The sequence below is a fragment of the Lolium perenne genome, chromosome 1, assembly GCF_019359855.2.
Source record: "Lolium perenne isolate Kyuss_39 chromosome 1, Kyuss_2.0, whole genome shotgun sequence".
NCBI classification, from domain to species: Eukaryota; Viridiplantae; Streptophyta; class Magnoliopsida; order Poales; family Poaceae; genus Lolium; species Lolium perenne.
Genome location: NC_067244.2, coordinates 265,547,422 through 265,670,648, shown reverse-complemented (window position 1 = coordinate 265,670,648; position 123,227 = coordinate 265,547,422). Strand labels below are relative to the sequence as shown.

The 123,227-nt window shown below is 47.5% G+C and overlaps 8 protein-coding genes, 1 long non-coding RNA gene, 1 other non-coding gene and 1 pseudogene across 22 annotated transcripts; 3 read left to right on the top strand and 8 right to left on the bottom strand.

The window, feature by feature from the left end:
- The first annotated feature begins 27,964 nt into the window (after positions 1–27,964).
- Positions 27,965–34,847, top strand: LOC127327865 (uncharacterized). The gene is made up of 4 exons (XM_051354671.2): positions 27,965–28,288; positions 28,749–29,885; positions 31,852–34,353; positions 34,658–34,847. The coding sequence occupies exons 1-4, from the start codon at positions 27,989–27,991 to the stop codon at positions 34,667–34,669; spliced, it is 3,951 nt and encodes a 1,316-aa protein (XP_051210631.1). The 5' UTR covers positions 27,965–27,988; the 3' UTR covers positions 34,670–34,847.
- A 4,054-nt stretch (positions 34,848–38,901) lies between these two features.
- On the bottom strand, positions 38,902–47,053 carry LOC127327863 (uncharacterized). 6 transcript variants are annotated; one of them, XR_007868807.2, is made up of 13 exons: positions 46,425–47,053; positions 45,966–46,338; positions 45,468–45,864; positions 44,250–44,347; positions 44,040–44,155; positions 43,841–43,951; positions 43,672–43,737; positions 43,396–43,529; positions 42,644–42,874; positions 42,199–42,247; positions 41,943–42,060; positions 40,238–40,317; positions 38,902–39,469 (listed from the first exon to the last, which is right to left on the bottom strand). It is a non-coding gene; the product is annotated as an uncharacterized lncRNA (long non-coding RNA). The 6 variants fall into 6 exon arrangements; XR_011750796.1 differs by having other exon boundaries at positions 42,644–42,827; positions 43,100–43,453; XR_011750797.1 differs by having other exon boundaries at positions 42,199–42,301; positions 43,396–43,453.
- Positions 47,054–51,773: 4,720 nt separating this feature from the next.
- LOC127327860 (uncharacterized) lies at positions 51,774–56,176 on the top strand. Its single transcript, XM_051354668.1, has 9 exons — positions 51,774–52,053; positions 52,168–52,307; positions 52,417–52,514; positions 52,609–54,116; positions 54,298–54,458; positions 54,802–54,878; positions 54,967–55,114; positions 55,491–55,640; positions 55,739–56,176. The coding sequence occupies exons 1-9, from the start codon at positions 51,846–51,848 to the stop codon at positions 55,994–55,996; spliced, it is 2,748 nt and encodes a 915-aa protein (XP_051210628.1). The 5' UTR covers positions 51,774–51,845; the 3' UTR covers positions 55,997–56,176.
- Positions 56,177–56,327: 151 nt separating this feature from the next.
- On the bottom strand, positions 56,328–59,436 carry LOC127327862 (RGG repeats nuclear RNA binding protein A). Its single transcript, XM_051354669.1, has 6 exons — positions 59,074–59,436; positions 58,610–58,964; positions 58,340–58,490; positions 57,037–57,195; positions 56,898–56,957; positions 56,328–56,774 (listed from the first exon to the last, which is right to left on the bottom strand). Exons 1-6 carry the CDS (start codon positions 59,243–59,245, stop codon positions 56,580–56,582), a joined length of 1,092 nt encoding a protein of 363 aa, XP_051210629.1. The 5' UTR covers positions 59,246–59,436; the 3' UTR covers positions 56,328–56,579.
- Positions 59,437–63,932: 4,496 nt separating this feature from the next.
- LOC127327859 (RNA polymerase sigma factor sigC) lies at positions 63,933–66,879 on the bottom strand. The gene is made up of 7 exons (XM_051354667.2): positions 66,668–66,879; positions 66,204–66,376; positions 65,549–66,124; positions 65,127–65,354; positions 64,893–65,033; positions 64,573–64,773; positions 63,933–64,390 (listed from the first exon to the last, which is right to left on the bottom strand). Exons 1-7 carry the CDS (start codon positions 66,783–66,785, stop codon positions 64,109–64,111), a joined length of 1,719 nt encoding a protein of 572 aa, XP_051210627.1. The 5' UTR covers positions 66,786–66,879; the 3' UTR covers positions 63,933–64,108.
- Positions 66,880–68,040: 1,161 nt separating this feature from the next.
- On the bottom strand, positions 68,041–72,116 carry LOC127327928 (probable E3 ubiquitin ligase SUD1; annotated as a pseudogene).
- A 1,905-nt stretch (positions 72,117–74,021) lies between these two features.
- On the bottom strand, positions 74,022–74,094 carry TRNAV-UAC (transfer RNA valine (anticodon UAC)). Its single transcript has one exon. It is a non-coding gene; the product is annotated as a tRNA-Val (tRNA).
- Positions 74,095–74,273: 179 nt separating this feature from the next.
- On the top strand, positions 74,274–89,374 carry LOC127327856 (uncharacterized). Of its 8 annotated transcripts, XR_007868797.2 has the most exons (10): positions 76,901–77,030; positions 77,113–77,298; positions 78,665–78,792; positions 86,583–86,658; positions 86,915–86,999; positions 87,097–87,212; positions 87,339–87,378; positions 87,608–87,768; positions 87,897–87,962; positions 88,934–89,374. XR_007868797.2 is itself a non-coding variant. In XM_071825034.1 (8 exons), the coding sequence occupies exons 1-6, from the start codon at positions 74,282–74,284 to the stop codon at positions 87,668–87,670; spliced, it is 504 nt and encodes a 167-aa protein (XP_071681135.1). In that variant the 5' UTR covers positions 74,274–74,281; the 3' UTR covers positions 87,671–87,768; positions 87,897–87,962; positions 88,934–89,374. The 8 variants fall into 8 exon arrangements, 5 of the variants coding, with proteins under 5 accessions (XP_071681135.1, XP_071681133.1, XP_071681132.1 ...); XM_071825034.1 differs by lacking the exons at positions 76,901–77,030; positions 77,113–77,298; positions 86,915–86,999; positions 87,097–87,212 and adding exons at positions 74,274–74,360; positions 75,447–75,564; XM_071825032.1 differs by lacking the exons at positions 76,901–77,030; positions 77,113–77,298; positions 87,097–87,212 and adding an exon at positions 75,575–75,658 and having other exon boundaries at positions 86,310–86,658.
- Positions 76,234–78,102, bottom strand: LOC127327858 (AAA-ATPase At3g50940). The gene is made up of 2 exons (XM_051354666.2): positions 77,035–78,102; positions 76,234–76,929 (listed from the first exon to the last, which is right to left on the bottom strand). Exons 1-2 carry the CDS (start codon positions 78,016–78,018, stop codon positions 76,450–76,452), a joined length of 1,464 nt encoding a protein of 487 aa, XP_051210626.2. The 5' UTR covers positions 78,019–78,102; the 3' UTR covers positions 76,234–76,449.
- Positions 76,234–90,494, bottom strand: LOC127327854 (AAA-ATPase At3g50940). The gene is made up of 3 exons (XM_051354657.2): positions 89,380–90,494; positions 88,709–89,263; positions 76,234–76,374 (listed from the first exon to the last, which is right to left on the bottom strand). Exons 1-3 carry the CDS (start codon positions 90,373–90,375, stop codon positions 76,339–76,341), a joined length of 1,587 nt encoding a protein of 528 aa, XP_051210617.1. The 5' UTR covers positions 90,376–90,494; the 3' UTR covers positions 76,234–76,338.
- A 16,101-nt stretch (positions 90,495–106,595) lies between these two features.
- Positions 106,596–108,379, bottom strand: LOC127323981 (AAA-ATPase At3g50940-like). The gene is made up of 2 exons (XM_071824939.1): positions 107,261–108,379; positions 106,596–107,144 (listed from the first exon to the last, which is right to left on the bottom strand). The coding sequence occupies exons 1-2, from the start codon at positions 108,254–108,256 to the stop codon at positions 106,596–106,598; spliced, it is 1,545 nt and encodes a 514-aa protein (XP_071681040.1). The 5' UTR covers positions 108,257–108,379.
- Positions 108,380–123,227: the final 14,848 nt, after the last annotated feature.

Here is a 123,227-nt window from a genome sequence, read left to right as displayed (position 1 = left end):
GTAATGGCCGCGTACACTACTAGGAAAAGGCCTAGCCATAAGATGGGTGCTAGTGACGCATCAGGAAGGCAGTGCGCCACTACTACTTAGCAGTGGCGCACCAGAAAGTGGTGGGCCACTGTTAAAAATGTAGTAGTGGCGCACCTCTTCTGTCGTGCGCCATCACTAAAGGGGAGCCTGAGCCCAGGTTCCTTACCCAACCTAGTAGTGGCGCACTGTCATGAGGTGCGCCACTGCTGTCTTGACTCCCTATGGCGCACTGCATAGTGATGCGCCACTGCTAGGAGGTGGCCAGGGCCACTTTATAGATGGGAGCCTTACCAATGGCGCACTGCTGTGGTGCGCCACTACTAGCTATGGCGCACCACTCTGAAGGTGCGCCACTACTAAGTTGGGCAGGAGTTGATGGTGGTGGTACCAGGTCAGCAGTGGCGCACCACTTAGCAGTGCGCCATTGCTACGTCGCCCTAGCAGTGGCGCACCACCTAGCAGTGCGCCACTGCTAACCTGGGACCATTTCCTGCTTTTCCCCCTCCCCCACATGTACCACCCACTTTCCCCAAACACTCTTCCACCACCACCTCCCACCAAATCTAGATCTGGTCGTGTTGCCCCTCCTCCCCACCTCATTTTCACCTCTTCATTCACCCATATTAAGTTGGTAAACTTAATTTTCTTGATAGGTAAGTAAGGGTGAAGCTTTCTATAGCTCAATACCCTACTCAATCTCAACTTTTTTCCTCATCCAACACTCTCGGTCTCGCCGTATCGGTAACTTTGTTGGTTTTATGCTTTGTGTGTGACCGGTTACGATCGTCTTGCACACGTGTGTGTGCATATATGTTATGCGAAGCTCCACATGTGTTGTGCATGCGCGAAGCGATGCGAAGCCTCCACATGTGTTGTATATGCGAAGCCTCCACACATGTGTTGCATGTTTTTGTTTGCAGGGATTTGAAATGCGATGGAGTTGCCAATATTTTGCCGAAACGTTGATTCATTTCCGTTTCGGCGAATAATGGGCATACTACGCATATACATATGTCCTATTTTTAGGGAAGGTCACGCCCCAAAATTTTCTTTTGGTATACTAAGATATCCATTTTCTCTATACCCGCAGGCGACCATGGTCCGCATGATGAGCGAAGGAGTAGTGGCTAGGTTTTTGAAAGCCGTGACGGCCGAGATGATTAAAAATAACCAAAAGGAGATAAGATGTCCGTGTCAAAGATGCAAGTTGACGAGCCTTATGGACCCTAAAGCCGATATGGTGCGGGACCACCTTCTCATGCGTGGTTTCATGGATGGCTATCGGTGGGAAGGCGATGAAGATGATTATGAATTTGTCCATGGGATTTCAAGAAATAAGGAAGGAGGTGAGCACCATGTAGAAGATCCCGGACATGATCAGGATGTAGAAGATCCCGGACATGATCAGGATGTAGAAGATCCCGGAGATGATCATGATCACAATGTAGGAGATCCTGGACCTGATGATGAGGAAGATCAAGATGGAGGTCATCATGACGATCATGGAGATGAAGACGATGGACCATCGTCGATGGACTGGGTGCAGGACCCTTATCTTCAAGAGCTGCTTCTCAAGCAGACGAGTAACGCAAGAGCTGCCGCCCGAGAGAAAGCCAAGATGGATCAACTGGAGGTAGACGCGGTTACTCCATTGTATGAAGGATGCAGGCCGGAGGATACCCGCCTGAAAGTAACGCTCATGGCTCTGGAGATGAAGGTAAAGCACAAAATGACCGACACATCCTTCAACGACAACATGTCATTCTGGCACGAACGTCTTCCCAAAGGTAACACGTGTCCGACTAGTATCGAGGAGGCCAAGAAAATCGTGTGTCCTCTGGATTTACCGCACGTGAAATACCATGTGTGCTTGAACGATTGCATCATTTATCGGAACGAGCACGCGGAGTCTACCATATGTCCGGAGTGCGGCGTCAGTCGGTACAAGAAGGGGAAGAAAGCTCCTCGGAAGGTGGTGTGGTACTTTCCGATCACTCCTCGTCTGCAGCGGTATTTCGCGGACCCTAAGCAGGCAAAGCTAATGCGCTGGCACGCGGAGATGAGGAAGGGAGAAGATGACGCAGATGATCCGGACAAAAAGAAAAAGGACAGGATGTTGAGACACCCTTCGGATGCTAGCCAGTGGAATGCGTTGAACCTCGAGTACCCAGAATTTGGGGACGATCCTAGGAACATAAGGCTGGGTGCGAGCACCGATGGAGTCAATCCGTTTGGCAGCCAGAGCAGCACGCATAGCACCTGGCCCGTGTTTGTGTGGATGTACAACCTCCCCCCCTGGTTGTGCATGAAGAGGAAGTACATTCAAATGAGTATGCTAATTGAAGGGCCGAAACAACCAGGGAACGACATCAATCTGTATATGGGGCTTCTGAAAGAGGAGCTAGCCACGCTATGGGACACGCCTGCCAATACGTGGGACGCCGCCGCGGAAGAATATTTCCCTATGAGAGCCGCACTGCTCACGACGGTGCACGACTTTCTCGGTTACGGATATGTCGCGGGGCAGGTGGTCCACGGATTCAATGCATGCGTCAGGTGCATGGATGACACAACGTACCGCCAGCTAGATAGAGATCCCGGGTCCTCGAAAACTGTGTTCATGGGACATCGAAGGTGGCTTCGCGACGACGACCCATGGAGGAAACGCGGATCTGCTCGATGGTCAAGACGAACCCCGAAGATGGCCACGTACGAGAAGCGGCGAGCAAATAGATGAGCTATTGAAAAATTGGAAAGAGTGCCCACCGCCGGGAAAGAAGCGAAAGGCGCCGGAGCCGCTGCTTAAGGTATGGAAGACGAGGTTTGTTTTCTGGGACTTGCCGTACTGGAAGAACCTCCGTGTGCCTCACAGCCTTGATGTCATGCACATCACGAAGAACGTGTGCGAGAGTCTGCTTGGTACCCTCCTCAACATGCCAGAGAGGACCAAAGATGGGCCGAAAGCAAGGTACGACTTGCTATCAATTGGGATCAGGGAGGAGCTTCACGTGGGACGCCCTAATGATGATGATGATGATGACGATGACGATGATGATGATGAGGCGGAGGACACGCAAAGTCATCGCAGGGGCAAAAAGGCCAAGAAGATCGAATATTACTGCCCCCCCGCGTGCTTCACTCTAAGTCAGAAGGAGATCGAGCAGTTTTTCGACTGTCTCCTAGGAGTAAAACTTTCTTACGGTTACGCGGGGAAGATAAGCAGGTACCTAGACAAAGCGAAGCAGAGGTTCAGCGGGATGAAGTCTCACGACTGTCACGTGCTGATGACGTAGATACTTCCGGTTGCAATCCGTGGGATCATGGACGCGCACGTCCGTGAAACGCTTTTTGGCCTATGCAACTTTTTCGACGTCATCTCTCGGAAGTCTGTTGGCGTGAGGCAACTTAGAAGGCTACAGGAAGAGATCGTGGTGATACTGTGCGAGCTTGAGATGTACTACCCGCCTGCATTCTTCGAAGTTATGGTGCATCTGCTGGTACATATCGTGGAGGATATCATCCAACTGGGGCCGACGTTCCTGCACAGCATGATGCCGTTCGAAAGGATGAATGGTGTCATCAAAGGGTACGTTCGCAACAGGGCACGTCCAGACGGAAGCATAGCCAAGGGCTTTCTGACCGAAGAGTGCATCTCCTTCTGCACGAGTTATCTAGAAATCGAGAACCCCGTTGGTCTGCCCGTAAACAGGCACCTCGGGAAGCTCGCTGGATGGGGTCACCGCGAGGGTAGCCGTGAAATGCATGTCGACTTCAAGGGTCGAATCGCCGACTTTGAAAGAGCAAACCTAGTCGTGCTACAACACATACACGTGGTCGATCCTTGGGTGGTAGAGCACAAAACCTTCATCGCAAAGACGTACAATGACCAGGGCCAACAGAGGACGGACGGAGATATAATCAAAGAGCACAACTCAACCTTCACGCGGTGGTTCAAGGACAAGATGCTGACGTACCCTATAGACGAGGATTCTTCTGCGGAAGAAAAACTCATATTCGCCTTGTCACAGGGCGCCGAACACAACCTGATGACATTTCAGGCGTACGATATCAACGGCTACACATTCTACACCGAGGAAAAGGACATGAAGAGCGATTATCAGAACTCCGGGGTAACAATGGAATCCTACACCGGTGACATCAAGCAGAGATACTACGGAAAGATCGAGGAGATCTGGGAGCTGAGCTACGCCGGAGAGAATGTGCCGATGTTCCGTGTCAGGTGGGCCAAGAACGTCGTAAAAGAAGACCGGCATTTCACCACCATGGTTATACCCGAAGCCAAATCCAAGATAGCGGGCGCAAAGGTCACCGCGAAATATGAGCCATGGGTACTAGCTTCCCAAGTGGACCAATGCTTCTTCATTACCGACCCGCAAAAGCCCAGCCGTGTTGTCGTGAGGAGAGGCAAAAGGAGCATCATCGGAATGGATGGAGCCGCCAACGAGCTAGACTTCGACCAGTACGGCGATCCGAAGATGGAAGATGATGACGACGATGATGAAGAACCATACACAACAAGAAGAAGCAGGACCACCCTACCTAAAGGCCGTCCATTCAAGAGAAGAAGTCTAGGAGTCCCGGGGCTAAATTATTCAACCGCGAGAAAGAAGGGCAAGAAGATTGTGAAAAGATAATTATGTATGATTTTCTTGTATGAATAATGGATGTCATATTGTTAATCTACACATTGTACCGATCAAAATAGACATATAATTTATATTTTTGGATATTTTCTAGATTCTATATTACTTTAAATATTCTACATAATTATAATTATTTATGCCTTTTATTTTGGTGTATTATGCTATTTATTATAGTGTTAAATCAATTTAATAAAAAAGTGAAAAAAATTGGGCCGCCAGGGTTCGAACCTGGCCGGCCAGGTTTGGCAAACCAACCAGGGGACAGAGCCAGTGCGGTACTAATCGATTTCTGTCAAACCCTGGTTTGTTTGCGTTTTGACCCAAACCTAAAGTGGTAGTGGCGCACCCTTAGAGGTGCGCCATTGCTAAGCCTCATAGTGGCGCACCCCTAGAGGTGCGCTATTGCTAAGGGCATCTGGGACTTAGCCAAAAACCCCCCCGTCCCGACCATCCTGGCATCCTCCCCACTCGATCTCGATTCACCACCGCCCCCTCTCCGACGCCGGCGGCCACCCCTCCCTCGATTCACCTCGGACCCCGGCGACGCGAGCGACCACAGACCCCGGCGGCGTCACGCAGGTACCCCTCGATTCACCTCCCCGCTGGCGGCCGCCTCCCCCCTCGATTCACCTCGATCCCCACCCGCCTCACGTTCTCTCCCCCACGCAGATCCTCTCAAGCTCGCCGCGGAGCAGGAGCAGCACGTCGGCGACCTCCTTGCCGCCTTCCTCGTCTACGACCTCCTCGTCTGCGACCTCGTCGCCGCGGCGCAGGTTCTTCCTCGCCACCTTCCTCGTCTGCTCCAAGACCACCGCCCCCGCCGCGCACCGAACCACGCCGACACCGCTCGACGGCCTGCTCCAACCCCAATCTCGCAGGTGAATCCCGCTCAATCCTGGATCGTGGATGGATGGATAGGCACAGGCACGGTCCTTGTGAAATGGCCATGCACTTCAGTGAAAACAATCTGTTTGCAGTTCCTTGCACATTATTAGATGATACTGTCATGACAATTTAGATGGAAATGATCATGGAATTTGAAGACGCTTCTAGAGTTAACAACATGACTTGATTATAGTTGAGTTTAGCTTAGTTTTCTTTAAATGACTTGAGCACTGGCATTCATTGATGCAACATAGCTTGGGAAAGGAGATGCCAATATGTTTTCTCGATTATCTCTGTATACCCCGCATGGAATTGGCCTAATCATTTTGTGATTCTGGTTACTGGCAGTTCATGCTAACATGGGTAACATAGGGGTTGTCAAGATGCTTGCAGTGATTCACGATAAACTAATAGTCACCACGATTTACACTAAAGAAAATTCGTACTTGATAGTCTAGTGAAGCAAAAGAAAATTGCTAAGTAAACTAGTCTGTGCACCTTATGCAAACCAAATGAGGAATTTTGATTTCACAAAAGGTGGTTCTCTGTAGTTCATTGGAGTTCGTTGTTGCAAATCCAGCTAGTTAGTGTAATGCACATTTATTTTGCTATGGTGTGCCCAAGCGTACTTGATTACTTTCGGTTATGTAACATGCTAGGTGTGCTTTTGATAATAGGAATTACTGCCCTGCTAACTGAACCCGAAAGTAATTTACTATCAATTCATTTGATGATAGGTACTGCAGTGCTAAGTGAAGCAAAATAATTGTAGAAGCAAAATAATATTGTAGAAGCAATTCTGTGACCAAGAAGAATTTATAAGAATCCATTTGAAACATATCCAGAGTACAACTCACTATTGAAACATATGCCTAGGTTACTGAATCCATTTGAAACATATCTAGGATGTGTTTTAACTCTCAGCCAAGTACTATTTGATCCTCCCATGAATTTATATCTGTTTACTTCTTGTTGGAGATACTGTGCAAGATATTTAGTTGGTACTAGAGAGAAATTTCTTTTATTTATTTACGACTTCCAGTAACCTTCATAGCTTCTTTGTTTAGGTGCTCCAGTTGCTGCAACCTCGTCGGCACCCTTCATCGACTTGGAGCCAGACCTGCTCGAGCGTCGTCGTCTTCTTCCCGGAGCGTCGTCGTCTTCTTCCCGGAGCCGGACCTGCTCATTTGTTATTGCTGCTTCTGGTAATTGCTTCAGGCCTTCTACTTGCATTGCTATAGCTTGCTGCTGCTAGCTTGGTGCTAGCTGCTGCTAGCTTGCTTGCTGCTGCTAGCTTGGTGCTGCTTCTAGCTTGGTGCTAGCTTGCTGGCTGCTGCTAGCTTGCTGCTACTAGCTTGCTGCTGCTACTAGGTGCTGTTGGATGGTGCTACTGGCTGCTCAGCTGGTGTATATGTGCTATGGTGCTCAGCTGGTCGATATGTGCTATGGTGCTCAATTGGTGTACATGTGCTATGGTGCTCAGCTGGATTTTTTGATGTATATGTGCCATGGCGCTCAGCTGGTGGATTGTTTTGCTAGTGTATATGGTGTCATATTCATGTGCAGGGATCAACTGAGTTGCCCATTATCACCGAAATGTTGATTCATTTTCGTTTCGGCGAAAATGGGGCACTCCTATGTCCATAAATTAGCATAGGTCATGCCCAATTTTTCCGTGGAATTTTGCGCTAACTTTATGCATTTTTTCCTACTTAGTTCGAACATGGCCGACAACGATGAGGCCGGCGGCAGCGGCAGCAAGCCATTCTGGATGATAACCGATGAAATGGAGGTGATGGAGTCACAACCTCGCCGCGACGACAGCGAGGATGATGGCACCGATCCAGAGTACCGAGCGGATGATGCCGCCGAGGATGACACCACTGACGATGGTGCCGCCGAGGATGACACCACGGATGGCGGCGAACACATGGACGGCGGTGAACACATGGATGGTGGCGAGCCGAAGAAGCAACGGAGGGAGCGTCGCCCGAATGTGCTCAGCACCGTGAAGCAGGCATTCACCGAAGTGGACGCCAGTGGGCATCCAATGGCGCCCCCTGAACTAGTCAAAGGGTACTCGGCCCAACTCGGGTGCATCCTCCGGAGCACGGTCTCGATCAACACCGAGAACCTCAGGCATCCTGACCGAGCGAATTTGCGCTCCCTCCTATTCACGAAGCTGCACGAACGATACGAGTTCCCGGTGGACTGCTCAGAAAAACGTCTCATGCGGAACAAAGTGCACAATGCCGCCCTCACGAAGATGAGCACCGCCCTCGCTAGTTGGAGGAACCGAGTGAAGAAAATGATTCAGAATGGTGAGAGTTACGAGAAGATCAAGGAGTCAAATCCTTCGATCACCGAGAAAGACTACGCTGATTTCAAGATCAAGTGCGAGAGCGAGTCAACGTCGGATTCTAGTCAGTGGGGGAAGGACATGCGGAAACTGAACTTAGGCACCCACAAACTTGGTCCTGGCGGGTTTAGGGCGGCGCAACCGAAATGGGACGCCCAGGATAAGGAGCGTGTGAAGAACGGCCTCCAACCCCTCTTCTCACAATACAAAAACAAGCAAACCAGGCAGTTTCTCCTGGCCCGGTACCGTGTTGACCCGAAAACAAAGGAGCTCACCACCAATCCGGAGGTGAAGGAGTTTGAGGCTCTTCTGGTAAGGAATGCACCCGCTTAATTAGCTCCTTTATGGTTGCATTCGAATTGATGAATCCAAATTACTAAGTGGTTCATGCATGTTCCTCCCGTAGGCTAAGGAGGAAGCTGCTAAGGAAGGCGAAAAGGAAGCTGAAATCAGTAGCGGCGCGGGGTCCACGAGCTCCTCGCAGTGTGCCCCTTGGGACAACCCTTTAAATAGGGCGTTGAATGCCCACAAGAAGAGGGATCCATTGAGTAAGCCGACGTCGGCTGGTCGTGTGGTCGGCGAAGGATTGTCTATGAAATGGTCGGATTACTATAAGTCGGGGAAAAAGGAGAAAAAGGCCACCATCGATGAGAAGGAGGTCGCACATCTCAAGGCACAAGTTGCGCAGATCCCGACATTGGTCGAGGAGCAAGTGCGACAACAAGTGCAACATATCGTGGAGACCCAACAGAGGACGCAACGACAGCAAGTGGAGGACCAAGTGGGCACGACGCTTAGCTCTATCATCCCTACCTTGGTTGCCGGTCTGGACGCGTGGTATAGGGGAGGAAAAAAGGGGTCTCCCCCGGTTCCCAGTTTCACAGGCAGCAACTCGCACAACGTGGAGCCATCGGTGAGTCCGCAGGCGGCAACAATGGTGTCTCCGGCGGCGCCAACTTTGGTTGCTCCGGCAGCGCCAACATTGGTGTCTCCGGCGGCGCCAACCTTGGTGGCTCCGGTGGCGCCACCCTTGGTGGCTCCGGCGGCGCCAACCTTGGTGACTCCCGCGGCGCCATTACTTCAGCTACATGCACCCGTCGCTGCGGATAATACGCCGCCCGGCACCGCGCCAACAAGCGGCCACTCCATCAGTTGCACGCCCGCCGTCGGTGGTGCCTCGACCTTAGCCGAGCTGGACGCCATCACGGTAACCAACCCTCGGCCGATGACTTCCATATCCTTGCCTTTGACTAGCCATCCCTAACGCCCTACATGTTTTCCGCAGGGCGCCGCCGACGTCCCATGCACTCTCCTGCAGTTTGTGAACGGCGAGTTGATCGATGTTGCCAAGGTCAAAATCGTTCAACCGAGCAACCGCCAGTTCCACGGCGCACCCATGCAACCCAACCAGTATAGGATTCAACTGGTTCGGGTGCTGAGTGGCTACGATGACGTGCTACCTCCCTTTCAACCCCATGGTGCCGACGAAGATGATGTCCTTACCCTCCACCAATGCTTCAATTGGTCCATGCTTTGGCCAAAGAGCCAGATTCGTTTGGGGGCGAGGGACACCACCCCACAGACAGAACCCCCAGCCGTGCCGGCGCCAAGCCATGGCAAGACCACCCCAACGGTGCCGCCATCAGCTGATGAGGAGATGCAGATGGCGCAGGATCCGAACGATGGTCCGGACGAGGACAGTACGTTTGCCAACCTTGACTGCCACTACGATTTTGCGGCGGACTACGATCTGATTAGCCAACCCCTTCAAGCTGCCGCCGCGGGGAAACCCAATTGCAACAAGCGTCTATTCAGTTCTCAGGAGACGCCTCCAGCTGCTGACTTCACCGAGACTCAGCGGACAGCCGGTGTGAAAAGTGTTATCAGCCCTAACACACTCAAGAAGGCTTGCGATGAGGAGAATGCAAAGGCAATGAATCCGAAGCCGAAGGGACGGAAAAGAAAGAAGAAGGACGACAAGTCTGCCAGCTAGCCGGCACCGATCCGTGCTCAGGACGGGCCACTAGTGCCCAAGGATATCGAGTCGAGGGTGCATGTGTCGGGTGAGCCGATGCTAATTAAAAGATTGTATGATGCTGCACCCGGTGCTATGCGATCTCTGGTGGACGGTGTTTGGCATATGGAGGAGCGGCGTCTCAAGGAGAAAGATAATGGATACCCGGTGTATGTGGCCAAGGTGCCCTCGGGCCATGGCTTTGTCGATAGCGGCTTCGCCCAGAAGATCTTCTTGCGGTATGATGACATCTTCGCCATGTTGAACAGTTATCCGCTGCACTACACCTTCGTTCGCCTATACTCGCTCAGTAAGGCGATACGGATCATTAGAGACAATACCCCGAGCATCGCGATAGCCGACCCCTTCTACATGCGTGCCGTCCACTTGGCCAGCGTCGGTGACCGGAAAGTGGCGTCTGATTACCTCAAAGGCTTCTTTCTAGCGAACCAGAAGAAGTACAACCTCCTCCTGCCTGTATGTCCCGAGTAAGTCATCCCCTCACCGGTCTTAACACGTGATTTTTTTAGATTTCAATCGTCCTGTTCTTAAACATTATGTTTTCTACGCAGAGACAATACCTGCACACTCATCTCCATAACCCCGAAATATTCCATGGCCACATACTTCGATGCGGACAGTAAGTCAAGCACGGACTACACGAATGTCAAGGCTGTACTTGATGATGCTCTCAATCGCTACGTCAAAGCTAAAGACATCATGGAGATGCCAAATCTTAGGTACGGGAAGCACGTGTTCAAGCACATAACAAATTTCCCCTGCGTCAAGAAGCCGCCTTCTAGTAAGAAGGATGCCTACTACGCCCTCCACCACATGGAGGCGTTCATACGGGACCAGCAGCAGCTTACGCTGCCTGAGCATCTCAGAGACTGGGGCAACGGCTTGTCGCGGATCCGGGACGACGGCATCAAGCAAGAGTTCTTCCGCATCCAAGTAGAGTTTTGTGAAATCATCTTTCAAGATGTCATTAGAAGCGCGGGGGAGTTCTATGCCGGCTATCAGCCGTCAAACAGTGACATAGACACAATACTCCAAATGCAGGGTGACGACTACCGGTCATGGATGTGCTTGAAGAAAGGCGGTGGTTTTATCCACGCTCCGTCGTCCCTTTAGCCGAGTAGAAAGTCTTGATGTGCGAGCCTAGTTATGTAGTTGTGAACTAAAGACGAGCTTGTGTTGTAATAAACTTTATCCAGCACTTTACTTTCATGTCTGTTTAATTAGTTTCGACGGTCGTTGAACTTATATGTAATCGATGCTATTAATTACCAGTTCGGCTACGTTTGTGAACTTATATATATGGCTCTGTAGTTTCGACAGTCGTTTTCCGCACTTGATTTGGTCGTTAATTTTATTTGCATATGCCAGAATGTTCGGTCACCTGTACACTCCGGGGCGGCGCAAGTGAGCCTAGTGTGATGGCACAAATATCAATGTCTTGTGCATCCTACCAGCCTCACTTGCTCCGTCCCGGAATGTTAATATTTATTTCGACCAACAAAATATGAGGCATGCTATCTACTTGGTGTTCTTCGTTTATTTTGGGTATTTCTTCGAGAGAGTGCCGATGATTAGAATGTTCGGTCACTACACTTTGGGGGCGGCGCAAGTGAGCCTTGTGTGATGGCACAAATATCAATCTCTTGTGCATCCTACCGGCCTCACTTGCACCGTCCCTGAATGTGAATATTTGTTTCGACCAACAATGTATGAGGCCCTCATCATTCCATTTGCTTTGGTATTTCAGAATGCCGATGATTAGAATGTTCGGTCACCTGTACACTTGGGGGAGGCGCAAGTGAACCTGGTGCGATGACACAAATATCAATCTCTTGTGCATCCTACTTGGTTTCACTTACGCCTTCCCTAAATGTTAATATTTGTTCCGACCAACAATGTATGAGGCCCTTGTCATTCCATTTGCTTTGGTATTTCAAAATGCCGATGATTAGAATGTTTGGTCACTTGTACACTCTGGGGTGGGGCCAGCGAGCCTGGTGTGATGGCACAAATATCAATCTCTTGTGCATCCTACCTGGCCTCGCTGACCCCATCCCTGAGTGTTAATATTTGTTTCGACCAACAAAGTATGAGACATTCCATTTAGTTCATACTAGCTACTTATCTCTTATTTGAGTTGGCACTTCTTAATTGCATTGGCCTTTCTTCCATTTTAGTGCCAATGATTAAATTTTGTGGTCACTACACACTTGGGGGAGGCGCCAGTGAGCCTGGTGCGATGACACAAATATCAATCTCTTGTGCATCCTACCTGGTCTCACTGACTCCTTCCCTAAATGTTAATATTTGTTTCGACCAACAAAGTATGAGACCCTTGTCATTCCATTTGCTTTGGTATCTCAAAATGCCGATGATTAGAATGTTCGGTCGATCACTATACTTGGGGGAGGCGCTAGTGAGCCTGGTGCGATGGCACAAATATCAATCTCTTGTGCATCCTACTTGGCCTCACTAACGCCTTCCCTAAATATTAATATTTGTTTCGACCAACAATGTATGAGGCATGCCTTTTAGTTCATACTACTTGGATCGTTTTTGAGTTTGCTCTTATTCGTTGTAAACATCTATGAGTGTGCACTAATGTTTCATTGGCTTGTGCATATATGCAGATATGACGTGGTATGTCGTGTACAAGGGCAAGGTTCCCGGAGTCTACAACGACTGGGAGGAGTGTCGGAGACAGGTTCACCGTTTTAGCGGTAACAGCTACAAAGGGTACACCACTAGAGCGGAGGCCATAGACAGATACGCACGCTATCTGGCGGGAGAGAGGAGGGAGCGGAGGAGGAACCGGATGAAGACCACTTTCATCGGGATGGTGCTAGTAGTCACTCTAGCTCTTTTATATGTGATGGTACTTTAGATGATATATCGATCTTGTGTAACCACTAGCTCATTTGAGACTTTGTAACCCCGTAACTTGTCTAATATTTGAAATCTTGTGAATCATGGAGGCTAATGTGAAGAACTATGTTGATATACTGTGCTGTTGTTTATATGTGTTATATATCCTGTATTTGTGCTGTTATACTGTGCTATACAACCTGTACAAATACCAGCCAGAAATACAAAAAATAAAAACGAAATACTAGTAGTGGCGCACTAGTGGACCATGAGTGGCGCACGACCACTACGTAGCAGTGGCGCACTAGTCTGGAACCTATGGCGCACTACTCGCTGATCCCCTTCGAAAGTAGCAGTGGCGCACCGAAGCTGCCAGCAATGGCGCACGTCTGAGATACAACAGTGGCGCACCTTGACAAGCAGCAATGGCGCATCAGCTCGCGGTAACAGTGGCGCACCCCAGGAGGCAGCAGTGGCGTACCAACAGCAGACAGTAGTGGCGCACTGCTGCTCAACAACAGTGGCGCACCCCTTTGGAGTAATAGTGGCGCACCACTGGACATTTCAATGGCGCACGGAGTAGTGCGCCACTGTTACTTAGGGTAGTTGTGGCGCACCTATAGTGCGCCACTACTAAAAGTTAGCAGTGGCGTGATTACAGTAGCGCACCAGCAGTGCGCCACTGATGGGGAATAGTGGTGCGCCACTAATTGCCTATTTTCTAGTAGTGGTAGCTTTTTCATCGAGCCGCGCTGCGAAGCGTCGCTTCGCGCATGGCCGTGTGGCCATCCACGCTGGAGTTAATTGCGACCAACTGTCCCAAACCGCTTCGCATGCCACCACTATATAAAAGACGAACCGGCCTTCTCGGCGACTCCACACCATTCACGCACTCCTCCCACATCTCAGCCATGTCGAGCATACGCCACAACATCGCCGCAAATGGATTTGGGCGCTGCAGTCTCACCATCACCGAGGCATGGGCGTTCCACGAGGCACGTTACCCTGTGCCGCCGTACATGCGTCTGCCGAGCAGCGGCGGCTGAAAGATGGCCGTCAACAGGATCAACATTCCGCCCGCGCTGGAGACTGATTGTTGGCACGACGAGATCAAGGCCCAGCGGAGGGAGTACAACTAATTGTTTTTTTAGTACATGTTAGGATTCGCCCACGGATCTATCACATCAAAATAGACTACACACGAACACGCAAAACTATAGTCAAGGGTGCGTGTCGCACTCGTTCTTTTCTCTTTATTTCTTGGTTTTCTCTAACTCACGATACAAACTTATAACCCTAGCCTTGCTTATATACACGCAAGCCAGCCTAACTATGACCAAGATCGGCAACTTGCAAACCGACCCAACATCCTATACCTACTCGGTCAGGAACAAATGAAACCTGACCGGACTCAGCTCGTAGACGAGCTAGACTAAGACCTACATCGACTCAAACTAATCTAACTCCAAACCGAACACGCCTAACAGCCATGCAAGACAACTTCTAATTAGACTAGCTCTAGACAAACCTCTAAGGTAGTGATTAGGATAACAACTAGTACTACCTCAGCGTGCAAGCTGACTAGAAATCTAGTACACATGTGCTAATCACCAAACTTAACCAGAGACAAGATTATTATTTCTAACAATCTCTCCCTAATCTTGACTTGTTGTCTCCTCGTACTTTTCTGGTCTTGACTCTTTGCAGATTCACGGCTTGTCGACTCAACTCCAACGCATGATCCGGACTACCAGCCCACACGGTCGCATCTACGCGTGCAACGTGCAAGACTGGACGCACCATCAGTCTTCACGTCGTTACTAATTTAACTGGTCATTGTCCCACTACACGCCAAACTTGATCTCCTCGCTTAGACACGCAGATGGCCTCCTCACCACCTTGTCTTCGCCCACGTCGATCCTTGCTCCCGGACAACTCCTCGAATATGACGCGCTTCAACTGCAACAGATCCTCACAGAAACGAGCACTTGGACACAACGACGACTCACAGACTTGACGACGACCGCACGTGTAGACGTGCACACACTTGACTCTTTGACTCATCGGACACCTCCGAACACCACCTTGACAAAAACCCACGGATGGCGATCTTGACGAGACTCCCGGTACCACACCTCGGCACAACCTCTCCCATCAACGACCATCCACCTCCACCACCTTGCCGACGACATCACCCTGCCGCCCCTCCCGTGTCGCTCCACCGAGCGACGATCGCTCGTCGCCTCGCTGACGACAGCTTGCTCGCCATCTCCACCCAGCCGCTCCGCCAAGCGACGGTCACCCGCCCCGAGGCGCTAGTAGGGTCGCCTCCCCGGGGCAAGCGTGGCTTCAAATCTTCGACCTCGCTCTGATACCAATTGTTAGGATTCGCCCACGGATCTATCACATCAAAATAGACTACACACGAACACGCAAAACTATAGCCAAGGGTGCGTGTCGCACCCGTTCTTTTCTCTTTATTTCTTGGTTTTCTCTAACTCACGATACAAACTTATGACCCTGGCCTTGCTTATATACACGCAAGCCAGCCTAACTATGACCAAGATCAGCAACTTGCAAACCGACCCAACATCATATACCTACTCGGTCAGGAACAAATGAAACCTGACCGGACTCAGCTCGTAGACGAGCTAGACTAAGACCTACATCGACTCAAACTAATCTAACTCCAAACCGGACACGCCTAACAGCCATGCAAGGCAACTTCTAATTAGACTAGCTCTAGACAAACTCTAACGTAGTGATTAGGACAACAACTAGTACTACCTCAGCGTGCAAGCTGACTAGAAATCTAGTACACATGTGCTAATCACCAAACTTAACAGAGACAAGATTATTATTTCTAACAATACATATGTCCAAAATACAAATCTGGCTCATCACAAATTTGATTGATCTTCCTTAACTTATCCTTGTTTGCATCACTATCTTTCAGAACATCATAGAAGGTGTATTCCAACTTCTTTTTCTCCTCCTTTATTATTTTTATTTTTATCCTTCCATATCTTCTTCTCCTCTAGCAGCAAATTCCTCTCCTTTTCCATCTTGTGCAACTCACTTTCAAAATCGTTCTTACAATTCTTTTCTAATTTTGCCATATTTTGCTCCAACGCACGCTTCTCAGCAGCATCCATCTAGTGATTCATATCAGCCACTAAACTGGTGTATTTTTCTTCCACCTTGCTCTTTTCTTCAATTAAATTCTTCGTCAGCTCAGCATTTTGAATTTTCTCGTGATTTTAAGAACCTTTGCCTCATAGATGCCCCGCAAAGAGGTTAATGCATGTTGGCATGGCAAAGATTATTGAGGATCACCCCAATACACAAACCCACAGTTGATACAATCCTACAAATGGGAATTATGTATAAATCTGAGAAATTCATCTCTTACTAAATCGAGACAATGTAGCACACTTCTTCTTGTTTTCTTCGAACATACATAGAAATGATGTCATACATACGGCACCGCGGGGCTGATTCGGGATCGGCAATGCCGGTCCACGCTGGGTCGGCGATCGTCTCCAGCGTGTAGTCCAGCTCGGGGTACTACACATCGGCCAAGATAGGCATAACTCTAAGCTATGAAGACAATCCTTAAATAATTGCTAAATTGACAAGCCTTGCCCAAACGCTAAACCTAAAGCACACCGCCAGTGTAGGGGAGAGGTTGGAGGGGATGGAGGACTCACACGCCGCGCCAAGACTCCCTGGAGGTCTCCCCGTCATTCCAGCTCGAGATCTGAGTGGGGTTGGAGTGGCAACAGTCCATCCACAGAGGGTTGTTGCGGCGGTCCGCATAAGCGATGTAGCGGTTCCAACAGCCGGCGACATGATGGGCACTCGGTGCTGTAGCTCTCACACAACCCGCGGAGTTTCTGGCACGTCGAATCATGGATGGCGGGGACGATGATTTGGAGGCGGCGAAGGGAGTAGAGTACCGCCGCAAGGCCGGGAGAGAAAGAGGGCGAATGAGGAGGGTTGCGTTGTTGCCAGGATGGCCCTACATGGCGTTTAGCGCATGCTGAACGTTGCTGGCACCCCCCGTTCGACCCCCTTGCTACAGGGCCGGCACGGGAGTGCCGGTAGAATTATCGGGCCCCTACGGGCGCAGCACAGCTTGGGGGTGCCCGTGGGAGACGATTTTAGGCCAGAACACCCGGATCCCCTTTGGGCCTTGTTCGGCACGGAGGGATTAGAGTGTATTATTCCTAGTGTTTTAGGTGAAAACACGTTGTTCAGTCAGGGATCGGGCCTTGCTATTGGTTCAACTAGCTTTGCACGGGTACGACCATGCTTCGCGCTCCAGGCTTCGTCTCCAATTAGGCTGGCGTTTTTGCCTGTTGGGAATCGATTGTAGTGAGCAAAAATATCGCAAGTTGGCGAGAGAAAACGTGAGGACTGCTTAGGGTTTGATTCACACGTGTAACGGCAGGTTTTGCAGAAATAATTGAAGCCAGACTCTTCCAAACCTATAGAAACCTGGCTTGCCGAAGGGTTAAGCCGCCATTTGGAGGGATCTCGTAATGTCCTAAGGAAATAAAACACTCTAATCCCATAAATTCATGTGTGCCGAACGAGGCATTGGGGGTCTTTGGGTGCTCCCGGTGGGGATGCTCCTAGCTAGTGGCTACCCATGCACAGTTTCTGCTTCTTGATTTAGATCGCTACCAAAGTGCATGGCTTCATCGTTACATTCTGTATGTTTTCTGATCTGTGCTTAGATACGAAAGACATACAACCCAGCCGTGTTTTCTAGAACTAAATGTTATAACTCCAGGTGAAATGTTTGGAGGTCATGTTATTTTCACCTTTTTTTAGCCAAACAGATTGTACTTGTAAATTGTAATCGTGGGTACCTGCATGTGTTTAGCATGATATAAAAGTCAAGGCAACATTTGCCTGAACACTTGTAGAGGCATGTATACCTGCTCGCAATGAATCTGTTGCTAGTTTGTCATATTAAATTGAAGAAATCATGAATGACAACGAGATGAAAGGTTGAAATCTTCATCAGTTGTATTAATTTGATTGTGCATTTACGAATCAAGACTGCTCCATGTTGTTGTTGTGTCCTTGATGGACATCAGATTCGGCTCACCAAGTGTCCCAGCCTGACAAGGATTGCTCATACTGTGCATGATTTTTCACTGGCATCTCAAATCATCTCCATCTTGGAGACAGCACCCGATCATCTCACGACACTGCAGGTAATGGTATTGATGCATATACTCTGCAATTCTAGTCTTGATCTAGTTCAGGCGAGCTCCCAAGGATTAAGTAACTAGATGACGTGGGTATGCCTAATGGGCATGTCACGTGTATACCCCTGGTTTATGTTTTCAGGTGTCTCAAGAGTTGAAGGCCTACGGATCTTAAAGTTTGGAGGCCCATGAAGCCTAAGATATGCGGTTTGAGGAAGTAGAGTCAATATAGGAAAACTTGTAGCAATATATGGAAAGGCCCAACGTGACCCGATGTTTGTATGCTTGTACATCACGGAAAACCTCGGCTTCGCCTCCTATATAAAGGCGAAGCTGGGTAGAAGAAAGGATCGATCATTGTTAAACCATAAACCACTGTTTCTTTCTAGTTAGACGTCTTTGTTCGTCTGACCACCTTCGAGTTTTACTTGCCCTCTATTTTTACGAAACCCTAAGTCTACAATCTGTAGGCATTGACGACTTGATACCTCGTCAATTGGCGCCGTCTGTGGGAAGTCGAGGTAGCAAGGTCCTGATCTTGATGGCATCATCATCATCGTCGGCAGCAAGCATCGCAGTGGAAGGAGGTAAACAGATCCAATCTGACTCTGTCGATTTTGTTCCTCACCCTCCTGCTCGTTTGCCTGCATACGCCAACCTGAGAGAAGCAATGGATATGACGTTCGGGAGCTTCCGCTTCCTCGTCGGAAAAGAAGGTTCATATCGCTTTTCGGCCCCGATTTTTTCTGGACCGTCGGCGGCCGAGCCTCAGTCTTCGGGATTGTCAACACCATCCATCGACTCAGGCGATGAGGAGATTTTGCCGCCACGCATCACCAAGCCCGCTGATAGCGGAAAACTCGCCGATCTGTTCAGCGGGATGACTTTCGGGTCGACCGCTGAAACCGATCTACCATGGGGCAACGACTCCGACAGCTTCACCAACTTCGACTTCACCAACAGCATCAACTTCACCGATAGCGAGGAGGTCTTCGCCGATCTGTACGACGGTGTCACCTATCCTTTGCATGATGCGCAGATGCCAAGCCTAGCACCACGCAGAAAGAACTCGGTGATTCAAGATCCCGAGCTTGATGATAGCGCAGACTTCACACGTCATCAGATATGCATGGTCATGGCGTCGGGTCGCGAAGTAGTGGAAGATGAGCAATTTGAGGCTTTCGACCCATTAGGAAGATGGCGATCAAGGTTTATTTTTCTTCTTTGAGCTCTTCAAAAGGACCCCCTTCGCAACTTCTTCGAGATCAATTTTAGGATGTTGGATCCTTAGCCAGACCAGAGCAAATTTTGCCCCAGCAACCATCTGCGCCTTCACGAAGATGTGAATATCTCGTACATTCTTGAAATTTTCCATCAGATCAGTAAATTTTTCGGGCTGCGAATTGCGAGAAAACATGGCATTATACATCATACCTAGTGAACTGTGACAAAAGTCGATAAGCTGGCGCGCTTGAGCGGCGCGGTCCTGAAATTGAACAATCGCGCGACAGCGTGTTTCGTCAGCCTAGAAATCAACATTGGCTTCAGCTGCAAGCCGCATGAGAAATCCAACCTGTTGGTTCACTCTTTCTTCTTCGGCAGCAGCATCCAAAGAAGAACCTATACAAAAGGGAAAGCAATATAGTAAATAATCGCCAGATAAGATCTTCCTAGCCAGGTAAATTTGGAAAGAGATGTGTACCAGCTACTTCCTGACTCGCGGTAGTCATGAGTTCAATCATGTAACGTTCGCGTTCAGCAGCACGCGTAACCTCCAAAGTAGCAGCTTGCTCCAAATCGTCAGATTTCTGCGCTTCAAGAAGGGCAGCTTGTTCACGCTCAGATGATTTCCTCGCTTGAGCCAAGGCAGTCATGGCTTATTTCTTCAATGACTGCAGCTGTTGCCGCAGATCTTCCATCTCCATTTTTATCGAGTCAGGAACCACCGGCGAGTTTGAGGTAGTAGCTTTGGAAGCTTCTACGAGCCTCGGTGTATTGCCAGAAGTATCGAGACATCCAGATTCAGCATAGTCATCAAAAAATAACTGGAAAAAAGTGTAAGACATTCGACATCAATTTTTCGAAAGCTGTTCTTCCATTTATCAACATAATATATTACAAGGGAAGGTTCAAAAGGCCGCGGCCGATAAAGTTTCTTACAAGATAGCAGACAAAAACAAAAGGATAGAATCCCACGAGAGCGAAAGTACAAAGTTGTCTACTTGACCTCAGTCTGAGCAGTACTAGTGGAGGAGGCAGCCGTCGGGTCGATGATGGCAACCAGCTTCTTCGAGAAGGCCTTCACGCTCTTCAAGAGACCAGTTCATATTTCTTCAGTCAGGCCTCGAACAGCCGCCACCTTTGCCCAATCGATCTTCTCGTCGCTGGCCATCACCAGTGCAATGGTGCCATCAACACCAACTTTCAGAGCAGATTGGCGATACGCCAAAACAGGGTCATCTTTGCCCGTGAAGCACTTGGCGAGAGGCTCAAATTTGTCTGGCACAGTTTCCTTCGGGAAGAAGCGCTTGAATAAACGTTCGAAAGCAGTCCGACCTTGCTTCAAGCAGACTCGCGCAAGGTAGCAATTCATCTCTAGCGTCATGAGAGAATCCAGGAGTGCATCTTCTTCTTGCTCCTGGTTCTTCGTGTACATCTCACCAATACGCTCTGCTGAAAAGATGGTAAGTCATTAGTACAGGCCTAGAATCACAGAGGGAAGGGCAGGATAGAGGTACCTGAGAATTTCTCAAACTATTTGTCTAGTCGCTCTATTATGTTGGCTTCTCGCTGGGCAAACTGCTCAGTCTTCTCCTTCAAGGCCAGCTCTGCAGTATCAAGTCTAGCTTGCAGCTCATCAGCACTTGCAGTTTGGCTTCAGCAGCTTGGCGAGCTTTCTCGCTGGCCTCAAGCTTCTTTTCGAGCTCTTTGGCGTGCTTCTGCGAGGCGCGTAGGGAGTCTGGAAAAAGATAGATAGTTACATCACAGCAATCAGTAAAAGGTTATCATAGCAGAATATATGAAACTCACTCCTCAAGATGTCAGCTTCATCGCGGAACCTGATAAAGCGAGCAACTATATCGAGCATTTCCTTTGTTATAGGCTGCAAACAGTCGAGATACATAAGAGGAAAGAAGTATAAGAAAATGGTCATGATTAAACAGGAAGGAAGCGAGTAGCAAGAAAAACAAACTGACGTCACCCAGAGGGGGAGTCGACGGATCTTCGGCAGCCCTAATCCCTTTACTAGTGTTAGTGGTTCTTGGTTTCTTCCTTAACGCCCGGGGGCTCTTCGCTGGATCAGTGGCTTCAGGGGGAATCTTCGGGTCCTCGGAGACAACCAGCATTTGTGATGCACTTGTCTTTGCTGTTCCAGGAGCATTATCTTCCGAGGGCACCTCGTCATCCCTGACATAAGAATGGGGACTGCTAAGTTAAAAGGATGAAGAAGTCAAATAAGAATGGTGCGGTAAAGAAAAAAAAGCAAACTTACGAGCTCAAGCCAATAGCTGCGTCGAAGAGGTTAAAAGCAGGAGGTTGCCCATGGGAAGGATCTTCTGTTGCAGCTTCATCTAGTTTTGAAGTGCTCGAATTTTCTTCCTCAACCTGCCTTTTTTCTTTTTCTACTCTCGGGGGAAGTCGCAGAAGCAGGAGGAGAGTGCGTTCGGGAAGAGTCAGAGTTATGAAACGACCAATCCGCAGTTTTCTCACCAGATTCTGCGGGTTCACTTTCGGGAAGCGAAGCCTCCTGGGAGTTATCAGCAAGTGTCCGCTCAGGCACCTCCCCATTCTCGGGGGTCGCGTTTGGGGGCTGCGGCTGGGAGCCGGTGCCCTCCCCCTCCCACCAATTTGTGATGTGCCGCTGACGCCCACATACCGCCATGCGCCGGACGCGGTATGGGGTTCACGATCACAAATCACCAAAGCCAATTTCTCATTATCACTAGTACTTGAACCACCATTACTAGTTCTCAAAACTTGGCTTTCATTCCATTCTCCGTGACTGACTTCACCATAGAACAAAAGAAATGTCTCATGGTGGCAACAACATGCAAAGCTTTGCCTCGCTCCCACTGAAAGGAAAAACATGGTTGCACACAATCGAATACCATCCAATCTAGAAATCTCCTGGCATGTCGTCCATTTGGAGACCGTCAACGGAGCCTTCCGAAACACGACACTTCGGCCAGATCAATGGAGACATGCAACACGAAGATCATCGTCATGGCATAAGAGAGATCCTAGGACCACCAACTTTATGCATGACATGCGAGCAGCCCCCACACCACCCGCCGGCCACCTGCCAGAAGTGGCATGAACACCACAAACCAGCTAGGCCGACCGCCTTCGATGGAGAAGGAGGCCGCCACCACCTTGGGCTCTGATGAGTGCATTTTTAGCATGTTTTTACATTGTTATTTACTAAGATATCATTGAGTAGCAATAGGATGTTTGTATTTCACCGCGCTACCGCATCCTTTTATGCTTGCCTACACAGGATCTTAGATAATAAGTCAATGATAAAATATCAATAAAAACTACCATTTTATGGTATTTTGACGTGATAAAAATCTTTTTAGCACTTAATTATGCACCTGGGCGAAAGGAGGATGCGATGACAACTTCCATTAAGTTTAGCGGGCATCAGTACGGGAGGAGCCCGCCCATATCGTCCGATCGTACGGAGTGTCAGGACCACCGCCTCGTCAAATACTTTCACCTCGCGCAGACGACACAGAGATCTGAGACACAAAGCTTCGAAAAACACAGAAACACCGCCCCTGATTAGATCTAGAGAAGGAACTTTGGAGAAGACATTATCCGGGCTGCTACGCGGATCATCAGAGGACAAGGCATCATCCCCTTCATCATCAACCGCTGCATCTCCATCACCATCACCCATCCCATTCTCCTCCAACCATAGTTGTAATCTTGATTACTATTGTGGATTTGTATTCGAATTCATTCCATTACTTTCATCCCATCCATAAGAGTATGATGATGTTGTTGATTGTTTCCATGTGTGAGTAGTTCCTTTAGTTCTTGGGGAGATGGAGAAACCCTAGCATGAATATGAGATGAATCTAAGATGGTCTATGGTTTTAAGTATTACCGTGTGTTAGTTCTCTCTCCGAGAACACTTTGTCTCATTAAGTTTCAACACATTTCTCAGAACGCTTTTTATTTATTGCTTTGTGGACAGAGATTTGGTGCACATGGACACCACTTGTCTCGTTTTTCAAATAAATCAAAAATCATATTTTTGAGTTTTAAAAAATTCTGAAAAAAAATCTGCATATAGCCAATAATGTATCCCACAAACGTGTAAGATATCAATTTTAAATACTTTATATTTTAAGCTACACAAAAATGACAAAAGTGCAGATCTGAGTAGTCATTTTCAAATGTCCAAAAACATGTTAGAATTTATTATTTTTGTCTAGCACAAAGCAAAAAGAATTTTTGGTTGAGATTTTGCATGATTGTGAGATATATCACTGAAAATCTCCATAATTATTTTTCATATTTTTTGATAATTTATAAAAAAAAGTTAATAACGAGAGCACTGGAGCTCGGGAGCCAAAAGTACTTTTCGTTGCTTTGTTTACTTTCTTGCAACCAATTACAACCATCCTTTAAAACGCCTTAAACTTGATATTAGAGAACAATTTACAAGTAGCCTTTAATCTATAGTAGCAAGGGGTATTAAGACTTTTACTAGTAGCTCCTCGTGGTTCGATACTTTTATTTCGAAACTAGCTACAATTGATTTGTGTACTTACAGTCATCAGGCTCCTCGTGTTGTGGGGCTAACCCAGCCTCCAGATGCTGCCATCGGAGACGTAGAGGTGCAACGGGGGAGGAGCGTCCAATCTGAACCATTGGGCACAGATCGGCCCGCCGCCACCACCTAACCCGAGTCGCCCGCCACCGTACAGTACACCGAAGACTAGCCACCGCTAGCTCCTGCATCACCGCCGTCGAGGATTGAGCAGATGGGTTCCGGCGCCGTGCTCCAGATCACGGCAGAGGAAGATCCGCCACCGCCGCGCCACACGGGCTTTGCCCATCGGCATTGTAGGCGGCGGTGGGAGGGGGCAGACGGGGCGGCCCGAGGCGCTGGCGGCTGGGCGTCCTGGTGCGACGGGTGCGACGCGTGGCCGCCGCACGAGGACGGGTTTAGGGTTCCCGCCAAACCAGAATCTGTTGTGGAAAGTGCGGCCTCAGTTAACATAAGATAAGTGCGGCCTCAATTAGCGATTCTAAGTTCTTCTCTAAATATTAACCCAAAACTCAAATAAGAAGAGAAGTGTTTACTGATTTACTCCTAAGTCAACAAGAAATTACTTTGTTCGTTGGAGGTTATACATATAATTGTTGCTTATGTAGATGGGGTATATCATAGTTCTCCAGAAGACCTTGAATAATCTTAGTGACAAAGTGAAGAAATAATATCTATTAAGAACTTTTATTTTACTGTAACTACGGCAGGCATAAGCCAGCCTGAACATATATTCAGCCAAGTCTCAAGTACAGAGTAGCCGAAAGGATCTTGAAGTCGAGACAGCGCAAAGAAACGAAACTCGCTTGCCCAGCGATCACTCTACACCTTGAAAGAACTAGGAGCGTCGCAGCCATCGTCGAAAGGCATCCCACTACCGAGGTCATGAGCGATACCGAGAGCCGCCAACACCACCGAAGGGTAGAGTTCCACCAAGACAGTCACTGCACATCCTCTTGGCCTCGAACTAGGAAGGTCGCGGCAGCCGTCGAAGGGAATCCCACTGCCGATGTTACATCGCGACACCGAAAACCGCCGACATCACCGAAGGGCAAAGTTCCACCGAGACGAACTCCGCACTTCCGCTTGCCTCCGCCATCACCACGAGGCAACGAGAACGTCATACGCCATCGAAGGACGACAATCAACGAGAATGCATCGTAGACACGAACATCCCTGAGAGAAGGTCAACCAATGCCGCTGGAATGCCACAGAAAAGAGCTCAGCCCAGAGTCGTGTTGCCCGGAGATAGAGCTCGCCGAGCACTCCATGCTTGAGGCACCAAAGTGGACATGAGGGAGGAGTTACAACCATCCACGCTCCAGCCAAGCCAAACAACCACTTCTCTCCCAGCAACGCCAACCAAGGAAGAACTAGAAGTCCTCGAAACACCGCCTTCAAGAAGGTAGCGGCGCCCGTGGATGTCGCCGGCGTCGACTCCAACAGGAGTAGGACTTTCGTCCCGAAACAGAAGCACCTCGGCAAACCTGCAACCGCCCCGCCAATGTGCTGAAAGAATTGAACGTTGCCGCCACCCTCAGGGATGACTTTTTTCGATAAAGGAGCCTAGCCCCAGCCTCTGCATCAATAGATGCACACGGCTTTCTTTATTAAAAACAAAGTATCAAGTCACAATAGATCCATTATCACTTATTACAATCACGGAAAAGCTAGGGCCGATACATGAATCAACCAGCTGAAAATACGGCAAATAGAGAAACTATGCATTTGCTATTCTATTTAGATGCCGCCGCCCAGTAGCCTGGAAAAAGAAGTCCTGAGCAACCACTAGCATTCGGTTGCATCCAATAACCATAGTCTCCCGCTGTTCCACTGGGAGGAGTAAAACCCATTGCTGAATTGAATGAGCAGCTCGCCGGATAACCTGCAAAAAATTAGTTCCATTTTGTTTGTTAAAGATAATATCATTTCTAGTTTTTTAAATAGCCCAACAAATGGCGGAAACACCGATTCGAATTTTCTGTTTATCCTCTTTCCTCACCCCATTCAGCCATCTACCAAACATATTAGTAACATTAGCTGTCGGAGGAATGTTATAAGCAAGGTACATCATGCGCCAAACTATCTTCGCAAAAGAGCATTCAATAAACAAATGATTAACGGTTTCCATGGAATCACAAAAACAACAATTTTGACATCCCTTCCACTTCCCTTTAGCTAGATTATCCTTAGTTAGAAGCACCTTATTACTAAGGAACCACATAATTTTTTTTAATTTTCAAGGGAATCTTTAGCTTCCATAAATACCTGCGAAGATAAACAGTATGGCCATTCATCCAATCAAGGTACATAGACTTAACTGAGAAAATGCCGGAATCCGTAAGTTTCCAAATAAACTTATCAGGTTCAGATGTTAAATAAATTGTAATTAATCGTTGGCATAGATGTAACCATTGCACCCACTTATTATCATTCAACCCTCTTCTAAAAGAAATATTAATTAGTTCAGTAGCAAACACAGTCGATACTAACACATTTTTATGTTGAATAATATTATACAGTGCCGGATATTGATGAGATAATGGCGTGTCTCCCAGCCACACATCCTCCCAGAACCGAACAGATGTTCCATCCCCCACTCTGAAATAACCTCTCTGGAAGAAATCCTCTTTAACATGCATGAGACCCTTCCAAAAAGATGAATCAGTCGGTTTGACCTCTACTTGAGATAATGTTTTATTTTTCAGGTATTTGTTACTTAAGAGCTGCTGCCCTCAGGGATGACTGCATTGCGACAACGACGCGCCGAAACTGTAGAGGGCGGTCTGGCTACCCGCCGCCGGCAACCAGAAGTATACCGGAGTCTCACCTAACCTCCACGCATCCGGCCGTGCAGCACACGCACGTTGTAGCCGCCCGCTGCTGTGGCTAGCCGGACATCCCTACTCAGCCTCAATGCCCGCCGCCGCCCGCCACGAGGAGAACCTCCGGTTCCCCACCAGCAACCTCCGCCTGCAGCCTTTGGAGCATGGCATCAACTGCCGCCACCATCCCAGACCTTCCGCCGCGAAGCCCTCCACGCAGTCGCCCAGCACGACGACGCCGCCCGCCCATGCTCGCCACCACGCCGCTGCGCCCCACGCCAGCCCGACGCTGCCGCTCGACCGCGCCAGCTCGCGCCGTCCCCGCCGAGCGAGGGGAGAGAGAGCCCCGCCGCCGCCGATGCCGACCGGGCTTCGCCCGTCAGCGCGCCCCGGCGGCGGCGAGGAGAGGGGTGGAGGAGGAGGGTGCGGGTGCGGGCTCTGGCGGCTAGGGTTTCCCCCGGTCGTTCGCGGGAGGGGATAAGGTTCCAATCTATTAGCATTAGCAGAAACAGCTTGCGAGATTGGATCTGGCAGCATCGGCTATAGCATTTTGTTTTCTTGACGTGTTAGGATGGAATCGAGGTCGCGCTAGTGGGTCGATTATTGAATGGATTGCACGCTGCTCAAAACCTGTAAGAATCGGCTTAAACTAAGCCCCATTGCAGTCTTGGAGATGCCTTTTATCCGGGCCTGGCATGTAGCACGGCGTCTATGTGCAATCGATGGATACACCACCAGAGGATTAAGAAAAATAATTAATAGCCACATAGAAGTAGTAACATAATTATATTCGGTTCATGCACTGCCAGAAACGTCAGTTACAAGATATTTGAAAATCGTCTGTTAGTTTTACTGAGAAAGTTTATCCCAAACTCTGGTAGCATTCCGTTGCGAAGAGCATCCGTATGTGTAGATATGTAGTAACATCATTTTGTTTTTTGTTACAGCTCTACTGTTCCCTACTATCCCAAACTCTGAGTACAAACCAACATTAATTAGGCAAATGGTTCTCAATTTGTATTATATGTTCCATCTGTCGGCACCGGCCGGTCGGGTGCCATGTGTTTTGTCTCGGTTCTCACATATTTAGAATTGGCTTCACGGCGATCGGTCGGGTAAAGTTTTCGCTTTGCTACTCAGGTCGAAGCCCATTCACATGCGCATGCAGGAGTAGTTGGAAAGAAGCAGAAAGTCCCCGTAGAGGTGACTTGATGCAGTTGCCTGGCTCCAATAAGATCCGATCTCAAGCTGAAGCCTCTACCTTTACCATTCTTGCTCTCTACGCCCTCAACCTCCCCCAACCTTGAGCAGCTGCGCAGTAATGGCGGAGCTCGGTGGCATGCTTGCCGCTGCCATCCTGAAGGTGGTGAGCGACCAGATTGGTTCTGCCATCGGAGGTCAGATCACCCTGCAGAAGAACTTCGACAAGGATCTGAGGAAGATGAAAATGGCTCTGGAATCTGTCGAGGCCTTGCTCAAGGTCGCCGAGAGGCGGTCCATCACTGATGAACCGACGCTTCTGTGGCTGAAGCGGCTCAAGGACGCCATGTACGCCATCTCGGACATGATTGATGAGTTCGAGGCCGACACTGAAGTAATCTCCCAGCCGTCTCCACGGAAGGTATGTGTGCGGTACAGAAATCCCAGTTCATTGTACTTCGTGGTTACTCTTGAAACTAAAGACATGGTCATCACTTCTTTCTATAGAAAAACTCTCCTCGCCATGTAGTTTTGTGATTTATCCGTGTAGTTTTGATTTCTAATCTTGCTGGAGCTAATTAAATATTAAAGGTTTGTACTAGTACCCATGTATTTTGTGCAGTAAGTTAATTTATGTATCTTCACATGGCCTTATGTGTTTTAGGTTTCAGTTTTTAAGATTTTTCATTTCTGAATCTACTCTTCTTATACTTTTGTAACAGTAGCATATGTTATGTATATTTCAAAACTAAACAAAATTTGTTCTGATAGAAACAAGAGGGTGTGGCTCTTAATGTTTTAACCTAATCTCCTATTGGGCTGAATGCAGTTGTACACTGCTTGCCCTTTCACACTGTACTAACGAATAAACTCTCTTGCAGTTATCCTTCAAAAAATATTTGGCAATTATGATCCCTTGTATCACAGTCGTTCCCAAGATCACAATGGCCAATAAGATGGAGAAGATGAGGGAGGATCTGGAGGTGATAACTGACCAACACAAAACTTTCAGATTAACAGAAGGCACTAGTGCCAATGAGCCGAAGGTCACCGACATACGGGAAACATCGTCAATCATGGAGACACAAATTGTTGGGAGGACTGAGGAGAAAAAGGAAATATTGTCTTCTTTATTTGATAGCATGACAGAAGAGATCACAATCCTTCCTATATATGGCATTGGGGGCCTTGGCAAGACAACCTTGGCCAAAATGATTTACAATAATACTCAGTTCAAAGAATACTCGCAGGTGTGGGTCTATGTGTCCCAGACATTTGATCTGAAGAAAATTGGAAACTCTATCATATCACAACTATCAGAGAAAGGGAAGGAGAGTGAGTACACTGGAATGGAGATGATACATAAATCACTTCAAAATCTGCTTGCTGATAAGAAGATTCTGATTGTTTTAGATGACCTATGGGAGGGTGAGAAGTTTCATCTTGAAAGTCTGATGGACATGCTTAGGGTTGGGAAGGGCGGTAATGTGGTTGTTATTGTAACCACACGAGATGAGGACATTGCAAAGAAAATCTCTACCATCAAACCATACAAATTAGCACCATTGACTGATGACATCTGTTGGTCTATAATAAAGCAAAAGAGCGTATTTGAATCTAGAGATGATAAAGAAGAATTAGAGAAGATAGGGAAGGTCATTGCAATGAAGTGTGCTGGTGTGGCTTTAGCAGCTAAATCACTTGGTCACATGCTGCAATCTATGAAGTTTAGTGAATGGAAATCAATTAGAGACAGTGATATATGGAATGTATCTTCTTTCAAAGATACATCTTCCTCACAAGTGCTTGCGTCTCTGAAGTTGAGCTATAGTGTCATGCCTTCATATTTGAAGCTCTGCTTTGCCTATTGTGCAATATTTCCAAAAGGTCACAAGATAATTAAAGATGATCTTATTCGCCAATGGGTTTCTCTTGGTTTCTCTACTTGGCAACTTGGTGAGAGATACATTAGTCAGCTTTTGGGATTCTCTTTCCTTGAACATTCGAAGTCACCATCGGTGAGTTTATGCATACCCTATGTGATAGAACAATTTTGTTATTTTCTTTGAATCATTGTGATGCAACGAAAGCATATAGTACCAAAAGTAGTGATGGCTAGTAGCAAAAGGTAGTGTTGTGGTGAATGTCCACCCTAAATTGTGAAGTTAAACTGCACCCACATTTAACATATAAATTTCCATAGATAGTCTCCTCTCTTATAGAGCTGGGTCCATCAATTGTGACTCCATAAGTGGTTTGCCATGTGGAAATGTTACTACTAGAGGTACCACGAAAAATACTACTCCCTCCGATTCATATTAATTGTCACTAATATGGATCTATCTAGAACTAAAGTATGTTTAGATACATCCATATTAACTCATTAATTTAGATCGGATTGACTATATTTATTGTATATTACAAACATATAAATAAAGTAGTAGTGGACAATATTTTCTCGGATGACCCTATTGATTTCCAAAAGTAAAAAGGAACAGATGTAGTGCTAACTTGGGCAATTTAGGAGAAATCCTCACATTCCTTAGCAGTCAAAGCCTATTCCTGGTCGTGAAAAATACATACATTTCTTGCAATGAAACAACTCTATTATTTTCACTTTTGTATGAATGATGCTTTTACTATCAAGCCGAAACATGGCATTATACTGAAAACTGCAAAACAAATAGTTCAAGGTTATAGTGCGTGCCCTTCTGCAAATAAGGATCAATTTAGAATGTTGCAATTTTGTGGGATTAGTAATCCAATTCTATTGGTATATATGAATTCCAAATCCACATATTATATGCCACTAGGATTATTTATAATTTGAGACTACAATCGTACATGAAACCGACACCCACGTACTGCCACTTACACTTGTTTGGATACAGTGTTTCAACACAACTGGTTTACCTTAATACCAGGCAACCGTATAACTAACAAAATCTCTTTTGGATGCGGCATTTAAAACACGGATAAGGAAAAATTGGTTTCCACAATCCAAACAACTAAAGTTTTGGTAAATGGATATTCATCGTCCTTCTGAAAACGCGGTTATAGGAAACTAATTACAGCTACCCCAAATATTGTTTCTCAACAAAATTTCCAAATAGGATTTTCCATCTGCTTATTCTTAATAACCGAGTAATTAGTAATACTGGTTTTCAGGAAATTATTACCGAAACGAGTTTTCCTAAAATCTAGCGCAAAAACTTTCTATCCAAACAAGCACTTGGTTTGCCCTGGAACAATATGTAGAGCTTAAGAAACCAATAGGGTCGCCAGATCTGGTCTATTCCACTCTGACCAGCGATCTGGTCTGGATTTTAAACTGTAGTCAAAACACAGTGGCTTGATCTAGTATAATATTACAAGGAAAAGTACATTTCTGATTCATTAACTATTCCTGAATAATAAATCATATAATTTGATTCTTAACTTTCCAAACTATCTAGATTTTTCTTTCACGATGACGTAGCGAAGGTTTCTGCATACGAGCCTAACTAGCACTAGGAATCTGACATAAATCTTTGTGTTGCTTTTTTATGCCTTCACATTTTAAAAGAAATTCTGATTTATCATAGATGATTTTTCTCTAGTCTACGTAAATTATTTATGAGTTTTCTAGACTTGTTTCATCGTATGATTACTTTTCGTTCTTTGGTTTCTTAGGATTTCTCAGAATTTTGGAACTATCTAATTTTTTCAATATGATGTTAATTGACTGCCATGCATTGAGAAACACCATCGCGTCATCCAAAACTGCTTTGCACTTGTCCGAGAAATGAATTATGTTTGCTGGCGACACTTAAGCACATACTTATCTAATTTTACAGTTTTGCAGTTTAGGGAAAAAATCTACACTTGCGAAGCAGCAGAGAAGCACAAGTAGAAATTACTATTCATTCAATAACAAATTTAATTCACAAATTGTCTTAAATGTAAGAAACCCACAAATCTGACTGTAAAATGATTTTCTTGCAGACTATCAAACTGTATGATGAAGATATTACATTGTTGACCATGCATGATCTGGTACATGACTTAGCAAGATTAGTCATGGACGATGAGATTCTTGTGGTTGGCAAAGGCGGAAACACTGAGGGAAGCTGGTACCATTATGCATTGCTTGATGATTGTAGTAAGCCATTGGGCTTGGAGTCATCCAAGATAAGGGCACTCCGTTTTATGGACTGTGACAAAATTGAACTTCACCATGCTGCATTTTCATCTGCCAAGTCCTTGCGCGTCCTTGACTTAAGCGAGTGCATCATACATAAGTTGTCAGATTCTATTTGTTTATTGAAGCAGCTGAGGTATCTTAATGCTCCGAGAGTCCAAGATGCACTCATTCCGAATGATATCAGCACGCTCTCAAAGTTATTGTACCTTAACCTTCATGGGTCTTCTAAAATCTTGGCTTTACCAGAATCCATTGGAAAAATTGAAGGTCTGGCATATCTTGATTTGTCCGGTTGTTCAGAAATTGCAAAGTTGCCAGAATCATTCGGGAGGCTAAAAGAATTAGTGCATCTTGATTTGTCAAATTGCTCTTGTATTGGAGGTGTATCGGAGTTCTTGGGTAGCCTCACAAAACTGAAATATTTGCACTTATCTCACTGCAAAAAAATTGGAGAGATGCCAGAAGCTCTGGGCGCCCTATCCGAACTAGAGTATTTGAACTTATCATTCAGCTCATATCTTGAAAGTTGCCAGGAAGCAGAAGTTTTGGGCACCCTGAACAAACTTGAGTATCTGAACTTATCTTCAGAGGCTTGTGATCTTCGAAAGCTCCCCGAAGCTTTGGGCACATTCATTCAACTCAAGTACTTAAACTTGTCAGGTTGTAAGAATATGCCAGAACTGCCGAGGTCATTTCGGAGTCTAAAAAATTTGGTGCATCTTGATCTATCATACTGTCGTAGTATTGATTGTCTAGATGAAGCTTTGGCTGGTCTTTCCAATCTGCAACATTTGAATTTACAGGGTACAAGTATCATGTTGTTGCCAGAAAATGTGACCAAACTCAGGTATTTGAATGTGTCTAGGCTGATTACTCGGAATGAAGGTGCCGTGGACAGTATCATCAACTATATATGCAGTAATCTTTCCAATCTGGAGCATTTGGACTTGTCTAATAATCGTATGAGCAGTATACCTGAAAGTATTTGTAACCTGAGAAAACTGCATACATTGAACCTCGCAGAATGCTGGCTTCTTAAAAAGATACCAGGTAGTATAGGTACAATGGATAGTTTGAAGTTTGTTGATATAAATGGTTGTTTATTTCTCTCCAAAGCCCCTCAGCTTGGTAGCAGTGCAATATCGTTACCACACTTTGGGGTGCAGCCTGGTGATGGCCACTCTAGTAGCAACCTCGTCCTGCTACAACACATGGATCCTGTCGAGCTCAACTTGACTAAACTCGAAAATGTGAAGTCCGTAGAAGAGGCACATCGTATAAATTTGGCGGGGAAGAAAAAACTTGTTTTCTTGACACTGGAGTGGACTCGAGAGGCTGAGAGATTTGTGGACCACAAAATTTTGATGGAAAACCTGGTGCCACCAAGCACATTGAAGAAGTTGGAGATATGCAGTTACAGCGGTGTCAGCTTTCCAGCCTGGCTAGCACTGGACCAACTGCCAAACCTAGTGCATCTGGTTCTCAGAGGCATGGCAAACCTGGAAGAGTGGACCACGTCACACTCCAGTGGTGAGCAGCACGTGCTTGCACAGTTGGAAATTAATGATTGCCCCATGTTAAGGATTAAACCGCTTCCACCTAAAGCTAGAAAGTGGGTGATATCAAAGAGTGATAATGTGCTATCATCATGGGAAGGGTGTACTGGACCACACACCAATGCCACCTCCTCCTTTTCTCCTGTAACTACTGAGCTGTCAGTTGAAAACAGCAAGGTACCTCTGCACCAGTGGAGCTTCCTTCAGCACTTCCCTGGCCTCACTGATTTGCATATTAAAGGCTCAGTCGACCTGACCGGCTCACCAGAGGTCATCCAACATCTCTCCTGTCTGGAGTCTCTAACACTAGAAGACAAATACTTGGAAGAGCTGCCAAAATGGCTGAACGAGAACAACTGGCAACTCAAAAGGCTACATCTGTGGGGTTGCAGCAACATGGCATCACTGCCGCACTGGTTAGGAGAATTAACCTCCCTCGAAAAACTTGAACTGTGGGACTGTGATGTCTTGTGTTCTTTGCCAGAAAGCATACAACAACTCACCTGTCTCCAGATACTAAACATTAATAGCTGCCCTGAATTAAATCACTTGGGTGAAAGGGTATGTCTCCTGCCTAGCTCTCTGGTGACTCTTAGAATCTGGAATTGTGAAGGTATCAAGTGTTTGCCTGAGGGCATGGAACAACTCACCAACCTCCAAGACCTAGATATTTATGATTGCCCTGACCTAAAGCAGTGGTGCGAATTAGAGGAGAACATGTTGAAGCTGGCTCACATAGAAAACAAGGTACGTGTCCTACCAAAGCTGGCTCTCTGTAGTACTAATCTTATTTTATTTTGACGTACTCTTTCTCCTTTTTTTATATTAGAATTTACTCTGCCTTGCATTTACTACAGAGGGGTTCTTTCATGCAGAAATGTCTACATCGTAATCTATTTTGCCTTGCAATTTTCCTTTTGTTAAACACCACTTTGCTTTGAATAGTAGAGCAGTAGAAAAAGGACGACTTTATCTGGCTTCTAGAGTACATCTACTGGGAATTCTTTTGTACTACCGGCTGATCAAAGAATCGTCGTTATTTATTTTGCAGCGATTTTGGTAGAGCTGGTTGAGCTAGACAGTGTATATCGCACATGAACAGTGGCACTGATGGCACCCTCGATGTTGCCGTCAGTCAGATGTGACCCCCGAGGCTCCCGTGCCAGCTGCAACTGCCAGCTGCTGCTGCCCAAGGTCTGGAGATGCACTGCGTGCAAGCCAAGCAGGATGCGCCGACCATGGGCCCTGTTGTTGCACGCCAGCCTACCATGGGCTACCGCAAGCAACTCGCCCTCAAACCCAAGCAGCGATCTGGATAGCTCATTTGGAAGGACATATGAAGAAGAGAAAAAAAGAGTGCGGCTGTTTCGAAGCATGGGAATCGCGGAGTGGTAGCAGCAGTGTCGTGGCTCTGATTTCACTGAATTTTGCTTCGCGCCGGCTGACGGCCAGGCGTGGCGACCCGCTGCTAGAGATGCCAGCGTCGCGTCCAGTGGCTTCCAAGGGAGGCTACGCCGCGCTCGTCGTCTTGAGGCCGTGAACACCATCACCATGGGCCTTGCCCTGCTTCAAGGACGGCATCAAGGACACGAGAGGCATTTCCGGCCACCACGGTTTACCTGATAGCTCGGCGATTAAGACTGCTTGAACATCTGTGTGAGGCATGACTTCATGGCTTTAGAGTCTGTTCCCAAAGAGTGATTTGTATTGATTGGAGTCTGTTCCCAAAGACTGAAAATCAGGTCACAAAAGTAGTACTTCCTCCGGCTCACCGAAATTATGTTAGATTTGTCACCGAAATTATCTAGACACTATCTAGTATATTCAAATTTAGTTAGTAAATCTTACACAAATTTCATGAGACGGGGTGAGTATATGTACTCGGTATATCAACTTTCAGAAATCATTATGTGAAACTCATTCGCAGTCCTTCCCGTCGTTCTCAAGCGGCCCGACGCATACCAAAAGTGACTGTCTGCATTTGTTTGGATCGGGCCACGGTCATGGAAATCGGCTAAAAAGGCTAGAGTGACCGTTTGCCTACTTGGTGTCCCCAGTGGCCCGACTCACTTTTTTTTACTGTCAACCTCATTTAATGGCGACCAACGTTCCGTCAAGTTCCGCCGCCGGAGACTACCAGTTCCTGCACGAGGGCGGTCGATTCCCGCGCGCGGCCGAGAGTTTTGCTCGCTCGACCACCGCCTCGCGCGTGCAGGAAACCGAACGCTGGTTCCCACCCTGCTGTGTCTATATAATGGACGGCGCCGCCCTGATGATGGTAAACCCTATCTACAATCCATGGACGACCACGAAAGTACCTGGATCCGCATCACCGCCATGGCTCGCGCTCGCTATACGGAAGATCCGGACAGAGCAGAGCTCCACGTGATGGTTGTGCTCGACGCGGAGCAGACCACCGCGTACACCCACGAGGACGAGCTTTACGGGCCCTACCGGGAGGGCATGGGGGAGGCGGCGGCGCGCGTGGTTGTTGCCCAGGCGGAGGAGCGTGGGCCCCTGGAGTTCCTCCGTCGCGAGCCACCGTCGGCGACCCAAACTGACATCCAAGCGGCCAATGCTAGCCTCGCCAAAGCGCTGCTACGGGAGTCACGGGAAGCCCTGCGCACCCTGGGGCCCCAGCCCGGGCGTCGTCTACTTCAACAACGACGAAGATGATGACCTCACCAACTTGGGCGACGACAAGGCCATCGGCGTGACGGACGAGCAGCGGGCGCTGCTCACGTCATTCGAGAGCGTCCCGCGGGACGCCGATCATCGTCAGGCGTCGGCGGCGGAGGCTCAAGCATGCTCCCAAGCGCTTACCATGAGGCGGGCGTACGAGATGTCGGCCCCGGTGGCGTTCCACCTCACGGCGCACGAGGAGGTGGTGACGGTGAGGCGGCAGGAGCAGCCGCGGGTGGATCGGGAGAACTGGGAGCTGGAGTAGGCCGCTGCGGCCATGGCCGCCGCGGAGGTCACGGTGGCGAGAAACGTGGCCCGCTACGAGGCCGACAGGGACGCGACGGCAATAGCAGAGGAAGCCGCGTCCAGAGCCAGCTGGGACGACGCTCTGTCCCAGGGACAGGCACGGTGGCGACAGGAGGACGCGTCCGCCGCCATTCACCGTCGTGAGGCCTTCGCCGCCCACATGGACGTCCACCGTTGGAGGAGCTCTGACGGCGCCGGGACGTCAGGGCACGACGGTGGCCCATAGGCTACGCGACTGCGAGTAACCCTGGCTATAGTAGGCCACGCGATGGCGAGTAGGTACGGCCGTCGTAGTTTAGGTTAACTCATCTGTAATCATCTATGTAAAGGTGATAATTTTGGATAACCAATAGTAATGAAATTCTATTTGGCACTATGTCTCCCTGCCCTGCGGGCCCTGATACCACCCAGGCGGACCCGCGAGCTGTCCGCGCAGCGTTCGCACCGACGCATTCATGGCGCAAATTCAGGCCACGTTTGCGACCCCGCGGACAGGCCGGTCAGTTTTTGTCGGACGGCTAGGCTGGGGGTAGACCCATTCTTTGTCCACGCGCAAACGGTCAGGCCACTAGTGATACCCTTAGGCCATCTCCAATGCAGCGACGCATCGCGTCCAAATTGGTCCGAATGGGTGGTAGCGGACAAGAACGCGGTGAATAGGTGCTACGAAATTTTTAGTTCTTTTTTAATTTAGGCTTGATGCAATAGGTAAATTCTCTAGATATGCAACTAAGTGAATTTACCTAGATGAAGAGCTACACAACTAAGCAAGATACACAAGGTGACAAGGGGTAACATTATCAATGCCCATAATGATGGACTTGGGTTTAAAGGAAGGAGAATGCTGGTGAATTCAAAGACCGGTCAGCCAAACTAGGCAACCGACGAAAAGTATGATCAAGGGCAAAATCGTTGAGATTATATTGTCGAGAATTAGGGTTACATGGGTGTTGCGAGTTGTGTAATCTGTCCCCCTCGGTGGCTCCTCCTAGCCCTTATACAGTAGGCTAGGTCTCAGAGTCCACCTCGAGGTTATTTACATCATGTATGTCAGTTTACCCGACATGGGCCTAGCTTTCCTATTTACATAATAACTGGGCTTCGGCTTCGTGTAGCTTTCTTCATGGGCCTTCTCCTATTCCGTCATGGACTTCGTCCCAGGGATGGTAATGCTGAGTATCCGATATGGCATAACCATGTCACAAGGCAATAAAGGGTAGAGGTAACCGAGAGTGGAGCACGCGGAGACACAATGGATGATTACAGTAGTTCCTTCCTTTTGATGGGAAGTACTTCTATGTTGAGGGGGTGTGGTTGCCACGAGGCCTAAACAACGCCACAAAGGCCTCACCCTATTCTCTGGTGAGCAACGCTACGAAAGCCTAGCTCACTTGTCCACTAAGGGATTTCCTCGAGGCGGAAATTGAGCCTTTACAAGGTTCTTGGGGCACGCATCCACAACCGAATTGGAGGCTCCCAAAGCTGCACAACAACAAGTTATCAATGGTGTAAACAACAACTAGGGTTTCGAAAGGAAACTCTAGCCAAAGGGACCCTCAAGTGAATCAGGGGGAAATTCAAATCGCTTTGGTGAACTTGTAGATCTAGGTCTTCTCCTTCACTTCTCCAAAGATCAACTCTTTTGATTGGCTAACGTAGGAGATCTAGTAGAAATTGGTGTTCATTGGAGGAGAGAGTGTGTAGTCTTAAGGTAGAAGGAGTGAGGGGGGTATTTATACCCCCATTCCTGAAATAGCCGTTGACCCTTGCGCAGGGCCGGATATTCCGGCCTTCCAAAAATAATCCGGCCACTCATGGGGTGGATAATCCGGCCCACAACGTATAATCCGGGAGGTCAAATTATCCCCCACTTTCTCTCCAAAACCCGGACACCAGAAGGTCGCGTGAAACGACCTCATTAAGGTTGTTTGCCAAATATCCGCGCGGGGGGTGGGGGGATTTTTTCGAAGGGGCGGATAATCCTGCACGGGAAAAACTTCGCCGTGCTGGAACACCAACGATCACTTCTTGGTGTTCCTTCTACTTTCCCAGTGTCAACTCCTCTTTTCACCTTTTTGAGCAGTCAATAATCTTGTGCTATTTGTTTGAATAAACTCAACACATCTTAGCACACGGTTAAACCCTCTCAGGTGTTGTTATCAAACACACAAAATCAAGTAGGAGACCAAATGCTCTTTCACATGTTTTGTAGCTCGAGTGTTTGTTTTTGGTGGTGGTTAGAGTGTTACTAATGCAAGTGACAATCACCGTGTGAGGGTCTTTCTTTATAAATGTACTAGATTTAGATGTGCGCCTTGGCGCACGATCCCGTAAAAATCGCACAAATTTACACTTTAAATAACAACGATAGAAATAAGGTGTAAAAAGATAATATGTTTCTTAAGTTTTACAAAATAAAGTCAGTATAATGAAATTAGGATAAAGCACACGAAATCATAAACAGTGTAGCAAACGTTTATATAAACATGATGGACCAGAACCTCTATTTAACTAACTTCACAAGGATCAGTGTTTCTTATATTTTTCCTTCACAAACATGTACACATAAGAAACTAATTTTTGAACTAACTTCTGAGGGAGCAGGACTTAGTGCCTTATAGCATTTTGACTAACTTCAGAAAAAAGTGGGGTTTCTATCTTAACTTATCCATGCTTACGAACATAACATATTTAACTAAAATTTTGCAATAAAGGTACTAAATCCCGCTTCTTCTGAACTTAGGAACCAACTTATGCCGTCCTTATCATCAGTAGTTCTTTTTTTTAATTTGTCAAAATTCCTCCTTTCTTCAGTTTCTACATGGAACGATCCTTCCCACATTATGCGTATGCTTGGACGAGAACAGGCATTGAGCTGCATGAAGGAAGATAAATGGCTTTATCAAGGGGTGAGCTACATAAGTCAAAGGAAATGATTCGAATTTTTTGAGCTTTCCATTGCTCACATGGTCCAGTATCAACTTCAAAGTACCATGATATTCAAATTAGACTGGAATGTTGAAACAAGTTATTTGAACAAAATAAGTATATCTTTATATTCTATCAAAGGTGATGCAAATATTATCGTGGTAAAGTATCATGTTGAATATGCTACTTCTTCATGGCACACGCTCAACAAAAATCTGACCAAGGAACAAGGAAGTATCTGTGTGAAATAGATCGCTTGATTTAGTATTTACAAAGTTCAAGCTTAAATTTACTATTGTTTGAATAAAAGATATCATGAATAATCAATTTTTAAAATGGGAATAAAATTGTCTGCGATGCTACCTTTTTATGGAAATTTTTATTAAAAACCAAAAGTACCAACCCCATAACCTGATTTTGTTGTTTGATGAACAGCAGTCTATAGCCTAAAAGTTCCAAATTGGACTGTTTTAAAATAACCAGCAGAAAATTACTTACCGGTGCTTCTATTCTACTTAGTTACCACAAAAAAAGAATTAAACGTTTCGTGGTAACTAATATGAGAAGCAAGGAAAACATGGACGAAACTGGAAGGCTAATATTTAGAAAAAATGAGAGCTAATCATTTACGTACATCCACAGATAACTAATAACCATTTTCTCTCTCTGAGGAAGAAACTTTCATGAAAGGGAAACAGGGAAGAATCTTATTCACCTGAACGAAAACAAAACCGATAGTTTGTGGTTGTGCAGAAAATACAATATGATGGCCTAGCACCTTCTTTCGAACACATCCTAATTCCAGAAAATACAAAGTGGGCATAAGCATCCCAACATCTTATATGTGCACTGTGCATCCAAAATCGAAATACCATGCCTAGGCATAAAAAGAATCTACAATTATTGTAGTAGCTGAACCATGATATAGTCGAATAGGCTGCAAAACTACAACTTAAGACCCCTGAAATGTGGCACCCGAGTGTATTCCAGTGAACTGTAACTTGTAGATTTCCCCATTCTATTTTTGGGCTTCCATTTCATTAGATTTTGGGTTGAAACTTTGCGGTTGCCAAACTCCAGTTTTTTGTGGTGTGATATATTGGTTTGATTTCAGTTGGTAAACAACAAATTTGTAATGACCATTTGTATGGTGAACTAAAGAGGCATGCACAGTGGAGTAAGAGGGCAAGATGCGGATACACTCTTCGAGAAACATAGCTAGTAGCTCATATGGTTTATCTAATTGGTAATAAACGAATGGAAACAAATATGTGTCTACATAGTATTGATAACTTAGTGCCCATCTAGAAGCTCATATGAAGCTGTAGGAACATTTGCATATGCCACTTCTGCATGAATAAAAGCAATGACGACGGACATACGACATGCATAAAAAATAGATAGCCATGGTTATGCACATACTTTACTGAATATACGACATGTTCAGAAAATCCAGATCTACGACTTGAAAATACAAATCTTGGTTCACTAAATATACATAATATAGTTTCCCTTTACATTTTTCTAGTGTATTGTTTCAGGCTTTCAATTGTATAAGAATTTCAGTAATAGGTTGCACAATCCATATATTAATTTAGAATATAACCATGATTAACTGATTAACACGGGAAACTCAGAACCTCAGGTAAACCACATAAATACGAAGAAAAATACTAAGGGCAGATATATAGTGAGAGGATCACCAAGTGCTCATGTATCTATGAATATTGATATGAATAGGGGAGAGCTACTTCATGATATTTGAAATGACAAAACCGTATTCAGATATTCAGGGTCTATCGAGAGACAATGGACATGCGCGGCAAAACTTAATTGGATGTTAGAGAAGAATTTGGCAAGGAGCGGGTAGTAAGAACCATCTCACATGCCCTCTCACATCTTGTTAGACGGATCTCCTAGAGGTCAGATTGTTATACTTCGACTTGCAACTGAACTATAAACTAATACGCCATCTACACATCTAGCAATTCAGATTTGTTATGAAAAGCAACAAACCATTTTACATATGAACTAAGTCAGATCTGTCATCATGTTTTGCACATGCTAACATGAGAAGGAAAACCTGAGAGATCAAGTAGAAAAATGGTTGAATTGAAGATAATAAGGCATATAAATAAACTTCTAGACATATTTTGTCATGTGTGTTAAATCATCATAACCTGATGCAAGCTCAAACTTTGTAAATTGCGCAGCAATAAGCATCTGTTATAAGATCTGAGCACCACAGTTCATTTAAAATTAGTACGCAACTATGTACTAATTGATCAAGTACCACAACTTAGATCAAATTTCATAACTAGGAGCCGCACCTATCTTACAGGGCTTCAAAACAAATTGTTGAAATTCAATTCATAAATGTAGGAACCACATCACAGCTGAGATTGAGAGGCCTGTTATACCTCGAGATGTGCAGAGGAGGTGAGGACGCTGACGTGGATTCCTTGCTTTTGCTAAGTCTACCTACTCCCACGCGCTGCCATGATCTGACCGACGAACACACACGGTGCCTCCGCAAGCCTACAAATGGATACCACAACAGAACACAATTTTTACCCTGTAGCCACCCCATATAGCACAAAGGGAAGTAGACAAATATACAAAAACTTGAACCCACGAGCATATAAAAGAGACATAGGAGAAGCATCAATAGCTGACCTTGGATCGCAGAGGAGTATAACCATCATCGCTACAGCGACAGTCCTTCCTAGGACAGTGCACACAACAATATCAGCGATCACGAAGATCTTGTCTATCACATCTGCATATCAACATTTTTTTTCTCAATAGTTGAAGTAAAACATAATTTTTTCCTTCTCTTTAAAATATACTGTTGTCAACATTTTTTATGCATTCAACACATCATTGTGCCACTCTTACTTTCCTTAAGCTATCACCTAATTATTGTTTTTGTTGTTACTCCAGAGTCAACATCTGTTACACGGAGGAGGTGTTCTGAGTCAAACCACTCTAATGCTCGAGGACATGACGAAGAAGATGCAATTGGCCAATCAAAATAACAAGCTCATGTAACATGCTCGTGTTTTACTGACATAGTTAATATATAAGGAAAATGCACTTCATCCAGCGCCCGGCAACGTACCTCCTGATGCTCGAGACATTAGCCGCGACTTCGTTTTGGTTGCCTCTTCCCGTGCCATGTCATGCTTCCGATGACGGTCGTGGGGTTGTACACCCTCAGACCGATCAGTGGTTCCCGTGCAGGTAATCTCTCGGTTTTGGTCTGCGGTTATGGCAGTGATGGAGATATTGACGATCTGACTCCCCTATATAGCTGTCAATTGGAGAGCAAACATAGCTACAATTCAAATACCTACAACCAGAGAGAATGTCTGAAATTATAAATGATGCACGTATATAGCCAAAGAGGGGACATATCACACAGATTGTGAACTTCTTTCAGTAGAGAATACCAAAGAGTATTCAACGTAATCTACCCAACCAATGACAGGTCAAATCCAAGCTTGCCATTATAAATATAAGAAATATGCATATGAGATATATCAATCCCAGCAAATAATGATATTGATCCACTTACAAAATAAGAGTACAAACCAAGCGGAGCCACAAGTTTTTGGCTGAAAATTGTAGATGCACTCCTATTAATATCACAGGAAAATATAGGATGAAAGTTGGCCACCTCATACATAACTTAGAGGGCAAAAGAATCCCAAAGGCAGATTATCAAAAGTAGATGTTTCCAGATCTGTACCTCACGTGCTAAGTTTCAATTGAAAACCACCACCGCAATTGGTTCTTCTATTTATTTTCTTCATCTTAACAACACAAGATAGAAAAAGAAAGAAATTCAGGTGTTCAACAAAAGGAACGTACCGAATCAAAATAGCACGAGCGAAGCTCGTACAGGCATGTGCTTCTTCCACACTAAAATCTGCACAAACAGAAACAGATCTGGGGAACCAATATGGCAAATTACAGCGGACCAATATATTATGCCAGACTGCAAGCTGCCGAACAAATGAAAAGAAATAAGAAAGTGAACATCAAGTACGTAAGTTTGAGTTCTGCATGAGCTGTGGCTGCTCGATCACGTCCACGATAGATATGAAAGTGGAAGAGAGAAAGAAAGAAAGAAAAAAGTGGGGGTACCTGCGAATGCCTTGCGCACTCTGGCATCCTGCTCTGCAGGCAATATCAAAGGCACTACTACATTTCCTGCAATATCAAGTGAAACATGGCCATGCTCACAAATAAGCCACCAAAAAGCATCAAAATATAATATCAAAGAGAGGGCTCTGAAACCAATATTTTGATTTACCTCCAGCACCAAAGAGAAGAGCTCTGATGCATCTTCCAATACATCAGCATCAGACTACCCATACATCATCATCTAATCCAATCTTCTACCTGACCTGGGCCAAATTTGTACCTACATCAGGCAAGCATGCAGAGGTGAAAATTTGCATTGAACTGAATTAATACGACACCAATCTGTAATTTGATAACATTGGGTTTACCTCCAGCACCAAAGACACGGTTCTAATTCATCTTACAATACACCATCATCATGGCTAGATGTCCATACATCATTCTCTGCCCCTTGCCCCTCCAATGAACAATCTTGTACCACGACCTGGGCCAAGAATCTGGTCAGGTTGCTGCCATGCCAAGATGGATGAGAGAGAGAGAGAGAGAGAGAGAGAGAGAGAGAGATTACATGAACTCACAAATACGGAGAATAGCACACACGGGCAGCCATGGTCAACGCTGCAGCCGATGAGGCACAAGTGCCTGGATGCCGTGAGCCTGGACGCCTCCCACTGGACTTCACCACCGCCAAGTAAGTAAATCAGTGGACCAACGTACAAATGAAAGAATACCAGACTAACTTTAAGGTAAGAAAATCAAAGCAATTAATTATTCTTCTGACCTTGTCAATGAAAAAAAAACGCATGAGCTAGAAATTATACTGGAAAGGAGATCCAACAATTCTATAGCCTAAGCAGTGATATGTATGCCCAGACCATTAACAGAGATGGAGCAAAAGAATAAGTAGCCTTTTAAATAGTAGCATCTCTATTTCTTGGTGGGCAAGCGTGTTCAGTTATAGGAGAAGATACAAATCTAATAGAAAAAACAAACGAAGCAGAAAAGAGTCATCAGAATGGGGTAAGAGTGAAATATGTTAGAGACTTGCTAGTGCAATTATAGCTTGACTAATTAAGCATGTAGAGAAACATCACGAGAAGATGAGGGGCAACAACATAGGGCTGGGACCAGTGTTTATTCCCAGCAAGCAGGCGGATTGCCACAATTCAAAGAAATCATGGTCCCATAAGTGAGGTTATGAACAGTTCCCACAACTTGAAAAAATAGTTTCAGCTTTTACAAAAAAAAATTGTAAGCGGGGAATAAAAATGTTCAGTTGATATGCCGAAGGAAAAAAACTAAGAAGCATGCTCCTTTGTAGCAGTCTACGGAAGAGAAGTCCATAAGAGAATTAGGGAAGCTAACACCAAATGGCACATAAAAATCCACCAAGTCAAGCAAGCATATAAGTAACTTTGGGAGCCAGGGCCGTATGCACAAAACATTGGTCCTTCTCTGCTCTAATAGTTGCACACGGACTAATCCCAAATCCTAAGCAACATATGCTTCAAACTAAATACTTTAGGCATAATCTAGAAGTGCCTATTCATGTTCTAACATGTGAACATGCGCATCAGTTGCTGAAAATAACAAAGTAATAAACAATCTACATTGGTATAGTCCTATATCTTCACCAATTGACATGACAGGAACAAAATACCATTATTATCAAACTCCACATGATCCAGTGTTCACATCACACATTCACTGAACATTCAAATCATGCAAGACCACAAGAACCACACACAAACACATGTCTCACTCTCAGATAAACAAATCAAAACGAGGCATCATACCTTCAGGAGCCAATTCGAGTATTTCTCCTACAATCACCATTTCATCTGTATGGTCTCGATCTTACATCACTTAATATGATCCGCCTCGGTGCAGCCAACAGCAACCAAAGAGATCAGAAATGCCAGCTCGAGCATTATTGGAAATAAAAACAAAATGGAGAGGAGATTTACCAGAGGTCCTTTTCTTGGTCGCTGCAACTGAAATCCCACGAAGAAAATTCAGAAAAACACAACAAATTTAGATATGGTTGCCTTCCATCTCTCCCTTGACCTGGAGACGAAGTACATCTTCCATGGCATCTCCTCGTCGATCCTCTCCAGCAGAAACGGCGCAGCAGGCAACCCACTGTCCTCCACATCATATGCCCTGCTGGAGACCTACAGGCAGTGATGCCACCTGATCATAGCAAGAAGGCATCACATCTTGACCATCTCAAATCGAGATGCATCCTAAAAATCAAGAAATAGAGAGGAGAAGTGGAGGTGTTGATTACACACCTTGCTTGGCCACCAAGCCCAACCACGAGCCTGAAGAACGTCTTAGGGAAGCCAATCAGAAGAGATGAGGAGGACAACCGTGCTTCTCTGCTCTAGTTGCTTCCCACACTGCACCGTTTCCCAATGGACGACGACGGGCGCAGCTCCGGCTCCCTCCTCCTCGCTGCTTCTTCGCGCGGCTAGCCTCTCCACAGCTCTGGCCTCTCCACTCCTTCCCATCCGGCTAGCCTCTCCTGCTCCCCAATTCCAACGTGAAGGCCCCACCGCCGACGGCCTCTCCACTCCTTCCCATCGTCTCCCCAATTTGATGCAATACGAACCTATGTAGAGCTTCAGAACCATGATATTGTCCAGCAAGCACCTTCGTCAAGATCTGCACCACAATCAAATTAAATCCAAAAACTGATCACCACACCCACAAGTACACTCTCTGGTAAGGAAATCAGAGGCATGGCTCACCTCAACTAACCGGAGAAGATCTTTAGCACCAGGTTGTTGGGGACGACCTTCTCTCCATGACATGCCGCACTACCACCAGGAACTCCACTGGCTCGCCGCCGCGTCTGGCCGTCCGGTGAGCCTCCACCAGCGTCGCGGCCGGCCGTCCGGCGAGCCAGTGCCGCCGCATCCGCTCGTCTGCTGAGCCTCCACCTCCGCGCTGCCGCGTCCGGCCGTCCGTCGTGGCCAGCACCACTGTCGTTGCCTCGACCTCAACCTCCTGCTGCGTCACGAGAAGCTCCCCGAGGACCGCGTCCGCCGCCCGCTGCCGCGCGGCCTCCTCCCGCCCGACCTCGGCCAGGCGCGCCTCCTCCTTCGTGTCCGCGCCGCGCAGCCAGCACCGCCGCTGCTGCCTCGACCTCAACCTTCTGCTGCTTCACTTCCTCCCGGTGATGGCGACGATAAGGCGGCGCTGCTTCCGGAGTCCACGGCGCCGACGACACGAGGTGGAGGTGGCGTTGCTGGGCTACAACGCCTGGAGGATCTGGAGCTCGAGGCGGGGGGCAGCGGGTCAGGACGGCGCCGGCCGCCGCGGCACACGCAAGGGAGCGGGAGGGGAGGAGACGAGCAGAGGAACGGGATTGGGGGCTAAGGTTTGACGGGGATTGGAGGAGGAGGCCTTTTTGTCTCATTGCGGGGGGATTTTTTTTGCCCGGCCAGTCTTCGTGCACCAAAAGAGATCCTAGCCACAGTGACTGACGTGCGGGGCTGGCGAAGGTGGGGCCCACATGCAGCCGGAGGCGGGTAACAACCGGCCATTGTATGAGGACAACTAGTGAGAGGATGTTGTCTCTTCTGCCCAGAATCAATGGATGAGATGTGCCTGATAGGAAGATCGGACGGTGGAGAAGCTCAGGACGCTATGAGAGCCCCATGGGGGTGCAGCAATTATACCTTTAGATGCATCGTTAACATGTTTGAACATCTTGTTGGTGCAGAGCCTAGTGCAATTGCTATCTTCATGATATTAATCAAGGTATAAAATAGCGTGCTAAATGAAATAGCGGCAGCCTCCTTCAAATGCTATGGACGCTATATTGTGCTAATAGCGTGGTATATTTCAAATAGCGTTTTCAAAATAATACTAAATATAGCCTAAAAATAAATAATTTTGCTAGAACGAATGGATATATAGTCCAAAAGTGACTGAATCATACATACATAACCACATATAAAAATAGATCTCAAATATTTTAGAAGGCTAATATCAACATTTCACAAGGCAACAACATAGTATAAATTATTTATTAAAAATTATTAGCATTAGCGATATTATCTTCTGATTTAGAAGTGGAACCAACATATTGCAGTTCATCACCACGAAAAAGTGAAAGCAACTTGCCTGAAAAAAATAGCGCGCTAAGGCTATGAAGTTTTAGCGCGATATAGCATGCTATTTCGCAAATAGCGCCATAGCGATCAAAATTATTAAAATTTAGCGTGGGCCCTCTAGATATGCTATAGCGCGCTATTAGGGCATCTACAGCGCAAGGCGCTAAGCCCAGACGCTAGGGTCCTAATCCCAGCGATTTGGCAATTGCATGGCAAAATCCCGGTTGACAGACGCTTAGAGCATCTCCAGCCGCGTCCCCCAAAGCGTCTCCCAAACGGCGCCGGATCGAGCGTTTGGGGGACGTGTTTTTTTCGTGCCGCGTTTGGGGACGTTGCTCCCCAGCCGCGTCCCCCAAACGCCGCCCCCAAACAGAAATTCAAATAGTTCACATTCAAAAGAGATCGTTCCCGTCGAAGTCGTCGCGATCGAAGTAGCCGCGATCAAAGTACTGGACGCGCGATCATATATAGACCGGAGGTGCAATCTAAACATATATTAGAAGAAGGGGTTCGGCGACGCTGACGGCGCATGCTGAGTCGACGTAGGCCCGTCGATCACGATGACCTCGTCGTGCTCTGCCCTGTGTTCCTGCTCCGTCGCCGAGGCCGACGCCGATGCAGATGCCGATGCCGTTGACGCAGGTGTAATAGCGGACGCTATCGCAGACGCGCCTGCTGGTGTCGGCTATTGCTTCGGGGGTGGGTTTGCTGCCGCTGCCTCGGCCGCCGCCATTTTGGCTTCGATGTCGTCGAGGATCATGCCTTTGTAGAAGTTGTGCGCCGCCCGCGTCCGGGGAGACATCCAAGCTGTCGACGCGGTCAGTAGGGACATGTCCTCCTTCCGTTTCTTCAGCTCCATCTTCTCCTCTTGCCTCTTGAGCAGTGCCGCCCACCTTTCGTCGGCCTTTTTATCGCGGGAGAGCAGGGTCGAGGACACCTCGGCGAGGCACTGTGTCGGCCTTGGCAGCCTTGTTGCCGATAGGGCGCGCTGCCGATGTTGCGAGCGGCGCATCCAGATCAATGGCATCTTTCCCCTTCGACAACGAAAGACGCGTCAACCGCCATTTCTCGTTCATTTTGAGCTTGCTATAGCAATGCATCGGCGCGAAAGACTTAAACCCTTCCGAGTTTTTCCGGTACATCGCCATGGCGCGGTCGAACTAATCAAAAGAAGCGCAATCAGATCATGATTAAAGACTAGGCGCTAAAACTTTTGGTACAAAGAGGCGTACCACGTCGCTCACGTTCGTGCCGCTGTCGCCTCTGGTGTCGACCTCGTTAGGGTACCCATGGAACATGTTCACCGACGCATGGATGATGGCCCAACGCGTCGACATTGTCTTTTGGCTCCTCTTCATTGTCACCTTGCGGTAATCCGTGTGGACTAGCTTGCGCTCATCGAATCTGCCTTGATCCTCGCCCAATACTTCCCGTACTTTTGGTTGGCGCCGATGATGGAGTCATGGCTCACCGTCGACCACGACTCGCAGAGACATTCATCCTCCAGAACCATCCACTTGGGGCCTCGTGTGCCCGAGGCCGTCTTCTTCTTCTTCCTCTTCTTCCTCACGCCGGCCGCGTCGACCTCCACGAGATCCTCTGCATCCTCCGCGGCACTCTCGTCCTCGTCGTCCTCTTCATCGCCGCCCTCTTCGTCCTCATCCTCGTCGTCCTCCACCCACTCCTCGTTCTCCCCCTCCTCCTCCTCCTCACCACCGGCGCCCTCGAATTCGAGCGGACCCCTGCGGCCAGTGAACGGGGCGCCATCAGCATCGGGGCCTGGCTCGCGCTGGGGCGCTTGGTCGTACGCCGGGGAGTAGAACACAGCGTTGGGTTGAAGCCGCCATGCGGCAGCGTATCCTCGTACCGCGGCGACAAGTTGGGTGTCACGCACCCGGGAGTGGCATAAGGGCCGTCGTTGAAGAAGCCGGATGTCGACGGGGACACCACTCCCGGAATGTACGCTGGCCCTGATGTACTCCATGGGCACGCGTTGCTGGCCGCGATACACGCGGCTAGCGCCTTCTGGTGCGCACGCGCCGCCACCGACTTCTTCTCCAGCTGCACCGCCCGCCATTGACAGCTTGTGCCGCAAGCAGTCTTGGTCCCACCTATCATCGGTCCAGCCTTCGGGCTTCTTCTTCGCAGCCGGCGCCTTCCGTGGCTTCGCGAAGGGCGCCTTTGGCCCTTTCGTCTCATGGCCCGGCGGCATGGTGGCCCCTTTCTTAGCCATTTTTTGGGGCCTGTCGGCGGTGCCATGGATGGGAGAGGGTAGCGGCGGCGGGAGGGACAGAGTAGCGACGGCAGGAGGGAGAAATGAATCGGCGGGATAGGCAGTGAAATCTGTTGGGAGGGCATAAATGGGCGGCGGATAGGCGCGATGTGGCGGGAGAGGGGGCCAATTTTTTATGTGCCGCTGACGCGTCGGTCCCATGTCTCCTCGCCTCGCATTTCGTTGTGTCCGGCGCACCCGGAGCGTCCCCTGTGGAGCGGGGACGGGCTCGGGGCGCCGGACACCGTATTGAGCCGCGCCGGACGGAAGGAGGCTTTGGGGCGCGCGGCTGGGAACGAAATTTTGTCCGGCGCGCCCCAAATCCGTTTGGGGGACGCTTTGGGGGACGCGGGGGCTGGAGATGCTCTTAGTTTCAGACGTCGCCGCAAGATGTTGCGTCCGGCACTTCTTTGAAGTTTGGCTCTAAAATTTAATGGATTGGGGAAATAAGTGCCTCAAGTTGGAAGCTAGCGTTGGAGCTGTGCACTTTTATGGGTAGAACGCTGGGATTAAGTTCCGATTTTTCTCTACTCAAGCGCCTACACTAGCGCGCAGCATTGGACATGCCCTTAGCGGAGAAATAGCGTGCTATTTTAAACCTTGATATTAATACATTATCATTTCACCAAAACAGTTGCATTTCTCCTTCCTCTAGTCGACCCGACCGGTCTCCTAGTTAAGCTCAAATATAAAGTACTTCCTCCATCCACAAAAGGATGTCAAAGGTTTATCTAAATTTGGATGTATCTATACGCTAAAGGATGTCTAGATACATTCAAATTTAGACAAACTTCCGACTTGCTTCTATGGACAGAGGTAGTATTTGCAAACAAACAAAAGTTCAAATATAAAAGTAAATCAAAACCGACCAGCACAAAAAAAAAAGAATTTCATCGTCGAGCCTCCGAGCAGTAGAGGAAATGTTTGAATTCTTCCCTCAGTTGCCTCTCTCCAAATTCAAACGCGACGCATCTTTCGAGGAGATAAAGGGCAGCGGCATGCATATGCAATGATCAAGACAAAAAAAAAAGGCTCGCTCTTCTCTTGCGAGTTAAAGCTGCCTACCATCTTGCCTTAACCTCCGTGCCACGCATGAAACGCAGGCGTCGAGTTCAGTCACCCTGTTCTTTTTTTACTGTGTAACTAGCTCTAAGAACATTCAAAATGAAGAACAGTGGCAACGCTGTCATGTCATTTTAAATCTTACGGTAAATGAGAACACAAAAATTAGTACTCCCTCCGATCACAAAAGGATGTCGAAAATTTGTTTAAATCTGCATGTATCCATACACTAAAGAATATCTAGATATATCTAAGTTTAAACGATCTTGTGACATCTTTTTATAAACAGAGGCAGTAATACATGCAGTTTGGTTGCGTTGCAGAAAAACATAGCAGTTTTTCTTTTCTTCCAAAGAACATGTATTCGTGTGTTTGCTATAATTGACGTACGTAGAGGCAAAGAAAAAGATTCATGAGGGCAAATTTTCTTGAACTTCCATACTACAAACTAGATCTTGAAAGGTACTTCCTCCGATCCATAATAAGTGTCGGGAATTTGAATTTAAGCTGAGCTCGTCAATTATTATAAAGATGAGGGAGTATAGTATGTAATAACATAAAGTCCATGCGTACGTGTCGCTTTAATTTGGACTTCAGGACATGAAACCAAACAGTACTAGGACAAGAGCGTCTGACTGACCGCCACTTCGAAATTCGAACGCTGAAAATAAAGCGAGGTACGTCAGCCGCGCCGTCGCGTTTCGCTGCATTCGGGGATGGCGGCGCCGGGAAGAGGCGCCGGCGAGCCGCCCCGGCCGCGGCCGCAGCCGCAGAGCCGGGGAGCGACGGTGGTGGTGGCGGCGCGGGCCGCGCCCAGGGAGATCCCCAGGGCGGCCGCCGCGTGGGCGCTGGCGCACGTCGCGCGGCACGGCGACACCGTCCTCCTCCTCGTCCTCATGCCGCCGCCGCCGCCCGCCGTCTCCGGTACGCCCTCCTCAACCCGACCTTCCCCAATCCATGGCTTCCGCCGTCCATCTGACTAACTGATGTTCAAAAAAAACCCGCGCGCGCGTTCTTCCCCCTTTCCGCCTCTTTCAGGCAAAAGGCCCTGGGGCTTCCCGTTCTTCGCGGGGGGCTGCGCGACCGGCCACGGGGCGGCGCCCGTGCAGAGGTCGGACGTCTCCGAGCTGTGCACGCAGATGACGCTGAGGCTGCGCGACCTCTACGACCCGACCAAGGTGCTGCTACTCAATGCTGCTGCTGTTCGTCAGTTTCAGTTGCCACTCAGCTTCATCTGCACACAATTTCCTATCAATTCAGTAACTCATACTGCTTAATTCGCTGCAGGTAGACGTGAAGGTCAGGATCGTCCACACCTCGCCCTCCGGCGGCGTGGTGGCCACCGAGTCGAAGCAAGCACAGGCAAGCTGGGTCGTGCTGGACAGGTACCACGCGCGACACTGCCACCGCAACACTAGCTGAATTCTTCAGTACCAGCAGCATAGTCACTCATGTGTGTGCTGCATTGATGTTGCTCAGGGACCTGAAGCTTGAGGAGAGACACTGCATGCAGGACCTGCAATGCAACATCGTCGTCATGAGGCGCTCCCGGCCCAAAGTTGTCCGGCTCAACCTGGCGGAGAAACAGCCGGAGGAACCAGCTCCGCCGCCTCCGCAGCCCGAGCCGAGCGGTTCGGATGGTGGTGAAGTTGCAGGCGTTGTAGAAGAGGAGGAGACGGTCTCAATCCGAGGCCCCGAGGTGACGCCGAGCTGCAGCACAGAGTCGGAAACGCCGTGTGATAGTACCGATGCTGGGGTGTCGTCTGTGTCAAGCTCGGACCCTGGTGCTTCTCCATTGTGTGGTTCTGAAACAGATGCCTCTCTGAAGAAAGAATTGACCGAAGATATGGGAGCTGCCTCTATCTCAAGCTCAGACCATGGCGCTTGTCCATTTTCTGCTTCAGAAGCAACTAGCTCTGTTAAGAAAGAAGCAACCGAGGATGTCAGAACATGCTCTGCCGTAAGCTCAGACCCTGGCACTTCTCCATTTTGTGATTCAGAAGCAGATGTTTCTCTGAAGAAAGAAGCAGCCGAAGATACCGGAACATGCTCTGTTACAAGCTCGGACCATGTTACCTCTACATTTTGTAATTCAGAAACAGGCATTTCTCTGAAGAAAGAAGGAACCGATGATACCGGAACATCCTCTGTCCCGAGCTCAGACCCTGCCAGTTCTCCATTTTGTGATTCAGAAACAAATACCTCTCTGACGAACGAAGTGACCGACAATACCGGAACATCCTCTGTTGCTAGCTCGCGCCCTGTCACTTCTCCACTTTGTGTTTCGGAAACAGATAGCTCTCTGAAGAAAGAAGCAGGCAATGATAATATACAGCATTTGCATGTCAACAGATCTGATTCCGAGACTGATACTTCAACCCCTCAGGCAGCAGCCTCATTGCTTCAACCATGGATGGCTGACATTTTGCAGAGACCTGTATCCTCTAAAGTACTAACACCAAACCGTCCTAGAGCTAGAAGAACTCCCACGGCGGACGCCTTGCTCGAGAAGATCTCCAAGCTAGACCTACTGACTGAGATCAGCGCTGTCAGGAGCAGGTCTGACTTGAACTTCAGAGGAAACGTGAGAGACGTCGTGTCCTTGTCGAGGAGTGCGCCGCCCGGGCCACCGCCTTTGTGCTCCGTATGTCAGCACAAGACACCTGTGTTCGGGAAACCACCACGGTGGTTCAGCTATGGGGAGCTAGAGTATGCAACTGGTGGCTTCTCCAGAGCAAACTTCTTGGCTGAGGGTGGGTTTGGGTCCGTCCACAGAGGGGTGCTTCCTGATGGCCAAGCGATTGCTGTTAAGCAGTACAAACTTGCTAGCTCCCAAGGTGATGTCGAGTTCTGCTCGGAGGTGGAGGTTCTGAGCTGTGCACAGCACCGGAATGTTGTGATGCTCATTGGGTTTTGTGTCGAAGACAAGAGGCGGCTGCTGGTTTACGAGTACATTTGCAACAGATCATTGGATACACATCTTTATGGTAAGCTACATTTTATCTTCAGAACTAAAAGTGACAAGTCGTTTAGACAAAAAGTCATCGGTTCTGCTTTCATGATTCTTGTATTGATTTCTGATGGCAATGTTTGGACAATAGGGAAGTGTACTTGTTTAAATTAATCAGTCTAATCAGTCTAACCCTGCTAAACATTGCACTGTATTAGGTCGTAACAGAGAGACATTGGGGTGGGCTGCCAGACAAAAGATTGCAGTTGGAGCAGCCAGAGGGCTGCGGTACCTCCATGAAGAATGCAGGGTTGGTTGCATAATTCATCGTGATATGAGACCAAACAACATCCTTGTCACACATGATTTTGAGCCACTGGTATGATCATCAACTTTCTCACAATATAAACAAGTCACTGCCAGCATTGAAAAAAAAAATCCGCAATGATGTGACAATTGCTACAAAACCTTACCTCATACCTACATTATGTTGGACCTTAATAACCATGTGTTACTTATGTGCTAAATAACTATCTGGTTGTCTTTGATCCACTGTGGCTATTGTTTCTGATTTCCTTTACTCATGAAGCTCGGTATCTGGTCATCTCTTAGATTTATTATAATGTAAGTGTGATAGAGTTGTCTTCCCATTGGTGTCGTGGGGTTCAGTATTGACTGTATTTCATGATGAGATTGAAGTTCATTTCATAATGCTGTCAAAGGTCGGCGATTTTGGCTTGGCTAGATGGCAACCTGATGGAGACATGGGTGTCGAAACAAGAGTCATCGGCACATTCGGGTATGCTATCAGATATGCACATTCCCATGCTTGGTCAGGTGTAGCTTGTAGTTTTGGCAAATCTGAGCTTCTTGTTTTCACTGCGCAGTTATCTGGCACCTGAATATGCCCAGAGCGGGCAAATAACTGAGAAGGCCGATGTCTACTCATTTGGGGTTGTTCTAGTGGAACTTGTCACTGGGCGCAAGGCTGTCGATATTAACAGACCGAAGGGCCAGCAGTTCCTAACTGAATGGGTGAGCACCACATAATTAGATAACTATACTACTATCATATACCTTTCTAATTTTCTCTTCGCTAGCTAATGACTAATAAGTTAGTATGATTATGTGGTTCCTAATAAAAGTATAAATCTGCGGTATGAACACGATAGCCAGTGCCCAGTAGTGATGGTTTTCACTAACTGAAGAATCCTGTGTCAAAGAGTATATATTTTTGTAAGAGAAAATAATGATGTTTACACCATCGACCAAAATGAAACTAACGGATATTTCTGTACCTGTTCATGCTCAATCAGCAACACAAGCTAAAAGCGAAGTGGATTTTGTTCTGTTTCGACCCATTTGCATCACATGCCATGGTACCAACCCTGTTCACTTCATTTGGCAACAGGCCCGGCCTCTACTGGAAGACCACGCGCTCGACGACCTCATCGACCCGCGCCTCGAGGACCGCTTCTGCGAAAACGAGGTCTACTGCATGCTGCACGCGGCGAACCTGTGCATAAGGCGCGACCCTCACTCGAGGCCGCGCATGTCCCATGTTAGTCAGATGCGACACAAAGCATTTCATCATCTCTTAGTAGGAACAATCTCCACATATATATGCTCACCCTTGTTCTCGCATCTCTTAACTGTCAGGTCCTCCGCATACTGGAGGGCGACATGGTGGAGTCCGGCTGCATCTCCGCCCCGAGCAGCGTCGCCGGGAGCATGAGCCGGCGGATGATGAGTGACCGGCAGCACTATCAGGAGCAGAGCAGCCCGGTTCAGCCGAAGGATGTCAGCGAGGTGAACCGCTCTTATGAGACCCTGAGGAGTGCCTGGGATTCAGACAGGCAGGAGCTGTCTGACAGGTTCTGGTATCCTTCAGCTGCAGATTGCAGCCGGCCAAGATGAAACGTTGTAGTAACTGGAATATAATTTTTTTGCTTGTAATTTCCCTGTTTATAGTAATGGAGTAGAAAGCATAGTATTAGGGCTTTGTGTTATGCTGTCATCTGGGCAGATAATAATTTTGTTACATGAACTGAGGTTAGCATGATGACATACATGCAGTTGCTTCAGTTACTTTGGAAACCGAGCTCAAATTCGTGATATGAGTTATCCATGTTTTCCAGGCTTAGTGCAGCCTGTGCAACACAGAAAACACCCACCAGCTGCCTTGCCATAGCATAATCATTCTTTCAGAGAATATGCATAATAAAACATAGAGAAAGAAAACATGATATAATTCTCAGCTGAGCAAAACCATTAAACCAAGCACACAGACAGCAGTAAGTGCAGCAGAAAAAACATCTCATACATGGTGTTGTCCTATCGAAAAACAGAATGACTGGTGGGTGCACCTCGGGTATACACGGGACACACAGATGACAACGACACAGCGGGACATAAAAGACAGGCGAAGCAACAATACACTACTGACAACTCCAAGTTTGTAGTGAACCGAGCTGCTGCTAGTTGGATCAGGGTAACCCCTTCACTTCCCACCTAGAGTTGGAAACTGGGCCTGGTCTTCGATCGCTGGAGCAGGGACTTGTCGCCGGACACCGCCGCCATTGTACCCGCCGCGTGGCTCACCACGTCCCCTGAGGCCACGGCCTCGCCCCCGGCCACCAGGGCTGTTGTACCTCTCGCCTTCAGCCGGCTTCAGGAATTCATTGATGCTGACAGACTTCATGAAGCGAACAAACAGAACATAATAGTTAGACGATAGAATAGTTACTCAGGTCAAAGTTTAGAACAAACAGTCAATAAGATCAAAGTTTAACAAGACAAACAGAAGTGCGTGAGATACCTTCTTGGCACGCTCCTCTCTTTCTGAATTTTCTTTCTTCTTCGAGTCCTTGTCAGATCCCTGTACCAGGAGGTTGGGTGAAAATTAGCATTGATATACAACAACATGCAGAACGAAGACCGCCACATGTATATCTTACCAGCTTGATAAAGACTTCATCAGCATCCTTCTTAACTGAAAGTTGTTGCATGGACTGCAGCTCCTTGTCAACCTCAACTTTCCTCTCCTCAGCCTTTAGTGCGAGCAAAGCTTTCCGCTTCTCCTCCAGTACTTTCTCATATTCCTCCAAAGTCATCTCCTGTATAATAGTGGTCAGAGTATATGTTATTTCGATGGCTGAGGTAATAGAACTCGGATGATGGCTTTCACATCAGCAAATTGCACTCATCAAGCACACAACAGGTAAGGGAAATATCAGAAAGCGTGCAAGCATGCCACAGGATGCTAAAACTTTCACATCAGCAAATTGCACTCATCAAGCACACAACAGGTAAGAGAAACAACAGAAAGAGTGCAAACATGCCACAAGGATGCGAAAACTTTCACATCAGCAAATTGCTCTCATCAAGCACACAACAGGTAAGAGGAACATCAGAAAGAGTGCAAGCATGCCACAGGGATGATAAAACTTTCACATCAGCAAATTGCACTCATAAAGCACACAATAGGTAAGAGGAACATCAGAAAGAGTGCAAAACATGCCACAGGGATGCTAAAACTTTCACATCAGCAAATTGCATTCATAAAGCACAAAACAGGTAAGAGAAACATCAGGAAGAGTGCAAAACATGCCACAGGGGAGTTACTAATGAGAAACTTGGAAGTTGGAACATGAAACTGTACCAATAAAAATGCAGACACAACTATACAGAAGCACCAGAATGTTTAAGAGAAGTTGAATAGGTCACAATAAACCACCAGCAAGAAGAGGGCAACAAGAGAGCAAATAGCATTCAGCAGATCAATTAAATAACAGAAAGTCGGGATCTGTGGGGAAAACAATTGCCATACTAGAACACAACAAAGAATGGATGCTTTTGTATGAACAAACAATTGGTTAGGTAAAACTGAGTGCTGTCAATCCATTTCTGGGGGTGCCACTGTGCCATCACTGGAACAGCCATATTTCATGATTCGCTACCCAAAAAAAAGTAATCCTTCCAAGTGCTTGACAATTTCAAACCAATTCAGTACAGTGACAGAAGGAGCAATTGAATTACAGCAGATATCTAGAATGGTTGAGCAATTGAATTACATCCCTACAGTAGCATTTTGTTGTGTGGTTCCCCTAGAATAGCATATACAACAACCAAGCTCGCTAACCATGATATCTGATATCTCCAGTCCAGCAAGATAGATACCAATACAAAATGCGCATGCCAAGACAAAATTGCAAAGCAATCAGATAGGATAATACGTAGCAGCAAATTCCAGAGATATACCTTATCCTCCTCAGCCTCCTTTTCTTCCTCTTCCTTCTCAGCGCCCTCCTTGACCTTCTCATCAACCTCAGTCGGTGGCGCATCCTCAGGCTTCTTCTCATCCTCAGTCACGGCAGGGGCCTCTTCAGTGTTAACCGCCTCCACATTCTCCCTGACCACCAATCAATCACACAATTAAACCGTCAAACCCCACACAGCACAACCAAAAAGAAGTAACAAGATATAAACCCGAAAAGCTTAAACCGAAGCTTAAACACGGCCAATCTTAACTGCGGAAGGCCTTCATCGGTGGCGGTTCCCCAGTTGCCGCGGCCAGCCCCGTCGCGCTTCATCCCGTACTCCCGGCCAGTGCCGCTGCGGCGCTCGTAGGGCCGGTGCGGGCGCCCGGACTCGTCCCCCTCGCCGTACCCGCCGCGGCGGCCGCCTCCCCCTCCTCCGCGGTACGGCTGGCGCGGGCCCCGGGCCCTCCCCTCGCCGTCATCACCGCCACGGACCACTCCGCCGTACCCGCCCTGGAAGCCGTTGGCGTCGGCGTCGCCGTAGTCCCGCCTCGGGCCGGCGCTCCTGCCCCCGCGCCCGCCTCGCCCGCGCCCGGCCCCGTCACGGAAGCTCCTCCCGTCCTCCACTGCAATCAGAACAGCAAGTGTGAAATTCACAGAACCGAACCCATCTAGTCTAGAGATCCGTCCAGCAACCGGACAATCCGAGGATACTGAGAGCGAATCGAGGCTCACCGGCTTGCCCTGGCGGCGGGGGCTTGGTGGGCAGCTTGGCGGCGGCCGGCTTGGGGGCGGCCGGGGCGGCCGGCGCGGGCTTGGCGGCCGCCTTCTTCTCGGCGGCGGCGATGAGCTGCGAGTGGTCGTCGCTGTCGACGTCGTCGAGGAGATCGAACTTGTTGGACGTCATTTCCGCCTCCGCCGCCGCCGCGCAAACACTCCGAAACCGTAAACACACTCACAAATCTAGCAGGAGAGCACCACCATGGACGCACGGGGAAAGGTTAGGGTTTTGGAGGGAGGTGGGGGCGAGGAAGAAGCAAAACCCTAGCCGCCGCTTGCCTTTGCAGTGAGGGAGAGAGGCGCAGTGGTGCTGAAGCTGGGAGTGAGCCCGTGCGGTTTCCGTTTTCAGACCGCGGCCCGCCCGCGAAATGGCGGATTTGGTGCTGGATGTGTGCGGTAATTACGGGTGGACGGAGCAGTGGGGCAGTGCTGGTGTGAGGGTGTTCCCGTCATTTCGTGGCATGGTTTTGCGTGAGGGGACTCATGGGCTTCGGATGTGAGTGTCGGCCTGGGGATGGTTTCTGTATGGCCTCGGAAATGGGCGGCCCACTAAGAGATAGTACCATTTCTTTTCTGTTTTATAAGTTCCCATAATTTGTATTTAGTACTGTGATAAGGTAAAGAAATATTTCACATACATCGAATGATTTTTCGGATACTTACAAATATCCAGGTGCCATCAAAAAATTGCTCCTTTATGTGATAAAAAAGGTTTATGTTTTATGAGAGATCTTCACGGCACATAAATAACATGTTCATATATTTCAAAGTCTATGCGTATATGTCGCCGAAAATATCCATGTCTCTACCAGAAGCTAACAAAACAAATTCCACGTACAACTAATCAATATTCATGTAACCAATTACCCCTGGAGGCCAACAAGCAATACCCTGGCCTCCAAATTCCTTCTTTTTTTGGGAGACTAATCCCTAGTTGGCTAAATGGTGTTTAAAATATCCATAGTAATTGTCTCAAAGGCAGCGAGCCATCTGCAAGTTAATCAAGCTGATGTCCCATTTAGGAAATTTCATAACACTAAGCAAGTAAATAGGAATAGTGGCCAAAACACTCCTAACAAGATCTAATCTAGCAGCGTGAGACAGAAGCCTACCTCTCCACCCATAAGCTTTCTTAAGGAGTTTATCGATTGCAGCTTAGGATGATGAAGTGGCACGCCTAAATACTTAATGGGGAGGACCCAATTCTACAACTCATGGCTTGAGCCACAAGTCGACACATTCAAAGGCACCAAGCCACATTTATGGATAGGATAAAAAAATACAAATTTATAAAAGTTAATTCTAGGACCCGAAATCTGTTCAAAACAAGATATGATCCATTTTTAAAAAAATTACTTGGGCTAGGTCATTTTGTAAAAATAATATGGTGTCATCAGCATATTGCATACGGATGATCCCAGTACCATTTAAATTGGGAAAGAGACCAGTAATCTAGCCATGGTTAGCAGCTTTCGCCAAGGTGAATACATCACTTACCAGGTTGAAATATATAGGTGAAGCATGGTCTCCTTGCGTCACACCTCTGCTAGGAAGGAAGAAATCACTATTGACATCATTGATCCTAATCCCAGTAACAAAGTTGAAGATAGTTTGGGCTAAACCCTCTAGGATCCAATATTTTAAGGTGAAACTCTCTATTAACCACATTATATGCTTTCTCATAGTTGAGTTTAAAAATATAGCCAGATTGACCACTCATGAATAGTTTTATGGTCTGAAACTACTCATTCTGAGATGTACTAGGGCGCGAGCTCTTAATGGCGGTCCTCTCCACTAGCTTCGGTGCCTCTTCAGACGGACCGCAAGGCTGGATAATGGACACGAAGCTCAAGCGGTGTTTCTTTTCATTCTTGTATGCTTGTTGTTTTTTCGTCTCCTGTTAGCTGTTTTTCAGCACCTTGTAACAATTTGCCTTATTAATTTAAGGCAGGGCTACGATCTTCTGTTTTAAAAAAAGAAACCAAGAGGAAGGAGCAGTCAAGCAACATAATTGCTCCTCGATGCGGCTGGTGCTTGGTGCCAACTGCAAGACTCCCATTCCCCAACGCCGCTGGGATCTCGTCTTGTTCCGGCGACCTCCTCCTTATCCCATCGGGGGGACAGCAGCAGAGCGGCCTCCTCATTGGTCGGCGGCGCACCTGAAGATGGAGTAGACGCGCGTGAACGTGCCGGAAGAATGGCTGTTGGATCTAGGACGGCCGAGCCTCCCCGAACTTTACCGCCGCCGAACGGGACCGGATAGAGGCAGTCCAGCAAGGGCGCCGACGGGAGAGGCGGCACTAGGGTTCCAACACGGCGTCGCGATTGGGGGCACAGGGTTAGTAGGATTGCGGGGGAATCTGTTGGGGCAAGGTTGGGCAGGGAGATGCGGCGCCATTGGAGCTCATCGAGGAGCGGTACATGGAAGAGATCGAGACGGGATGAGATGCTGCCACGGGGTCTTTCGAGAGAGGACACGAGCCCACGAGAGGAATATATCCTATCGACTGAAAACTGGAAATAACGGGTCACACGATGCAAGGAACGGCGCAAAAAAGGTGCAGCGACCGGAATTAAACTGCAGAGGGTAACCGGAAAGAGCAGGTAATCGTTGAATTTGCACAGAAAGAAAAAGAAGAGAACTCGATCTACAGTAACCGCGCATGATGGACAGTGGAAAATAACATCGTGGCAACCCTCGATTGGACAAAACGACCCCGTAAACAGTACCTCAATCGCTGAGGGTTTCAGCATAAGGCTGTAACTTTTATATAGGTAATAATATGCCTCTAATGAAAGTAGACTGGTGTGGTGATACCAAATGAATTGGAAAAATCTTGGAACAACAATTGGTCAAAGCTATTGGCTTAAATTTCTGTGTAATAAGTTAATAACAGCATCAGGTTCTTCAGGAATAAAGTAAGCAGCGAGAAGTTCAACATATATAGATCTAAATCCATGTTTTTCCAAGCTTCAAACATGGCAAGCAAATTCCCCTTAATTGGATCCCAAAAGTGTTGTTAACACACAAAAAAGAGGACAACCCATCAGGGCCAGGAGCGCCTTTGGCATAAGATCCAAATACAACCTCTTTGACCTCTTGTTCAAAAAAGGAGCATGTAGGAAATTATTTTGAGCACTAGAGACTTTCTCTTTCTCACCACAAAAATCAGCTGGAATATCTATATTAGGTTTATCTGCATAGCAAAATAAACATTTATAATAGTCAACAACAATTTTAAGGATGCCATAATTATCTTCTACATCTCCATCAGGGCCTTGAAGAAGAAAGAACCGTTTCTTCCGTCCCCGTTGGTTAGCCCAGCAGTGGAAGTATGCACTATTTTTTGTCTCCTTGAAGGTTCAGCTTCTCCCTTGATCTCTGTTTGGCTTTAATCTCCTCATTATTCCACATGTCTGTCAACTCAGATGAAATACTTTTCATCCTAGCTTTGGAGACTGGTAAAAGAAATTGAGACTCATACAGAATATCAAGGAGGTCATACTCAACAACCAGTTGTTGCGTTAATTAACAGAGTTGAACGGTGCCAAGGGAACCCAGGAGGCGGCGGAAAAAGGTAAAAAACCCATCTAGGGTTCCGTCCTCCTCGCCGGCGATACCGCCGGTCCGCTCCGCCTCCGGTGGCCTTCGGGCCTTGGAGGTGTGGTGGACCACGGTCCCTCGTCAGCGGGGAGTTTCTATTCTTAATTTGGTTTGCTTTTCAGTCTCTTTTTTGGGATGGTGAGGCGGCGGCTACATCCTAAAGTTTTAATAAGGTCCTCCCCGCCCTATCCTCGCTCCGGTGGTGCATCTAGCGCTGTCGGAGGGCGCGTGGAGTTGTGTGCCCGTCGGATCTGCTGGGATCCGGTCGGTTTTCATGTTTGTTGGTGTGGTTTCATGATAGTCTCTTCCGATCTACGGTTGTCATCATTGGCGATGGTTGCTGCTCTGGTGTGCTGGTCCTTTGGGGCCTTAGCACGACGACTTCCCGTCTGTCTACTACAACAAGCTCTACTACGACAAGCTTTGCCTGACTCCAGCGATGGAGGGGCGAGGACAGCGGCGCGTCTTCGGCTCGTGCTAGTGTTTGTAGTCGTCGCTAGGTGGTCCGAATACCAATTTGTAGTTTTCTTTACTTTTTGGGTTATTTGTACTACTGTTGATGATTATTAATAGATCGGTGGTTTCTCGCAAAAAAAAAATTAGCAGAGTCTATATTTATACACCAAACTTTAAAAGACTTCCTAAGGATTCTAGACTTAAAGTGCCAGATATCGATGGGAGAAGGCAACTAGAATTTTCTAGAATTGGAGAAGTCAACTAGATTTTTCTAGAATTGGAGAAGGTGGTGTCGAGTGTCGACATGGTGATGCCAAAGCATAAATATGGCATGGAATATGGAAGCGAAGAAGATGGGCTTGAGGAGAGGGAGGGATATGTATTCCAGTTATTGATGATCCAACATTCAAAAGTAGAGGCATGTAAGTAGCTAGTAGACGACACTCAATTTTTAGAGCAACCAGGCTAGCTCATAAGGACTTCTATACTCATTGCCCATTTGGGCGCATAAAACATGCATTCAACTCCACACCAGGAGACCGAACGTATCTCTGACTGCGAATTTTCCATTCCACACATTGCGGATGAAACCATATTAATCAGGTCATTTTCCTTGCTGCTAATCCACGACATATAAATTAATGACGTCCAGTTCAACTATAGGCAATATAAATTGCTAATCATCAACTGGGGTAAGAAAACTGAAAAAAAAAGAACAAATAATTTCACTTACCGTTGTCTATTCACCAGCACATAATCAAGTTAACCTTGTACTCATCAGTTGCCATCAGGACAAGTGTGTCATTTTAAAATGTGATGCATTTATATACAAAGTCCTATAGAATCCTATCGCAGTCTCGAATTGGGCTTCACAGCTGAGCTACCCTTAAGCCAATCCACACTAGAAAGATTGTGCGATCAGAGAGCTCACTAGAATCCACAGAAGTCCTTGAGCTCATGATGCACATCCTCGTTCCTGAGCTTGGACATGGCAGACTTCTCGATTTTCCTGATCCACTCCTTAGACACATGGTAGATGCCTCCGATCTGCTCTAGAGACATGCACCTGCCATCCTCGAGGCCATGTCGCAGCTTCAGCACGTGCCCCTCTCTCACTGGGAGCGTGCCCAGAACAAGAAGCAGCCTCTCCCGCAGCTGCCTCCGGAAGATGACTTCTTCTGGATCTTCCAATGATGTGTCTGGAGTCACCTCCTGCATTTCAAAATTTGGTCAGACCGATTAGCTTGCGTTTAAATCGACGAAGTGTATGAACTTCCATCGATTATTATCATTCATAGATTTTCGTATGTGGTCTGTTCATTCATAAATTGAGTTTATGTTGGGATCAATCTATATATGTGAGAGGGCATTCAGTATTGACTAGTGGACATTACCCAAAACTTGGCATTCTGTCCGGTTCCGACCTCCGTGTAGAGTGAAACAACACGACGAGAGTACTTCTTTGCCAATCTAACATTGGCAAGTGACACGCCAACAAAGGTTGCAATCTCGTCGTCGATTGGGTTCCTCCCTGTGCTGGACCGTATTGCCCGCTTAGCTTCCTTCACTTTTCGGATGATACTCTCCATCCTTGCCTGCACTTGCATAATTATTGTATTATCAGGTCATGTCAAATAACTAAGGTTTAGAAAAAATTCTTACATGAAACACAAACTGAAACATATGAAAACAGTTGTTGATTCCAGAGGCATACAGGCAGCTGGATTACTCCAGAATTTTCAGCAAGGAGCGCTAGCATCGCTTTCCTTATCCAGTACTTCACATAAGTTGAGAACTTGCACCCTTTCTGGCTGTCAAACCTCTCGGCGCCATCAAGCACACCCATTTTCCCAGCCTGCAGTGTCATTTGCAACAAACTCAATTACAAAAGGTTGCTAGTTGTCAAGGTAAAGGAGATAAAGAGGGGATAAAAATGCCATCTGGTAACCTGGAGAAGATCTTCAAAAGCTGTTCCAATTCCGGTGTATGATCTTGCAATGTACTTGACAAGCCACTCGGTGGTTACCAATAGCCTCTCTCTGCAGCAGTAACCTGCTTGCAGTCTACTCTTCAGAACTGCTTCATCAACTCCAGCTGCCTTAGCCCACCTATCGTAGGTGACCACTTGTCCTTCCTTCAGCATGTTTTCTCTGATCTTCTCAAGGTTTGCACATTCCTGGGAACACACACGACACACAAAAAGTTAAGGAAACACGACACACTATCTAGAGCGCGGTGGTGTTTCTCAGCCGACTCGAGTTCGGCTTGGCTTCCCTTACCTTCTCCTTAATTAAAATAAGACGAGGCTCCTCACGTAGTGGTTAAAAAAAGAGAGCGTAAACAACGAATTAATGTTGATGAAGGGAATACCTTGATGGTCACCAGCAACTCCGATTGTTCTCGGACGATGCTCCTTCGTCGGCCCGGATAGTTTTTCCACTCAGCTATAAATTGACTACTACTGGACTTGCGTGATTTTTTGGATTTTCGTGGCAACGCCCTTACACAAACCCCGGAACCTTTCTCAGACGCTCTAATTCTCTTCAATTTCCTCTCCTGGCTTTTCCCGCTCCGAATGACCAGCTGATCATCGCTTTGCTCCTCGAGAGGACTAGTCACGGGACCGGATTCGGTAACATTCCAAGCAAGTGCAAAATCTGGTTCATATGAGGTTTGTGTAACAGTAGCCCTGGACCTGGTCGCGTTGAACCATTTCAGAGCTCCAAGTTGTTCCATATGTACAAGGATGTCTCTTTCCAGAGTTACCAAATCTTGGCCAGCCAAACTACTCTCCAAGACATGGATGTTTTGCATCAACAGGTTGTACTCCAAACTGTTGCTGCTTGTGTAAGCCACATCCATCCAGGAAGACATGTCCTCATAAATCCTGCCAAACTGCGTGTTTCGGTCAAGAGCATCATCAAGGGCTGTTCTTTCTGCATCCACCTGCAATTGAAAATGTGATCGATTAACAAAAGTATAAAAAATACAAAGAGATTACGGATGATAGAGTTCAAGTGGGCGCCTTCATTTTTGGCAAGCTGCTTGTCTTGTTCTCTGTTATCTGAAGCAAACCAGATGAAGACGCAGCAGTTCTGACGGTGTCACCCGGGCGCCGGTTAAGATTCGCATGCCGATTGAGCAACAGATGCAAGGCCAGAACTCTCAGGGATTCAGAGCAAGCTGGCCTTCCACTCACTGCATCCAGCACAAGGACAAGAAAGTTTCAGATTAGTGCCAGTAAGCAAGTTATGGCCTACCGAATTATCCGAACATTTACACGCGATTTTTTATATCCGAACATGCAGTCATAATTCAGAACCAGACATCATTTTCAATAACGTAAATCAGTCGCGCGTGTACAACCTCAAGAGCACCGTTTCATTTCCTCAAAATATATACTACTGCCGCCACAGTAAAGCAAAATAAACTGATTCCTGCAGGACAAGAAATGAAACACCCAAGAGCCAAAACCTTGAGACGACTCACATGGGGGATGGGGGTGCCTGGGGAGCTGGGCCTGCAGCATCCATGGCCAGACGGAGGAGGAGGAGGAGGACGGGGACGGCGAGCAGCAGCAAGGCCCGCGCACCATGCGCAGACCCATGGCACGGCAATGGCAACGGCGCCGCTGGGAGGCTTGGGAGGGGGATAGAGTTACAGAGGCCTATCGCCTTTTTTTTTTGGTTGGAGCGGACAGTTGGACAGGCAGCAGAGAAAAAAAGGATTTGGATCTTTGAGGGTGAAAGCGAGTTGGGATCTGTTTTTTCCTAGTTAGATATTTCGAGTTTTCTTCATGTTCTGAACAACATCTGAGCCTGAGGAAAAATAAAATAAATTTAATGTCGAATTTGTTCAAGAAAGAAGTGGTATGTGTAGGTGCGACAGCTGAGCAAACCTCTGCTTTTACTTTTTTTTTGAAATGGGGTAGCCCTAGCTTCTGCATCAATTGATGCATACAGCTTCTCACGAGTATGTTCTCAAGATGTACATATTAACAGCACATGTATGTTTATTTTAATTTGTTAAAGTATAATTTTTCTTTCTCATTGAGATAGGAGAATAGAATTGGACAATTTATAAGAAAAACTAGCCGAAAAGGGAAACAACACAAAACACAGCATGCAAGCCTTGAGGTTGAGACCGCGCTCCACACGACTCGACGACCAAAACGCCCGAGCAATGAAAGTCGACACTCAAACACACTATAACTAATAACTGTCAAGCGAGTAGTAGAATAAATAGAAAAGACAAAGTCATCATGCATACTGCAACTTTGTTACGTGTGGAAACTAGTATTGAATTCTTTGTATTGTTCCAATTTCGTTTAAAAAAATTCAACATGGCAAGTAAAATTTAGCATCTGAACTAGAGCGATAAATGTGTAGATTGCTATATTTTAGGTATAAACATGCGGAAAAACATGGATTACGAATGCTTATTGGTTATTATACAAGAAGTATGTGAACAACAAGCAGACATCTTTTGACCATAATTAGCCCCAGTGATATCCAAAATCGACAAAACGACATAAGTAATTGGATTGACTCGGCAAGGCGTACATCACTATGTGACATGCAATTCTCAATTTCTTCACTCCAAAATCAGCTCAAGGGTATCTATGTTTGGTCTTATTTGAGCAAATATTGAACTTATATTCATGCTGAAAAAGATAGACTTCATTCATGTTTCGACAATGCTAGTATTAATTATTTGATTTCAGCACTGAAACATTGGTGGCAAAGTCATCATTTGACATTTGGTTTCACTTGTTCAAATTACTGAATAATCCCCCACAATGTAAGGAATAAATATCAAAGCAAGATTGTGACTGTCAATTCAATAAGAAGAAGGTTCAGTCATGGCATGCCAATGTTTGTTCCCACATAATGAGAAGGCGGATCTGGTAAATAGTGAAAGTAAACATACAACTATCAATTCAACAATGCCACATAGATGAGTTGGGAAATTTGTCAGGAGCAACACCAGTCGAAAAGGCACAATTCTCTCAGGGAGATTGCGTCCATGCCTACCTGTCAGCATCATCTCAGCTGCATCCTTGCTGTAAGTAACTTGACATATATAGTCCTTCATGTGTTGGGTTCTAACTATTAATATCAGAAGATCCATCAGCAACGTCTTGCACCCTCTTCCCGATGAGGTAGAGGTCATCCCTGATCGAAGCATGGAGTTCGACGCAGAACACCTTGGCGAGATAGCAGAAGGCACCCAAGCCAAGGATGACCAACCATGCGAAGCGGTACACTACCGAGTTCACGGCAGCAGAGTAGCCAAATCTTGGGAAGACGCCCTTGGAAAGCACATAAGGAACACACAAAGCAGCTACTAGCTTCGTGGCTATAGGCATGAATATATCTTGAAAGAACCAGCACAGTGATATCGCCCCTGAACGGTAATCTGCCCTGTATCGAACAATCTTCGGGCCCCACCTTTCATCAATGAAATTGGCAAGGAAAGGCGTGGTCCTTGTATCATGAACCTTTGAGGCAAAAAGTGGCAAGTTATTTTGTATTCCTATCTTCGATCTAACTAGTATAACCTAACGAGAGTAGTTCAGGAATCATCAGCATGCTACCAAAAACTGTGGCAGATACAAGTAGTGATAATTGTGCGCGTGCTTGATGTCCGATAAGATAAAATGAAGGGCAGAGGGTTATGAGTTTATTTAATGAACATAGACCAACTAAACTTTGAAATGAGATCTAGCTAAAATAAAAATATGGAAGTGTTCTTGTTCTTATGGACTCTAGCCGTGGGATTTCCGCAATCGGTACAGTTTGAGTGCCAAGTAGCAAATTATACCTGGTCTAACTATGTTAAGTTTGGTACATACATTTAAGAGAAAAGAAAGCAACAAGAAAAGTTGCAACTCACCAGCTTCATCCAGATTCTCAGAAGTACATACCCCATGTACCAAATGTAGAAAACTGAAACATCGTCGTTAGGCCCAGCGAGTAAAGGTATTAGTAATAAATCAGCTAGCGACCCGATCAGGAAAGGGACGATGACCACCTGAGAGCAGACAACTTTAAGTTATTTAACTGTAGGATAGAATAGAAACAATATAAAGGAACCCACCCCAAAGTAAAGTTTCTCACCAATAAGAACTTTGCCAGATTGCGATTCAAAGCTAGAAGGTGTGCTCTCTCACAACTCATATAGGCAAATGAATCTCTAGACGCGGCAATAATAGTTGATATGCTGCTAAATCCAACAACGAAAGCAAGCAGATCTAAGAGAAAAAATATCGACAAGTAAGCCCAAAAATTTAAAAATACACGCTTTGTTTACGAAGGAAGTTAACTGTCCAATAACAATCTCTAAATAATCATTACCGTTGGATTTTAATCCACCTGCTAGTGGCATCCAGGTGATGGCAAACAACAAGGCACGCCCAATTAAGATTGAAAAAATAAGCACGGCTGAATTGAACATCGCAACAGTCAACCAGGCAAGCACCACACTAGTAGCGAATGAATGCCGAGTTACCTTCTTCAGTAGGCACCCAACGTACATGAGTATATCAGTTTTGTCTATGAGAAATCTCAAAAGAAGAACACGGCAAATTGAATCGGCATAGTTTCGTGGTGCTTGCCAAAAAGATAAACCCTTGGCAGGATGACCGAAGTAGCTGTGGGTCACAGACATCCAAATAAAGTGTGGAGTCATGAAAATCTGCACAATACATCAGCATATGAAACAAAACTGAATACTTACGTGATATCTAATGGGAACAAGCCTGGTGCCAACTGGTCAGCAATTTGAATAGGAGTAAAAATGACCACAGGCACAATGGTAATGCTAACCAAAGTACGCTTCTTGAAATAAAGTTTGTAGAATGGTTCGTCAATGTTATAGTGAGAGGGGATGGCAACTCCTGGCCTCAAAATCTACTCACAACAAAATGCAATATCCATTATACCCCTGAACTGTAAACTACATATACTATTGACATGATGAGGTGTATAATATGATAAATACCTTGTGAAGAACTATGAACAAAATGGCGAGTAGATACGAAAATGTGTGCCCGACAAGCCAATGAAGAGCGGTTGAAGCAAAAGGCGAAGCGAGCAGAAGTTCAAACCTTTCAGACATTGTTGCACCAACAATTTTTGAAGCCCATATGTCAAGTCACCAGCCAAACAACATCGGGTACATAGCTGCATTCAGGAACTTAAGGCAAAAGTTGGCAAAACTGATAAAAGCTACGATCCCTGCGAGTAATATACCAGCCAACCTTCTAATGAAAACTGCAATCGTAAGGCGTTTCCCTCTCAAGTATTGGCCAAAAGTGTTCAACACAACAGAAATTATGCCCGCAGAAATTATAAATCCATATCCAGTAAGAAGAATGCTAACTCTTGAAGTGTAGGAGTTGACTTCATTCCCACTGCAAAAATCGGAACATGATATGCACCATAGGATTATCCTTCCCAGTGAGAAAGGGAGAAAGCCCAAAATACAAGCAAGGCCCAGGTCACATATTACCACCTGATTAGACAAGCATATTGTTATAATTTTTCCTAAATCCATAACAAGCATTAGAAATGTGAGGTGCTCAATCGTATTTTTAAAACAATGGATAGTAGGTCTTCCCGTGTGACCATAAATTTAGTTTTCCACTATTTCTGGTGATTATGTGGACAAATCAAGGATGACAAGATGTGCTAAATGTTGCTCTAATCCCAGATTTTTTATTACTACTGTATAAGAATCTATAATGATCTTATCAGTCAACCTAGCAGGCTAGCATACAAAATGTACTAGACAGAGGAAATTGGTTCAAAAGCACCGGCCATACCATCAAGAACGCTTCAATGGCATATAGCGCAAGGACTTGCAGACCATCAAATCCTTCAAAGTCCAGAAGCTGAGTTTCCAGGTGATCAACCCAGCGCGCAAACGGAGATACATCAAATAGCTCAGTCCAATGCTCAACTGCAACCAAGATCGCAAATAAAGCGAGGAGGGAGGCAGTAGAGAGGCGAATGGAGAGCAAGTAGTGCACTTGACCAAAAGACTCGGCAAGGGCGAGGCGCCATGCCCAGCGAGTTGCAAGGTGAATGGAAAATTCTGGCACGACGCAGACGGCGAAGACGACGAAAAGGAGAGGGAGCAGCAGATCCCTGAGTTTGTCAGGCAAGCCCACCAATAACTCATAAAGGGGCAGCCTCGAAGGGGTGTCTGCGGCATAGAGAAGTTTGATGGAGATGTCGCGGTGGCACACCTGTAATGATTTGAAATGATTGTGCGCATCAGCATCACATCAAAATGGAACACAGAAGAAGGAATTAAGCGTGACCAGCTGACCATGACATAAATAGTACAAGAATGTATTGCGAAAAAGGGACGTTTTCACCGAGGAATCATGACATGCCATAGCATGATAATTGGTGAGTTTAAGCACGAGCATCTCGATATCTCATGATATGTCATAGCAATTGGGATTGGAATTGGTTGTGGATAAGCGGGGTTCTAAACGAGATTGGCAAAAAGGAATTAAATAGGCTTGAAACACATCAAAGCAACAGAATCTAGGTGCACATTCCATAAGGGAGGATTTTTCAATGGGGAATTATTGCAAGCACAGCATGGTCACGAGGTAAATGGGACTGAAATTGGTACGTAGTGAACAAAAATGAATGGGATCTCATTATTCACAGACACAGTGGACATGAGAATCCCCAGGCGGCAGATGCGGCGGGAGACGATCAGCGATACCTCACACCGGCGTTTCTGGCGGGCGGCGATCCACTGGAGCTGGCAGTCGTCGTGGACGAACCTGATGCTGCCGCGGCAGGCGCACGGGTGGCGCAGCGGGCGGGCCGGCTCGGCGGGCAGGCGGCAGATGCGGCACTCCTCCTCTTCCTCGTCTTCCCTGGGATCTTCCTCCGCGGAGAACATTGCCTCGTCGGAGACGACGTCGGCGGCGTCCATTGGCATTCCGCTGCGAAGGTTCCCGGCCGTCGTCTCGAGCGAGGCCGGGGGTTTAGGAGGAGCAGATCGAAGGAACACAAGAGACTGGGTCGTCTTCTCGTCCCACATAATTCACATTCTCGGCCTTTTTTTCTCGTCGTACACTGCAGCCAGCTTGTTCCGGGCTTCCGGCCCAAGAAGGCTTTTTTCTCATTTTTCTTTCATTTTTGTTTTTGTTTTGTCTTCTTTTCAGATCTATTTGATTATATTGGTTTTAAGCTTTAACTACTTATATTTTCACTGTTTCCGTATCTTTAATATTAATCTGTTTCTTCATATTCCAGTTCTGTTAATATTTGGATGCTCCTGTTACACATTTGTTGTCTTAATATTTAAGTTTTATTATATTTTTCATTGAAAAATATTAATATTTGTATTAGTAAATCTACCATGTTTGTGTAGTTATTTCTATATTTTTCAGAAAATTATTAGAATATGAGTGTTTTATAAATATATGAACAATTTCCATGCATTTTGGTCTAGGAAGCGACTATCCAAACGTAACTATTACACCCTAAGGTTTCCATTCAGCCCTTCCTCCCATTTTCTCTTGCATGCATGCAACTAATGACACTAATACATACAGTGATGTCATCATCAAAGATTTCTTTGGTTTCAAACTTCTGAAAAATATGTCTTCAAAGGCTAACCCCTATATCTCCAACTGTGCATATAATTGCAATGTCAAAAAAAAAAAAATGTAAATCTTTTTACCGAGTAACTATGTACAATTATCATGGTACATGTTCTGTGCTAATTTCGTTATTGCGCAACATGGGATTTAGATTGCCAGATCGGTTAACAGTTACGAAGATAAATCATGTTGAATTTTTACAGTTAGCAATTGAGATGTCACCACAAGGTTGCAAATTCCTGCTGCAAAGGGGAAAAGAGCATGCAAAACATGAACCAACACAAGAAGACTAATTTGCTTACATGTGCTAATAATTTTTTTCCCTTTAGTATAAGACATGATTTTACATATAAGTTCAGTACGGTAAAAATAGCATAAAAATCTGGATATAACCAATACAGTTAGTGATGAATCTTACAAACGTGTAAAAACCTTGATGGTTTTTTTTCTACATTAGGATATAGAAAATGACAACATCTGATAAAATTTACAGTTTTGAAATCTGACAAAATTTCAACATGGACTGGTACGTGACGTGGCAACTCAGAGCTGACATGTCATCATAGAGTACGGGTCAAACAAGATGAAAACCAGAACACTTGGGGGGTTTTGTGAATATAAGGGGCTATTTTGGACCAAATGAGAGATTAGGGTTGTATATGCTGAACTCTAGGACAAGTTTATGGGGATAAAGTCGAAAAGTGTCACTGCTCCCTTCATTTAAAAAATAAATTAAAAATCATATTTACACTGGACATAGTTAATGTTGTAACCTGCAAGCATGCAAAACCGCAATGCAATTGCAATTTTTTCAGCATGACGTGGTGGAATCGATGTTGGAAAAAAAACGGAAAAAGGAAGCGTTCAGAACTGCTATGATTTTGACCACATCCACTTGGAGAAATGAGGATCTACCAGGTCAAAAAAGAAAAGTAAAGAGATCCGAAGAGACATCGTTGTGAAGACTCGCTATCTCTCGGTGATGCTATAGCAGGTGAAGTGAAAGACTAGGTGTCCATTAAGTACAGTTTGAGTTATACTGGATGTTGGATGTTAACATTTTATAATATCAGACAAGATGGAGTATGTATGTGCAGTTTTTTCTTCTGCAATATCTGTGTAGCATGGATTTACTGTAAAGTTAGTTAGCTGATAAAGAGAGAGAAAAAAATCCAGAATAAAAGTTGCCAGCTGAAATAGAAAAATATATGCTGCTGCCCAGGATCGAACTGGAGACCTTCAGTGTGTAAGACTGACGTGATAACCACTACACCACAGCAGCTCGTTGATTAGTTATTGAATTAGATGGAATTTATCTCCACACTCCCAGTCGCCATGTTTTAGTCTACCTCCGCTTTGCCGCGCTCCAGACGACTGGAAGCCAATGGCCGCTGCCGACGTCTCCGACGAGGCCATGTTCTCCGCGGAGGAAGACGAGGATGAGTACCGCATCTGCCGCCTGCTGCGCCATGCCGCGGCAGCATCAGGTTCGTCCACGACGACTGTCGGCTCCAGTGGATCGTCACCGGCCACCAGCAACGATGCGAGGTATCTCATATCAATCCCTCCCTGTCCGCCGCCCAGGGTAACTCGTGTCCGCCGTGGATGATGAGATCCCGATCATTCTGGTTCACTACGGACCAATTTCAGTCACATTTACCCCTCGGGCATCTCATGATATGACCGTTGTGCTTCACGTGTTTGCATCAATTCCTCACTGAAGAAATCTCCCCTCATGCAATTTATTTAATTCGGTCCTGTCATATCGTCGCAATGTAAAAGTTCCTAGCATCGTGGCTTCGTCGTCTTTGTCGTCTGCATCGTGCCAGAATTTGTCATTCACCTCACTAATCTCTGGGCATGGCGCCTCGCGCTTGCCAGGTCTTATTTTTCCAATCTCAGTCGGGCGTGCCATGTTGTTTTCCATCACCTGGATGCCACTAGCAGGTGGATTAAAATCCAACAGTAATGATTATTTAGAGATCGTTATTGGACTGTTAACGTCGTTCGTAAACAAAGCGTGTATTTTTTAATTTTTGGGCTTACTTGTCGAATTTTTTTCTCTTAGATCTGCTTGCTTTCGTTGTTGGATTTAGCATCATATCAACTATTATTGCTGCGTCTAGAGATTCATTTGCCTATATGAGTTGTGAGAGAACTCACCTTCTAGCTTTGATTTGCAATCTGGCAAAGTTCTTATTGCTTCAGTTTTCTCTTAAATGTATGTTTGCTACATGGCACCCAAATTTGCATATACGATGTTTCAGTTTTCTACATTTGGTACACGGGGTATATACTTCTGACAGTCTGGCTGAAGCTGGTGAGTTGCAACTTTTCTTGTTGCTTTCTTTTCTCTTAAATGTATGTACCAAACTAAACATAATTAGACCAGGTATAGTTTGCTACATGGCACCCAAATTGTACTGGTTGTGAAAATCCCACTGCTAGAGTGGATACCAACAAGAGCACTTCCATATTTTTATGTTTGTCAGATCTCATTCCAAAGTTCCGTTAGTCGCTGTTATGTTCATTAAAAATAAAGTCCCTCCCCGCTCCCCCGCCCCACCCCCTCTTTCTTAATTCGCTAAACTGGCAACCAAGTTTGATCAGGAGTTGTACCACTTTTTTTCCCAGGCATGGGAGGAGTAGTGAGCGGCAAGTTTCCTGGAAGCTCATTAGTTTTCTTGAAAAGTGGAGAAGGTTTCCTTCCTGGTGGCCTACTGGTTCGTCTTCTGCTTCCACTTGTGCTCAGGTCAGTGTGTTCTGTTCCGCATTGTCTGACGCTGAAATTCCATGCTCACGTACGTGGACGAAATGAGGAAGACCGGTCGACGTCGTCAGTTGAAGTATGTTACAGCTATTATTTATTGGGTGTAGCTGAAAAAATATAATCCATATATAAAGTTGCCATATATACGCGTGATTTACTCCAGTGGCTGGTATCTGGTTGGGGAAAGTGATCAGCTTACTTTATCTTGTTTGGGTCACCTTTTTTGGAGGGGTGAGGATGTACCCTTTTGTTAAACAAAACAGGGGATTAGTTCCTCTAATCACAGCCATTAGTATGCTTTGATTTTCATGCAAAGTAAGCCGGAAAGCATGCAAGCACTCTTCAGTTAGATTTCAGCTTATTTTTGTTTCAAATCCAGTCATCCGATTCTGCTGTGCTGCGTGAGGATTTGGAAATGATATTTTTTCTGTGGACTTCAATTCCAAATCTAGGGTGAATATAAATGAATGGTACAGAATTTGAGATCACATAATGGACAAACTACGCAAAAATTTGCTGAAGTTGGTTCTTTTGTAGTTGGCTCTACTGGCCAATGTCTTATACAGGATATTCACATATATAACTTCTTGTTGCAACAGTACTTACAAAATTATTTAGAAGCACACTCTGGTTAGTAATGGTGCGCCTGACTGTTCCAAAAAACCTAATGTTATTAGTAGTCAAAATGATCACAATTTTGCAGTGGATCTCCCAAAATGATCACATATTTTGCAATGGATCCCCTGTAGGACCTATCTATATAGTACACACACTCTGGTCACTGTTAGCTTCTGCACTCCTAACTGCTTCAGTCTTTTGTGAAGGAATCATTCTTCAACACAACCTCTTTGTCATCTTTTTTCTCCTCTACCTCAAACTTTCAGTCTTGATCTCATCGCCATCTTTCGTTTCGTCCACCTGCATACTTTCAGTCTTGATCGCATTGGCATCTTTCTTCTCATCAGCGTGTTTGTTTTCAGTCTTGATCTCAACGGCATCTTTCTTTTTAGAGTTTAGGAGCTCAACTAGATCATGGAGCGCAACATCAGTGTCGTCATTCCTCATTAGAACCTCGGCAACCTCTGCAGGCGTCACATTCACCTCCTTGATCAGCTCCTCGATCTCTGGATATGTGGCATGGGAGTCGATGGCATGGTAGTTGTTGGCAAGGATCCGGAAAGCCTCCAGGGTGCAGTACCCCATGTGGATGTGCATGTCCATCCTGCCGGGCCGCAAGAGTGCCGGATCAAGACGCTCCTTGTAATTGGTCGTGAAGATGATGATCTTTTCCTCCCCACTTGTCGACCACAAGCCATCAACAAAATTTAGCAGCCCGGATAACGTCACCTGTGCAGACAGCAAACAAATTGTCATCAGCATAGACAAGGATATCTGAGAAATTGAGTAGAGAGGTTCGTATATGTGTGGAAGGTATTCTGACTTCAAAGGTACCTTTTCTTCTGACTTCTTTCCTGTCGAACTGGACTTTGCATGTTCCTCATCTTCATCATGTTCCTCCCGCTCCTTCAGCTCAATGGTACAATCGACATCTTCAACCACGAGAATGGATCGGTTGTTCATGCCGATAAGAAGCTTCCGGAGGTCCGAGTTGGATTCGACCCCAGTCAAGTCAAGGTCATATATGTCGAACCTGAGGTGGTTGGCTATTGCGGCGATGAGGCTGGACTTGCCGGTACCCGGCGGACCGTACAGCAGGTACCCTCGCTTCCACGCCTTACCGATCCTCCTGTAGTAGTCTTTCCTCTTTGTGAACCTGTCAAGGTCATCGATGATGGACTGCTTCTGCTTCCGGTCCATGGCGAGTGTGCTGAATGTGGAGGGGTGCTGGAGGTCCATGGGGGCCCAGTCGTCCGAGTACTGGTTCATGTAAATACTCAAGCTCCTCTCCCCGTCCCATATGGCCTTGGCCGTGGCGACGATGAACGGGAGGTACTCCTTGAGCGCCTTCTCCTTGTGCCTCTTGTGGAAACTCACCTCGTATGATCTGACCTCATGCGCCCCGGTGCCACTCTCCGGGTCGCCCTTAACCTCACGAGTCACTAGACACCACCTGAACTCCGCCCCTCCGTACACGTCGGGCATCTCCTCCCCCGCCTCCATGCTGACGACCATCTTCTCAGCCTCACTATCGGTGCTGCTGACCCGCAGGCGCTGCATGCCGATGTTGGCGCCGGCTCCGACGCGCGTGGCGAGGTAGGCCTTGACAGCGCTGTAGACGTTGTTGTAGGACCACCCCTCTTTCTCCTCGACCACGATGGTGTGCTGCCACGTCAGGCGCGACCGCAGGCTGTTGAGGGCCGCGGAGAGCGCCTCCCGCACCTCGGACGGCAGCAGCTCGTTCGCGAGGCCCCGCACCAGCATCAGGGATGCGGCGAGGGAGGCCGCTGTCGCCATGGTCTTGTCATAGGACGCCATGGCTCTTGTGAACTTGTTTTTGTGTGTATATGTGTGAGGGAGGGTGGGTACTGGGTTGGGGCCTCTGTTCTGTTGCTCCGTGCTCCTGATATGGAGCAGTGGCCTGAGGGAATGAGGGTGTGTGTGGTGGGATTTTATAGGCGCTAAAGTGTGGGGTGGGTGGTTGACTGAGTTGTGTCTTCCTCTGAAAGGAACGGGCCCGAATATGGTCTTCCAAACCCCACTCATACAGATGCAGCCAGCAAGGCCTTACTTAGCAAAACCTATTAGCATCACGGTACGAAGCAACTTCCATCGGTTAAATTGATCAGTATAATGTTTTCGGCACATGTTTCTTCGCTAATTAATTACTGAGCAAAAGGTATGTTTACTCCAAAAAAAAAGGTATGTACTATAGTCTTCTAGTAGGTAATAATTCTCCTGGAATATTATCCGTATGGTACTAGTTTTAGATTGTTGATACAGTCTTGTAATTGTCACTTGGTAACATGCGATTTTTTGATGGGCGATGCTACCGTGTCTTCGCGGTCACCGAAGTACAGTACTATGTTTTGTCTTTTGATTCACTCGTTTCGTCGTTCCGGGCTGTAGCTTATTGGTTCTTTGGCTCTGTGCTAACTACCACATATCATACGTTTCGTTTCAGATATTGCTCCAGATTCGTAAAGCGGCCTCGGGGGGAAAGCGGTGCAGACTCTGCTTCCTTGGCATCCAAGTTTGCCTGGAATCGTTCCACTTTTTTCCTGCTGACTTCCACACAAACTAATTCAGCAGGTACCCTCGCTTCCATTCCCCAGCGTTGATATTATTCATCCACTAAATGAATTGCACGCTTTTATCCTCGGAATCACACGTTTTGGAGCCAAGTTATTTTCGTTGACAACTTTAGGACTCGTTTCTGATGGAGCTCCAGAATGGTAAAGCGTTCTTCGGGGGGAAAGTGGTGCGCACTTTGCTTGTGTTGTGCCGCCAGGTTGGATCAGGAACTGAACCGCCTTTTCTCCGCAAGGCCGAGTAGAGAGTTGTGCGCGGCAATTTTCCTGGAAGCTTACTACTAGTTTTCTCGAAAGCTGCACGAATAAGAAATTTTTTTTTTCCTGGAACAGAGGTAGAACAGAAAGGATAGGGAAAAAACAAATGGATGCAGGCGCATGTGCTCTGTGTTCACCATATTTTTCTTCGACTTGTGTGCTCGGGTCGGTATGTGCGACCGTGTGCATGTCTATGCCTTTAATATTGAGTAGATATATTGAGAAAACATACTTTATGTCGATTCTATTGATATTTGTATAATATTCTAAATTTCATAATTTCTTTGTAAGAGAGCACCGAACACATTCACTTACTTGTCAATTGCGGGTACACCACGCATCTTTGGGTTTCAGTCCAACAAAGTGCCTTTGCACGTGGACTAAACCCCAACGGATTTAGTGATGTAACTATTTTTTTTTTTTTTGCGAAGAACACCCCAGATCTATTATCAAACACGGCAGTACAACACACCCCCAAAGAAACCGAAAATTACAGACGGGTCCTTGGAGAAGCCGCCCCCTGCAACCTCCGACGCGGAGCAAGGACGCGCCGCCGCATCGCCTCCGCCGCTCCCTCCTGGAGCCAGCAAGCTTGTCTCCGGCGATATCCACGCGGACGGGAAGTCGTCACTCTCGGTCTCTTCGTACCAGCACGACGGAGAAGAAGGGGAACGGGGCACCACCAGGTCAACTCTCTCACCAGCCGGCGAGAGAGAGGAAGATCCAGAGTCACTCCACCTGCAAAGCAGAACTCCCAGGTTCCACGGCGAGGACGGAGCCAACCTCGTCGTCGCGGAGCGGGAACCAGGAGACCAAAACTCCAAAGCATGGTCGCCGCCTCCGGCACAGGGACCACGCACGGAGACTATACAGGCCGAAGAATCCGCAGATCCCCGGCCACCGGAAGTCGCGCGCGCCACGACGAGGTCCCGAAGGACACCGTCGCAGGAGGGGAAGCACGCCGACACCACACTCCTAACCGCCAGCACCACCACCTCCATGACGCCGTCGGCCGGAACCCTAACTAACCCTACGCTATACACAGGCCGAGATCCGGGGTTCCCCCACCCTCCCGCCGCCGGAGCGGCCGGCGGAGGGGGAGAGAACCCCCGGCTCACCGGCGAGCGCGGGGAAGAGACGGGATCGCCCAGAAATCGCCTTTCTCTACTGTTCACGAGAAAGGGGAAAGTGACGGGGCTATCATCTCCTGATTTAGTGATGTAACTAAAGGCGCCTTTGGGGTTCAGTCCATGAGTCCAACAACGGGATTAGTGATGTAACTAAAGGCAAAATACACTTACTTGTCAATTGCCGATACACCATGCGCCTTTGAGGTTCAACGCGCATACGCTGTGTGTGCCGGATTACATATTATTGATGTCCAGTCCAACAAAGGACGGGCCTCTCAATTGATAGTTGGTGCTTCAAGATGACTGACTCAACTACAAACGGCAACGCGTCGTCTTCTCTCACATTACTCATCTACTGGGAAATTTAAAACGAGTGTAACGCAAGAGTTTTTCATAACAAACATGCCCCTCTTTCGATCATCCTCGACCATATCAAGAAAGAGGCTCGCCATTGGGTAATCGTGGGAGCGAAAAATCCGAGTGATTTGATGCCGGGAGACTATTCCCGTTGTATTTTGCCTTCACTTTCATGCAAAAGAACTCTTCTCAATTAATCAAATGGGCTAAAGCTTTTGGCCCCTTTCAAAAGAAAAAACTAAGATGTAACTAAAATTATACAGTATATTATTTAGGGATAGAGGGAGTACTTCGTATGTGAAAAAGCAAATTCGTTCATAGTTTCTTCACTCCCTGGTGCTGTCTATACTTAGCTTCCATTTTCTTATTTCGCAGAAGTGAAAATAAAAAAGCACCAGCACTTTGCGTTGGTCCAGTCGTATTCCAGGCTCACCAAAGTGAAGAGCGGCAGCGACCGGCGAGTCTTCCGGTGCGCGCGGCGGTCGCACCAAATCGCCGCCTCCTAAATTTCCCCTCAGCCATTCTCTCCACCGTCGCCGTCGTCTCAAACCCACAACCGCTCCAAAGACCACCGGCGCAAGCAAGGAAGCGCGATGGCAGCGGAAGCGGGCGGCGGCGACCTACTGTGGTCCGACTCTTTCGTGCCGCCACACCTGGCCGCCAAGCCCGAGGTCCTCGCCCACTTCAGACGCAAACTCTACCAGCGCCACGCCGTGAGTAGTACATCCTGATTTATTCTCCTTCATCAGTCCTTAATAAACGAACCAATGCGTCAAGGCCATCTCACTACTAGACCACTGCTGACTTCCCGGTTGCCCAATATGCGGATGACACGCTCATAATTATGAAAGCAGACGTTAATCAGATTCATTTCCTCAAATCCTTGCTCCACCGTTTTGGGCAAGCTACTGGTCTCAACTCTCAAGGTCAACTATGCTGAGTCAAACCTAATCCCCATTGATATTTCTGAAGAAAGGGTGGCTTTGTTCACTACTGCTCTTCAGTGCCAGCTCGGCACCCTGCCTTCCACCTATTATCTTGGTTTGCCTCTTGGTTCTACAGATCTTCTTACCTTTGCTCATGACCTTTCAAAGAACACTGCCCTCCTGTTCAATGTACTTCAATTGTGGCAGCACATTGAGATTAGTCTATAAATGGGTTCTTGAGGAAGCTGAGAAATACATGAGGCATTGTCTGTGGAGGGACAAAGATTCACACAAAAAGTACCCCTCTCTGTGGTTGGCACAAAAGGATAAAGATTCACACAAAATATTTTTCATGCCTTCTTACTCATGTGTCATGTGTGGTGATGATGTTCTGGAGTCTAGAAATCATCTCTTCTTCACATGTCCTTTTGCAAGGATGTGTTGGCAATATCTCTGTCCAGATTGGACTGCTCCAGCCTCTGCTTCTTTTGCGGTACAAGATGTCCTTGTTAGCCTGAAAGAGAAGATTGCTCAGCCTTTCTCCATGGACATTATTATGCTGGTTTCCTGGGAAATTTGGACAACCCGAAATGATTACATTTTCAAAAATATCCCTCCTAATATCTACAGATGTAGAAAAAAGTTCAAAGATGAAATGGCTTTGTTACTTCACATAGCTTAAAGGAAAAGTTATGCAGGTCTAGCATCTTGGGTTCAGAGTTTTGTCTAGCTTTCTCTAGTTTTCCAAGTGGCTTTAAGGGCTTGTATAGCTAGTTTTCTTTTTTTAGCTTTTTGTGCTATAACCCTGTATTTTTATACCCAAAATCAATAAAAAAAAATCACAGCAGAGTCCTCCTGTTTCCTCAAAAAAGTAGAACATCCTGAATTCCTGATCCCACTCCCTCCTCCGTGCTCGCTTAACTGCTCCCCACATAGATTCCTGGTACCTAGGACCTGACGTGCTTACTGTACGGATCGAGGCTGGGTTCGACCAATTGCAGGACCAGGGTTCGGGTCCGCTAGCTCTGTAGGCTGCAGCTGCAGTTTGACGACGGTCTGTTCTTGATGCCTGTTTTCTGTTTTGAGACAGGGTAGTGTTTTCGGCTGAATTAGTTAGAGGGAGGTGATGTAACTCGTTGCTACTACCATCTGCTGCTCTCCCTGTTGCTGCATCTTGAGCTCCCAGCTCCTTTGAACTTGCATTATTTCGTCAGTGTGAAAGGCGTCAGGCTCACTCTTAGTTGCTTTGTCTAAATGAACCATCTATAAATGATAGAGGCATTCTTAGCATGGTTGGGGTGCGCTACCTCCATAGGCTGCAGCTCACTCTTAGTTGCAACAATCTAAACTAGTGAGAGTGTTAGGGCTCGCAAATTAGGTAAACCATGCTACGTTTTTTACTAGCCACTACCAATTTCCTAGACTGTGTCTTACTGATGAGTTCATATCATGTCTAGGCTTTAGTTCGGGATCAGCTGCCCCAACACCATCACCACCAGACAGGCAAGGCTGCAAACCCTTTACACAGTGATGCACGAACTATACATTTCTCCATAAATGCATAAATGTCTGGGTAAGGAACAAGCCACCCTTTTATGCCGTGTATCCATGTGTAATTATGTAATACTTGTTGTGAATGAGCAACTAGTATTCACTGTAGGCCAAAGGCCAGTACATGTACAGGTGATACAATATGCAGGGAAGCCCTCATACACTTGAAATATACAGTAAAGGGGTCTATACACTGGAAATATGAGATAGATGGAAATAGACACAGCCTCAGCCCAGAAGTGAGGAGGAAGAGAGGCAGCGATCATCATCGCACGAGCCGTCTCAAGCAGGTGGCGATGGTTGCACTCAGCCACGCCATTTTGGGCATGGGCACCAGGGCAGGAGAACTGGGCAAGAGTGCCCTGCTCAGCAAGAAAACCACGCAACAGCTGGGAGATATACTCACCAGCGGAGTCAGCCCGAAACACACAAATAGGCGTGGAAAACTGAGTATGGACCATGGCAGCAAAACGCTTATATATCGAGAGAACCTCGCTGCGAGAAGTCATAAAATAGATCCAAGTGTGGCGAGAGAAGTCATCGATAAAAATAACATAGCAGCGTTGGCCCCCCTTGGAAGCAAAGGGAGCCGGGCCCCATACATCAGAATGAACCAAATCAAAAGGACGCTGAGATATAGACCTCGACGAAGACCAAGCCTACAGCCCTGACAACCCTGAAGCGAGACATCTCCTGAGACAGGCCCCAGAAGACCTCGACGAAGTAAAGACGACAAGCGAGAACCACAAAGATGACCAAGACGATGATGCCACTGCTGAAAGGAGGTGGGAGTGGAAGCAGCAAGCACACGTGGTGCGGTCGGTGAAGTGGTGGAGGAAGGAACATGAAGCCAGTCAAGCTCCCAAAGTCCCTGGGAGTCACGGCACCGAGGGCCGGCCCCAACCAGTGCCCGAGTGTGAGTGTCCTGAACAGAACAAGAATCAACATCAAGAATGACCCGACAACCAGAATCAGCAAGTTGAGCAGCGGAAAACAAGTTCATGGTAAGACGGGGAACATGAGAAACATCAGGAACGGAAAAGGAGGGAGTAGAAAGAATGCCACGACCAGCAACAGGAAGAGAAGTTCCATCGGCAGTAAGAACACGGACAGGAAGAGGAAGAGGGCGAAGAGAAGAAAGAGAGGAAGAATCAGGAGACATGTGAAAGGAAGCTCCAGAATCCAGAACCCACGAAGATGTACCTGACTGTAGAGGAACCAGCCGCGGAGGCAGCAGTGCCCGTCGAAGCAGAGCCAGAGGAGGCAAGAAGGCGCTGAAGCCTCGCAATATCCTGCTCAGTGAAGCCAGTGGTGACGAGCGGTGAAGGTGGAGCACGAGCAAGCACTCCTCGCTGCTTCTAATAGCAGTCAGACTCAAGGTGACCAGGCCTCCGACAGTGAGTGCAGAAACGAGGAGGACGAGGACGACCTCCACCGCGAGAAGGGCGAGCTCCTCCAGTAGCAACAGGCGCTGGTGTGGGTGGAAGCGGCGGTGCAGGGGCAGCCGGAAACCGAGCGGCAAGAACAGAAGGTGTCCCAAGTAGACCAGCACCACGTAGACGAGTCTCCTCAGCACGAAGCTCAGTCAGCACCTCGGAGATAGGAACACGGCCCCGAGCAAACAACTGGGCACGACGGGGCTCAAACTCTGGACGAAGTCGAGACAGGAACTCATGGATCCTCTGAAAATCCATATCTGAACGTACTGTCCGGCAACACTGGCAAGTACCACAGACAGCACTGCGAAGGGAGTCAAGCTAGAACTCATCAACAGTAGAGTCACCCTGCTGAAGATCATGCTCCTGACGCAAGACAGATAAATACAGAGAATCCCCAGAAGGCTGGTAGCGCTGACGAAGATGAGACCACATCTCAGCAACAGTAGCAAGACCCATAAACTCAGAAGCAAACTGTGGCTGAACACTCTGAGAAAGAACAGCAGCAGCCCTGGCATCCTCATCACACCACTGAGTAAAAGCCGCCAGACTATCCCGATAGGAACCAAGAGCCTCTGAGTAAGCAAGTACCTGCTGCTCGTATGCCTCATCAGCAGCAAGCTCGGCAGACTTGGCTGCCTCCTGAGCAGCCTGAGGAGCGTCATCAGCGAAAGCCTGTGGCACTGGCGGTGGTGTAGGAGGCACAGGAGCAGGGGGATGCGGCGGACAAGGGACCTCGCCGGTAAGAACACCCCACAGCCGAAGACCACGCATGTGGATGCGCATAAAAGCAGCAAACTCCCCATAGTTGGTACCATCAAAGATCACTGGGCACCGAGGAATACTGACATATCCAGACGAAGAGGATGCCATCTTCCTTCACCTTTTTTTTTTGGATCTGGCTCTAGCCGGTGCGGACTCACGTACAGACAGCGCTGCGGATGCGAGCCGACTCGTAGGCCGGCGGCGCTAGGGCGGACCGGCCGGGGGCCGGAGCAGGTCGGAGGAGGCCGGGCTGGTGCCGGACTGGTTGAGGGCGGCCGGATCGGGGCCGGCTGCAGGCGGATCGGGGCCGGCCCGGCGGGACGAGGCGGCAGCGGCCTGGGCAGTGCCGGCCCGAGGCAGCCGCGGCCTGGACGAAGTCGGCCTGGGCAGTGCCGGCCAGAGGCAGTGGCAGCCGGAGCGTGGCCGGCTGGAGATGGCCGGATGAGATCTTGGAGGAGGAGCTCGATTTGGAGCTCAAACCCGACGAAAATGGGGAAAGACTTCAATCCCGACTAGAACATGAGAGGAAGAAGAAAGTGGAGCAGCGGCGGCCGGAAAGATCATCGGCGGCGGCGCGGATCGAGCACGGAGTTGCAGCGTGCAAAGAGCTAAACCTAGAGCTCTGATACCATGTTGTGAATGAGCAACTAGTATTCACTGTAGGCCAAAGGCCAATACATGTACAGGTGATACAATATGCAGGGAAGCCCTCATACACTGGAAATATACAGTAAAGGGGTCTATACATCACTAACAATACTCACTGAAAAGAGTAAGTTTATTTGGTTCCGTTTCCTCCTATAATCACAACAAACCTTGTTGACTACCTGAAATGACATAGTCTTATCCTTAACAACAACTTCATTCTGCATTGGAAAGTCATTTCTTAAAAAGGCCATAACAATGGTTTCTGTTACTTCCTCCAATCCATATTACTTGCCACTTAAATAGATGTATTTACAATTAAAATGTGTCTAGATACATCTATATTAGTGTGAAGTAATATGAATCGGAGAGAGTAGATAACTTGGTCATGCTACCCTTGGCACTGTAGTGTATACTTGAACATGACATGCTTGAACTTCTATATGTTAGGTACAGGTTGTTGCTGGTCTGGGAATGGTTCCTGTTTTGCCAAAGCATCTTGCAGACAGAGCATGCAAGCTTTCGTTGCTGGGAACAGTCTTCTCCTTGGGATTTTCTTTGTATAGAGTCCTATGGGATAAATACCTGCCAACCTTAACCTTGAGTGGTTCTTCTTTGTTTAGCTGTGTTTCTTGCCCTGATGAACATGTTGATCTAATTCTCCGTTTTATCTGCATGAAGAAACCAAATGCGTTGAACATGCCTGCAATCTGTTTGTTGCAGTCTATACTTGGAGCCAAGGACTTTTTCCGTTTGATGTTCTCTGTGTTGCTTCTCACATCTCAGATGCATTTAAAGAGTAAGATACAATGTTTCTCTGGCATTTTCATGATTCTGATATCTTTTTACTGCTTTTTTACATAGTGATGCAGATTTCAGACCCTTAGAGTACCCTCCTAGTAAATTCAAATGAACTAACTTTTCAAAGGAGATGTGTTTTTTGAAATTTTAGTTCATTTGATTGAACTAAAGAGGGCAGAGGGTACCCTGAGGGTCACCAACTTTCATCCTTACTTTTACATATGTTTACAAGTTCCAATCTTCTCTTTTCACAGTTGCCGCACTACCTGTGTTCTGTTGGGCAGTTGATCATGTTGCCAGATTACCAAGGCGTAATTTTGCCCACTCATCTTTCTATAGGTAATTATCTGTAGAATTATCTCTGGATTTCATTTGTGTAGTTTGTTGAGTCTCCACTGCCCTGCGGTCAATATTGGCTCTCTGTTCTCTCTTTAAGGGAATATACTTGGAAGAACCCTGTTTTTGAGTGGATGCAAATAACACCACACTCAGCCTCCTTAGTTCAAATGTCGAGCTTGCCTTGCGGTTTCTTCTGATCATTTCTTTTTTCTCGTAAGTTTCAAAAAAAAAATATCTTTTTTCTCGTATGTTTCTCGTATTTCCCTCAGAATTATGAAGACTTAATTTTGTCTGAGTAGTTACATCTTATGAGTTACATACACCTTGTTTATCTTGCAGGTGGCAACACAACATAGTTCAGACATTGATCTACTGGAATGTGAGTTATCTTCTGCACGTCTGGTCTTACTTATTTTCTCTCGTTGCTTTTGTGCATTCACTCCGTAGCTAGAGGATGACTTGAGTCACAGTTCGATCTTCTACTGCACGTTAACAAGACCACAATTGACTGTACCCTAACAACTGTCAATCTCTGGCTAGCAATCCTTTCAACAGTTGCAACTTTCAGTCTTATTGGTCGTTTCTTGCTTTGCTTGTCTGCTACTCAGTTGAAGACGATACTGTGCTCCTGTAACATCAAGCTATCACCAGAGCAGATCGTCAACCCTTAAATCCACCTCTACGCTCCATTCCTCGAAACGCCCATCTCCGCGGTCCCACAGTAGTGGCTCAGGCAGCTAGACATGAGGACCAAATCAGGATCTTGCAGGTGACGTCCGTAAGAGTTGTGCGTGGCAAGTTTCCTGAAAGCTAATTCGTTTTTTTTTTTTGAGAAGTCGAGAAGAAGGTTTTCCTTCCTGGTGGTCTACTGATTCTTCTTCGTCCACTTGTGCTCAGGTCGATGTGTTCCGTTCCGTTCCAGTCGATGCGGACGGAAGGAGGAAGACCTGTCTATGTCGTCAGGTGAGGTATGACATCTGTTATTTATATAGGGCATAGCTAGAAAAAGAAATGAAGTTGACATATATATGCGGGACTCGCTTCAGTGGCTGTGGCTACTGGCATCTGTTTGGGGAAAGTGATCAGATTACTTTATCTGGTCTAGGTCATGTTTTTTCTTGGTAGGGGGAGAACTCAAAACACTACAACAAACAAACTACCCTTTTATAAAGCAAAAAACAGGGGATTAGTTCCTCTAATCACAACCCTTAGTCTAGTTTGATTGCAAAGTAACTGCCGGAAACCGTACAAGCACTCCTCGGTTTGATTTCAGCTTTTTTTTTTGATTTGTTTCAAATCCAGTCATCTGATGCTTCAGAGCTGTGTGAGTATTTGTAAATGATAATTTTTTCCAGGGATTTAATTCCAAATGTTGGGTTAATATATAAATGAATGATAAAGAATTTTGAGATCACATAATGGACAAACTACACGGGAAGTGGCTGAAGTTGGTTCTAGGTCCTAGCTTCTGTAGTTGGCTCTACTGGCCAATGTATTATATAAGATGGCCTGTTGCATATATGTAACTTCTTGTTGCAGCAGCACTTGCAAATTTATTTACAAGCACATTGGGAAGTAACGGTCCGCCGCACTGCTCCCAAAAACGTGATGTTATTAGTAGTCAAAATGACCACATATTTTGCAATGGATCTTCCAAAACGATCGCATATTTTGCAATGGACCTCCTCTAGGACCTATCTAGATGGTACCGCAATCCTAACTGCTTCCGTCTTCTGTGAATGAATCATTTTCAACACAACCTCTTTGTCATCATTTTTCTCCTCTGCCTGCACACTTTCAGTCTTGGTCCCATCACAATCTTTCTTTTCGTCCACCTGCATGCTTTCAGTCTTGATCTCACTGGCATCTTTCTTCTCGTCCACCTGCTTGTTTTCAATCTTGATCTCATTGGCATCTTTCTTCTTTGTGTTTAGGAGCTCGACAAGATCATCGAGCGCAACATCAGTGTCATCGTTCCTCATCAGAACCTCGGCGACCTCTGCAGGTGTCACAGTCACCTCCTTGATAAGCTCCTCGATCTCTGGATACTTGGCATGGTATTCGATGGCGTGGTAATTATTGACGAGGATCCGGAAAGCCTCTGGGGTGCAGTACCCCATGTGGATGTGCATGTCCATCCTGCCAGGCCGCAAAAGTGCTGGATCAAGACGCTCCTTGTAATTGGTCGTGAAGACGACGATCCTTTCCTCTCCACTTGTCGACCACAAGCCATCAACAAAATTGAGCAGCCCGGATAATGTTACCTGTGCAGACAGCAACCAAATTGTTATCAGCATAGGCAAGGAATCTTTGGAATCAAGGAGTGGAGAGGTTTTACATATTTATATAAACATAGAAGGTGTTCTGACTCCAAAGTTACCTTGTCTTCTGTCTTCTTTTTCTCTTTGGAATTGGACTTGGACTTGGATTTTTCCTTGTCCTCCTCCTGCTCCTCCCGTTGCATCAGTTCGATGGTACAGTCGATGTCTTCAACCACGAGGATGGATCGGTTGGTCATCCCAACAAGAAGCCTCCTAAGGTCCGAGTTGGACTCAACCCCAGTCAGCTCAAGGTCATATATGTCGAACCTGAGGTGGTTGGCTATGGCAGCGATGAGGCTGGACTTGCCGGTACCCGGTGGACCGTACAACAGGTACCCTCGCTTCCACGCCTTACCGATCCTCCTGTAGTAGTCCTTCCTCTTTATGAACCTGTCAAGGTCATCAATGATGGACTGCTTCTGCTTCTGGTCCATGGCGAGCGTGCTGAACGTGGAGGGGTGCTGGAGGTCCATGGGGGCCCAGTCGTCCGTATCCTCGTTCATGTATATGTTGAGGCTCCTCTCCCCTTGCTTGATGGCCTTGGCCGTGGCGACGATGAACGGGAGGTACTCTTTGAGTGCCTTCTCCTTGTGCTTCTTGTGGAAGCTCACCCTGTAGGACCTGACCTCCCGGGCCCCGCCCCCGCCGTTCGGGTCGGCCTTGACCTCACGGGTGACGAGGCACCACCTGAACTCCGTCCCTTCGTACACGTCGGCCATCTCCTCCCCTGTCGCCATGCTGACGACCAACTTCTCAGGCCCGCTGTTGGCGCTGCTGACACGCAGGCACTGCATGTCGATGTTGGCACCGGCGTCGATGACGCGCGTAGCGAGGTAGGCCTTGACGGCAGGGTAGACGTGGTTGTATGACCACCCCTCGACCTCCTCGACGACGATGGTGTGCTGCCACGTCAGGCGGGAGCGAAGGCTGTTGAGGGCTGCAGAGAGGGCCTCGCGCGCCTCGGATGGCAGCAGCTCGCTCGCGAGGCTCCGCACCAGCATCAGCGACGCCGCGAGCGAGGCCGCCGTGGCGATGGTCTTGTCGTAGGACGCCATAGCCCCCCTCTTGCTCTTCCTCCTCCTCCTCCTCTTGTATGTTGTTCCTTTGCGAGGGTGGATTGGGGGCTCTCTGGCGCCCCGTCTGAAGCAGTGGTGTGAGGAAACGAAGCTGCCTTGATGTGTTGGTGGCGTGAGACTGGGGAAATGAACTGAGTCGCGGAGGTGGGGATCTGGGTGCGTGGGGGATTTTATAGTAAAGGGGAGGTGGGGGATCTGTGTGGGTGGTTGACTGAGTGAGGTCTTCCTCAGAAAGGATCACGTCTACATGACACTACCTACGGACACAGTAAGGCCTTACTTAGCAAAATGTAGCATCACATTACCACGCAACTTCCACGCAGCTCCCCTGGAATGGAATCCCTATGTGGCAAATAGTTTACACCCGCTGCCGTAATTGGCGCTTACGATATTGTTTTGAGCACATGGTTCTTCGCTAAGTAATTAAATTACTGAGCAAAAGGTAGCAGCGTCACACCATGACGCAGCATCACATCATCATCATGACGCAGCTTCCATACATTTACTAGGAGATAACCCTCCTGGAATATCCATGTCGTAGTATGTTTGTTGATACAGCCTGTAATTGTCACCTAGTATACCATAAAGTTTTCTCGATGGGCGATGCTATGTGTCGTTGCTGAGCTACCATGAACTTTTTATCTTCTGAATCGCACGTTTTCGGCTAAGCTATTGATTCCTTTTGGCTCTGTGCTAACTAAAGGTTTGCTTCGTTTCAGGTGGTGCTCCACTCAGCTTCAGATTGAGCTCGGGGAAAGTGATGCAGACTGCTTCCTTGCATCCAAGTTTGCTTGGAACTTTACCCTTTTTTTCCCGCAATCTCGTAGTATTCTCGAAAAAAAACTACATATGGTAGTATATCATTAATACAGCCTGTAATTGTCACCTAGTACCATAAAGTTTTCTTGATGGGCGATGCTACGTGGTTGCTGCGCTACCATGAACTCTTATCTTCTGAATCACACGTTTTGGGCTAGCTACTAGTGATACCTTTTGGATCTGTGCTAACTATATATTTGTTTCGTTTCATGTGGTGCTCCAGAGCGCTCCGGGGAAAGTGGCGCAGACTTGGCTTCCCTGGCATCTACATACAGTTCCACTTTTTTCGCGGTTTCCTCATATGCCAGTTGATTTCATACCAATCCCCTGGAATCTCCATATGGTAAAATTGTTGGTGCAATCTGCAACTGGCACTTGCTAACATTTCCCAGCACGGAATATCCATTAAATTAGTGTACTAGTAACACTTTTGTCATCTGAATCCGGGGAAAGCGGCACCACAACCACTCGTCATCCAAGTTTGATCAGGAATTGTACCACCACTCTTTCTCGAAAAGTGGAGAAGAAGAAAGCCTCTTTGCTGGAAAGGAGGTACTACTAGAAAGCAAATGCCGGTGCATGTGCTGTGCATCGTTCCTTGTGGACTGCCAGTGCTCAGGTCGGCGTGTGATCTTCATAGTTCAGATCGTGTCCTGTGTGGCTTCGTTTGTTATTTCCGTTCCAGCCTCCGCATTGGCCGCCGGTGAGACTCCACGCTCACGCACTACAGGAATGGGCGGGTACGCCGACGGCCGGCTGCCCTCGGCGTAGCCATGCCTTGCCCTCGGCGTAGGCTACGCCGACGGCAGCCCTCAGCGTACGTCGTCGGCGTCTAGGTCCCTCGGCACAGACGTGTCCACCGTCAGCGTAGGCATGGCCATCGGCGTACGCCACCTACGCCTAGGGCCATGATCACCGTCGGCGTACGCACCGTCGGCGTACGCTCGTCGGCGTGCTGTCGCCGTTAACAGCGCGATGCCATACGCCGAGGGCATCCCCCTCGGCATAGAGAGCTACCAGAGGCGACGTGGCGCAGCGTGGCGGGCCGTAGCCAGGGGCTATGCCGAGGGCGACCCCCTCGGCATATAGGTGGACGCGTGGCAGCCCGTGGCGCACCGTCGCATCGTCCTCTCCGTGGCTGGCTTGCGCCGCACGCCAGAGTCTACGCCGAGGGCAATGCCCTCGGCTCCGGCTGCGCGTTCGGTTAATTTGGTTAATTCGGTTCGGTAAATACGGTTTTTCAGTTAATACAGTTTTAATACTTCGGTAAATACGGTTTTATACACAAATACGGTTCGGGTTCGGTAATAACCATTTGATATCGGTTAGGTTTCGGTAATAACCATACTAACCAAAGTTGACGCGAATTTTTGAATGATACATAACTTTTATGGTCATAAATTTAAGTTTTGTATTTAGTATAACCAAACTATCAAAGTTGATATCACAAACTTACAATTTAGAAATGCAATTCCACATAATACATGATACAGTAACAGTGGTATATCAAGAAACGAACACAGAGAGAAGGTGAGATTCAGACTTCTTCGTTCTTCACGATACAATTTCAGAATACAGTGGCTTAACTGCCCCAACACTCCAGCAGCCAACAGGCGCACAAGGCACATAGACCAACTGCCCAGCTACAGCGACGATGATGATTGATGAGGACGAGACAGATCCGCGCTGGGTAGATCGTAGTAGTTCCAGACGTGAGGCAGTTCCTCGTCGGCGGGCGGAGTTGGTTGATTGGAGATTCGTGGCGGCAGACGCCGTAATCCACCGGTGTCCTTGCACCGTCGTCCGTCGAGGCGTGGAGGATTAAGGAGCTGCTGACGGCGGACTTGCAAAGAAGTGATGTTAGCTAGAGGTGGTCGTAGCCGAACGACCGGAGGACGGCGCGCCGCGTCCTCGTTGTGGAGTGAAGGACAGGAGGTGGGGGTCGCCGTGGAATGGACTGGAGCCGGGCTAGGACACGGAGGGGAGGAGGCGAGGGGCCGAAGGAGGCTGGATCCTAGAGGTGGGCGTCGCCGGACGGCCGGAGGACCGCACGCCGCCAGCAGGAGCTAGCTACAGCTAGGGTTCGGCGCCGCCCGCTGCTGCTCGCTACGGCCTTGCGGTGTGCCTGTTTGCAATCGAGACAACACGGACTGGGAGGCTGGCTGTTCGACTAGTTGGGCCACTGGGCCTTAGGAGCGTGCTACCATCCTGGGCTGACTTCGGTTAGTTTCGGTAAAAAACCCGGTTTTTCGGTTTTAAACCGAATTAACCGAGGACTATCTGGTTAGCACTTCTGCTAACTGTAACCTTAACCATAAACTGAGAAAACCGGAATTTCAGTTGCACTTAGGTTTTTTTAGGTTCGGTTTTCGGTTTCAGTTCGGTTATGTGCAGCCGGACCCTCCGCATAGGCCCGACCATATGGTCATGACAGGCGCCTATGCCGACGGCATTGCCCTCGGCGTAGGCCCTACCATTTGTTTTTTTCGATTTAAATTGTGTTCCAATTCATCTAAATTCAGTTCAGCGGGTCCAATACATCCAAATTCGACCAAATTCACCATAATTCACCAAAATAGCATATAATTCACATAAAAGCATACATGGTGCACATAATAGCATACAAGAGGAGAGTGCCATGTCATCCAAATACATAGTAGTAGGTACGCATGATAGGAATAGTAGTAGTAGCAAGCAAGCGCATAGATAGTGTGAGCTGACTAGCGCAGGAAGGACCCGGGCGGGGTGTATCCGCCCTCATCGTTGGCGAAACGAGAAGCCCGGTGCCGAGGTTGCGCTCCAGTAGAAGCTGCAGAAGAACCAGCTGGAGAGTCACCGGGAGTACGCCCAGGAGAAGTCGACGGAGAGGCACCGGGAGTATGCCCAGGAGAAGTCGACGGAGAGGCACTGGGAGTACGCCCAGGAGAAGTCGACGGAGTACGCCCAGGAGACGGAGAGGCACCTCCATGAACCGGTGTGACCTCACGCCCACCCCGCGAGGCCTGGTTCCCGGAGCATCCCGTTCCCTACATGTTCCCTACATGTTAGCAACTTGCGAGGCAAAGGAAAGTGGTAACTACCGGTTTGGCAAAGAACTTACCGGTGTGGATCCGTAGTAAGTCATAGCGAAAGTTGCCCTCGATGGCATGATAGGCATGTCCCCCGCCATGGGAACGGGGTCCGGTGGCGGTGTACCAGTAGACAAAGAAGTCATCGCGTGCTCGCAAGATAGGTTACAAGTCAGGCTTTGCAGAAATAAAGCATCAAACTGAGACTTGTCATCTACTTGCGAGAAGAAAGATTCAAACTTACCCCTATATACGCCATGTAGGCCGTATTCTGCTTATTCCACTGCGCAGCGGCCTGCTGATACGCTTCCTTACAGGCTTCGAAGGCCGCCTCGAACTCAGGCTACAATTTCAGAAACAATGAATCTCATCAACACTTAGCCATGTAGGAAGGAAAACCGGAAAGAGGATGAAAATGAGGAAAACTTACATCGTAGGCGGGTGGACGAGTAGGCCGGGGACGAGGCTGGGGGCTGTCGGCGGTGAGGGTATGCTTGAGACGCGTGTAGCTCGTGCCTGGGGTAGGCTTGACCGCCTTATTCAGAAACGGGAAACGGCCATGCGGACGCCCGCGCCCCGACAGGACCAACGACTCCTCGTCGGTCGGGATGCTCAAGGGGTCATCCACCTCCGGGTGACGAGACAACACCATGTCGTAGTAGTCATCCTTGGCGGCCTTGGCATTGTCGTAGTACTGTGGCTGAGGCAATGCGGGATTGGGCTTCTGCTTCGTCCACATCATGTCATATATCTGGGGATCATGAAGCACCACCCCAGGTGGTGCCTCGGCCAACTGCATCGCGAAAAGGAAGGTTATGCGTATCACAAATGTAACATGACGGGAAATGAAAGAAGGTCGTTCCATGTATATACATACCATCTTCCCCTTGTAGCGGGTGTAGTCGCGGTTTCCCGCGCAGTGTGTGCCACCGGTGCCTCGGTTCTCCATGTTACGCCTCGACACGGCTACAAACTCCTCGTTCTCCCTGAGCCACCTCGCCCTAATCAGCTCCTCCCATGCCTCCTTATGCTGCTTGGCCCACTCGGGACAAACCTGAAAACGCAATACTCAACTCAAGATAATCCAATGAAAACTTAGCAGCAATGTAGAATCTCATTGACATTTTACTCACCGACATGTACTCATCAATGGTCATTGCCCATTCCTCCGTAGGCTCGTTACCGACAAAGTACTCCTTCTTGACCCTCTTACCCTTGTTAGCCCAGAAGGCACTAGCGCAGGTGACCTTTTGGTTGTACCACTGCTGCGGTGTCAACCTCTCACAAGCGCCACGCAAAGTGATAAGCGCCTGCCTATGATGCTCCGGGTCCACACGATAGAAGCACTTCAACCATGCATAAATCAGTTGTGAAAGTCATGAGTTAGCACATTAGGGTCATCAACTATGAACGGTGCTCGAGAAATATATGTCTTACCCAAAACTTGGTGGTCACAGCCTCAGCAGCTGTCGCGAAGCCTACGGCAGGGGCATCCTCATAGTCCGCCCAAGTAGTGGCTAGCTTCGTCTCGCCACCGGGGACCGTGCTAAGGGGAGTGTATCTGCCCGGCCAGAACTTCTTAATCAGAGCCCCAAGCAAGCTGTTAGGCTGGCGGGGGGGCTTGGCCTCCCATGTCCAGTTGCTGCAAATAAATCACACATTAGTACACATGCCAAATTGTTTATTATGACCAAGATGAAAATACATGTTCAAAATTTCTGAAGTAGTACACTTACTCATCGCTTGAAGGAATGATAAGGGCCTTGTCATCATGGGTCTTAGGCTCCTTCCTCGCCTCGGGGACTCTAGCTTCTCCACGAATCTTCAAGGGCTTCGGCGCACCCCCACCCTCCATCACCTCCAACTCAGCCCTAGAGTCCGACTCGTGTGTAGACTCCGTCTCCATCTCCACCTCCCCACTAGACGGACCCTCTAGGAACAACTCAGGAGCCACGTCGCCAGAAGCGGAGGGTGGCTCGTCAAAGTCCATGTGTACCCCGCCGCCACCTCGTCCTCCACCTCGTCCTCCTCGTCCTCGTCCATCGGTACCATCGGCGTAACGCGGATTGCGCACCGGGGCTCGATCACTCCGTCTAGGCGCTCTAAGAATATTCCTCTTCACCTGCGCCAGCGTCCTAAGCAAGCTCGCCGAGTCTTCCTTGCCGCTGCTCATATTGTTCAGTCACCTGCATTGAGAAAAATAAAACAGTTAAGCACAATGCAATTAAGAAGCATGTTGACATAATAAAATGAAGATACTAAGAATAAAAGGCACAATGCAATTAAGAAGCATGTTGACATAATAAAATGAAGATACTAAGAATAAAAGGCACAATGCAATTAAGAAGCATGTTGACAAATAAATACTAAGAATAAAAGACCCTCACCAGCCATCATCACTCTCACTCTCATACTCCGTCTCTTTCTCTTTCTCTTTCTCTGGCTCACTATCACTATCACTATCTTTTGAGTACAAAGTTGAAGGGTCGATGGGTGGAGGCTCATCATAATTGTCATTCGCCTCAAGTAACTTCTCGAGCATAGATATGTCCTTTAGATCCACCACTGACTCACCACGAGTTTCTGCATCGTTCCCGAGGTCCTCTTCAACAAACGGTTGTAAAATATATTCCCCGAAGTCCTGTTCCTCTTGATAGAAAATCCCCTCGTATGTCACGGGGTCAATGTTGTTGTAATCATCCTCAGAGGGAATCGGTAGGTTACCATGTGGCGATACCTGGAAGACGACTTCCCAACCCTTGAGTTCCGCTTTCTGGCATGGGTAGGGCAAATAATAAACTTGCTTGGCTTGTCGAGCCACAACAAAGACATCGGCTCCGCTATAGGTGGTTGAAGGCTTAACTTCAACTAACCCAATGGACTTATCACTTCTCTGTCCACCTATTGGGTCGAACCAATGACACTTGAACACGACGATATTGAGTTGCACGTTCGTACGATTGAATGTCAACTCGTATACACTCTCTGTAACCTTCCGTAGTAATCAAAGTTATTGGCTCCTTTGGTGTAGACCCCAAGATTTATCGTTTTGGGATTCGCCCGGCCCTTCTGGTGCGTCTCTGTATGGAAGCGAAACCCATTCACATCATACTTCTCATACTTGGTCACCTCACGGCTACAACCTTGTGAAAGGACACGGATGTCGCCTAGAGGGGGGGTGAATAGGCGGTTTAAAACTTTTACGAGATGGGCTTAACAAATGCGGAATAAAACTAGCGTTTACTTTGTCAAGCCCAAAGCCTAAATACTATGGTTCACCTATGTGCACCAACAACTTATGCTAAGCAATATAAGCAACTATGTGATAGCAAGATATATAACTTCAAGCACGATGGCTATCACAGAGTAAAGTGCATAAGTAAAGAGCTCGGGTATAGAGATAACCGAGGCACGCGGAGACGATGATTTAACCCGAAGTTCACACTCTTGCGAGTGCTAATCTCCGTTGGAGAGGTGCGGTGGCTTAGTGCTCCCGAACGCCACAAGAGGCTCACCTTGAGGTGTGGTTGCTCGATGCACACCAATGCCACAAAGGCCTCACCCCAAGATGCGGTACTCACACCACACACCGAACGCCACGAAGGCGCCTCACCTTATTCTCCGTGACCCTCGCCACAAAGGCCTAGGTCACGGTTCCACTAAGGGATTTCCTTCGAGGCGGAAACCGGGCCTTACACAAAGCTTGGGGCACGCATCCACAACTTAATTGGAGGCTCCCAAGAAATCGCCACAAAGGCCTAGAATCCGTCTAGGGTTCCAAGAACCCAAGAGTAACAACCTTCTTGCTTTCACCTCCACGAATCACCGTGGAGAACTCAAACTGATGCACCAAATGCAATGGCAAGAACACCACAAAGATGCTCAAGTCCTTCTCTCTCAAATTCCAACAAAGCTACAAAAGCTATTGGGGGAATAAGAGAGGAAGAACAAATAAGAGGAGGAACACCAAATTTCTCCAAGATCTAGATCTAGTGGATTCCACTCACAAAGAGAGGGATTTGATTGGTCAAGATGTAGATCTAGATCTCCTCTCTCTTTTCCCTCAAATGGGGGCAAGAATCATGGAGGGATTGAGAGATAGAGGAAGCTTCTCTAGTTTATCAATGGAGGAGAGAGAGAGTGAGAGAAGCTACTTGTTCCAATGGGGAAGAAAGGTATTTATATGAGAAGATGCTCCAGATCTGACCGTTATGGGTGTTTTTGCGAAACACCGGAAGTTCCGGCCACAAGGGCCGGAAGTTCCGGCTGGATGCTTTCGCTCCAGAGCAGCTGAAGGATCGAGAGTGGGCGGAACTAGGGCGGAACTTCCGGTGACCGGAAGTTCCGGCCAAGTCCCGACCAACTTCCTAACTGCGTGAAAACCATACTCGGAACCATCTCGTGAGTAAAAATGCGGTTTCAACTTGCCTGTATAGGGCGGAAGTTCCGCCGGCGTAACTTCCGGTTCCGCTAGCCGGAACTTCCGGCCGACGTCCGCCGAGCTACTTCGTGGGAGGCGCTCGGGATGCCGCTGATCGGAGCATCTGGGCGGAACTTCCGCCCGCAGAGGCCGGAACTTCCGCCAGGAGCAAAAGACATACCGGTAAAACCTCCAACCTCGAAAATGCAATAAGTTGAGTTAGGAAACTCGGATTTAGGTGAAACCAATTTTGTTGGAAAGAGGACGACAAGAGCTACCCAACAAAAAGTGGAAATATGAAAATCAGTGGGGGTGATTTTCTATTATTTTTAGAGGTGCAATACCTCAACATGAGAAACCGAGAAAATCACCAAACTCGAAAACGCAACAAGTGATCTATGCAAAATCCGTTTTCGATGAACTAGAGTTTGTCATGAGAGTAAGCACAAGCTCTAAAACATCACATGGATAAGATCCAAATAACAACCAAGAAAGATGATGCAAGGATGCAAAGGTTTGAGCTCTCTCCGAATGATACGATCGAGTTACTCACTCGAGAGCCCTCTTGATAGTACGGCAACTAAACTATAAACCGGTCTCCAACTACACTATGAGACCGGTGAGAAAGAAACCCTATCAAGAGCAAACCTTATACTTGCGCATTCCACTTGAGCTCAATGATGACGATCTTGACCACAACAAGATGGAACGCCTTTCTTGATTGTGCTTGCTTGACGAAGTCTTGTGGAATGCTCGACCATAATCCACCATGGGAGAGCTTCTTCTTCGACGCAACTTCACATATCCATGATCACCATATGGATGGCAAGCTTCAAGCATATGATCTCTTCGAGTTGGCTCATCTTGAACTTGCACATCATTTCTTCATTCTTCATCATGTTGATGTCTTGAAGTAACTTGAAGGCTCACTTCATCTTCATCTTCATCTTCAAGACATACTTGACACTTGATCTTCTTCATTTGCTTCTTATTGCAATCTTGAAGCCAACATATGGTTCAAGCATTGCCTATGGACAACTCCTACAAATATAACTCAATGCAAACATTAGTCCATAGGGATTGTCATTAATTACCAAAACCACACATGGGGGCTCCATGCACTTTCACCTTGGAAAACACATTTCAACTCATCTATCATATCAACGTTTCTCTCACGGCCCTACAAGAACATTTCAAATTTGTTGTGTGCATTAGTTACGTGTAATAAGAGGGACAAGTCACATGTTGCAAGGTAAGAGGACAGGTTAGAAATTACTTTTTCCATGAACCATGACACAAAGTTTTTATTAATTCCGGGAGCACCCTCTTTCAGTAGAGTGTCCATCTCCGAGGGTTGGGGCAATTCATCATACGGCCACATTTCATCCGTGAATTCGCTGAAAGGAGAAAATAAGCATTAGACCGAGACGAGGTTACTAGCTGCAAAGTAATTTGTTCACCATTTTACCTTACGAATGGGACCACTTCCTTCATGTTCATAAGCACATATAGCATTATACAATCCTTCTCTTCGTTCTCCAATTTATATTTTGTTCCTTACCAGCCTTGCCACCGGGGAATTGGAATAGTTGTAGCTTGGGGTCATTCTCGGACACGTCGACATTGTAACGAGTGACCGGGTTATGCTGAGTGGGAACATCATCGGGATAGTACGTTGTCGCGGCATCTGCCATCTCCCGAAGGCATATTGCCTCAGCTATGCATGCTTCAATCTTGGCCTTGTTTCCAGTTATCTTTCGAATATACTTAAACTCTCTCTCAATACGTAATCGCCAACGAAACTGCACCGGGCCACCCAAGAGTGCCTCGTTGGCGAGGTGCACAATGAGATGTGCCATCGGAGTAAAGAAGCCTGGCGGAAATATCATCTCCAAATTGCATAGCAACTCCGGCACTGTATCTTGTAGCTTTGCAATAACCTTGGGACATATCTGCTTAGCACAGAGCGTGCGGAAGAAATGGCTCAACTGCGCAAACACTCGCCAAACTTTCTCGGGGATATACCCTCGAGGCATCACCGGCATGAGCCGCTGAATCCATATATGATAGTCGTGACTCTTGAGCCCGGTGACTTTTCCCGTCGAAAGATTAACTCCCTTACTCATATTCGAGCAATAACCATCAGGGAACATCACGACGTATTTGAGCCACCTGAATGCCTCCTTCTTTTGGATGGAATCAAGGCAGAAGTTGGCATGCGGCTTGAACCAATTCTTTTGACGGCCAATAGGACGCTTCATGTGTAATTTTTCCCTATCACAGAGGATCTCAACATCGACTCTAGCCTTGACATTATCCTTTGACTTCCCGGGAATGTTCAGGCATGTGTGAAAGACGGACTCCGCGACATTCTTTACAGTGTGCATCACATCGATGTTATGGGGAAGTTCGAGGTGCGTGTAATACTCGAGCTTCGTTAAGGCCGCCTCGTGAGTCCAGTTGTGCGTTACACCATATCCCTCAAATTGATGGCCAGTTGGCGTCGCTGCCGGCACGAGAGCACGTAGCTCGGCTTCAACAAGTGTACCATCAAACTTCGGCACATCTTTTTTTTCATGCACAACTTTGCCCTTCTTGAAGTTCTTTTTGTCTTCTCTAAACGGATGCCTCCTTTTGAGGAACTGTCGATTCGTGTCAAACGCAACATACTTGCGACCCTTCTGTAGCCAAAGGAACTCAAGCCGGTGCCTGCACACTGGGCATGGCCACTTACCAGCTGTACACCATCCGCATGTTAGGGCGTACCCGGGCATGTCATGCATGGTATACTGCAACCAAACTTTCATGTAGAAGTTTGTCTTCTATGCTCGGTCGTACGTCAATGTCCCGTGGTGCCAAGAGTGGTTCAAATCTTCCACAATCGGCTGCATGTAGACACTCAAATTCTTCCCCGGGTAATCAGGGCCTGGAATGATCAGCGACAGAAACATGGTCTTCCTCGTCATTAGGACTCCGGGAGGGAGATTGAGCGGAATAACAAACACAGGCCAAGAATCGTAATTGGCGGTCGACATACCATATGGATTGAAGCCATCATTTGCTATCGCAATTCGACATTCCGAGCCTCGGCTGTCGCAAGGGGGAATTTCCTATCGGTTCTTCCATGCCGTACCATCGGATGGATGTCCCATCTTCAATCGCTTGTTTTCGTCCTCGAATCTCTTCCCATACTTGTGCCACGTCATCTCTGTTTGGCTGTCTCCTCGTGCATGTAAAGCCGCTGGATTCTTTTTATGAATGGGAGATATCGAAGAATCGACTTTGCGGTGCTTGACTGCCTCACTCGACCATCCTTTCCCGTTACCTCTTCATACCTAGATCAAGCTTACAGATGGGACAAGATTTGTCCTCTGCAAACTGTCTCCAAAATAGAACGCAGCCTTTCAGACAACAGTCTATCTTTTGATAATCCATGTTGAGGTCCTTCATCATTCTCCTCGTCGCGTGCAGGCTTTTAGGCAGACAATGATCTTTGGGCAACATGTTTCCAGTTGTTTTCAGACTTGCTTCGAAGCCCTCACGGGTGGTGTTGTAACGGGTCTTGTCGGCTAGACATTGGGAGATGGCATCGAGCTGAGAAATCGCGGCGCCCTCGTACAGAGGCTTCTTAGCCGCGGCAATCATACCATAGAAGGCCTTCGCGGTTGGCTCTGGTTCCTCCGGTTCTGGCGGCGCCTCCGGTTCTGGAGGTGGCGAATCCGGGACATCGGCATGGACGAGATCATCTAGAAAGTCTCTAATTCCATCGTACTCATTGCCATTGAGCCGCTGCCGCATCACCTCACCTCTGTCACGTTCGCGCTCATCAAAGTCGATTTCCGTGACGTACCAATGCATATACCCATATTGCAGAAGGTGTCTATACATTTCATCCTTTCCACGACGTTGAAGCTTCACGCAGCGAGATCCTGAGTGTAGAACTCATCAACAGTAGAGTCACCCTGCAGAAGATCATGCTCCTGACGCAAGACAGATAAATACAGAGAATCCCCAGAAGGCTGGTAGCGCTGACGAAGATGAGACCACATCTCAGCAACAGTAGCAAGACCCATAAACTCAGAAGCAAACTGTGGCTGAACACTCTGAGAAAGAACAGCAGCAGCCCTGGCATCCTCATCACACCACTGAGTAAAAGCCGCTAGACTATCCCGATAGGAACCAAGAGCCTCTGAGTAAGCAAGTACCTGCTGCTCGTATGCCTCATCAGCAGCAAGCTCGGCAGACTTGGCTGCCTCCTGAGCAGCCTGAGGAGCGTCATCAGCGAGAGCCTGTGGCACTGGCGGTGGTGTAGGAGGCACAGGAGCAGGGGGATGCGGCGGACAAGGGACCTCGCCGGTAAGAACACCCCACAGCCGAAGACCACGCATGTGGATGCGCATAAAAGCAGCAAACTCCCCATAGTTGGTACCATCAAAGATCACTGGGCACCGAGGAATACTGACATATCCAGACGAAGAGGATGCCATCTTCCTTCACCTTTTTTTTTGGATCTGGCTCTAGCCAGACAGACTCACGCTGCTAGCCACGTACAGCAGCGCCTGCAGATGCAGGCCGACCAGAGGCTGGCGGCGCTAGGGCGGACCGGCCGGGGGCCGGAGCAGGTCGGAGGAGGCCGGGCTGGTGTTGGACTGGTCGAGGGCGGGCGGATCGGGGCCGGCTGCGGGCGGATCAGGGCCGGCCCGGGCGGGACGACGCGGCAGCGGCCTGGGTAGTGCCGGCCCGAGGCAGCCGCGGCCTGGACGAAGTCTGCCTGGGCAGTGCCGGCCGGAGGCGGTGGCAGCCGGAGCGTGGCCGGCCGGAGATGGCCGGATGAGATCTTGGAGGAGGAGCTCGATTTGGAGATCGATTTGGAGCTCAAACCCGGCGAAAATGGGGAAAGACTTCAATCCCGACTAGAACAGGAGAGGAAGAAGAAAGTGGAGCAGCGGCGGCCGGAAAGATCATCGGCGGCGGCGCGGATCGAGCACGGAGTTGCAGCGTGCAAAGAGCTAAACCTAGAGCTCTGATACCATGTTGTGAATGAGCAACTAGTATTCACTGTAGGCCAAAGGCCAATACATGTACAGGTGATACAATATGCAGGGAAGCCCTCGTACACTGGAAATATACAGTAAAGGGGTCTATACATCACTAACAATACTCAGTGAAAAGAGTAAGTTTATTTGGTTCCGTTTCCTCCTATAATCACAACAAACCTTGTTGACTACCTGAAATGACATAGTCTTATCCTTAACAACAACTTCATTCTGCATTGGAAAGTCATTTCTTAAAAAGGCCATAACAATGGTTCCTGTTACTTCCTCCAATCCATATTACTTGCCACTTAAATAGATGTATTTACAATTAAAATGTGTCTAGATACATCTATATTAGTGTGAAGTAATATGAATCGGAGAGAGTAGATAACTTGGTCATGCTACCCTTGGCACTGTAGTGTATACTTGAACATGACATGCTTGAACTTCTATATGTTAGGTACAGGTTGTTGCTGGTCTGGGAATGGTTCTGTTTTGCCAAAGCATCTTGCAGACAGAGCATGCAAGCTGTCGTTGCTGGGAACAGTCTTCTCCTTGGGATTTTCTTTGTATAGAGTCCTATGGGGTAAATACCTGCCAACCTTAACCTTGAGTGGTTCTTCTTTGTTTGGCTGTGTTTCTTGCCCTGATGAACATGTTGATCTAATTCTCCGTTTTTTCTGCATGAAGAAACCAAATGCGTTGAACATGCCTGCAATCTGTTTGTTGCAGTCTATACTTGGAGCCAAGGACTTTTTCCATTTGATGTTCTCTATGTTGCTTCTCACATCTCAGATGCATTTAAAGAGTAAGATACAATGTTTCTCTGGCATTTTCATGATTCTGATATCTTGTTACTGCTTTTTTACATAGAGATGCAGATTTCAGACCCTTAGAGTACCCTCCTAGTAAATTCAAATGAACTAACTTTTCAAAGGAGATGTGTTTTTTGAAATTTTAGTTCATTTGATTGAACTAAAGAGGGCCAGAGGGTACCCTGAGGGTCACCAACTTTCATCCTTACTTTTACATATGTTTACAAGTTCCAATCTTCTCTTTTCACAGTTGCCGCACTACCTGTGTTCTGTTGGGCAGTTGATCATGTTGCCAGATTACCAAGGCGTAATTTTGCCCACTCATCTTTCTATAGGTAATTATCTGTAGAATTATGTCTGGATTTCATTTGTGTAGTTTGTTGAGTCTCCACTGCCCTGCGGTTAATATTGGCTCTCTGTTCTCTCTTTAAGGGAATATACTTGGAAGAACCCTGTTTTTGAGTGGATGCAAATAACACCACACTCAGTCTCCTTAGTTCAAATGTCGAACTTGCCTTGCGGTTTCTTCTGATCATATCCTTTTTCTCGTATGTTTCTCGTATTTCCCTCAGAATTATGAAGACTTAATTTTGTCTGAGTAGTTACATCTTATGAGTTACATACACCTTGTTTATCTTGCAGGTGGCAACACAACATAGTTCAGACATTGATCTTAATGTGAGTTATCTTCTGCACGTCTGGTCTTACTTATTTTTTCTCGTTGCTTTTGTGCATTCACTCCGTAGCTGGAGGATGACTTGAGTCACAGTTCGATCTTCTACTGCACGTTAACAAGACCACAATTGACTGTACCCTAACAACTGTCAATCTCTGGCTAGCAATCCTTTCAACAGTTGCAACTTTCAGTCTTATTGGTCGTTTCTTGCTTTGCTTGTCTGCTATTCAGTTGAAGACGATACTGTGCTCCTGTAACATCAAGCTATCACCAGAGCAGATCGTCAACCCTTAAATCCACCTCTACGCTCCATTCCTCGAAACGCCCATCTCCGCGGTTCCACAGTAGTGGCTCAGGCAGCTAGACATGAGGACCAAATCAGGATCTTGCAGGTGACGTCCGTAAGAGTTGTGCGTGGCAAGTTTCCTGAAAACTAATTCGTTTTTTTTTTTTGAGAAGTCGAGAAGAAGGTTTTCCTTCCTGGTGGTCTACTGATTCTTCTTCGTCCACTTGTGCTCAGGTCGATGTGTTCCGTTCCGTTCCAGTCGATGCGGACAGAAGGAGGAAGACCTGTCTATGTCGTCAGGTGAGGTATGACATCTGTTATTTATATAGGGCATAGCTAGAAAAAGAAATGAAGTTGACATATATATGCGGGACTCGCTTCAGTGGCTGTGGCTACTGGCATCTGTTTGGGGAGGTGATCAGATTACTTTATCTGGTCTAGGTCATGTTTTTTCTTGGTAGGGGGAGAACTCAAAACACTACAACAAACAAACTACCCTTTTATAAAGCAAAAAACAGGGGATTAGTTCCTCTAATCACAACCCTTAGTCTAGTTTGATTGCAAAGTAACTGCCGGAAACCGTACAAGCACTCCTCGGGTTTGATTTCAGCTTTTTTTTTTGTTTTGTTTCAAATCCAGTCATCTGATGCTTCAGAGCTGTGTGAGTATTTGTAAATGATAATTTTTTCCAGGGATTTAATTCCAAATGTTGGGTTAATATATAAATGAATGATAAAGAATTTTGAGATCACATAATGGACAAACTACACGGGAAGTGGCTGAAGTTGGTTCTAGGTCCTAGCTTCTGTAGTTGGCTCTACTGGCCAATGTATTATATAAGATGGCCTGTTGCATATATGTAACTTCTTGTTGCAGCAGCACCTGCAAATTTATTTAGAAGCACACTGGGAAGTAACGGTCCGCAGCACTGCTCCCAAAAACGTGATGTTATTAGTAGTCAAAATGACCACATATTTTGCAATGGATCTTCCAAAACGATCGCATATTTTCCAGTGGACCTCCTCTAGGACCTATCTAGATGGTACACACACTTGGGTCATCGTTAGCTTCCATGATCCCTAACTGCTTCCGTCTTCTGTGAATGAATCATTCTTCAGCACAACCTCTTTGTCATCAATTTTCTCCTCTACTTGCACACATTCAGTCTTGATCCCATCACAGTCTTTCTTTTCGTCCACCTGCATACTTTCAGTCTTGATCTCACTGGCATCTTTCTTCTCATCCACCTGCTTGTTATCAATCTTGATCTCATTGGCATCTTTCTTCTTTGTGTTTAGGAGCTCGACAAGATCATCGAGCGCAACATCAGTGTCATCGTTCCTCATCAGAACCTCGGCGACCTCTGCAGGTGTCACAGTCACCTCCTTGATAAGCTCCTCGATCTCTGGATACTTGGCATGGTATTCGATGGCGTGGTAATTATTGACAAGGATCCGGAAAGCCTCTGGGGTGCAGTACCCCATGTGGATGTGCATGTCCATCCTGCCAGGCCGCAAAAGTGCTGGATCAAGACGCTCCTTGTAATTGGTCGTGAAGACGACGATCCTTTCCTCTCCACTTGTCGACCACAAGCCATCAACAAAATTGAGCAGCCCGGATAATGTTACCTGTGCAGACAGCAACCAAATTGTTATCAGCATAGGCAAGAAATCTTTGGAATCAAGGAGTGGGGAGGTTTTACATATTTATATAAACATAGAAGGTGTTCTGACTCCAAAGTTACCTTGTCTTCTGTCTTCTTTTTCTCTTTGGAATTGGACTTGGACTTGGATTTTTCCTTGTCCTCCTCCTGCTCCTCCCGTTGCATCAGTTCGATGGTACAGTCGATGTCTTCAACCACGAGGATGGATCGGTTGGTCATCCCAACAAGAAGCCTCCTAAGGTCTGAGTTGGACTCAACCCCAGTCAGCTCAAGGTCATATATGTCGAACCTGAGGTGGTTGGCTATGGCAGCGATGAGGCTGGACTTGCCGGTACCCGGTGGACCGTACAACAGGTACCCTCGCTTCCACGCCTTACCGATCCTCCTGTAGTAGTCCTTCCTCTTTATGAACCTGTCAAGGTCATCAATGATGGACTGCTTCTGCTTCTGGTCCATGGCGAGCGTGCTGAACGTGGAGGGGTGCTGGAGGTCCATGGGGGCCCAGTCGTCCGTATCCTCGTTCATGTATATGTTGAGGCTCCTCTCCCCTTGCTTGATGGCCTTGGCCGTGGCGACGATGAACGGGAGGTACTCTTTGAGTGCCTTCTTCTTGTGCTTCTTGTGGAAGCTCACCCTGTAGGACCTGACCTCCCGGGCCCCGCCCCCGCCGTTCGGGTCGGCCTTGACCTCACGGGTGACGAGGCACCACCTGAACTCCGTCCCTTCGTACACGTCGGCCATCTCCTCCCCTGTCGCCATGCTGACGACCAACTTCTCAGGCCCGCTGTTGGCGCTGCTGACACGCAGGCACTGCATGTCGATGTTGGCACCGGCGTCGATGACGCGCGTAGCGAGGTAGGCCTTGACGGCAGGGTAGACGTGGTTGTATGACCACCCCTCGACCTCCTCGACGACGATGGTGTGCTGCCACGTCAGGCGGGAGCGAAGGCTGTTGAGGGCTGCAGAGAGGGCCTCGCGCGCCTCGGATGGCAGCAGCTCGCTCGCGAGGCTCCGCACCAGCATCAGCGACGCCGCGAGCGAGGCCGCCGTGGCGATGGTCTTGTCGTAGGACGCCATAGCCCCCCTCTTGCTCTTCCTCCTCCTCCTCCTCTTGTATGTTGTTCCTTTGCGAGGGTGGATTGGGGGCTCTCTGGCGCCCCGTCTGAAGCAGTGGTGTGAGGAAACGAAGCTGCCTTGATGTGTTGGTGGCGTGAGACTGGGGAAATGAACTGAGTCGCGGAGGTGGGGATCTGGGTGCGTGGGGGATTTTATAGTAAAGGGGAGGTGGGGGATCTGTGTGGGTGGTTGACTGAGTGAGGTCTTCCTCAGAAAGGATCACGTCTACATGACACTACCTACGGACACAGTAAGGCCTTACTTAGCAAAATGTAGCATCACATTACCACGCAACTTCCACGCAGCTCCCCTGGAATGGAATCCCTATGTGGCAAATAGTTTACACCCGCTGCCGTAATTGGCGCTTACGATATTGTTTTGAGCACATGGTTCTTCGCTAAGTAATTAAATTACTGAGCAAAAGGTAGCAGCGTCACACCATGACGCAGCATCACATCATCATCATGACGCAGCTTCCATACATTTACTAGGAGATAACCCTCCTGGAATATCCATGTCGTAGTATGTTTGTTGATACAGCCTGTAATTGTCACCTAGTATACCATAAAGTTTTCTCGATGGGCGATGCTATGTGTCGTTGCTGAGCTACCATGAACTTTTTATCTTCTGAATCGCACGTTTTCGGCTAAGCTATTGATTCCTTTTGGCTCTGTGCTAACTAAAGGTTTGCTTCGTTTCAGGTGGTGCTCCACTCAGCTTCAGATTGAGCTCGGGGAAAGTGATGCAGACTGCTTCCTTGCATCCAAGTTTGCTTGGAACTTTACCCTTTTTTTCCCGCAATCTCGTAGTATTCTCGAAAAAAAACTACATATGGTAGTATATCATTAATACAGCCTGTAATTGTCACCTAGTACCATAAAGTTTTCTTGATGGGCGATGCTACGTGGTTGCTGCGCTACCATGAACTCTTATCTTCTGAATCACACGTTTTGGGCTAGCTACTAGTGATACCTTTTGGATCTGTGCTAACTATATATTTGTTTCGTTTCATGTGGTGCTCCAGAGCGCTCCGGGGAAAGTGGCGCAGACTTGGCTTCCCTGGCATCTACATACAGTTCCACTTTTTTCGCGGTTTCCTCATATGCCAGTTGATTTCATACCAATCCCCTGGAATCTCCATATGGTAAAATTGTTGGTGCAATCTGCAACTGGCACTTGCTAACATTTCCCAGCACGGAATATCCATTAAATTAGTGTACTAGTAACACTTTTGTCATCTGAATCCGGGGAAAGCGGCACCACAACCACTCGTCATCCAAGTTTGATCAGGAATTGTACCACCACTCTTTCTCGAAAAGTGGAGAAGAAGAAAGCCTCTTTGCTGGAAAGGAGGTACTACTAGAAAGCAAATGCCGGTGCATGTGCTGTGCATCGTTCCTTGTGGACTGCCAGTGCTCAGGTCGGCGTGTGATCTTCATAGTTCAGATCGTGTCCTGTGTGGCTTCGTTTGTTATTTCCGTTCCAGCCTCCGCATTGGCCGCCGGTGAGACTCCACGCTCACGCACTACAGGAATGGGCGGGTACGCCGACGGCCGGCTGCCCTCGGCGTAGCCATGCCTTGCCCTCGGCGTAGGCTACGCCGACGGCAGCCCTCAGCGTACGTCGTCGGCGTCTAGGTCCCTCGGCACAGACGTGTCCACCGTCAGCGTAGGCATGGCCATCGGCGTACGCCACCTACGCCTAGGGCCATGATCACCGTCGGCGTACGCACCGTCGGCGTACGCTCGTCGGCGTGCTGTCGCCGTTAACAGCGCGATGCCATACGCCGAGGGCATCCCCCTCGGCATAGAGAGCTACCAGAGGCGACGTGGCGCAGCGTGGCGGGCCGTAGCCAGGGGCTATGCCGAGGGCGACCCCCTCGGCATATAGGTGGACGCGTGGCAGCCCGTGGCGCACCGTCGCATCGTCCTCTCCGTGGCTGGCTTGCGCCGCACGCCAGAGTCTACGCCGAGGGCAATGCCCTCGGCTCCGGCTGCGCGTTCGGTTAATTTGGTTAATTCGGTTCGGTAAATACGGTTTTTCAGTTAATACAGTTTTAATACTTCGGTAAATACGGTTTTATACACAAATACGGTTCGGGTTCGGTAATAACCATTTGATATCGGTTAGGTTTCGGTAATAACCATACTAACCAAAGTTGACGCGAATTTTTGAATGATACATAACTTTTATGGTCATAAATTTAAGTTTTGTATTTAGTATAACCAAACTATCAAAGTTGATATCACAAACTTACAATTTAGAAATGCAATTCCACATAATACATGATACAGTAACAGTGGTATATCAAGAAACGAACACAGAGAGAAGGTGAGATTCAGACTTCTTCGTTCTTCACGATACAATTTCAGAATACAGTGGCTTAACTGCCCCAACACTCCAGCAGCCAACAGGCGCACAAGGCACATAGACCAACTGCCCAGCTACAGCGACGATGATGATTGATGAGGACGAGACAGATCCGCGCTGGGTAGATCGTAGTAGTTCCAGACGTGAGGCAGTTCCTCGTCGGCGGGCGGAGTTGGTTGATTGGAGATTCGTGGCGGCAGACGCCGTAATCCACCGGTGTCCTTGCACCGTCGTCCGTCGAGGCGTGGAGGATTAAGGAGCTGCTGACGGCGGACTTGCAAAGAAGTGATGTTAGCTAGAGGTGGTCGTAGCCGAACGACCGGAGGACGGCGCGCCGCGTCCTCGTTGTGGAGTGAAGGACAGGAGGTGGGGGTCGCCGTGGAATGGACTGGAGCCGGGCTAGGACACGGAGGGGAGGAGGCGAGGGGCCGAAGGAGGCTGGATCCTAGAGGTGGGCGTCGCCGGACGGCCGGAGGACCGCACGCCGCCAGCAGGAGCTAGCTACAGCTAGGGTTCGGCGCCGCCCGCTGCTGCTCGCTACGGCCTTGCGGTGTGCCTGTTTGCAATCGAGACAACACGGACTGGGAGGCTGGCTGTTCGACTAGTTGGGCCACTGGGCCTTAGGAGCGTGCTACCATCCTGGGCTGACTTCGGTTAGTTTCGGTAAAAAACCCGGTTTTTCGGTTTTAAACCGAATTAACCGAGGACTATCTGGTTAGCACTTCTGCTAACTGTAACCTTAACCATAAACTGAGAAAACCGGAATTTCAGTTGCACTTAGGTTTTTTTAGGTTCGGTTTTCGGTTTCAGTTCGGTTATGTGCAGCCGGACCCTCCGCATAGGCCCGACCATATGGTCATGACAGGCGCCTATGCCGACGGCATTGCCCTCGGCGTAGGCCCTACCATTTGTTTTTTTCGATTTAAATTGTGTTCCAATTCATCTAAATTCAGTTCAGCGGGTCCAATACATCCAAATTCGACCAAATTCACCATAATTCACCAAAATAGCATATAATTCACATAAAAGCATACATGGTGCACATAATAGCATACAAGAGGAGAGTGCCATGTCATCCAAATACATAGTAGTAGGTACGCATGATAGGAATAGTAGTAGTAGCAAGCAAGCGCATAGATAGTGTGAGCTGACTAGCGCAGGAAGGACCCGGGCGGGGTGTATCCGCCCTCATCGTTGGCGAAACGAGAAGCCCGGTGCCGAGGTTGCGCTCCAGTAGAAGCTGCAGAAGAACCAGCTGGAGAGTCACCGGGAGTACGCCCAGGAGAAGTCGACGGAGAGGCACCGGGAGTATGCCCAGGAGAAGTCGACGGAGAGGCACTGGGAGTACGCCCAGGAGAAGTCGACGGAGTACGCCCAGGAGACGGAGAGGCACCTCCATGAACCGGTGTGACCTCACGCCCACCCCGCGAGGCCTGGTTCCCGGAGCATCCCGTTCCCTACATGTTCCCTACATGTTAGCAACTTGCGAGGCAAAGGAAAGTGGTAACTACCGGTTTGGCAAAGAACTTACCGGTGTGGATCCGTAGTAAGTCATAGCGAAAGTTGCCCTCGATGGCATGATAGGCATGTCCCCCGCCATGGGAACGGGGTCCGGTGGCGGTGTACCAGTAGACAAAGAAGTCATCAGTGCCTGCAAGATAGGTTACAAGTCAGGCTTTGCAGAAATAAAGCATCAAACTGAGACTTGTCATCTACTTGCGAGAAGAAAGATTCAAACTTACCCCTATATACGCCATGTAGGCCGTATTCTGCTTATTCCACTGCGTTAGCTCGCTGATACGCTTCCTTACAGGCTTCGAAGGCCGCCTCGAACTCAGGCTACAATTTCAGAAACAATGAATCTCATCAACACTTAGCCATGTAGGAAGGAAAACCGGAAAGAGGATGAAAATGAGGAAAACTTACATCGTAGGCGGGTGGACGAGTAGGCCGGGGACGAGGCTGGGGGCTGTCGGCGGTGAGGGTATGCTTGAGACGCGTGTAGCTCGTGCCTGGGGTAGGCTTGACCGCCTTATTCAGAAACGGGAAACGGCCATGCGGACGCCCGCGCCCCGACAGGACCAACGACTCCTCGTCGGTCGGGATGCTCAAGGGGTCATCCACCTCCGGGTGACGAGACAACACCATGTCGTAGTAGTCATCCTTGGCGGCCTTGGCATTGTCGTAGTACTGTGGCTGAGGCAATGCGGGATTGGGCTTCTGCTTCGTCCACATCATGTCATATATCTGGGGATCATGAAGCACCACCCCAGGTGGTGCCTCGGCCAACTGCATCGCGAAAAGGAAGGTTATGCGTATCACAAATGTAACATGACGGGAAATGAAAGAAGGTCGTTCCATGTATATACATACCATCTTCCCCTTGTAGCGGGTGTAGTCGCGGTTTCCCGCGCAGTGTGTGCCACCGGTGCCTCGGTTCTCCATGTTACGCCTCGACACGGCTACAAACTCCTCGTTCTCCCTGAGCCACCTCGCCCTAATCAGCTCCTCCCATGCCTCCTTATGCTGCTTGGCCCACTCGGGACAAACCTGAAAACGCAATACTCAACTCAAGATAATCCAATGAAAACTTAGCAGCAATGTAGAATCTCATTGACATTTTACTCACCGACATGTACTCATCAATGGTCATTGCCCATTCCTCCGTAGGCTCGTTACCGACAAAGTACTCCTTCTTGACCCTCTTACCCTTGTTAGCCCAGAAGGCACTAGCGCAGGTGACCTTTTGGTTGTACCACTGCTGCGGTGTCAACCTCTCACAAGCGCCACGCAAAGTGATAAGCGCCTGCCTATGATGCTCCGGGTCCACACGATAGAAGCACTTCAACCATGCATAAATCAGTTGTGAAAGTCATGAGTTAGCACATTAGGGTCATCAACTATGAACGGTGCTCGAGAAATATATGTCTTACCCAAAACTTGGTGGTCACAGCCTCAGCAGCTGTCGCGAAGCCTACGGCAGGGGCATCCTCATAGTCCGCCCAAGTAGTGGCTAGCTTCGTCTCGCCACCGGGGACCGTGCTAAGGGGAGTGTATCCGCCGGCCGTAACTTCTTAATCGTAGCCCCAAGCAAGCCGTTAGGCTGGCGGGGGGCTTGGCCTCCCATGTCCGATTCTGTCGCAAATAAATCACACATTAGTACACATGCCAAATTGTTTATTATGACCAAGATGAAAATACATGTTCAAAATTTCTGAAGTAGTACACTTACTCATCGCTTGAAGGAATGATAAGGGCCTTGTCATCATGGGTCTTAGGCTCCTTCCTCGCCTCGGGGACTCTAGCTTCTCCACGAATCTTCAAGGGCTTCGGCGCACCCCCACCCTCCATCACCTCCAACTCAGCCCTAGAGTCCGACTCGTGTGTAGACTCCGTCTCCATCTCCACCTCCCCACTAGACGGACCCTCTAGGAACAACTCAGGAGCCACGTCGCCAGAAGCGGAGGGTGGCTCGTCAAAGTCCATGTGTACCCCGCCGCCACCTCGTCCTCCACCTCGTCCTCCTCGTCCTCGTCCATCGGTACCATCGGCGTAACGCGGATTGCGCACCGGGGCTCGATCACTCCGTCTAGGCGCTCTAAGAATATTCCTCTTCACCTGCGCCAGCGTCCTAAGCAAGCTCGCCGAGTCTTCCTTGCCGCTGCTCATATTGTTCAGTCACCTGCATTGAGAAAAATAAAACAGTTAAGCACAATGCAATTAAGAAGCATGTTGACATAATAAAATGAAGATACTAAGAATAAAAGGCACAATGCAATTAAGAAGCATGTTGACATAATAAAATGAAGATACTAAGAATAAAAGGCACAATGCAATTAAGAAGCATGTTGACAAATAAATACTAAGAATAAAAGACCCTCACCAGCCATCATCACTCTCACTCTCATACTCCGTCTCTTTCTCTTTCTCTTTCTCTGGCTCACTATCACTATCACTATCTTTTGAGTACAAAGTTGAAGGGTCGATGGGTGGAGGCTCATCATAATTGTCATTCGCCTCAAGTAACTTCTCGAGCATAGATATGTCCTTTAGATCCACCACTGACTCACCACGAGTTTCTGCATCGTTCCCGAGGTCCTCTTCAACAAACGGTTGTAAAATATATTCCCCGAAGTCCTGTTCCTCTTGATAGAAAATCCCCTCGTATGTCACGGGGTCAATGTTGTTGTAATCATCCTCAGAGGGAATCGGTAGGTTACCATGTGGCGATACCTGGAAGACGACTTCCCAACCCTTGAGTTCCGCTTTCTGGCATGGGTAGGGCAAATAATAAACTTGCTTGGCTTGCTGAGCCACAACAAAGACATCGGCTCCGCTATAGGTGGTTGAAGGCTTAACTTCAACTAACCCAATGGACTTATCACTTCTCTGTCCACCTATTGGGTCGAACCAATGACACTTGAACACGACGATATTGAGTTGCACGTTCGTACGATTGAATGTCAACTCGTATACACTCTGTAACCTTCCGTAGTAATCAAAGTTATTGGCTCCTTTGGTGTAGACCCCAGTATTTATCGTTTTGGGATTCGCCCGGCCCTTCTGGTGCGTCTCTGTATGGAAGCGAAACCCATTCACATCATACTTCTCATACTTGGTCACCTCACGGCTACAACCTTGTGAAAGGACACGGATGTCGCCTAGAGGGGGGGTGAATAGGCGGTTTAAAACTTTTACGAGATGGGCTTAACAAATGCGGAATAAAACTAGCGTTTACTTTGTCAAGCCCAAAGCCTAAATACTATGGTTCACCTATGTGCACCAACAACTTATGCTAAGCAATATAAGCAACTATGTGATAGCAAGATATATAACTTCAAGCACGATGGCTATCACAGAGTAAAGTGCATAAGTAAAGAGCTCGGGTATAGAGATAACCGAGGCACGCGGGAGACGATGATTTAACCCGAAGTTCACACTCTTGCGAGTGCTAATCTCCGTTGGAGAGGTGCGGTGGCTTAGTGCTCCTGAACGCCACAAGAGGCTCACCTTGAGGTGTGGTTGCTCGATGCACACCAACGCCACAAAGGCCTCACCCCAAGATGCGGTACTCACACCACACACCGAACGCCACGAAGGCGCCTCACCTTATTCTCCGGTGACCCTCGCCACAAAGGCCTAGGTCACGGTTCCACTAAGGGATTTCCTTCGAGGCGGAAACCGGGCCTTACACAAAGCTTGGGGCACGCATCCACAACTTAATTGGAGGCTCCCAAGAAATCGCCACAAAGGCCTAGAATCCGTCTAGGGTTCCAAGAACCCAAGAGTAACAACCTTCTTGCTTTCACCTCCACGAATCACCGTGGAGAACTCAAACTGATGCACCAAATGCAATGGCAAGAACACCACAAAGATGCTCAAGTCCTTCTCTCTCAAATTCCAACAAAGCTACAAAAGCTATTGGGGGAATAAGAGAGGAAGAACAAATAAGAGGAGGAACACCAAATTTCTCCAAGATCTAGATCTAGTGGATTCCACTCACAAAGAGAGGGATTTGATTGGTCAAGATGTAGATCTAGATCTCCTCTCTCTTTTCCCTCAAATGGGGGCAAGAATCATGGAGGGATTGAGAGATAGAGGAAGCTTCTCTAGTTTATCAATGGAGGAGAGAGAGAGTGAGAGAAGCTACTTGTTCCAATGGGGAAGAAAGGTATTTATATGAGAAGATGCTCCAGATCTGACCGTTATGGGTGTTTTTGCGAAACACCGGAAGTTCCGGCCACAAGGGCCGGAAGTTCCGGCTGGATGCTTTCGCTCCAGAGCAGCTGAAGGACTGAGAGTGGGCGGAACTAGGGCGGAACTTCCGGTGACCGGAAGTTCCGGCCAAGTCCCGGCCAACTTCCGGAACTGCGTGAAAACCATACTGGAACCATCTGTGAGTAAAAATGCAGTTTCCAGAACTTGCCCAGAAGTAGGGCGGAAGTTCCGCTGGCCAGAACTTCCGGTTCCGCTAGCCGGAACTTCCGGCCTACTTCCGCCGAGCTTCTTCGTGGGAGGCGCTGGGATGCTGCTGACTGGAGCATCTGGGCGGAACTTCCGCCCGCAGAGGCCGGAACTTCCGCCAGGAGCAAAAGACATACCGGTAAAACCTCCAACCTCGAAAATGCAATAAGTTGAGTTAGGAAACTCGGATTTAGGTGAAACCAATTTTGTTGGAAAGAGGACGACAAGAGCTACCCAACAAAAAGTGGAAATATGAAAATCAGTGGGGGTGATTTTCTATTATTTTTAGAGGTGCAATACCTCAACATGAGAAACCGAGAAAATCACCAAACTCGAAAACGCAACAAGTGATCTATGCAAAATCCGTTTTCGATGAACTAGAGTTTGTCATGAGAGTAAGCACAAGCTCTAAAACATCACATGGATAAGATCCAAATAACAACCAAGAAAGATGATGCAAGGATGCAAAGGTTTGAGCTCTCTCCGAATGATACGATCGAGTTACTCACTCGAGAGCCCTCTTGATAGTACGGCAACTAAACTATAAACCGGTCTCCAACTACACTATGAGACCGGTGAGAAAGAAACCCTATCAAGAGCAAACCTTATACTTGCGCATTCCACTTGAGCTCAATGATGACGATCTTGACCACAACAAGATGGAACGCCTTTCTTGATTGTGCTTGCTTGACGAAGTCTTGTGGAATGCTCGACCATAATCCACCATGGGAGAGCTTCTTCTTCGACGCAACTTCACATATCCATGATCACCATATGGATGGCAAGCTTCAAGCATATGATCTCTTCGAGTTGGCTCATCTTGAACTTGCACATCATTTCTTCATTCTTCATCATGTTGATGTCTTGAAGTAACTTGAAGGCTCACTTCATCTTCATCTTCATCTTCAAGACATACTTGACACTTGATCTTCTTCATTTGCTTCTTATTGCAATCTTGAAGCCAACATATGGTTCAAGCATTGCCTATGGACAACTCCTACAAATATAACTCAATGCAAACATTAGTCCATAGGGATTGTCATTAATTACCAAAACCACACATGGGGGCTCCATGCACTTTCACCTTGGAAAACACATTTCAACTCATCTATCATATCAACGTTTCTCTCACGGCCCTACAAGAACATTTCAAATTTGTTGTGTGCATTAGTTACGTGTAATAAGAGGGACAAGTCACATGTTGCAAGGTAAGAGGACAGGTTAGAAATTACTTTTTCCATGAACCATGACACAAAGTTTTTATTAATTCCGGGAGCACCCTCTTTCAGTAGAGTGTCCATCTCCGAGGGTTGGGGCAATTCATCATACGGCCACATTTCATCCGTGAATTACTGAAAGGAGAAAATAAGCATTAGACCGAGACGAGGTTACTAGCTGCAAAGTAATTTGTTCACCATTTTACCTTACGAATGGGACCACTTCCTTCATGTTCATAAGCACATATAGCATTATACAATCCTTCTCTTCGTTCTCCAATTTATATTTTGTTCCTTACCAGCCTTGCCACCGGGGAATTGGAATAGTTGTAGCTTGGGGTCATTCTCGGACACGTCGACATTGTAACGAGTGACCGGGTTATGCTGAGTGGGAACATCATCGGGATAGTACGTTGTCGCGGCATCTGCCATCTCCCGAAGGCATATTGCCTCAGCTATGCATGCTTCAATCTTGGCCTTGTTTCCAGTTATCTTTCGAATATACTTAAACTCTCTCTCAATACAGAACTGCCAACGAAACTGCACCGGGCCACCCAAGAGTGCCTCGTTGGCGAGGTGCACAATGAGATGTGCCATCGGAGTAAAGAAGCCTGGCGGAAATATCATCTCCAAATTGCATAGCAACTCCGTGACCTTGTATCTTGTAGCTTTGCAATAACCTTGGGACATATCCGCAGCACAGAGCGTGCGGAAGAAATGGCTCAACTGCGCAAACACTCGCCAAACTTTCTCGGGGATATACCCTCGAGGCATCACCGGCATGAGCCGCTGAATCCATATATGATAGTCGTGACTCTTGAGCCCGGTGACTTTTCCCGTCGAAAGATTAACTCCCTTACTCATATTCGAGCAATAACCATCAGGGAACATCACGACGTATTTGAGCCACCTGAATGCCTCCTTCTTTTGGATGGAATCAAGGCAGAAGTTGGCATGCGGCTTGAACCAATTCTTTTGACGGCCAATAGGACGCTTCATGTGTAATTTTTCCCTATCACAGAGGATCTCAACATCGACTCTAGCCTTGACATTATCCTTTGACTTCCCGGGAATGTTCAGGCATGTGTGAAAGACGGACTCCGCGACATTCTTTACAGTGTGCATCACATCGATGTTATGGGGAAGTTCGAGGTGCGTGTAATACTCGAGCTTCGTTAAGGCCGCCTCGTGAGTCCAGTTGTGCGTTACACCATATCCCTCAAATTGATGGCCAGTTGGCGTCGCTGCCGGCACGAGAGCACGTAGCTCGGCTTCAACAAGTGTACCATCAAACTTCGGCACATCTTTTTTTTCATGCACAACTTTGCCCTTCTTGAAGTTCTTTTTGTCTTCTCTAAACGGATGCCTCCTTTTGAGGAACTGTCGATTAGTGTCAAACTCAACATACATGAGACCCTTCAGTAGCCAAAGGAACTCAAGCCGGTGCCTGCACACTGGGCATGGCCACTTACCAGCTGTACACCATCCGCATGTTAGGGCGTACCCGGGCATGTCATGCATGGTATACTGCAACCAAACTTTCATGTAGAAGTTTGTCTTCTATGCTCGGTCGTACGTCAATGTCCCGTGGTGCCAAGAGTGGTTCAAATCTTCCACAATCGGCTGCATGTAGACACTCAAATTCTTCCCCGGGTAATCAGGGCCTGGAATGATCAGCGACAGAAACATGGTCTTCCTCGTCATTAGGACTCCGGGAGGGAGATTGAGCGGAATAACAAACACAGGCCAGCAACTGTAATTGGCAGTCGACATACCATATGGATTGAAGCCATCTGTTGCTATCGCAATTCTGACATTCCGAGCCTCGAGTACAGCCATGAGGGAATTTCCTATCGAAGTTCTTCCATGCCGTACCATCGGATGGATGTCCCATCTTCAACTGCTTGTTTTCGTCCTCGAATCTCTTCCCATACTTGTGCCACGTCATCTGTTTGGCTGTCTCCTCGTGCATGTAAAGCCGCTGGATTCTTTTTATGAATGGGAGATATCGAAGAATCGACTTTGCGGTGCTTGACTGCCTCACCTGACCATCCTTTCCCGTTACCTCTTCATACCTAGACTGCTTACAGATGGGACAGTACTTGTCCTCTGCAAACTGTCTCCAAAATAGAACGCAGCCTTTCAGACAACAGTCTATCTTTTGATAATCCATGTTGAGGTCCTTCATCATTCTCCTCGTCGCGTGCAGGCTTTTAGGCAGACAATGATCTTTGGGCAACATGTTTCCAGTTGTTTTCAGACTTGCTTCGAAGCCCTCACGGGTGGTGTTGTAACGGGTCTTGTCGGCTAGACATTGGGAGATGGCATCGAGCTGAGAAATCGCGGCGCCCTCGTACAGAGGCTTCTTAGCCGCGGCAATCATACCATAGAAGGCCTTCGCGGTTGGCTCTGGTTCCTCCGGTTCTGGCGGCGCCTCCGGTTCTGGAGGTGGCGAATCCGGGACATCGGCATGGACGAGATCATCTAGAAAGTCTCTAATTCCATCGTACTCATTGCCATTGAGCCGCTGCCGCATCACCTCACCTCTGTCACGTTCGCGCTCATCAAAGTCGATTTCCGTGACGTACCAATGCATATACCCATATTGCAGAAGGTGTCTATACATTTCATCCTTTCCACGACGTTGAAGCTTCACGCAGCGAGATCCTGAGTGTAGAACTCATCAACAGTAGAGTCACCCTGCAGAAGATCATGCTCCTGACGCAAGACAGATAAATACAGAGAATCCCCAGAAGGCTGGTAGCGCTGACGAAGATGAGACCACATCTCAGCAACAGTAGCAAGACCCATAAACTCAGAAGCAAACTGTGGCTGAACACTCTGAGAAAGAACAGCAGCAGCCCTGGCATCCTCATCACACCACTGAGTAAAAGCCGCTAGACTATCCCGATAGGAACCAAGAGCCTCTGAGTAAGCAAGTACCTGCTGCTCGTATGCCTCATCAGCAGCAAGCTCGGCAGACTTGGCTGCCTCCTGAGCAGCCTGAGGAGCGTCATCAGCGAGAGCCTGTGGCACTGGCGGTGGTGTAGGAGGCACAGGAGCAGGGGGATGCGGCGGACAAGGGACCTCGCCGGTAAGAACACCCCACAGCCGAAGACCACGCATGTGGATGCGCATAAAAGCAGCAAACTCCCCATAGTTGGTACCATCAAAGATCACTGGGCACCGAGGAATACTGACATATCCAGACGAAGAGGATGCCATCTTCCTTCACCTTTTTTTTTGGATCTGGCTCTAGCCCCGGTGCACTCACGCTGCTAGCCACGTACGGCGCTGCAGATGCAGGCCGACCAGAGGCTGGCGGCGCTAGGCGGACCGGCCGGGGGCCGGAGCAGGTCGGAGGAGGCCGGGCTGGTGTTGGACTGGTCGAGGGCGGGCGGATCGGGGCCGGCTGCGGGCGGATCAGGGCCGGCCCGGGCGGGACGACGCGGCAGCGGCCTGGGTAGTGCCGGCCCGAGGCAGCCGCGGCCTGGACGAAGTCTGCCTGGGCAGTGCCGGCCGGAGGCGGTGGCAGCCGGAGCGTGGCCGGCCGGAGATGGCCGGATGAGATCTTGGAGGAGGAGCTCGATTTGGAGATCGATTTGGAGCTCAAACCCGGCGAAAATGGGGAAAGACTTCAATCCCGACTAGAACAGGAGAGGAAGAAGAAAGTGGAGCAGCGGCGGCCGGAAAGATCATCGGCGGCGGCGCGGATCGAGCACGGAGTTGCAGCGTGCAAAGAGCTAAACCTAGAGCTCTGATACCATGTTGTGAATGAGCAACTAGTATTCACTGTAGGCCAAAGGCCAATACATGTACAGGTGATACAATATGCAGGGAAGCCCTCGTACACTGGAAATATACAGTAAAGGGGTCTATACATCACTAACAATACTCAGTGAAAAGAGTAAGTTTATTTGGTTCCGTTTCCTCCTATAATCACAACAAACCTTGTTGACTACCTGAAATGACATAGTCTTATCCTTAACAACAACTTCATTCTGCATTGGAAAGTCATTTCTTAAAAAGGCCATAACAATGGTTCCTGTTACTTCCTCCAATCCATATTACTTGCCACTTAAATAGATGTATTTACAATTAAAATGTGTCTAGATACATCTATATTAGTGTGAAGTAATATGAATCGGAGAGAGTAGATAACTTGGTCATGCTACCCTTGGCACTGTAGTGTATACTTGAACATGACATGCTTGAACTTCTATATGTTAGGTACAGGTTGTTGCTGGTCTGGGAATGGTTCTGTTTTGCCAAAGCATCTTGCAGACAGAGCATGCAAGCTGTCGTTGCTGGGAACAGTCTTCTCCTTGGGATTTTCTTTGTATAGAGTCCTATGGGGTAAATACCTGCCAACCTTAACCTTGAGTGGTTCTTCTTTGTTTGGCTGTGTTTCTTGCCCTGATGAACATGTTGATCTAATTCTCCGTTTTTTCTGCATGAAGAAACCAAATGCGTTGAACATGCCTGCAATCTGTTTGTTGCAGTCTATACTTGGAGCCAAGGACTTTTTCCATTTGATGTTCTCTATGTTGCTTCTCACATCTCAGATGCATTTAAAGAGTAAGATACAATGTTTCTCTGGCATTTTCATGATTCTGATATCTTGTTACTGCTTTTTTACATAGAGATGCAGATTTCAGACCCTTAGAGTACCCTCCTAGTAAATTCAAATGAACTAACTTTTCAAAGGAGATGTGTTTTTTGAAATTTTAGTTCATTTGATTGAACTAAAGAGGGCCAGAGGGTACCCTGAGGGTCACCAACTTTCATCCTTACTTTTACATATGTTTACAAGTTCCAATCTTCTCTTTTCACAGTTGCCGCACTACCTGTGTTCTGTTGGGCAGTTGATCATGTTGCCAGATTACCAAGGCGTAATTTTGCCCACTCATCTTTCTATAGGTAATTATCTGTAGAATTATGTCTGGATTTCATTTGTGTAGTTTGTTGAGTCTCCACTGCCCTGCGGTTAATATTGGCTCTCTGTTCTCTCTTTAAGGGAATATACTTGGAAGAACCCTGTTTTTGAGTGGATGCAAATAACACCACACTCAGTCTCCTTAGTTCAAATGTCGAACTTGCCTTGCGGTTTCTTCTGATCATATCCTTTTTCTCGTATGTTTCTCGTATTTCCCTCGAATTATGAAGACTTAATTTTGTCTGAGTAGTTACATCTTATGAGTTACATACACCTTGTTTATCTTGCAGGTGGCAACACAACATAGTTCAGACATTGATCTTAATGTGAGTTATCTTCTGCACGTCTGGTCTTACTTATTTTTTCTCGTTGCTTTTGTGCATTCACTCCGTAGCTGGAGGATGACTTGAGTCACAGTTCGATCTTCTACTGCACGTTAACAAGA

Excerpts from the sequence above, each read along its gene's own strand:
- LOC127327865 (XM_051354671.2), top strand. The coding sequence starts at position 27,989 with ATGGCGGAGCTCGGTGGCATGCTTGCCGCTGCCATCCTGAAGGTGGTG. Across the intron at positions 28,289-28,748 it reads CCCAGCCGTCTCCACGGAAG|TTATCCTTCAAAAAATATTT; the intron begins GTATGTGTGCGG and ends ACTCTCTTGCAG. Across the intron at positions 29,886-31,851 it reads AACATTCGAAGTCACCATCG|ACTATCAAACTGTATGATGA; the intron begins GTGAGTTTATGC and ends ATTTTCTTGCAG.
- LOC127327860 (XM_051354668.1), top strand. The coding sequence starts at position 51,846 with ATGGCGGCGCCGGGAAGAGGCGCCGGCGAGCCGCCCCGGCCGCGGCCG. Across the intron at positions 55,115-55,490 it reads AGCAGTTCCTAACTGAATGG|GCCCGGCCTCTACTGGAAGA; the intron begins GTGAGCACCACA and ends ATTTGGCAACAG. Across the intron at positions 55,641-55,738 it reads CGAGGCCGCGCATGTCCCAT|GTCCTCCGCATACTGGAGGG; the intron begins GTTAGTCAGATG and ends CTTAACTGTCAG.
- LOC127327862 (XM_051354669.1), bottom strand. The coding sequence starts at position 59,245 with ATGACGTCCAACAAGTTCGATCTCCTCGACGACGTCGACAGCGACGAC. Across the intron at positions 56,958-57,036 it reads ATGAAGTCTTTATCAAGCTG|GGATCTGACAAGGACTCGAA; the intron begins GTAAGATATACA and ends CTCCTGGTACAG. Across the intron at positions 56,775-56,897 it reads GAGAGGAGCGTGCCAAGAAG|TCTGTCAGCATCAATGAATT; the intron begins GTATCTCACGCA and ends CGCTTCATGAAG.
- LOC127327859 (XM_051354667.2), bottom strand. The coding sequence starts at position 66,785 with ATGGGTCTGCGCATGGTGCGCGGGCCTTGCTGCTGCTCGCCGTCCCCG. Across the intron at positions 66,377-66,667 it reads CAGGCACCCCCATCCCCCAT|TGAGTGGAAGGCCAGCTTGC; the intron begins GTGAGTCGTCTC and ends TGCTGGATGCAG. Across the intron at positions 65,034-65,126 it reads CTTTTGAAGATCTTCTCCAG|GCTGGGAAAATGGGTGTGCT; the intron begins GTTACCAGATGG and ends ATGACACTGCAG.
- LOC127327858 (XM_051354666.2), bottom strand. The coding sequence starts at position 78,018 with ATGGCGTCCTATGACAAGACCATGGCGACAGCGGCCTCCCTCGCCGCA. Across the intron at positions 76,930-77,034 it reads GAAAGAAGTCAGAAGAAAAG|GTGACGTTATCCGGGCTGCT; the intron begins GTACCTTTGAAG and ends CTGTCTGCACAG.
- LOC127327856 (XM_071825032.1), top strand. The coding sequence starts at position 86,334 with ATGGTTCCTGTTTTGCCAAAGCATCTTGCAGACAGAGCATGCAAGCTT. Across the intron at positions 86,659-86,914 it reads ATCTCAGATGCATTTAAAGA|TTGCCGCACTACCTGTGTTC; the intron begins GTAAGATACAAT and ends CTCTTTTCACAG. Across the intron at positions 87,000-87,338 it reads GCCCACTCATCTTTCTATAG|GTGGCAACACAACATAGTTC; the intron begins GTAATTATCTGT and ends TTTATCTTGCAG.
- LOC127327854 (XM_051354657.2), bottom strand. The coding sequence starts at position 90,375 with ATGGCGTCCTACGACAAGACCATCGCCACGGCGGCCTCGCTCGCGGCG. Across the intron at positions 89,264-89,379 it reads AAAAGAAGACAGAAGACAAG|GTAACATTATCCGGGCTGCT; the intron begins GTAACTTTGGAG and ends CTGTCTGCACAG. Across the intron at positions 76,375-88,708 it reads CGGAAGCAGTTAGGATTGCG|GAAGCTAACAGTGACCAGAG; the intron begins GTACCATCTAGA and ends GTTAGGAGTGCA.
- LOC127323981 (XM_071824939.1), bottom strand. The coding sequence starts at position 108,256 with ATGGCGTCCTACGACAAGACCATCGCCACGGCGGCCTCGCTCGCGGCG. Across the intron at positions 107,145-107,260 it reads AAAAGAAGACAGAAGACAAG|GTAACATTATCCGGGCTGCT; the intron begins GTAACTTTGGAG and ends CTGTCTGCACAG.